The 139236-nt window shown below is 54.0% G+C and overlaps 6 protein-coding genes across 14 annotated transcripts in view; 2 read left to right on the top strand and 4 right to left on the bottom strand.

Annotated features, from left to right (window-relative positions):
* The window catches only part of MSI2 (musashi RNA binding protein 2), a 261173-nt gene extending 260197 nt beyond the window's left edge, over nucleotides 1-976 (top strand). The window contains exon 14 of the mRNA XM_082493345.1: nucleotides 1-976. This exon is cut by the window's left edge and continues 40 nt beyond it. The gene's annotated coding sequence lies outside the window, so the exon portion shown is untranslated.
* A 42016-nt stretch (nucleotides 977-42992) lies between these two features.
* On the bottom strand, nucleotides 42993-45676 carry MRPS23 (mitochondrial ribosomal protein S23). The gene is made up of 5 exons (XM_082493259.1): nucleotides 45575-45676; nucleotides 45240-45407; nucleotides 45020-45097; nucleotides 44781-44904; nucleotides 42993-43452 (listed from the first exon to the last, which is right to left on the bottom strand). The coding sequence occupies exons 1-5, from the start codon at nucleotides 45616-45618 to the stop codon at nucleotides 43294-43296; spliced, it is 573 nt and encodes a 190-aa protein (XP_082349385.1). The 5' UTR covers nucleotides 45619-45676; the 3' UTR covers nucleotides 42993-43293.
* A 7336-nt stretch (nucleotides 45677-53012) lies between these two features.
* CUEDC1 (CUE domain containing 1) lies at nucleotides 53013-76419 on the bottom strand. Of its 4 annotated transcripts, none has more exons than XR_014269842.1 (11): nucleotides 76324-76419; nucleotides 62398-62876; nucleotides 61713-61840; nucleotides 60217-60343; nucleotides 58430-58613; nucleotides 57048-57131; nucleotides 55929-56018; nucleotides 54849-54942; nucleotides 54582-54640; nucleotides 53814-53954; nucleotides 53013-53669 (listed from the first exon to the last, which is right to left on the bottom strand). XR_014269842.1 is itself a non-coding variant. In XM_082493092.1 (11 exons), the coding sequence occupies exons 2-10, from the start codon at nucleotides 62686-62688 to the stop codon at nucleotides 53887-53889; spliced, it is 1125 nt and encodes a 374-aa protein (XP_082349218.1). In that variant the 5' UTR covers nucleotides 62689-62876; nucleotides 76324-76419; the 3' UTR covers nucleotides 53013-53669; nucleotides 53853-53886. The 4 variants fall into 4 exon arrangements, 3 of the variants coding, with proteins under 3 accessions (XP_082349218.1, XP_082349217.1, XP_082349219.1); XM_082493092.1 differs by having other exon boundaries at nucleotides 53853-53954; XM_082493091.1 differs by having other exon boundaries at nucleotides 53884-53954.
* Nucleotides 76420-83157: 6738 nt separating this feature from the next.
* Nucleotides 83158-96326, bottom strand: VEZF1 (vascular endothelial zinc finger 1). Of its 3 annotated transcripts, none has more exons than XM_082492854.1 (7): nucleotides 96150-96326; nucleotides 89924-90621; nucleotides 89123-89186; nucleotides 87918-88101; nucleotides 86229-86438; nucleotides 83945-83989; nucleotides 83158-83600 (listed from the first exon to the last, which is right to left on the bottom strand). In XM_082492854.1, the coding sequence occupies exons 1-7, from the start codon at nucleotides 96180-96182 to the stop codon at nucleotides 83173-83175; spliced, it is 1662 nt and encodes a 553-aa protein (XP_082348980.1). In that variant the 5' UTR covers nucleotides 96183-96326; the 3' UTR covers nucleotides 83158-83172. The 3 variants fall into 3 exon arrangements, with proteins under 3 accessions (XP_082348980.1, XP_082348981.1, XP_082348982.1); XM_082492855.1 differs by lacking the exon at nucleotides 96150-96326 and adding an exon at nucleotides 92355-92647; XM_082492856.1 differs by lacking the exon at nucleotides 83945-83989.
* A 12215-nt stretch (nucleotides 96327-108541) lies between these two features.
* Nucleotides 108542-112448, bottom strand: SRSF1 (serine and arginine rich splicing factor 1). Of its 3 annotated transcripts, none has more exons than XM_082492950.1 (5): nucleotides 111869-112448; nucleotides 111393-111577; nucleotides 110954-111126; nucleotides 109970-110089; nucleotides 108542-109053 (listed from the first exon to the last, which is right to left on the bottom strand). In XM_082492950.1, exons 1-4 carry the CDS (start codon nucleotides 112060-112062, stop codon nucleotides 110051-110053), a joined length of 591 nt encoding a protein of 196 aa, XP_082349076.1. In that variant the 5' UTR covers nucleotides 112063-112448; the 3' UTR covers nucleotides 108542-109053; nucleotides 109970-110050. The 3 variants fall into 3 exon arrangements, with proteins under 3 accessions (XP_082349076.1, XP_082349074.1, XP_082349075.1); XM_082492948.1 differs by having other exon boundaries at nucleotides 109970-110690; nucleotides 111869-112446; XM_082492949.1 differs by lacking the exons at nucleotides 108542-109053; nucleotides 109970-110089 and having other exon boundaries at nucleotides 110548-111126.
* An 18560-nt stretch (nucleotides 112449-131008) lies between these two features.
* Nucleotides 131009-138198, top strand: DYNLL2 (dynein light chain LC8-type 2; the record flags this gene model as incomplete). Of its 2 annotated transcripts, XM_082492983.1 has the most annotated exons (3): nucleotides 131009-131138; nucleotides 134489-134627; nucleotides 136316-138198. In XM_082492983.1, 2 exons carry the CDS (start codon nucleotides 134496-134498, stop codon nucleotides 136451-136453), a joined length of 270 nt encoding a protein of 89 aa, XP_082349109.1. In that variant the 3' UTR covers nucleotides 136454-138198. The 2 variants fall into 2 exon arrangements, with proteins under 2 accessions (XP_082349109.1, XP_082349108.1); XM_082492982.1 differs by lacking the exon at nucleotides 131009-131138 and having other exon boundaries at nucleotides 134475-134627.
* Between the last annotated feature and the right edge of the window lie 1038 nt (nucleotides 138199-139236).

The following is a 139236-nucleotide window of genomic DNA, read 5'->3' as shown; positions in this document are numbered from 1 at the left end:
AAACTGAAGTTAGCGTAAGGTGAAGAGACAGGATGCATCGAAGACACACCGGCAGATCCCGGTCTGCGCACAGACACTGTAGAGTTTCATACGTACAGAATCCGAGTCAAACCCATTGCCGCGTGCGAACACTACGTGAGGAGATTCTGTAAGCTAAGCAATACTTTAATACTGTAATAAAAATTACCAAAAAAAAAAAAAAAAAAAGTAGTTTGAGAAAGTAAATCCTCGTGATCGGTTCTCGGTTCCCAAACAGTCCGACTGTGTTGTCTCGAGAGAGCTCCGTGTCCGAGCAGGGCGCAGCCCCGGCAGCCGGGGGGGAGGCAGGACTGGCCCGTGCGCCCGGCGCTCCGCTCTGTACATACTCCCAACACCACGCGTGGGCTCCTGTGTCGCGTCGACCGTCGTAGGTAGCGAATCCCCGTCATTCTCTGTTGTACGAGGTCTGAACTCCATCAGTACTAGGATGCAAGTCTAAGCATTTCAGGTGGTCCTAAATGTACCTAAATAAACTATGGCACAGTGGCAGGCCTAGCCCTTCCTTTTATACTTTAGTATGAACTGATGAGAACTTTGGTAGTGACTTTTTTTTTATATATATACATATATATATGTATCTATATATATCAAGCATCTTTCAGGTCTCTGTGTATGGCTTTCTAAAGCCCTGTTGTAAAATACTATGTGGATGGGGGTCTCTCACATCACAGATGTGGAAAGTATAATTTTATATTTGTATTTTCAAATAAATAAGTTTGTGAAAGGTTTCCATCCTCTACTGTGGTCCAGAAATCAATGTGTTTGTCTGACGAAAAAAATACAATAAACTGTTTTGAACAGAGCCGTGGAGTCCCTTTCATTCGGGGGGGATGAGGGGGGTGGATGTTCATTCCTGGGGGGAGGTCAGCGCGCAGCCCCATCACCCGTCACCCCTCCTGCTCCCGGGGGGATGGGGGGCTGGACCAGCACATCCCTGACCTCCTCCCTGTCCCCGTCCCCCTGTCCCAGGGACCGTGTCCTTCCTGGGGAGACTCTGGGTAACGGGGACGTGGCAGCTTTGCTGTAACGCTGCCACCCACACCGCCAACCCCCCAGCAGACGCATCGCATCGGTGTAAAAATAACCCGGCACAGGAAACCTTAGGTGAAGGACATTGGTGATGAGTCTCACCATGTTTAATGGCTTTCACTCAACCCCACGTTCCCAACGTGGTGCTCTGCGAGCCGCGACGGAGAAGAGCTTTCCATTATGGCTTAGAAGTATTTCTGTGTAGGCATCTCTTGGTGTATCTATTCATCAATCTCAGTGTGTCTTACAGAGATACCTGGGGGGGGGGGAAACCATACCTGCTTTGTCCTTGCTGTCCCTTTGGGGACCAGTTTACCTTTTCTCAGAGGGGAGGGAGCGTCTGGCTGGGGGGCATGGAGCAGCGTGTCTTCGGAGGGAAAAAAACCGTTGAATTTCCCACAACCAGCAGCAAACCCATCTGTACCTCGCAGAGCAGCCTTTGGGGGGGTGGCAGCTTCAGGAGGAGATGAGTCCGGATGGTTTCCCTTGGTTTGCTCCACAAATCCGGTTTCAGGCTGTGACAGTTGGCAAGACGCTGCCACGAGGGAGGGCAGGAGGGTCCCCCAGCCTGGTTCAGCCTCATCCCACCCTACATTTAAGGTTTCTGAGCAGCTTTCACCGCCTGGGAAGGCCGCACTCGGCCACCCCCGTGTCACCCAGCTCGGCGTCCTGCCGAGAGAGGAGAGCACAAACCTCACACGGGAGAGAAGGAAAAACAGCCCCAACCCCCCGTCCCGGGCTCAGCCCCCGGCCCTGGGACAAAAGGCAGCCGAGCCGGGGTGGGCTTTGGATGAGATGATCTCCAGAGGAGGTCCCTTCCAGCCCTGACCATTCCGTGGGATGCGAGCGCGCCCGCTCTAGTCCCGTTCCCAGGAAGGGTGGCGGGTGACAATGTGTTCCCACTCCGGTTAGATAAATTCCTCATCCCGCGCATACGCTCACTGTTTATTTTTCTCATTAGGAGCGACACACATTGGCTTCGCACCCTCTTCGCATCTCAGATTCTTCACCAGAGGATGTTTGACTTTGTCGCTTGGAGTGGAGCAGAGCCAACTTTCCCCCACTCCTCCTTTATGTCTGAAATATTCACATTATTTCCCCCGGGACAGCACGAGTTCCCGCGGGCGGGGGCACGGCCGGGAGGTCGGGATGCGGGTTTGGGCTGGGATGGAGGGGACGGTCCAGCCCCACCGGCACCCACCAACCTCTCCGCCCCGGGGCAGCCCCCACCGCAGGCACCGCCTCCGGGTCCATCCCCGCCGCGGGGTCCCGGGGTGGGGGGGCGGGTGGGGGAACAGCACCGGGGCTGTGCCGGGATCGTGCCAGTGAAGGTCAGCGCGTGGCGGGACGTGGGATGGGCTCCTCTCTGGAAAACAGTCAACACATCATGCCCTTAATGGGATTGATGATTAGTGGAGCACCGAGGGGAAAATTAGATTAGAAAAACAAATGAAAATAATTTCGGAAGTAGTGTTTATTCGGGGTGGAAGGAGCTGCCACTGCGAGGGCTGCAGGAAACGATTTGACTGCAATCCAGAAGAAAAGGAGCGCAGGTCTGGAGTGCATTAGTGTGGTGGGAGGCCGGGAATAGCAGCCACTTAACCCTGTCATTCAGCAAACATTAGTGAATTATGAGTGTATTATATGTCGGGTTATGTGTTTTGTGAAAAGCCCGGAGGCCCGCTATATCTGCACTAAAACGTTAGTGGGGGTCTGTGTCAAAATGTAAATTTTTATACCGACTCCGGAATAAAAATAAGATTTTGTGTTCGCCTCCCAGCTACCGAAATCAAATTGCAGCCAAAACCAGAGTTGTAAAATAAGCAAAAATTTCCCTTCCCTGTCAAATTAGTGCCCCGATAAAGAAAACAAGGGATATAAATGTGATTTACCTCCTTTCCCTCCTGTCATAAACATTTATGACCGAGCCATAACGACGGGTTTCAGGAGGCAGCCGGGGCGCTTTGGGCTTTTGCCGTGTAACCCAGGCGGCGGGCGGGGGGAAGGCGAGCCCACGGCGCGGTACCCGCATGGGCAGGCGACCCCCCGCATCCCTGCGCCCCCATCCCCATCCTACGCCCCCGCCCCAGGACCCCCCGACCCCGCACCACGGGGGCAGGGCTGTGTGGTACCCCACTGCGGGGGAGGCTGTCCCGGCTCTCCCGGGGAGAGGGGTGACATTTCCCGCGTTTACGAACCCGCAGCGCAGACACAGGCACCCTCCGCTGTTTCGGCAGAGCTCCGTATTGCCCCATCAGGCATCTCGAGGCTGCAGTTCAGCAGCAGAAACCAAGCCAGCATTTATTAATTATGAGCTTAAGCACGTCCTTTCACGGCTATTTACAAGGCCCTCCTCATTATTAATAAAGAATAATAAAATAGAAGGGGTTTAAAGCTCATTTGTTCCGCGGGGTACCGACTCCCACGGCGGGCACGAGCCCGGATGCCACCCAGTGTGCTGCCCGAGAGCGCCGAGCGCTGAAACCCTGATTATAATGACAATCCCACCCCCCAAAAAACCCTTTATACCATTCTGCCTGCAATTATTTTAAATATCCTAAGACATGAACGATGACAGCAGGCTCTACATTTCGAGGGTGCCTGGCTGCGGTTTTCAGTTGGTCACAAGGTGATGTCAGCTCCTGTGTATAGAGAGATACTTGTAATTCATTAGCTATTTGCAAAGGGCACCGATACTTGACTTCATTTCTGAATCAGTCGAAGGCTGATTTCCCTGCTATTTACCTCCATGGCAGCGGCTGTAATTAGCAGCAGCGGCGGCTCCCACGGGCCGGGCTGGCGTCTGCCGCTCGCATCCGCCGCTCGGTAATTTCTTGTCTGCAGGGCGAACAAAGAAAATTAAAGTTTCTTCTTGGTACGAATGGAAGAGCCTGGGCCTCAAAGCCGTTTTATCCCCGGGTGGCAGCGAGCCCGGGTGGCCAAACCCCACACCCAGCTTGACCTTACCGACATCAATACCGAAAAACCCAGCGGGGCCGGGGCTGCGCGGGCACGTTCCCGTCCGCTGCTGCGTTTTCTGCAGGAACAGCTGGCACGGCCCCACCGCCGCAGAGCCTGGGGACCAGCCGCGGTCCCGGTGCGGGGCCGGTGGCGGTGGCGGTGACGGTGTCCAGCCCATGGCCCGCCGCCACCGCTGGGTGCTAATTGCCGTGACATATTGAGCGGCACTCGCCCAGGGAGCGGGCGAGAGGAGCCTGTGCACCGCTGCCGCTCGCTAATAATTACTGATTAAAAACTAGTTAAAAAGGCAATGAAGACTGAAACGTGCATTAACCGAACGACCCCCGTCTCGAGCCAGCCGCGGAGAGACGGCAGCGATTACAAAATCATCACTTACAGCGTCTCCAAACGCTAACGGCGGCTTGAATTTCCCCAGGATTTATGCGGCTCTCCCACCCGCCGCGCTCAGCCGTGCCGGGGCGTCGCGGTGGGAAGGGGGGCCGCAGAGCCGGGGAGCGCGTCTGCTTTTAACCTGTGCCGTTAAACCCTTCACTTCGCTGTTTTCTAGGCAGGCGAGAGCACGGTGAGCGCTGTCAGCCACCCGCAGGCTGCTCGCCCCGCTGCCCGCGCCCGGGGGCACCTTCCGTACGGCTCAGGGTGGCACCGCTGCCCCCCCGGCACCGAGCCGGGCACTGGGGTGCCCATCTGGGTACCACCGGCTGATTCGGGGAGATTACCCCCCGCAGCCACTTCGGGGCACGCCAGGGCCTTGCTTCCCACCAGCGTTCGGTCTTTATTTGCCACTAATTTGAAGCACAGCGGTGGCCGAGCCCTGAAGAGCTCTCCTGTGGTGAGGATGCAACAAATAAACCCTGGGGGTTATGGCAACGCTGAAGGTGGGCTCTGGCCCTTGCTGCCCCCTCGGCGCTTTGTGGGATGCGCTCGTGGCCCTGGAAATCCCAGTGTCCAGGGCAGCGCTGCCCCGGCTCCCTCCCCCTGTGCCGGCCGTGTCCCCGGGCAGGGAGGGGGGCGATGCTCTGTAATGACAAACCCACGGGGCGGTGTTGACCGGGGATTCCGGAGGCCGGGCAAGGAGGGAAGGGTGCTGCCGCCTGCCCCTCGATGGGAAAGTAAAGAAAGAGGCAGCTGCTGCTGTTTCTTAGACCGTAATTATAAAGACTCTGCCGTGCGGTTCGGCAAACGGGACAAAACGAGCCTCTTGCCTTCTCCCGCTCATCCATGGGCACCTCGTGCGCAGCGGCCGCAGCAGCCGCCCCGGCGCAGGGACCGGCTGCGGGGGAGAGCCGTTCCTGCAGCAAACAGAGAACATGGTGGGGGTGAAGGGAGGGAGACCCCCCACCAGCCCCTTCGCTCAGAGGTAACACCGCTCTGCTCAGGAAACGGCACCGGGAGCCGCCCCTTGACCGGGTCCTGCTTCCCAAAAAGACTCCAGATTAAAATCGCTTTTCCTTCCCAGCTGCTGCGCTTCACTCATGGCTCCTGACAGCCTTGACATCACCATTTCGGATTGATTTGGGGTTTTTGTGCCCTGCCCCGGCAGTTTTGCAGCCCGCCCCCTGCCCAGCTTTGCCGGCCGTCCCAGGAGCCGTGCCGGTGGGACCAGGGGCTTATCCTACGCCTGGGGTCCGCCAGCTTTAATTCCTCCCTCGGCACCCCAACTGCACGGCCGCCGCGCTGGGGCTGCCCCACGGGGATGCTCCTCCCCGGGCTCCCCCCGCTCCTTTGCACCCCACATTTTCAAGCCCACTTGTCAGAAAAGCAGAAGTTTGTCTGTTTAAGCAGCCGTCTGTCGGACCGTGCCCTGGAGCAGGCAAGTTTGAATCAAAAACATTCAGCGTGCAGGGCAGGCTGGCTTCCCGCCTCCCTCCGGAGCCAGGGGGCGGGGGACAGCCCAGCCCCATCTCGCAGGGGTCCCCCTTGCACGGCCGACCCCAGCGCTGCCCTCGCCCCCGTCCCTCCAGCATGCCATGGGCTTTATCCCGACACGGGAAGGTGCCCTAAAGCCCCGTGCCGACCCCGCAGCCCCTTCACAGCCGGGCTGTGTCACCTCCTGCGTCTAAAGAGCAGCTGGGAATTGCGGGCACTGATGCAGCGTAAACATCAGCGAGAATAATAGGCACAACAAAGTCCGTACTTTTGCCTTTTTAAAGCCCGTGGTGCATTTGAGCCACGAGTAAGACTGCCCGGGATTTATATAGGGCTTTGCATCTTCAAAGCAAGGCGGTATTTTGCTCCTCCTCAGCCCCTTTCATCCAAAGATCCAAAGCGCTTCCTACCGTTCTTTCACCACCTTTTGATGGGTGGGGAATTCCTCCCTCTTATCTTGAAAGAGCGAGCCTGAGCGGGGCGGCGGGCTCCAAACTCTCCCAACTGCCGGCGGTGGAGCCGGAGCCACATCCCCGTCCCTCTCCGCCCCGACGCAGGCGGGCAGCGCAGCACCCGTGCCAAGGATGCCTGAGCGGCGATGCTAAAGGCAGGTGAGCACGCCGGAGGGATGCAGCACCCAGGGCTGGGCTCAGCACCCCTGCCTGGGCACCGGGCTCGCGCCGCCGGCGACCCCCCCGCAGCACCGCGGGGCTCAGGGGGGCACGGGCGGCTGCTGGGGCATTAATAACCCGGCGCTGACAGCACACGCCGGTCCGAAGGACACGCGTCCGACCTGTCAATATTGATAGTCGTGACACTGTGTAAATGCAACCTCTCCGCTTTATGCCGCGCTGGCCCTATCGATCCGCGCGTGCGGCAGCGCCGGGAACATCCCAAGAGCACGGCTGCTAGTAGGTCAGACAGAGGAAGGTCACCGGCGCCCCGGCGAGAACCGTAACCCTTTGCTGCACCGGCAGCCCGGAGCCCAACCGCGGGTCCTCCCGGCAGCTCCCGGTGAAAAGCCTGCTCTGCGCAGCCCCCCGTGCGTTGCGGTTTGCATCAATCAAAATAAAAGTAGGTCCCAAATGCAGCCCGTAGCGAGTGGGGAGATGAAGGTATTCCACCCCGAGCCTTTCGAGATGGCGCCGAACAATGCTCTGCCATTAGCAATCAGCATATCGGCGCGGCATCGCGGCCCGCTTCATAGAAAATCAAGAGGCAAAATAATTGAGTCAATAGTGATACGAAAGGATTGCTCCTTCAGCCCCATTCTTGTGCTAACAATTCTTCAGCGGGGCTGAAAATTCAAAAGCTCAGGGAATCAAAAAAGAATTGATTTGATTCAGAGCTTCAGCCCAGGCTGTATTTAACACATCATTTTTGCTTGCTCTACGTATAATAGAAACTGTTTGAAGGCAGAAGGGCTGCCTTCGGCGGCGGAGAGACAGGGGAGAGCAGGAAGCACGGGGCAGGAGAATATTCTCGATTTGCTGCTTTTCAAAGAGGGGTTGGACCCGCGCTGTCCCCGCAGACTGCTGGCGGACCCTGGGGACCCTCCCCAGGCAGTGACACCCTCGGCCTCTGCGCCCCCCCGAGCGTCCCCCAGGCACCGGCACCTGCCGAGTCCGGCTGGGCCGGTTGATAAAACGGGACTGGAGAAAATGAAGGGAAGCAACTAGCGATGCGGATCAGCGCTCCGTGTCCTCTCTGCTTCACCGGAGCCACCACCGCCTCCATCCATTCGGCTCAAGGGCAGCCGCTGCGGTTTAAGGGCACAGGAGGCGGCACTGGGGACGTTTCCCCTCGCGAGAAGGCAGAAGGTGCCCTTTGCTCCCCCCCCCGGTAGCCAGGGCCTGGCACAGAGTCATGAATACCTTCCCCCCGCAATCAAGTGGCAACAAGCAATAAACGTGTGATTCCTACCCAAAACGGGTGGGGATGCCTTTATTCTCGGCGCCGGCGCGAGCTGCCCGGCAGCTCCGCGGGTGCTGCAGCGCCGTGTCAGCGCCCGTTTCCCGACGGGACGGGCACTGGCCGGCACGCAGCAGCATCCCCGGGGGAGTGCGGCACACCGCCCATCGCTCCCCAGAAAAACCTTCAGAGTGGAACTCTGTGCGCCAGGAAGGGCCTCTGACACTTATCCGCTCCTCAGCAAACAGCATATATGCCTTCATGACGTCTGAAATCTGTTTTGGAAGCTGCTCTTCCCTATCTATGAGAAGCGGCAGAAACCCCCCCACGTCCTGCTGCAGCACCCCGCCTGCACCCCGGTTACAACGAAGATGAACCATCAAGGGCACAATGGCCCCAGACTCCAGCAAACGGGACGGGGATGCAGGACCGGGAGAGGTCCAGCGACAAGAACAACCCCCTCCGTCCCCTACCCGAGTTCTACAAAGCACACACACGCGCTCCTTGGAGAAGGCGTTACAACATCAGTTCCGAGCATCCAGCCTTAAAATCTAAAGCAAAAAATCTCAATTAACTGCAGAATAAAACCCAGTATCAAACACCCTGGGCAGGGGAAGGGGTGAGCACTGAGCCCATCCCAGCAAAGCGCACGTCTCAGCTCCCCGTGTCGCTCATAAAGGTCTGTCTTTAAATTCTGTGAGCGGCAGCCCCCGCACCTCTAATGCCGTTGTACCCCCAGTGCGGCCCGGCTGCTGACACAGCGGGGACACCCAAACCTCCGCCCAGGCAGCTGATTTGATGTGTTGACGAGCAAGTCATGTTGCTATAATAAGAAGTGTTTATTTGAATAATAAGGTCAGGGAGTTAAGTAGTTGGTATTCCACTCATATGAAGCAGTTTGCACAGTGTCACTAATAATTAAAGGGGTTTTTTGACTAATCTAGTTGCTCTTCCTAAATATACTCTACTCTGTTCAAGAAACTCATCAAAGCAGCGAAGTGATCTTCGAGGTTATTAATCTCCTTTGCTCCACAGCTGGAGCAAATTTATTTGCTTGAATTAGCATGTAATAAACTTATAATAAAGCTGCCATATCCCTCGCTTTAGAGATATAGTTTGTGTAATGGGTAGTTAAATCTAGGTAACGTAGCAATAGTCTTTAGGCTCAGAGATCAGAGGGGAAAAAAAAAAAAAAAAAGCAGCGTACCGCTGTGGTATCGGCAGTGCTGGGGCTGCAATGGGATTTCTTCCAGGTCGGGCTGCCAGGAAACGCCAGCCTTGTTAGACACCCCCGGGGGGAGAAGGTTGGGAGAGCTTTCCTCGTGGCAATTCCTGGCTTTTTGGCAGCGCTGCTCCAGCCCCCATGGCGGGATGCGCCTGGGTACCTGCGGGAGAAGCTGCTGGACCCCACTAGCGACCCGCAAAGAAACAGACCCCCAGTGATGCTGCAAACCCAGCCGGGTGCCCCGGCGTCCCGGTTAGCCTCCTCCCAACCAAAAAAACGGGGTTATTTGAATAGCGACTCTCAATATTGCAAAGGAGGGATCCCCTGCAAACAGGCGAGTATCCGCCCCGGCCGCAAAAGGAGAATTAGTCCCCAAAAAGGCAGCCCGGGGGCTGGCAGTGAGGGGCAAAGCCCTGGCCACAGCACCCGCCCCGCGGGGACCCGATGGAGCGGCTGTGGGTGTCGGATTGGCACCAAACTCGCTGACGCCAGCAGGACGCGCCGAGGCGGAATGGTCTGAGTTGGGCTGGACTTAGCGCGGGGTGTCTAAGTAAGAGGAATTCATTTGCTTCTGTCCGCTAAGCTGAGCCTTTATAGGTTGCGGTTTCCCTCAAACAATAAATCCTCTTGCTGCTTCTTCCTGCGTAACACTTGCGGCACCGTCTTGAAATAGTAAGAAATGGGCAGATGTAGATGAATGTGGGCAGATACCAAAGTTCGGCTGCACGGGGAAGGCCGGCCCCCACCCTTTCTCCTCAAAGGTTATTATTCACAGAGCCCGGGCAGTATATAATTTTTCCCTTCCATTTTAGCTCTTTTCCGTTTTTGCTGGAGCTGCTGCGTGCTGGAGAAGGGCCGGGGCATTAGCCAGAGGTGTCAGACAGGGTATTAAGGAGGTGTCAATGGTGAAATAGCTGGGATTACAGTAAAGTCTAAATAAGGTGTAAAATAAAACCAAAGGTGATAAAGTCGTTGATAAGAAAAGCTGGAGAAAAATAGGAGTGCAATTATTTTTCATCCCGGTTGTTCACTCTTGCAGTGCATTATCTGTGGCTTTGCAAAGACTTAAGTAAGATTTTTTTTCCCGGTATACGGTATTCTCTCCCGGCAGCGCTGCGGCTCACCGGCGCTCACCCGGCAGCGGAGCAGCCGGCACCTCTGCACAAAGCCCTGGGCGCCGGGCAGGAGCACCGCCGGCAGAGGAGATGCTAACGGGCTGCTGGTTCCCAGTAAGCCATACTGGGGTTTTGGAGGAAGCTGCTCAAACTGGGCTTGCCCCAGCTTTCCTACGCAGTTCTCCAGCCAGGCAAGCGGTGTCTGACGGAGTATGAAATAAGCACACGGAGTTCCTATATCCACTTCGACAAACCTCAGCTGCCCCATCCACACATTCATAGATTGTTTCAAGTTTGAAATAAATACTCACTCCGGGCAGATTTCCCTGCTTTTCGGGGCTTGGAGAAGATCCCCTCCAGGTCAGCTGGCCGTGGTCTCACCAGGAGCAAAGCCCAGCGTCTACCCAGGGATTTCAGGCTGTATTCTTGCGCTCTATCATTTCTTTTCCTGTATGAGGCTCCTGTGGTTGATCGGTTGGAATTGCTGATGTTTCTCTTCCCTCCTCCTAATTAACACATTTTAAATTCATAGCTTTTAAAATAATAAGCGCTGGAGCATCTGTTCCTGATATTCTCCAGGACAGATGTCCATTCCCATACACCATATGAGCTTCAAGAAGCACCAAATTCTTCTTTCCCTCCCGAGTATCGGTGTTACCCCGGGGAAGGTCTCCAGCATTACCCTGAGGAGCTTCGTCCCTTTTGCCCTTCTCCATGATTTGATGCTCCCCACCTGCCTTCCCACGGCAGAAGGCCGGGTTGGCACCCACCCCTCCGAGGAGGAGGGCACCGCCCACCCAAAAATAACCCGTATAAGCTTCTGCAGAGCTGCCGAGGCCGGGGAGGCACCGGGGCCACATGCCTCCTCCTGCCCTCCAAGCATGGGGAGGTTTCATCAACCACGTCACCTCCTCTCCAAGCACACCACCGTGTTGCTGAAACACTCAGAAATCTCCCGGGGAGAACGCTGGCAGGCGGTGTTCAGCCATGCCCAGGACAGCCGGGCGCCATCACGCCCAACGGTGACTTGGGAAGACAAACGCCATCACTCCGAACATCCCCCCCTTCCGTCTTCTTCCCCGGCTTTCCCTACTGAGCACGGCCTCACACGGTGTGGGACATCCCTGCGGTCAGTCGGGGTCAGCCGTCCCGGCTGTGTCCCCCCCCAGCTTTGTGCCCCCCCAGCCCATCGCTGGTGGGGTGGGGTGAGGAGCAGAAAAGGCCTTCAGTGCTCAGCGACCACCCAAAACACCAGTGGGCTACCAACACTGGTCCCATCCCAAACCCGAACCACAGCGCTACGGCCACTAGCGAGAAAGTCATCTCCATCCCAGCCGAAACCAGGACACCCGGGCTTGCCGCTTGGCCACTAGAAAAAACACATCGCCTGCACATCTTCGGTGTCCACACCAACCCCCATCCTCAGCCGGAGGATGGACAGAGCCTCTCACCCCGCAGAGCCGCAGCAACCTGCTGCAAGGGGCCACCCCTGACCCTACTGGGGAGCTGCCCACCCCCCAGCTGCCTCCCCGCCAGCCCCCTCCTGCTCCGGCCCCTATCCAGGGATCAATGGGGCCACGTTGGGGAGGATTCCTGACCTTTTGGGGCTTTGGGGACTTCTGACCTTCGCAGGACATGTGCTGTGGTGCGGTGGAGAGCACAGCCCTCACTGCCGGAGCCACAGCCCGTTATTGTCCGGGCTGGGAAAATACAGGTATTTGAAGAGGAGGGTGTCGGCGGAGGGCTGCTCTCTGCCTGGCTGTCAAACCCGGCTGTCACGGCGAAGGGACTCACCTTCTCCGGCAAGAACACATCAATCATCCTGACAGCCCCTAATCAGGCAGAAGGAGTTTGCTCAGAGGCTCGGCAGAGGATGGAGGGCTGGCGCTCCCCCCGCCCTCCCCAAAGGCAGGCAGCAAATTGTGTAGGGGAGGGGAAAAAAAAAAAAAAAATAATGCAAGAAATGATTCCGGATGGCAAATCAACAAATTATCCTTGATTACTATCCGGGTCCCCAAACCTTCTCTTTCTCATGCTCATCAGCTGTATCTGTCGAACCATTTTGCTCCTGCGGTGCGTATTCCCGCGCCAGGCAGCTGGAGCTCGGTGCAGCATCCCCTGGGGGGACCACCCCCGGGGTCCCAAGCGAAGGGTCCCCGCGGTGCTCCCATGGGACCCTCCTCCGGCAGCTGGAGGCTCAGCGAGGCCCCCCGCAAGGATGGAGGTGCTTTTTCAGGAACCAAAATGGTGCAGGAGGATGCAATGGTAGAGCTCTGCCAACACTCCCTGGCTCTGGGCTTTGAAACCAGCAGCCCTTTTGTTCAAGGTACAAACCAAAATGAGGGTTTTTTTCAGTAAAAATCCAGAGGAATAGTTCTGGTGCGGATTAAAAAAAAAAAAAGTTATTTAAAAACACGTTCATCTGCAATTCTTCCACTGCCTTGAAGTGTTATTAACTGATTGGGTTTCATCACATCTTTGCTGCCGCGGAGGCTGATTGTCCCATATTTGCATTTCTCTTGGACAAGCAGCTCCGCCGAGCTCCCGCGCTCCCGGCCCCCCCACGGCGGGCACGGGGCCGTGCTCCCCAGCCCGAACCTGCTCCTGCGCTCTGCGCCCCGGGGTGGCAGCGGGAGCTTAGCTCCATCTGCCACAGCTCAGCCGTCAGGGACGGTTCTGTAAGGATTCCTATAGGTCTGTGGCTGTCCTACAAGCAAGTTTGGGGTGTCATCCCCCGGGGCTCCCCCCTCGCTCGCAGCCCAGGAGCTGAGAAGCAGCAGCATTTCAGACATGAACTTTTGGGACTTAATTTGTTTTGATTCTTCTAAATGGCACAGAACTCCCAGGCAGGCTGACATCAACAGTGAAGGCTTTTTAAAAAATGGATGAATACAACCAATAGATGGATGTGCTGGTCAAGTACAACCCGGGCGAGATCAGGTACATGAGCTTGGCGTACCTTCCCCGGTTACAGTCTTCATTAATAACGTCTTTACTGTGAAACAATTTCCATCATCGCAGCTCTGCAATATTCGCCACAACGCAGCCCACCGCATCCTGCTGCTATTTCAATCTTCTTACAGAATAAGCAGCAAAATAAGTGAGATGATTAAAAACCAACAGAAATGAACAGCCTTCGATTTATTAGCGGGAGGGAGTTATCGAAGCCCATGTTAAACACCAAGACCCCGAGCGGAGGGGAGGCGGGGGGGGCAGGCTGCCGTGGGGAGGCAGTGGAGGCATCGCCGGCCCCCACGGGCACCACAGCCCCTCCTGGGACCAGCCGGGTCCGGTGGCCTCGCGCGTAATGGTCATTAGTGATGTGACATTAAACAACATCAACAACCTGAGAGGGGTTGGAGGGGCTGGAGACCCATCAGTCCGATGGGACCACACCGAGGGGCTGCCGGGAGACCCCCAAACCCGACACACCCCCCCGGCACTGCAGCCCCAACCCCGGCTCCAGCGGGAACAAGATCAGCCACGTAATGACTCTGTGCTTCACTCCGCTCGTCCATCACAGCCTACCTCCCTTTCCATCTCCAGAGCTACGGACGGAACGCGTGCGCGCGGGGACCGCGGGTGCCGGACGGGCAAGGACGAAGCCCAGCCTCTTCCCAGCATGGTGCACGGCCCCATTGTCACCCAGCGCCGCCACAGCCACCTCTTACCAGGGAAACTGGACTTCTACAGAGCAAACACAGCGGGAAAAGTGCTTCCTCTTCTAGGGCAGCAGCGACGTGTCGCAAGCGCTGCTTATTGCGGGGAGAAGGCAGCTCCTGGGCGCTGAGCGGGGTGTAAGCGCACTGAGATGTCACAGCTCCTCTCCCCAGCGCCCCCAGGGACGCAGCTCTCATTGCCCAGCGCTGGAAACGGTCTTGGCTTTCCAGAAAAGAGGTGCTGGGGAAAAAAAAAAAAACAAACAACACAAGTTGCTATTAAAAAGGTCAACGAAGTGACTTGTTTGGCCAGGTTCGCACTAGCCAGGTCTTACGGGCGCCATGTGAACTGCCCCATCGTGGCACGTGCGCCCCCCACCCCACCAGCCGGGCAGCGTGTGACCCGCCACGGGCTGGGGTTGTCACCCAGCGCGTCCCAGCGCCCCCCACCCTCACGCACACCGCGCGGCGGAGGGAAGCGGCGATATTAAGTGGCTGATTTGCATAGTAATCTGCAAGGGGAGAGATGTGCGGGGCCGCAGCTCAGCCTTAATCATAACACTTGTCATATTTGTGCTTCAATTTGAGGGGGGAGGAGAAGGGGAAATAAGTCCTTATTGTTAATATTTTTTTTGCACATGCTATGTCGTATGAAGGCAGGGACCCGCCGCAGCGGATCACACCCAGCATCCCACCAGCACAGACCCCACGAAAAGCCCGATCCCAACAGACCCCCCCGGCACCGCTGCCGCCCGTGGCGTTCAGAGCTGACCCCACCAGATCCCGCATCCCACCGGATCCCGCTCCTCAGCCACCTCTGCCCTGGGGCAGCCCTGCCCCCCTCCCGGGCACCCCCAGCCCCGCGGGGCAGAGGCGGGGGCAGGCAGCAGAGGGGCAGCCCAGCCCAGCCCGGGGTACGGAAGCAGTGAGGGGGGCTGTGGGGTCGAGCAAAAAATTGCCAACATTAAAGTTTTCCATAAAACCGCTGGTGTCATCGCACGCCCACGGGGCCGGGCGGCTGAGGTTGCACCCATGGGTGCCCCCGCTCTCCCCACCAGCACCTCAATGATGGTTTTAGCAATGCATTTCCACCTTTTTTTTTTTTTTAAATATAAAAACATTCATATTTATGAACAGCTCTGTCGCTACCATATGTTGTGCTCCTTTTCCATATAGGAAACAAGCTGTTTCCAAGCTTTTTTAATTACACCAAATTGAGCAAAGTCTTCGTAGAACAGTTAAATAAAGGGGAAGAAGGGAAATAATTTCTCCCCATCATATAAGCAATTGCAAGAGTTTTCTTCTCCTCACAAGGACTGAAGAGAGGGGTTAAATTTGGGGCCAGATGTGCAGTCGCCTCACGAGGAAGGGAATAAAGCTGCTCACCCCGCCAGCGGCACAGCAGAAAGCCCGGAGCCGTCCCTGGGCTCTGCGACGCCGAGCTAAGAAACAACAAATTAGGAGCTGCTGTCCTGCCTTTCCAACCGCGAGCCGCCCGGGTGAGGGGTGCAGAGCTGGCTCGGGCCTCGCGGGTGAAATCTGAATTTCAGACGAAGCGCCGTGGCTCCAGGAGCCGGTGCCCACGGCAGAGCCGGCATCGCCGCCGCCGCCGGCACAGAGGCAGGCGGCACAGCACCGACTCCCGGCTCCCCTTGAGCACCGGCGCAGGGACAAGCTCTCCTCCCAGGGACTCAGTACCAAACCCAAGGGACCCGGGAGGCAGCGGCTGCAGCCCAGGGACACCAGCAAGGCAGGAGCCATCGCCTCGTCCTGCTTCTGGCCGTTAACGATCTGGGCTGCGCAGCCTTTTTTTCTCATTTAAGCCTGAATTGATTTCACACAGACCAGCGCGCGGGGAGCTCTGGCTGCGTACGCACCCCCCGCTTGCTTTGGGTTTTGGTGGAGCCATCCTTTACAGCTCCAGCCGGTAAACCGAAAAGTCCCCACGCTCAATCCCATGGCCCAGCCGCTCTCGTGATTGCTGCATTCGCAACCCGAATCAACGCAGATCAGCTATTTCAAACCTGTCAGCTCTTATTAATGTAGCTCGCGGCACAAGCAAACCAAGATAAAACAGCAATTTCATTAGTCTCCGTGTGCGTGCGTAGTGTGCGCATGCATAATGTCCCACCCCGGCCTCGCTGCCTTGGGAGATGAATAGATCACAGCGAGAATTTGGGGGTGGGAGGAGAGAACCCGGCCTGGTTCCCACGGGCTGGGACGGCAGCGTCCCCCAGCAGGCGAGCGGCACAGCACCGGCGGGTTCTGCTGAGCACCGACCCTGGCGGAGGTTGCGGAGTCTCCCCTGGAGATAAATATTAACCTCCCTGAACAGACAGGCAGTGATGCTCGCGCCGCCAGGGCACGCACAGGGGGACATCCCACCAGCCTGGAGCACCCCGGCACGGCCAGCACGCGCCGAGAGACTCCGCTTCCCAAAACGGTTTCGGCTCTTGGACCCTGGTAAAAAGGCAAATCCCAAAAGGGAGCCGAGGTGCGTCCCCGCCACCGCCAGCACCCGCTGCGTGAGCCCCGCCAGCCCGGCCCGGCACCGAGGCGGGAGACGGGGTGATTCATATTGAACACAAACAAACAAAACAATTGAAAAGTCAACGCTTTAGGGGAAGAGAGGGCTGCAGCAGGCCCCGCGGTCCTAAGGATTGTTTTAAATGTAAAAAACGCCGTCTACTCTAAATAATCAAACTCTACTGCTGCGGCTCGGAAATTGCCACCTACAGCTAATGCTCCAATTTTAAACGCATCCTCAAGTCAATCTTTGTAAATTCCGCATTAAATATTGATCAGCCCCGGAGAGGGCTAATGCTGCCTGCTTAGCATAGATGTGCCAAACTCGAACAGCAGCGGCTGAGCCCGAGCGCGTGCCCACATCCCCTCCCAGGCCACGGTGACCGCCGTGGCAATTGCTCTGCGTCAGGGAGGCGGTGAGAGGGGTCTGCCGGCTCTTCACAGCGCAGGTGGGACCCCAGTCCAGGTCCAGCAGCTGTGCATTTAATTGGTTTTCATAGAATAATTACAACAATAACAAGAAAAACAAGAAAAATACCACATGGGAGATGGGAAAGACAGGGATCATCACAGGCAAGCGGAGAAGAAATTACCCATGTGTTCATCACGCTGCCAGACCAGAGCAGAAACCTCTCAGGGCGGTGGTCGGGAGCACCCTCAGACCCCGTCCCGATGGGAGGACACCCTGCCCGGCCCTCAGCCGCGACCCCTTCTTCAGCAGGACTGGCAGCGTTGACATTGCTCCTGGGTTCTCCCGGTGGGGCCGGAGCTGCCCGGGACCCTCAGGACCCTCCAGGAGGTGTTTGGGGTGCGGAGACCAAGCGTCCCCTCCTGCCAAAAACCCACCGGGCACTGGGGTTGTATCGCGTCAGTCCCACGTTCAGCCAGACCGCGTCCCTGAGGTCAACCCGGCATCAGAGAACCAGGGAAGGTTTCAGCCACCTCTGAAGAGACTTTATTCCCCCTACATTTCTGAGGATTTTCTTACCGTCTCCATAACCGGCACTTGCAGCCACTGAAAATATCACCACAATGGAAGTGCAGATATTAATATATGTGCGCACACACAGACGCTGTGTGCAAACATTAATAACTGGGTGAGCCTGGCCGTCGAGGCTGCCTTCACGGGCAACAAGAACATCAGAAGCACTACGCTGGACTGAAGCCACAGCTGGTCTAGTCCAGAAGTGGGACTTACCGAGGACAAGCCAAATTCAGCGAGGGCAATGAAGAGGCTCCCACTGATGCCAGCAGGACAGAGATGACACTCGTTTAAAATTCCCCATCTCGTCTGAAGCTTCTAGAAAGAGAAACAGCCTCATTTTTCCTTTCACTTCTTCAGATATCACCTTCCACCGAGCCCACCATTGGGACCTGTGTATCCCACTGGTTGGTCGTTCTGGCGAGAGTTGCTGCAGCCCCGAGCACAGCGCCGGAGTGACAGCGGTGCCACCAAACAGCCCCATTTTCCTGCAGGTTACGGGGGGAAGTTGCCATCTCCATGAGGATGGATGACCGTGATGCCACGTCTCGGTGATGCTCCATCCCAACAGGTTCCCAAATTCACACCGTAACTGGGGGACTCACAAGGGTGAGGTCTGAGCCGCAAACATTTCCAGTGATCCCACCGAGAAGGGGTTTGAGGAAAACACGGTTGTCGGGAAACGATCCCTTTCATTTTTGAATCCCCAAACATCACCTGTGTGTATGCCAGGGGTATTATGAAAATCGTACTTGAAACCCAGATTCAAACTCCATTTCCCAACCACTCATATAAAATTTTCATTACAGATTACTGCCCTGTCGTGGAACAGAGGGCAACTTTATTAGAAGACACAGCACAGCAGCCTGGCGGCAGGAGAATGAGCCAGGCGACAGCTACAGATATTCCTCTGCGAGATACGGCAGAGGGCTGGAAATGAAACAGATTATATAAAAAAAGTAATTCAGAGCAATTTCTAGTAAAGAGTCAAAGAACCATATAATTCAACATTTATATAGACAAGGCTTCAAGGGAACTCTTAAAAAAAAAAAAAAAAAAAGGATTGGAGGTAATGGTAAGAAACTCTGGCTTGATTTTTCCCCCTTTTTTTTGTGATTTCTGGTTTAATCAGCCCTGCTGGGTTGTGCCATCCTGGGCCTCCAGCAGCACCCTGTTCGACTGCTGCTGCCTCCCCTCCTCTTCCTCCCCCCCGGCCCCGACACGGGGGCAGCTCCCGCCTTTCCGAACCACTCTTGCCAGCCAGGCAGCGATGCCTTTGCGTACAAGCCAGGGACGGGGCATGATCTTCCCCAAATGTGCCCACACGCAGTTTTCCTCTGCCTCATCTTCCCTCCCTCATTTATCGTGCTATAAAAAGAACAGAAGGAAAGACAATCCTTTTTCTCCGTGATTAATTAAGGCCGAAGCGGGACCCCGAGGCACGGAGCAGCAGCGATACCTGTATCATCTCCAAGGTGCTGCAGCTGCGACAACGCGCTGGAGCCCCGTGACTTTCCCCCGCTGTCGTTTGTCATCGCCTGACACTGATAAAGAGCTTCTCCAGCGCTCTGTCTTTGCGAGGGAACATATCCATATCAAAGCTGCTTGGATCATCCTTTTGCAAACTACCTGCTGCATTTCCTGGCCTACTTTCCTTTCCGATCTCAAACTCTCGTTCTTTCCCTCCATGAGCCCCCGCACCAGTGTGCACCACCCCAGCCTGCCCCAGACCCTGACGCTCCTCCAGCGCCCCAACCTTAAAGGCTCTTGGGAAATGGTAAGGGGTCGGTCAGCTTCCGCATCGCTCAGCGTGACATCGTTACAAACCCAGACTGACATAGTGTATCAGCCACAAACACAATCCTGCATTTTAATGGAAGCCTGCAGGATGCCTCTGGGGCACCCGAGTGCTCGCTGCCCGCCGTGGGATGCACGCTGCTCCCTGGCCATCACTGCCCGCCATGGGATGCACGCTGCTCCCCGGCCATCGTTGCCCGCCATGGGTGGGTACTCCATCCTCTGTACCTCGAGCACAACTTCTACACGCAAAATTCCACGGGTGTTGGAGGTTGGCGTGAAGACCACCACCTGTGAGTTTCACCTTCTCTGCGGCAGCGGAGAGAGCAGCAGTTTGACACAGAGTGGAGAAAAGTGGTCTGAGCAGACCAGAGCTGCCACCTTCTGCGCCTGGAGCTACTTTGGTATGATGGTGGGTAACACAGGGTGAGACCTTCTCGTAGCCCAGGAAAAGACGAGGTCTACGTACCAGTGTTCGACCCAGGCATGGCACCCACCACCAGTGGCTCGGCTGAAAGCTCAGCAGATCGCCACTTACAGCAATTCATGTTTTGTAGGTCCAGGCCTCTCCATCCAGCTCACCTGGGTGACACAGGATGCTGAAAGCTCCTGTGATGAGTCAGGAACCAGGGGGGATTTCTGGTCAGGCAGCAAGGTTACACCACACGGTCTGCTGGAAGAGTTACAGATGCTCTCTGGTTAATGTTAATATTCCATAATTATTATTCGCCTGCTAACGCCAGGCTCAGACTGCCGAGGGGTCCCTACCCACTTAACCTTGGGGTGATGGATGTTCTGCTCCGGTGCCTACAGCCCCAGGTGGGTGTCCACAGGTTGGGGCTGTTCCCAGGTAGGCACATCCTTCAACTTCTTTTGGGCCTCAACACCCCAATCTTTTAAATGGCATGAATAACGTTTCCATGTGCGATGAAGACTCATTCTCAGGCAGCATTCGACATAGGAGCAAGTCCCCAGGACGTGGAGATGGAGGTGCTGCAAGCAGGTACGTGGAGCCACAGCTGCTTGGGGCAGGTGGCCTTGTGAAAACAGCACCTAACCTTCAATATTCCCTCAAGTCATAGTGTTTGCTTAGTAGAAGAGCAAATACTCACCTCCCCTGAGATGCATCGCAGCCATAGGAGCAAGTTCGAGCAGCCAGAAGAGGAGCAATGTAGTTACAGCCATTAGGAAAATCATCTCCTGGCTTTCAAACAGAGAACATTTCATGTGGAAGACCTGGGAAGAGAATAACAAGGAATTGCAGCATATTTTTTCTAAAGAGATGCTTTTCTCTTTATGATGGCACTTTAACAAGAGCTTAATGAACAGCATTTTCTTGTTTTTGAGAGGCACAGACAGGCCAGATAAAGTTACCAATTCATTAACATCCCATCATGAATGTAGCCTCCATATTCCCCAGCCATATGGTCAGCACGATGTGCTTCCAGAAAAAAAAACAGGGACATCTACAAAGGCTTTATTACCATCAGCCATCACGTTAAAGTAGCCTGCGGTTATATGGAGATGGGGAACATCTTATTTCAGGATCTTTTGGGTGTGAAGGAACACAACACGGACTGGGAGGCAAGGTGACTTTGTAGGAGCGAGCATCCCTCTTACTGCAGACAGGATTTTAATCGGGATCACCTCTTGCTCCTGAGCAAAAGGCAGTCTCCACAGTGGATACACCTCTCCTGGAGCTACCTGCCCGGGTGGGAGACACAACATCTGCTTCCATCTCTCTCCAGATAAACTCCCCATGTGACTAATGAAACTGTGTGTCCAGCAATTAGCCAGGTCTGAGCTGAAACCTCAGCCAGCCACGGAAGATCGAGAGGTTCTCCCCATTCCCACTGTGTGGAGGGCCAGCAACCACAAGCAGCATCTGCGGGTGGCATTAGGTGGCCATAAATAGATGTTAAGCGACCATATGCAGCTGCTGAAGGTGGTCATCTATAAGAGATACTCCCCGCTCTCACCAAGTGGAAAAGCACCCAAAACCAGTGCAGCTAAGAGTGACCCCCCGAGATGGCAACAGACCACGGGGGCTTTTAAAGGCCTTCTTGGAGGAGGGAGGGGATTTGCTTTGACACACATGGACCTGCCCAAACAGCTGCTGACCCCTGCAGAGGGGCCCGCGGTGGAGCCCGCACCCCACCTCGGCCCGGGGCGACTCGTCCTTGGAGAGCCCGGGAGGCATCTCCCACCCTTCCTGAGACCAAACCACCTCCTCTTCTCTCAGCACCATCGAAATCTGCCTCCGGGTTCCCAGCACCGCGTGTGTGTTTTCTAACAAGCAAATAACTTCTTCCTTACTCTGGAGCTCCGTTTGCAATTCAGTGAGACACAGCGGGAGGGTTTGTGCTCCTCCTGCATTAGCCGACCTGTGTCAGCATTTTATTCTGCAGCTCTGTAGGTTTTTTAGGTTAAAAAAAAAAAAATCAGAGGAGTTTTCAAAGCTTTAATGGCTTTGAAAACAACACGGAGAGTTCTCTTTACTGCAGGAGAGGTTAATGATCTCCCTCTGCTACAGAACTAAACTGGACATCATAATAAATAATCATAATAAGATATAAAGTATCACCTGGAGTCATTCAATACAGAGAACAGGTAGGAGTTATGATGCATTCCCATTACTCAGAGTAACTGCTAGCTGTGAAATTGTCAGAGTAAAGGCAGTCAATCAAAAAAACGAAAACCAAAAGCCCGCAATTAAAACGATTACTTAAACCGAAAGATTATTTCTTGTCTTGCCTGGGTAGACCCAATGCTCCGGCTCCTGGCCGCACTGCAGCCCTGAGGCTGCAAGGGACGGAGGTCCCTTCTCCTCACCTCTCTCCTCCTCGCTGCGGCCCAAGCCAGCCAAGCCCACGCTGGCCCTGCAGGACCCGGCTGCAGGGGTGCTCTGCGCAGCCAGAGCCCGGCACCTCCTCGGTTCCAGCCTGGGCTGGCAGCTTCAGGTTGCTCCGAGCTTGACCTTCAGGTGGAGGAGCAGCGATGCCAGCCCACGGGTGCTCCGACAAAGCACATCAGAGCAGCCCCGTCACACAGGTCGTCAGGGAGCCCCCAGCAACGCTGATTTTCTGAGGTGCCTCACCTGGGCTCTATCTGAGCACATCTCGGAGGGGCTGATCACCTGAGAGCAGACAGGTGCTTGCAGACAGGTCTGTCAGATGTCTCGTCTCCCGGCTCCAACTGCTCCTGGAGGTGCAACGACCTTGGCTACGTTTCCACACCGGGATTTTATTCAGGCACATCCAAAAGGATGTTCGCATTGATTGCCGGCAGGTATGAAAGAGTTCTTCCGGGAGCATCCCTTTTTGGGTTCATGAAAATCAGGCACACATTGCTCAGGCTCCGTAGCTACTCTGCCCCATCCCTACGCTGTTTGCAAAGCCTGGGGTGGCACGACGGGTACTTGGGCTCCAGTGGAAAGCAGGGTTTGAGCACGGACAATAAAAACTCCATCAGAAACATCAACTGCAGCACCAGGGAGTGACACGACCTTACAAACCTCAGCACAAGCCAGGGGTGACCACCCAGCTGCCACCACCTTGCCAGCTGCATCACGCGCGCGGACCGGGAGGCAGGAGTCAATCCATCACCGGCGGCAGGAGGTGCCCCCAGCACAGTGTCAGTGAGGGGAGGGGGTCGGAGTTCGTATCAAATGGCATTAATCACCTTCCCCGAGGCTCTGCACACACCGGACAGTCTTATTAATCAGAGGCGTATCAGCCCTCTAGCCCGGTCGGGGCCCCTTTGTGCGGGTCCCTTCCCATCACAGACAGATAAGATTATCAGTGACGAGCGAGACACCCATTGAGTAACACCCGACTCGAAGAATGGGATTTTTTTTTTCTTATTTATCCCCCTGTCTCAAAGATGAGCTGTTTCTTGTCTTGTCAAACCACATCCTTTTCTTTAAAGAACCAGCTTTAAGAATCCAATTTGTCAAGCTGGACAATCATTTGAGAATCCATAAAAAGCCTCGGTGACTTTATCAAAAAAAATAAATCAGAAGGTTTTAAATGGTAACTGAAAGGGATTTGAAAATAGGTTGAGTGGCCTACATCAATTAATCTTCAGAGAGCCGGGGCTTTGTGAAGCTGAAGTGGCGGAGAAGTGTCAAAGTCTAGTTACTGGGCTTGAGGAGATGGAAGTTATCGATATTTCTCCTCTCCTTTTTCTCTCTTTTCTTCTTTCTCTGTCTCTTCAGAACATGGCAAGGCAGTATCCCCTGTGACAGGGCACTGCAAAGCCAAGAAGGGGTAGGTGGTCAACCCAAGAAGGGCTGGGTGGTCAACCCAAGAAGGGGTAGGTGGTCAACCCAAGAAGGGCTGGGTGGTCAGGGCCACTCTTTCCTGGTGAGATTTTTCTGCGGTCATTCCCAGTGTCAGCCAACGGGGGCCAGACCTGCTCTCCCACTGCGGTTTCAGGTCCCTCACCGTCACTGCCTGTGGGTGCTGGAGCTCTCCTTCACTGCGCCCGCGGGGATAACCCTCGGAAGGAGCCGTCAGACACTGCGGACGCGGACACTTAAAGGCAGCCGGGGAGTCCCCAGGTGCGTTATGAAACCTGAGGGTCCAGCCGCCTCCAGCGCCAGCCGGGGCTCAGCTCCGTCTGAGGAGGGAGGAGAGAAGGGGAGAAAAAGATAAATAGCTTCAGTTCGACCCCAGGGCCTGAGCAAAGCACTGCAAACTGACAGGAGGACCTCGGGGCTTGCAAAACAAAACGAAGAGGCCGGTAAATGAGGTATTTGGCTGAACAGACCCGGTCCCCAGGCGCAGCGATGGATTTCCTCGCAGGCGTAATGAAAGCGGACAGCCCCTATTGCTCTTCGCTCCCCAGCTACGCCGCCGCCCCCAGAAATGCACGGCCGGGGGACGGGGCGTAAAGATGCTGAGCCCCAAGGAACACAATCAAGAATTAGAGAGACTTAGGGGAGGCACGGATGAAAACAAAGGACCGGAGAATTCACTAAATAAAAAGAAAACGACCTTGGGAGGAATCAAAATGCGGCATAGAGAAGGGCCACGCTGCCACTCTCCGGTACCGAGAGCAGGATGCGAGGAGCTCCAGATGGCTTTTTGCTTTAGTGCAATAAAAAATGTAATCTGACAGGCAAGTGTGGGGCTGGATAATAATAATAACACAAATAATTTCCTTAAAAAAAAAACGAAAGGAATCTAACAGCTCAAAGATATCTTCATTTGCTGCAAAGAAAAGAGAGTATCAGTTACTTACTGCAGTTGGGAGCATGTTCACAAGCTTTCAAATGGTATTTTGTTGCAGAAGTATAATATAAGGACACTTTACTTGCTTCCCAGTCTGGGGAAATAGATCTGACTTGGAAATCAGCCAGAAGGGCTGTAAGTTAGGGCTCTGAAGTGAAGGTGATAACTTTGCCAATTAAATATGGATGTGATTTTTTTTTCCCCTCTCCTTCCCCTGAATACTTTTGCACTGTCATTAGGTGATGATATAAAGACATAGGCCTCCTGGTGCAGCTTAATTGCTCATATATAGAAAAATGATGAGCTCTGTTGCGCTGCATGAGCACTGCCTCGGCTACTTGCTGCCTTATTAATAGGTGATACCAACGCGAGTTTAATTCTTCTGCCCAAGGAAAAACAGAGAGATAGCAAAACCCCCGTTCAGCAAAGTACTTCAGCGCTCGCTAAACTGCTTTGCTGAACGGCGACGGACTTAAGAGCAAGCTCGTATTTAATCACCCAGTTAAAGTGTTTTGCTGAGTTGATGCTTGGTGAACTGGAGACAGGATGGGCTCCCTGTTAAGTGATCTTTTATTTCCGTATCCCTGTATTTTTCTTTTTTGTTGCAAACGATCCTGTGTTTTGCAACCTGCTGCTGAATGATTTCTAGTCCAGGTTGAAGCCTGGGCCAGCTAAGGACAACAAAGGCTGTTGTTTTAATTAGCGTGGACCTCAGCACTTCAGAACGGGAGAGCCCGCGGGGAGGGCCGGGAGTGGGCAGGGCTCGGGGCTGCCTTCCCCTGGGGATGGACGTGACTCCGGGGGGCACCAGGATGGACCCTCCAGGGCAGAGGAGACCTTCAGAGCATGGGGGTGACCAGGGACACCTTGCTCAGAGGAGAGCAGGAGGGAACGTGCGGGTGCACAACACGGTGAATGGGAAAGGTTCAAAGCCTGGATGGCCAAAGGATGCTGCCTGGTTTGTTATTATTATTATTATTATTATTATTATTATTATTATTATTATTATTATTATTATTATTATTATTATTATTCAACGTTGGGGAAAGCAGAGCTACTGCATGCTTTCAGTCTTCACTTCCTCACCAGCCAACAGATCACTCCTAAAAATCCATATTTGTATCTGCTTTGTAACAGCCTCTCTAGAGGAAAGTTTTCAAAGGGATTGACCCCCCAGAAAAAAATGGGGATGATCCCCCCCCCAAAAAATGGGGAGAGCCACCCTCCCGCCTGCACGGAAAGGCTTGGAAAGCCCGGCTGCAGGGGCAGGGGATTTGCATCCGCGTCTGCCAAGGCTCTGAAGGCCGAGTTTCGTTAACAAATACGCTGTGGTTAGCGCGGGAGGGAGCGGAGCAGGGAGGGGAGGCTGCGACTAAATTGACGGCAACAGAAAAAGCAGGAGGTACAAATGGCTCGAGAAAAGGCGTGATGAGATGTGACTGCCCTGTGTCCTGGGACTGGGGAGAGCAAAATGGGAAAAGACCACCTGGACGAAGAGAAAGTGCTTCTGATTGCTCGGGGAAAAACGGAGTTAAAGATCATTGGAACGGACAAGGCAATCTGGCGGCAGCGCGGCGCTTTGATTGCTCCCAGCGCGGCGGAGGGGCGCGGGCGGAGGGCTGCACCCCCCGCCCGAGGGCTGCCCGCTGCGGGGGCGGGATGGAGCCGGCCACCAGCACGGGGTGCCACCATCCCTGCGGGGTGATGTGCAGGCACGTGGCTCCTACCGCACCGACGTTTCGGGGGCCCCGCGAGCACTGGCAGCCCCCGTTTTGCCAACTCCCCTTAGTCCTCTACAAACAGAAAGCTCAGACCCTAGTTAGGGGCTGGGGGAGAGCCGGGGGCCGCCCTGCCCAGCCCCTGGCTCTGCGTGGGCAGCAGAAGTGAACCGAACCGTGACGGAGGAGCACCCATTTAAGCATAACTCAAAGCCCAAGTTGGGACTCCCACGTCTCCCCCCGGTCCAAGGACCTTAACCCCAAGTGATGCTGCTGCGCACCCCGGGAGTACGGGCGCCCTGGGCTTTGGATTCACACATCCAAAGATATTTTCTAAAGGTTATGCAAAGGTTACCACCCGACTCACGTGTTGGATCAGCCTGCTAGCTCTGTTTGCCTGATTTCCAAAGTCTGAAGGCTACTGGGCAGCTCAACAGCATGGCTTGAAAGGCTCCGGCTCCCCCCGTGCACTTGTACTGACACTTCAGCCCTAAACCACATTCCAACACACAGGGCGACTGCAGCGATGAAGATAACACGAAACAATGATGTATCCATTTCCTCTACCTTGGGCGTTTCTAGGTCGTCTCATCTCAGAAATGAACCAATCTGAGCATTTTGGATGTCGGCCTGTTGGACTCTGTGGCAGTGACAGGCAGGTGGTGGGGTTTGTATTCTCACACCACCTCCTGTATCCTTAGGCAGGCTGGTACCCCATGCACTGCTCTATTTCAAATTCACGGATTGACTCAGCCTTCTCAGGCTGATCCGCCTCAAGCCCACCAAACTCCTGCGTTTCAACAGGGAGGCAGAGCCGCAGGAAGACGGAGCAGTGAGTTTGCTCTGCGCTGCTGAATAAACCAGCAGCAGATTCAGGAGCCCGACCGCAGCCTCCGGCTGTCGGCTTAACATAACGTGCAGTACATGCAGAGACGGACGGTTTCAATATAGGCTTAATACATATTTTTTCAAATGCCCCTACTCACGTTATTAATTATATGTCTCGGGTTACTACACACAAGCAAATGAAGATGATTTCCTTCCCAGCATCGCAAGCCTGTGGTTTGCTGTTCCCTTTCGCTCAGGAGTTTCATTAGCCTTTACAGATGATTTCCCTGTCAGGCTTCCCATGCATGAGCGCGGTTTCCCAGCTCCCAGCATTTAAATCCACCCAATCTATTCTCATTGCAACTCAGAGTGCTTCACAAACTCCTCTACTTGTATTGCAATTGCACATTCCCAAATACTGGGTTTAATAGCAGCAGTGATCCTAACGCTGCTTCAAAATTAAATGAGGCAGAAGAAAAACGTTCTGAAACGTTTTCACTTGGGCATTTGTGTTTTGAAGGACATTTTAAAGACGGAGAACATAACGCAGCTCCTGCTGACGTTCACGAGGATTTCATCATTTGCTTGTATGAGGAAGAACAAGCAGGCGCCAGAGTGCAGCCGGGAAAGGAGGTGAAGTTTGATACAACATTAAGAAGATGCAACTTACTTTCCCAATCACCCCAGATGCTCATGGAGCAGGGCGGGCTGGCAGCCTCGGCTCTACTTTTGGAGGTCCTGTGTTGAGAAAATAGAGAGCCACTAACAGAGGAAGATGGAGACCAAGTGACCTTGCTTATACCAAGAAACTGCAAAAGCACCTACACTGTTTCAAAGCTGCTGCTTTGGAGGGTCCCTCCATAAAGCCACACCTGAAGTACCTCGAGAAGCAGCTGCAGCACTAAGGGAGACGTTCCCAAAACAAGGAACAAAAATGCCACTGGACCCATGGCGGGAAGGACACCGCAGGCACATGGAGGCAAACTGGATCTCAGCCTGGACACCGAACTTCTCTCCTTCTCTCCCCTCCCAGGAGGTGACGGGAGGGTCTGGATTTCCTTCCAGCAACCATCCAGGGGTTTCATGAGAGCCATGAGAACAGAGTGGGACTGTGAGGCAAAAAAAAAAAAGAAAAAAAAGGAGATGCTGAGTAAAAGAGTTTGCAAACATCGGCCGGCCGGCCCAGTGTGAAATCCAGACTGCGACGGGCAGCAGCAGCAGGAACACCTCCGCCTTCTCCGGCTCACCCAGGGGAATTCACACATGTGCGACAGCACCTCTTCTGTAAGTATTTCCTAGATATTACAGCTGGTGGGCGAAGGTGTCCACATTGGGTAGGTTTTGCTGCCTTCCAACACCGCTTGCTAACACCTGGTGGGTGCTGGGGGTCCCCTGAGCCCCCCAGGACCACCCCCCCCCCTGCACCCACCCTGCCCCACAGAGCCAGAAAGGACCACGAAGAGCAGCAGAAAGTGGAAAAGTTTCCCTCTCTCTCCCGCTAATTACGATCCTATTTTACACAGAGAACCTGTCATTCAGCCTCCTGTAATGGCTAGTTTCTATTTCAACTCTCCCTCCACCCTATTATCTTTTATAAAATTCAGCCGGGCCGGGTGATGGATTGATAAGGGACGGTCCCAGCGGGAGCCGGCTCGCTCAGAATGGCTCTCACGTGCGCCCAACTTCTGTATCTTTTTAAATATTTCAGTTGTTTGAGATCTTTATTTCACATTTCGATTTCCTGTAGTACAGTAAATTTATCTTAGTCACCCAGTCAAGTTCTCTCCGAGCCCCTTATCTTCTCCTCCTCTGTACAACCGAGAGCACCTACATTATCTGTGCTGCCAATAAAGCCGGCTGCGGCGATCCACTGATCGCACTGATCGGGCGGCACCCCGGCCCAACGGAGACCTTGGAAGCCCCGCGCTCGTCACCGGCTGGAAGTTCATCACCCAAACCCGGCACCGGCTCCTGCCAAGGTGAAAGATGTCTCCTGCTCAGCCAGAGGAGAAGCTCCCGGGGCTGCCTGGAGTCCCGAGGGACGGGGGGTACAAGAGCGGCTGCTCCCTGGGGCTGCATGCCCAGGGATGCTGGTCCTTGTCCCAGGCGCATCCTCCTCCTGCTGCTGCTCACCAGCACCTGCCTTCTCCCCAACCTCCCCGACCTCTGCTCGGGAACGGCTGCGATGCCTCATTCCTCACCCCAGTTACTCTGAAAGCAAATACCGCCCTCGGTTTTCAAGCGTATCATAAAACGGCACAACCACCTCCTGATTTTACTGCCTATTTGCATGACCAGAAACAACACCAGAGCTTCCCCCGGGCTTGGGAGAACTGGATCGGGCCCTGGGAGACCCCAGTCGGCCACCAGTACAGAAACCAGAGCAGTGCGGTGGCAGTGCATGCAGGGCAGACCAAGAGGGTCCGGTTTCAGCGTCCTCAGGGGACCCCAAGGCCAGAGCTCTGAACCCCAGGACACCCTGGAAGAGCAGCACCACGGCACCGGGGCTGCCCCTGCGGGGAGAAGGGTTAAGGCAGCTTCTCCCGCGGCTGGCAGCTCTGCGGCTGTGCCGGGTGGCAGCCCTGCCAGCACCGAGCATCACCCGGCACGGACAGCTGTGCAGAAGCCTCCACGTCACAGATGACATTTGAGAGTATATAAAAACCACGAGACATGTGGCTCCCTTCTGCTCCCTCTGCCCTGGCCTGGAAGGTCCCACGGGCAGCTCCGTGCAAAGGGCCCAAAAAAGGAGGACACAGTGCCAGGGACTCCACGCTGAGCCTTCCCCTCCCTGCTGATGCCAGCGGGGGGGATTCGGCATCACCTCAGCCCCTGCGGCCGCAAGGAAAAGCCCGGCATTTGGGATGCCCTCAGTGGAGCGGCTGCTCCCAGCAGAGGGGTCTGTGCCGGCCAGCAGCCCTGCCGAGGCCCCGGGCTGGCAGGCAGAGGTCACCACCACAAAGACATATTTTTCCCCCACTGGACCACAGAAGTAAAAATATCTCGACAGCGAGGAGCCGGAAGAGCATCCTGCGTCGCCGTGGGAAACCTCCTCCTGACAGCATCGTCATCGTCCGCGGGACAGGAGTTGGGAGCAATCAAATAAAAAGAATAATAATAATAATTAAAACAAAACAACAAAACAAAACAAAACCAACAAGCAGGTAGAATGGAGTCACCCCTGGCCGTTCCCGCCGCGGTACCGCCGGCAGCGCCCAGCCGCGGTCAGGCAGCACCCCCTGGTGCCACCGCCGGGGCCGGGGCTCTGCCGCGGGGCACCCCACACTGGGAGGGGGGGCGAGCCGGCAAACCCCCCGGCAAAGCCTCAGCGAGCCGTAAGGGGAACGAAACCTTCTCTTTTCTCACGCACAGAGAGAGGCGCGAACTGGTGAGTGCGACTGCCGTGATTTAACCCCCGCCAGCAGGAGCACGCAGCCGCTCGCTCACCCCCCCCTTCCGCCCCCAAAGGGTAGGGAGAAGAGGGACAAAAGGAAGGGGAAAGGGGAAAAAAACCTCATGAATTGAGATAAAGAATGTTAAATGGAACAATATCAGAAAAGGAAAATAACGATAATAATAAGGACACAAGTCACTCTCACCACCTGGTGAATTGGCACCATCCTGAGCAGAGATCACTGGATGCCCCCCCCTCCCTGGCCAACCCCATTTCTATAGGAACGTCTATGGTATGGAATACTCCATTGGCCATGTCATTGTTCTCTCTATGCTCCTTCTCAGCTTCTATGGGAAGCTGAAAAAGAGTCCTTGAAAAGCATGAACATCGCTTAGCAACAACTAAAACAATATGTATTATTGACAGTCTTTTCACAGCACTCACTAGAAAGAAAATTAACTCAGTGATGAACCAGGCAGGCAAATGTTGCCTGCCCAGCTCTGAGCACAAAATACACTGGTTTGGGACCATACCCATCCCGACTGCCAGGATCAAGGAGATCCAGGTGGTTTCCTTCCTGGGGAAGAAGTGGGTTATGGTTCTAGTGGTGCCAGCTCCTGCCTTGCTGGCGACAGCAAGACAAGGAGCTGGGGTCCTGTCCTCGCTGTGCCACCGTGGCCATCAGCAACCCATGCAACAGCACCAGGTCTTTTATCCAGATTTTAAAAAAAGGATGCTCACACCTCCCTCCTCTTACTGCATCACGGAGCCGCACGGGGCAAGTCTGCAAAGAGCATGCTGGAACCTGACTGTGGTTATAGAAAAAGAAAATGTGACTGTTTGTTGTGCAGGGGTTTCTACACACTTCAAGGAGATGTTAGTTGCAGAGGGAAGAGGCAAGTGGACTTCATTTTCAGTCTGCTGGTGGCTTCCCAGCCCCAACATAGCAGAAACACAGGGAGAAAAACTGACCTCATCCTAATCAACAGACACCAACTAATAATTCATAAGGGAAGAAACCCAGCCTGACTCTGAGTGGGGAGCCGTGATCACCAAACTCCTGTCCCTTGGACTTGTTGGTCTCTGCCTTTGGACTCCATAAGAAGGAGTGTTTGGTCTCGCGTCAACCAGGGCTGCCGCCGCCCCAGGAGAAGGCTAACAAAAGGGCTCCTGCCTCACTTGCCTGAGGAACTGCAAGTGCTTCTTGATACTCACTTTCACTAACAAAAAAAGCTTCTTGAAAAATAACCCTCTGATCTTGCAGGCAACGCCATGCACAACCTTTAATACTCACAATAAAAGAGAAGCTGAGGGAAAGAGAGGACATCCATATCCCAGCCCCTGCTCCAGACTGTTCGATGCTCGTCTCCCATACAGGCGCCCTTCTGCCCAGCCTGTCCCCCAGCACAAGCTTTGCAGGTGACTTGAGTGAGTCCTCGTGGACTCTTGGGAATACAGGACCAGGACCAGGACCAAAAACTCCTTGCACACCAGCCAGCAGCCAAACGCAACTTTTAGGCAGGCTACGCTCAAGCCAGCAGCCCAGAAGCAAGGTACTCGCTAACCTCTTTCCAGCTCTCGGCGTGGTTTTGTCCCCTGGGATCAAAGCCAGCAGCAGGGCACCCAACAAATACGTCTGCAGAGGGGTGATTTATCTGTAGGGGAAGCCATGGAAATTCCCAAACCCTCTTAAACACCCGCTTCCTGGCTCTAAACAGTCAATAACTTGCCAAGTGGGGAATGTATGTCTGCTCCCCTCCGTATATTTTCTGCTTTTCATTATAATTTGCTAAATAATACATTACAATGAGTTATTCATCATAACTCGGCGGCTTCGTGATCCCCCCCTCCATCCGGAGGACTTTCACCCATAAATCAGTCGCACAAATCCCTGCTGGCATTGCTGGATCCCAGCACAGGTCGGGGGGATTCAGAGGACGCAGCTTTCCCAGCGAGGCCAGGCGAGTCCGGAGCTGCCCTGGCTGGGGCGGCATCAGCAGTGCCGACGGCCGGGAGCCACCAGCCTGAGCTGAGCCCTCGGCGGACACGGCACACTTACCTGCTCACCTCACGTAACTGGGGGAGGGCTCAAGGCTGCAACACCTCTATCAGCCTCATATCTGGAGCGTGCCTGGAAAACCCCGCTCCATCCCGGCTCTCCAGGATCAGCCCTCGGGGAGGTGCTGCTCCTCCAGCCCTGCGCTAACCAGAGAGGCAGCCCGCGCCGGCGGCTCTGGCCACACCGCAGGTGGCCACTGAGCACATCTCTGCACAAGCCAAAACTTCTGCTGACCTCCAGGCACCGCATCCGAACCGGTGACACAGAGGGACAGGTCCCGTCAGAGACCTTCTCACCCCGTGTGCCATCAGAGCCGACGCGCAAACCCTCCTTACGCCCCACTTTGCTTCGTTTTGCAGCTGGCGACTATGGGAAGGGAGAGGCCAGCGCTGTGGGCAGGACACGAGCCTGATCGTCCCTGGTCATGCCAGGTGCCTGAGAAATGGGCCGAGACCTGATCGTTCCGCTGCAGCGCTGCAAAGCTCACAGGCGTTGGCACGCGTCTGCCAGGCTCATACCAATGGAGAAGAGTCCTAGACACCTGCCGATATGTAAATACTTTAAATGCTCCTAAAAAGGGAGGAGCAGAGGGGCTGCTGGGTTGCTCTTCTTTGATTGTCAAGCTGTGGGAGCTCCAGCCGGAGCGCCTCGGAAGCGCCCCCTTCCCAGGGTGGAGGACCCCCAAGGGAAAAATAATCTGGGTGCTTCGGGCTGCACGTCAGGCTCCTGTGGGCACGGCTCTCCCAGCGGGAACGCCAGGAGCTGCTGCACCGGCCCGACCTGCTGTCTGCTGGTGCCACTGCCGGCGCACGCGCGCGTGGATTTGCCGGGATACGGCATCCAGAGGAAGCATCCAGGTGGCGCGGGGCTGCAGCTCTCCCGCAGCAGGGCAGTGCTCCCACAGCGCCCAGCCGGGCGTTCCAGGGGATGGGGTCACGTCTATTAACTCCGCGAGCGCTCGTCTCCGGCACCTGCACCGGCGGCTGGCAGGAGTCCCCGCAGCGAGTGACGGGAAGCCGGGACAGAGGATGTGAGCCCACGGCGGCGGATCCAGCCGGCACCAGTGCCGTGCCAGCGCCCAAGCTGGCACCCGAGCGGGTTTGCCCGTCCGCAGCACAGGCAGCCGGGCTGCGGGAGACGGCTGGCACGGCGGCAGGCATGACACAGAGGGATGCAGGCATGATGGAGAGCCAGGAAGAGAGAAAAGTGATGCGGGGAACGGGAACGCGGCGCTGAGGCTGAGCCAACGCCAAACAATTAAGTGTCTGCGAACGAACCGGCTGGCCAGAAGCGGATGGAGCATCGCCGCTGCGGTGCCGCCCCGAGAGCCACGCTGGGCCGGGCAAATGTGGCCATTTACAGAGCCAGGGACTGTCACCTACGTGCAGGTGCCACCGAGCGACTGTCACAGCAGCACAGGGAGGTGGGTGAGGACAGTGCCTCAACGGCTTTCTGCCGCTCGGCACCGGCGGCAGTTTCTGCAAGAGCTGCCGAGGGATGCACGGCACGCAGGGAGCTGGTAGTTTTCCAGCGTGGGTGGCTGGGGAATTCCAGCCTGAGTCACGCAGCAGCAAAAAAGAAATCAGTTTATCCAAATTAGCATCACTCCTTCCCCAAAACTTGTATGAGAGGAGGACTCTTCCGTCTCCCTCCGCCTTGCAAAGCGATAAAGCACTGTCTGCCCTCAGGTCACAGCAAAGGATGAGTAAGTTCCCGCACACCCATCACCTGCAGCGCGGAGAGAAGCGCAGAGGTGGGCGCTCCTCGTCCCCCCTCCGCACTGACGCCCAGTCTGGGGAACAGGGAGAACTCTCACAGCCTCCGCTTATTTATTTACCGAGATCTCCTGGTGCTCTCGGGCAACTGCAGCGGTGGTCGAGTAAGAGGACAAGAGGTGCCGTCACAACGCCATTTACATTCTGTTAACGAGCGCAGGGCCCGGTTCAGAGCTCAGCCCTGCCGCACCGAGCGGTGTCCAGTCAGCGCCTGGCAATTCTTGACCCATCATTATTACTACGAGCTCTTCTGATATAAAAAGGAAATGCAATTGGGGGATGGCAAGAGTGCATCTCCTATAATCAGATTTTCCCAGCTCGGCAGCGGTGGATCTGGTCTGTCAGGGACACATCACCCTCTGCAGCAGCCGGGCTCTGCCCCCGCCACGGCCCAGCAAAGCGGACTCGGGCCAAAACCGTTCAAAACTGCTGCGGCAGAGCACCAGCAAACCCAGACCTCTCACCCACACGCACCGGAGAAGCACGAGGCTGCTGTCCCCCTCGGCACCGGCGCATCCCGCAGCAGCGCCGGGATTTTGATCAGGCAAAAGCTGCTCTTGTCTCCCCGCAACCCAGAAAAGGGCAAGAAAGAAGAAACTGAGGTTTTAACGCAAATCATACATTCTCACACCATTTTACCCCCCCTGAGATGCTCAAAACACTCTGGACATCTTTTCTTTGAGCCGTTGCCTTCCCACGCTACGCAGATCCCCGCTGCGACCCGCTCTGGCACAGCAGCAGCCCCGAGCCCGGGCTCCGGCCCCAGGGGTCCCTGCTCACCCCACGGACGGGCACAGGAGCCCATCCCCCCCCCGGCGGTACCCACCGTGCCATGCTCTCACAGCATCGCTGCAGGTTACCCCCTTGGGCAGCTCCAGCCCTAAAGGAGAGCAAGTCTCGCACGCGGGGGGTTGCACGGACGCCCCGCAAGCAGGGATGCGGCCGGTGGGATGCGCGTCCACCCGCAAGTCTCAGATTTTGATTAAAACTTCCGTGACCAGAGGAAAACCCGGTAAGTGGCCGGCGCTGCACATGAGCAACAGCCTTACGAGCCTCCAGAGCTCCTTCTCCTGGCGAACGCGAGGTGAGGAGCTTGGCGAGCGGCAGGTTTTCATCGCTGGGAAACGAGAGACGGATGGCGCTCTGCTTCAGCCCCAGCGGGGACACCGGGAGGGAAAAGTTATGATTCCTCAGGTTTAACCTTCCTTTTCAAGTCGCTGTACCCTACCTTTGAAGCAAATTGCTTTGCAAATACTGACTAATTTAACTTTACAACATCCATCTTAAATCACCAGTATCTTGGCTCACAGACGGGGAAATCAAGGCATGGAAGGGAAAAAAAGGCAGAACCAGGAACAAAACCCTCTCTCCGTGCTTTAACTACAAAACCATCTTTCCTCATTAAGAGCTAATCAGAACTACCAGAGGGGAAGAGATTACAGACAGGGCGGAGAGGGGAGTAACTGAAAGAAATACAGACATCAAAACAGATTTTCATTTATTTACTCATTTATCACAGTGAGTCACGGGCTTCGGGTTCATTCAAGTCTGCCTTAGCCTTGCAGGATCTTGGGACGCCGTCTCCAAAACCTAAAAAGTTAATAGGTCGCAGCCACGCACCACCTCCAGAAGGAGGAAATCTGCAATTTGGGGTTGTACTCGGGAAGTCTGATGTTGCTTCGCCTGCTAGATTGTAAGAGACCACTAATCTTCCCCCGCCGGCCTCCTAATCTTTATGGGCACCCAGACACCTTATCGGAAACTTGCTTATCAAAAAGCACCCTGGCCCGCGCGGCAGTAGCTTGGGTGAAGGTTTGCAGCGGCTCTCGGGCCCGGGCAGCGGCCGGCGGGGAGCAGCGGTGGGATTTGGCACCCGGCTGACCCGCGCTGTGCCCACCAGCGGTGCTGCCGGCAGGAGCAAATCCAGCGGCGTGGGAGAAGTGCGGCGAAGGCCAACACGGACGTCAAACATCAGACGTCTGTTCTTTGTCCCAGCTGCACCCGTGCTGAGCAGCCCCAGGGCGAGAGGGTCCGGCTGGGCACAGGCTGCCGGGGCAGAGCCCGCGCATCCCTTCTGCTCCTCTAAGGAGGTCTGCGGGCTTTTTTCCCCCCGATTTTTGCCCAAAAATTATTTGCAGGAAGCCAAGTGGGTTGTTTGTTGTTTTTTTTTTTTTTTCTCAAAAATGATTTGCCAGAAGCCAGGTGGGTTTGTTGTTTGTTTTTTTTTTCTCAAAAATAATTTGCAAGAAACCAAGTGTTTTGTTTACTGCCGGCAGAGAACATCTCATCTTCAAAATTCCCTTTCTCTCCTTATTGCATCCTGACTTTGCAGAAGTGAGGAGACAGCGGCATCCACGATTTATTCATCCAGCCACAACTCGGCCACCGCGCCGGGCTGCGTCCGAGGTCTCCGGAGGGGACGAGCCCCGTAACTCACACCAGCCCCGGGACGCTCCAACGGGTCGCTACCTGCACAGCACATTTCCTCCGGCATTTCCAGCCCTGTGCACGAGCCCACACTGGGAAATGAGGAACATATTTTTAAATAAGAGGAGGAAATGGTGTCTTTGTGTCAGGCAAGTGGAAGAAATCCAGGACCAAGAGACTGCAGAGCCTTTCCACTTCAGACAGCAGGTGCTCTCCAAGATGTGGTTATGGCAACAAAATAAATGATGGATAATTGCTTTTGTGACAACTTGCCAATTAAATTAGACTCAGCAGAATAACATAATGACAATTTGTTATGCTCTGGTGGGCACTAACACACCAATCATAATTAAATGCTATGACTGAAATAGAATGCTGCTGTACACAGGAATATATAACCCCAATTCCCTCCCAGAGAAACATTATAGGTTCAGACTTGATTTCAATTTCTGGAGGATAATAGCATTAGCGCACATCAGAATGAGCTTGCAATATGCATACAGGCGGCAGCAGCACGGGGAGACAGACAGAGCCAAGGACAGCTGAGCTCCTGGGGGGACTCTCCCGAGCATCTCCCATGCTCCGGGTTTCACAGCAGCGGGGGGACACCCCCAAGTCGCTGCCGTGTCCCGGGAAGATTTCAAATCCCCGTCCCGGGGGAGCAGGGGGGGCAGTGACTGGCCCCGAGAGAGCAGCCCCGCTGGCGGCACCGGGGCGAGAGCGCGCTGGGACGGGGCCGTGGGGGGTTCCCACGGCTGCGCCAAGGCTGCCATCGCTCTCCGCCAGAAAAGACCAGAGCAGCCCGGACCGAGCCGTGGGACACGGTACACCCTGCCCTTCCTTAAGTCATTATTAAAATTTTCATTAAAATAAAGTGTACTGCAGCGCCCAACAGCACATTTGCCCCACAGCCGCGGTCCCTCTGGGGCTCAGCCCTTCCAGCTGACCCGGCCCCCAGCAAGCTGGTGAGACAAACCGTCGGTGGCTTGCATCAACTGACCCCAAAAATGAACAAGGAGTGGGTCAGGTCCTGCAGGTACTTAAAATTTACCGGTAAAACAGCAGCCAGCTTCTTCACCCCGAGCCACCGCTGAGCCCAACCTGCCGTTCTCGCGGGGATGCGCAGACCCTCGCACTGTTCCTCCCTCCTGCCCTGCTCGGGGTCGTCGTCCTGCGTCTTACTCCCCCCAGAACTGTTGGGCAGAGCATCACTATTACACGGGCGCTTCTGGTGCCTTAAGTTAAAACCCAAACCACGCAGATGGCAGGAACCGATGCTGCTGAGGCTCTGCAAACCCTCCCCGAAAGCAGAAGCCACCTGTGTGCCATCCCCTCTGCCGCTGCGGAAACTCAACGCACCGCGACCTGCGGCGCTCCCCGCGCAGACGGCGCCTTGCTCCGATGCCACGTACGTTTTCCTGACAAATGAACGTACAATGCCCGGCGTGTCCGCCCGCCCGGCCGCCCCAACCGCCCTCGGGAAGGGCAGCTGCAGAGCCCCATCGCGGTGGGATGCTCCACGGAAAGCAGCACCAAGCCCTGGTCCTTTGGGAGAGCCGGCAATTTCCCCAAATACAAGCTTTCTGAACTGGGGGGATGCAAAGAAGGCTATTGCCTTGATTCAAGCGCCAAGCAACGAGACTGCCTCGTCCCCGGGTTACAAAGGCCATCATACTCCTTGACAGATCTCAGTGTATCTTTTATCAGGTGTTGTATAATAAGGGCAGTATAAAAACACGGTAAATTCAAGCCAAGATCCTAGCAGATACAGATTTCTGGAATATTCCAAAGCTCAAAATGGGGCAGATTTGAAGACCAAGCGCGTGTGTGTGCATGAGTGCGTGTGCAGGAGAGGGTGGGCAGAGGTAAATCACAGAAGAACACTACATTGCGGCAACGCCAACACTTTAATATCTCACTCGGAGCCACGTTTTTAAAACATTTCATGCTTCACTACCTGCCTCGACGACGCTTGGCATTGGCAAGGTCAGAACACCTGGTTTTCCAGCAAAGCTGATGAATTACTTTGGCTGCTCCAGACATAAGACCTGATCCTATTAAATCCCGAGTTCCCCTGCCCTCCGCACGTAACAGCGGATAATCTGCCCAGGCGTGACCAACAGCGTGGTTGGAGACGTGTCCCCACACAGTGACACGTGCCCGGGGCGACCCGCTGACGGGGTTGTGCATCACTGAGAGGGGGGAGGGAGATTAAAACCATGCCCAAACTCAGAGCCCCGTCCTCCAGCTCTGGGACCAGAGGCGCTTGCCCCCATGGGACACATCCTGCATACAAGCACTGACACCGTTTGGTAAAGCACCAGTCTGAGTAACGCCGGGGCATCCCTAGGAACTTTCTTCCCAACCGTTCGTTGCACCAATAAACCTTCATCGTTTGCTGCCGCTTCATGGCTTTGCCGTCAGGGCAGGACCTGTTTGCGACACATGAGACGCCGCTGCCCCGGGTCAGAAGCAGCCCCCAGTGACAGCCCCCCTGAATGTCCAGAGGGGCAGCGGGCAGGGTTTCCCCTCCCAGCGCTTCGCACAAACACCGCGGCTGCAGCACACGCTTTGCCGGGGCAAACGAACCCGGCCATCGGCGCACAGGCGGGCTAATCACAACAGCAGCAGACTTTGCAATCAAGACTTCTAGGTCCTACGATGGGACCCGCTGGAGAGCAGGCAGAGTTCTTCATCCCAAAATTTTTAGGCGAGGCCCCCCAGTTTTAGGAATTGACCTTGGGAAACCTTCAGGCTGGCTCTCAGAGGTGTGGAAGGGGTTATCTACTGCCTGTGATTGTCCTGTCTTTTTGATGCCTCAAGGAGTAAGGAACCTTGTAACCGATACTTTGGCATTTATTGTCACTTAAAAATAGCCTGGCAATCAGGGAGAGGAACTGCCACGCACACCACTCGTCTTGCAGGAGGAAGGAGGTCAGCAATTTAGCCCGGAAAAGGTCATACGGCCGCTCCGTAATGGGGTGTAGGATTGCGAGACGGCGAAAGCTTCGCTCCGGTCATTAACGAGCGTTACAACAGCAGAGGACAGGTTTGCCCGGGCATAAGGAAATTACTCGACTGCACGAGATGCTCGGCGCAGGCAAAGGGTAAACGCCAAGGTCACATCCCCGGCTCTCGCCTACCAACCCCAGCAGTGCCTTCTCCTGCCCCAGCACAGGCAGCGGTCCCGCCGTACCCTGGGGGGTCTCCCCGCACCCCAATTCCCGGGGTGCACCCTCTCCTGCCCCGCATCCCGCCTGCTGCCAGGGGAAACCCAGATTTCTTTTCAACTATTTCTTTTTTTTTTTTTTTTTTTTTTTTCGGTGAACGCTCGGATTTCTCCCCGGCATCAGCCTGCAGGACAGGCGTTTTTCCTGCTGCCGGTGCCAAGGGAAAGGGGTTCGGAGAGGGGAGATGGACACCAATCCCCCTGGAGCCCTCCCGGCGGCGGAGCGCGGCTCCCACCTAGCGGGGACCCGGCGGGGGCGGCTGGTACGGCGGGGGGGTTCCGGGGGTCCCGGGCTGTTCCCAGCCCCGCTCCCCCTGCCGGGCTGCTGACCTTTTGCTGGCGGCTGGAGGGTAAACGCTTGATAAATAATAAATCGCTCACCCCAGGCTCTTGCTCAAAGCTTTTAATTAAAGTAGTTGAGTTACTCTAAGGTCACGCTGATTGGCATTTCAATCCCGGCCCAGCAAACGCATCCATCAAACAAAACACAGCACTTTGGTCTTAATTGTGTTTTCTCCTAATTGCACCAAATACCTAAGCTCACATCCTTCACCCAACAGGTTCCCTGTTACCCACCAGCCATAATGCACCCGCAGCACAGAAGAACATCTCTCTACCCGCTTCTCCATCCGGAGCCGCTCGGCTGGAAGTGTCCCACCGCCACAGCCAGCCAGCAACCTGCCCGAGCCCCCAGGGTCGCTCTGCCCGGCCAGCTTCCCACAAATAATTACCCGATTTACACCATGGACGGGCTCCCTCGCTGCCCCACTGAAAGCATATGCTCCCTTCTATATTCCCGGGTGTTCCAGCTAATTTGCCCGCGTACCTGCTTCAGAATTACAGCCCGTGAAGTACCCAACACCAAGTTTGGGCTACGAGCAGAAGGGCAAGTTGTAATAAACTCCCCGCATACAGTCGTGAAAACTCCTGGTTAAGAAGATGGACAGTTGCCATCGTTTCAGATGTAAAAGGGGAAGAAAAAACCACCAGGGGTCTCCTACTCCCACCCCTCAGGCCACGGCTGCCTGTGGGGGTGAATCTGAGCGCTCCCCAGCCCAGCCCACTGCAGAGCTGCTGGCCCAGCTGGGGGGTCCCTGCCCCTGGGTAGCCACCCCGGTGACTTTTTCCAACACAGAATAAAAGAGAAAAATTAATTCCAACTTTCTTCCTGTCGGCTCTGCACAGGAACTCACTCAGGGCACACTGCAAGGCTGCTGCTCTGTGTTCTAAATTTAATATGTTACTGCTCAGTATGCTTCAGATGACTAAAGGAAGACACAGCTGAGATCAGTAAAGAAGCGAGGATAAAGCCAGTTACAGCTGATGATAGAGGAAAAGGCTTTTAAAGTAATGTTGGCAATTTTTTAGAGAAGTGACAACAAACAGGAGACCACCATGCAGTGAATGGAGTGAGAAATCTCTCGTGTTACTGCATTTGGCTTCAGAGCACTTTTCCTTTTAAAGTACTTCCCTCTACAATTTTTGGCAAGCCAAGAGTGTCATCAACAGCTGAAAATGCAAATCAGGATGCTCAAAATAAAATTTTTACCTCTGTAAAAACCCACGAAAGGCAAAGACACAAAGCAGCAGTGTAGGAGACATGGAGCCGTTGGGTCTCTCTTCCCGCGGGCTGGCGACAAGCGTTTGGCCCAATCAAGAAAACCGGGCACAAGGAGGGAAATTCACATCGCAGCTGCCCACGATTTCCTACCCAGGGCAGGTCACCCTGGTCCCCAGCCAAACGGGAGACTGCTGTGATAGAAGGAAAACCCTCAGGCAAAGGCTGCCGCAGGGGAGCCAAGGGCTTGCAGTGATTTACCCTCAGCGCGTGTCCCCACTCCAGTGCCGTTTCAAACTGAACCCCAGTTTAATGCATTTTCTTCATCTGTTTACATTAAAATTTCTCCTCCCTTTGACCCAGTGGTTCTGAACTTGGATACTGGAGGTGAGTGCCTCCTTTATACTCACCTCTAAGGGGCCGCTGTGTCTGGATTTAGGGATTCAGGCAGCGATTCCTGCTCCACATGAAAGAACCTTGCTCAGGCAGGCGTCCGTGCTGCCAAGGTCAGTGCTGGAAACAGATCCTCCAGCGCGTGCAGCTGCAGCAGCGCTAAGACAGAGGGATTCTGCTCTTTTAAGCAAATCCTGCACTCCTCTAGAATTACAGAGCAGAACTGGAAATAAAGTTTGACCTTCCAAGGATAACTGAGTAATTCTACTGTAATTACATTGCTGCCAGGAAGGGAATCAAGCCACTCAGAAACAGAGCACAGGCATTTTAAAACTCTCCTTTTCACTGCCATTCACAAGAGAGGGTTCTTGTACCACATACAGCAGCACTATCACTAAACTGGGGGGCGGAGAATGTGCCTAGGAGGTAGGTACGAAATCAAAAAGGAAATCCTCCCCTCTTCCTTGTAGGGGAGAGATTTGTTTGACATGGTTTACACCTGTTCCGCTTTGGTGGCAGTGGTAGTTTGGTTTTTTAAAAAGAAAGAAGCAAACACAAAAGAAAAAAAAAAAACAAACAAACACAAAAGAAAAAAAAACAAACAAACACAAAAGAAAAAAAAACAAACAAACACAAAAGAAAAAAAAACAAACAAACACAAAAGAAAAAAAACAAACAAACACACAACCCCCCCCAAACAGTAACTATTTTTTCATATGGCCCAAAGCCAAAATCTTTACTAAAAAATACACTTGACACTGGCATTAGCAGACACAGGAAGAATGAAATTCTAATCAGCTCCAAATCCGAGTAAGATTGATTGTTATTTTCTTATGTTGTTCTACGCCAAAGTTTCCAGGACTATTTCTGTAGCAGCACTCAACTTCCCCATCAGCAAACAGCTGTAACATCGCACCTGTCACACTTCTGAGGTGACCAATTTCATTAAAAATCACTAAAAAACTGCAAAGGTCAACATTATCTGGTACTGTTACACTTTATCCTATCCTGAAGTTAAGCAAATGATGGAATAAGAGGAGCATATTATTGCATTTCTATAAATAGCCACTCTTCTCAATTAGCTATAAAAAGATGGCCCTTCAGACAGCTGTTGGAACACATCAGGCAAGCGGCATCTGCCGCTTCAACAGCAGGACCGTCACAAGGCCTGCACCGTCAACTGCGAGAAGTTAACGACACCTTTACTACTGCAAATAAGACACCTGAAGAGGCAGCACTTCCTATTTTTAAAGATAGCGTTTAATTTTTCACTTTTATACTCATATTTTCCAACCCATAATTTGAGATAATATTCCTGAACCTCAAAAAAAGGGGAGGTTCTCCAATTTTACGAACAGGGAGATGGCAGAACAAGAACACATGCCCCACACACGATCAGGGAAGGCACTAGAGATGGATAACTGAGGCATATTGCCCCATCTCATAACCACCAGGCTGCGGAGGCAGAAACGCTGGCTCCTGAGCAGGTGACTGCCACAGCCCAGGCACGTCCCGCAGCCAAGCGTCACAGGAGAACAGCACAGATGTTAGGAGGATAAGGGATTTTCCTTCTGTGTTTCTGCCGATTCTGGCGTCTGCTCCTCCCGATCTTTCTTCTTTTCCTGCATTTCTTCCAACACAGTTTGAAGTTGCAGGTGTAACACGGGATCTCTGGTTTCAACATCTTGACGATCCTGTTGTGTTACCTACAGTTAAAAGACAGATGATCACCAAAAAACAGGGTTGTAAAAAGTTTCTGCAAAGCATGACTGAAGAGAGCAATAGAAAGCAACAACCCCAGTTTGTATGCAAAAAAAAAAAAAAAAAAAGCTGACAGAAAAGTTCCAATTCATGCTTAGATTATTTTTAAGGTACAATACAGTGCTAAGGTATCGCCAAGGCAAGAAATTTAAAATAAGACTGCTGACCTTAAGCTAAGAGATGAAAGTAAATCAGTGATCTCATCTTTTCACATGCTCATTGGACAGTGCACTTTGAGCAAAACCGATTTCTGTTCATTTCTGTTCCTCTTCAGCCTGTGTTAATGGGGAAAGCACTACAGATGCTCAGTCCAGAGATAAATGGACAATGAGGAGAATGGAAAGCATATTACAAAGGAGAGAAACTGCAGCTTTTATAAACAGCTCTTCTCCCTTCTTTTTGAGGGTGTTCAACTACAAGGACAGCATTCTCAGAAGAAATGGTAATCAGTTAGTCACGAACAAGGTAAAAGATTTCTAACCATCACTGAACAGCCGTGTTCTACTCTACCTGACATGCTGTTCTAGAAGCATCTTCAGTTTGGGTTTTTACCCCATTTTAGGTTAAGAGTTATACAACAACTACCTGAAGTAATGAGGAACTAGGATCCACATGCCCAGGAGCCAATTCCCCTCTTGTACATCAGGGAAAACAAAAAGCAGTGGCAGGACACTTTGGACAGTTACTTTTTTTGCAAAAAATAGAAGTAAACAACCCCCAGACTACGATCCTCTATTTCAATACCTTAAAACAAAACAAACAAACAAAAAAAACAAAGACCAAACTGCAAGACTTACGCAAAAATTTCCAGTTCAAGATCAAGACTGAAGAACAAGAGTGAGAGTACATTACATGACTTAACTATATTAAAAAGGGACGGAAAAGTCTTGGTTATCTTTGAACCAGAAGAGGCTCTAATTTACCCCCTCCTACCTTAGAAAGATAACATGTGTATACACATATTACCGTATACATTTCCAAATGGTTTATACAGACACACCAACGGATGAGTTGAAAGCACCGAAGACTTAAATCTTTCGTCCCCAGAACAAGTACTTCTCTTTTCTGTCCCACAAGAAGTACCTTAACCCTGGCCAGGCACGTTCACAACTAAGAGGAAAGTTTCCTCTACAGAGCAAAGACGTTTTATTACAACCATCAGGCAATTGACTGTCTTGCTGAGAATTTAATTCAGACTAACTCAATATTAAGGGCCTGGAAGTGAAGCTTTCTGAATCCACTGGCCAAGTAACTGTGAATATTTAATACTTACTTTATCTGTTCCTCTTCTCTGCAAAATTATCCCACTGGCTAAAAGGGCTTTTCCAGTTTCTTCAAACAATTTTTCTTCCTCAATTTTTCCTTCTTCTTTCAGTTCATTGAATTTCTCAACAAACCTAGATGTCAAGATTGTATTTTTACTCTCGCAAATAACATTTCAGTTCACTTACTTAAGAGGAGAAAGGCACAAGTTTCAGAAATATTCTTAATTTAATTATAAATAAGTCTTACCTCTGGCAAGTAGATTTGTAGTTTGATTGCGACAGGTCGAAAGGTCTTGGACCGTTGCCATAAACTCTGTAAAATCTCCTATTCAAAAAACAAAAGAGGAGCAGTGACAGCTGTATTCCCTCTGCAGGGGCAGGGACGAGGGGCAGGGGAAGGTCTCCGGTGGATGGCGGCGCTCAGGCACCCCTCGGCGGCCGCCCGGGGAGGGAAAGCGGGAACTCACGCTCGCACTTCGTCCTCCTGGTAGAAGATGGGAGGGATGACATCCTTCACCTTGCCGTAGCGCGGCCGCGGCACCCGGTAGACGGGCTCCCTCAGCGGGGGGAAGGCAGCGTAGACGTCGAACCACAGCGGCTTCTCGATCACCCCGATGCGGAGCAGGTTCCGGGTCCTGCCGGGGGAGAAGAGCGGAGCGGTGGGGGGGAGCTCAGGGGACACCCGCGCCGCCCCCCGGCCTTGCGCCTGCCTCCCTCCCGGGGACCCCCGGGCCTCCCTGATCGCCCTCCCCGCGCCCCCCGGCAGCAGGGGACCCCGCGCCCGGCCACCCGCCCCCCGCACCGGCTGAACACGCTCCCGATCTTCTGCATGCGGTTCCCCGCCATGGCGGCGGCGGCGGCCGGGCCTCCCCTAGCAACGCCGCCACCCCAGCAACGGCCTGCCCCCTCACCCGGAAGCGGAAACGCCGACGGGGCCGCCGCCAGGGCGCGTAGCCGACAGCCGAAGGAAGGCAGCGCCCAGGCAGCGCCAGCCGATGGCCGAGCGGGGGCTCAGCCGGATCGTGTGTGCTCCCCCCCTCGATTTAAAGGGCCTGCGCCGCCGTCCCCCGTGGCCACCCCCTGCCCCAACGCGAACACGCGGGGCCGGGGCACGCTGCCCCGGCTGAGCAGCCCGGCTGTGGCCCCAGGGAGGCTGAGAGACACGGGGACGGGAGCCTGGGGCGGGTCTCCCCTCAGAGGATGGCGATGGCAGTGCCAGGCCCGAGGACGGGGCTCCCGGGGTGGGGATGGCCGCCCTCAGCCCCAGCACGGGAAGGACCGGGAGTCCCGAGGCCTGTGGAAAGCCACCTCTCCTCGGGAGGCCTCTGCTGCCATGTCACGTACCTGAGGGAGGTGGCAGCAGTGCGGGGAACCCCCAGGCCAGGCCTTGCCCCCACCGAGAGCTGGGGCCTGTCCCCAGGTCTGTCCTGCCCCCCACCGTGACATGTCGGTCTGTCCTGTCCCCCACCATGCCCGTGTCAGTCTGTCCGGCACCCCACCCTGCTCGTGTTGGCACCCCCCTGGCAGCTGGGGAAGCCGCTGCCCCAGGAGAGCAGGGACGGGGGTGCTGGGCCCGACCCCGGTGATGTCTAAAGACCAAAGTTAAAAGTTTATCAAGAAGTTTGGGTTGGGATGTGGTTGAGACACCACAGGAGATACCTGACCTCGAATAGGATGTGAAACCAAACAATGTGTCCCCAAGTGTTCTTTTGCAGGTGCTGACTTAGACATAAGATAGCAAAAATATAACTTTTGGACCAAATTCAAGCCAAGAGTGTATCCCAAACTAACCGTGGGTAATTATAATGTTAAAATACACCTCGCTTTGCGAATAACGAGCATGCTAATCAGGTCGTCTCCCCAGATGTTTTAAACATGAGCTTAGATGCATATGTACAGTTAGGAGTGGTGAGCGAATCATTGACCAAACAGCTGTATTGTATGGTTATAGATATTGGGCAGTTGGAAAGGTGAGGTGTGCTGGCTGGCATTAAATGCCCGGCACCCGACTCTGCAGAACTGAAAAAAAAACCAGATACCTCGACTCAGTGTGTCACTTGGCTCTCGCACGCCGGGTGAAGAACCCTCATTTAGGGATAACCCTGGCAGCCACCACTAGACCCCTCACGTTCCCCCCCAGCCTTCAGCCACGCTCGCACCCCCAGCAGCTCTGAGCATCCAACCTCTGCTTCCAAATAACGCCCGCTCCTCTGGGGCCAGAGAGCATCTCCGGCGGGGGTTGAGGGGGTGCAGCAGCAGGGTTTGGGGTTGCAGCCCTCCAGGAGGTGCTGTGGACAGGCAAAAAGGAAGAGCCACCTCCAAAAATATCAGGTTCCTCCTTGGCACCAACCGTGGAATAAGATGACACCAGTTGTGCTTCCGTAAAGCCTTGGGGCTGGGAGCACTGGCAAACCTGGAGGACGGATAAGCCCCAGCCGCAAAGGCAGCAGTTGTCACCCCGTTGTGCTCGCCGGACACGTGCAGAGCCGGGCAGGGCAGCCTGGCTGCCCTCTCCGGTTTCCGACAGAGCCGTTGAGGCTGCCCCGCTGCCAGCCTGGGCTGCCTGCTGCGGGTGACAGGGGAGGACAGCTGCCCCGGACTAGGGACATGGTCCCCAAGGAAAAAAAGAAGCCGCTGTTGCCCACACTGGCCAGTCCCATGAGGAGGGGACACATCGCTGTTGCACGCTGCCCCTGCGCCTCCGCAGTGAAGTCATTTCTCTCCGAACGGCAGTGGAGAAGTCATTTCTCTCCGAACGGCAGGAACGACCCTCCCCAGAGGCTGGGGCTCGTCCTCTCCAGCCGTGGCACTTTACATCTGCCCTGTCTGCTGTGCCCAAAGCTGAGCACCGCTATGGCCCGGTGGCAGCCAAGGAGCTTGGGGACCAGTGGTGACATTGTGCTGCAAACTACCACCAGCAGCGGGATGCAGGGAGGATCAGTGTCACCCCGGTTGCCTTTTGGTGTTAGGTCTCACCCAGACGGAGAGGGCACGGTGGGAATTGGTGCCGTGGTTGGCACAAGCCCTGTCAGGGGCTTGCACCATGGCCTGATCCTGCCCTGGGCAGCCCCTGCACCACTTGCCGGGCCCAGGAGGTGGCAGCAGACGGTGCCTGGCTGCCCAGCACAGAGTCCCAGTCTGTATTTTTTACCTTGATTTATAAAATCCGTATTTTGCAGCCTGACCTAGGAGAAGTGGGTGGCAGTGAGCGATGCCTGGTCACTAGGTGCAGCCCTTACCTTGGGAATGAGCTGATGGGAAAATAAACGCATCCCTCCTTCCATCTTCCAGCCTTGGGAAGGAAGGGGGCAGTAAATTTCCACCGCAGCCTGACAGCCAGCAGGTACTCCGTGCCACTCCGAAACACCTCCAGTGCTCACCCTCATCTGACCACTGTTTTCAGCGCTGGGCTTTTCTCAGCTGCTGGTTTTCTTAAAACACGGATTCAAAAGAAAAACCCTTGCCCCCGTAAAGCAAAAGAATTCAAAAGGGAGCTGCTGGGACCGCTCCAGGGCTGCATCTGAGCTGCTCAAAGGACTGGGCAGGCCCCGGTCTTTTCAGCTCTTTGAAAAAGCCCTGGCTCCCTGACGGGCTCACGGCAGCTCACTTGGCCACCGCAGGAAGGCAACATCCAGGGTTTCTCCAGTATTTCGATGCTTTTGACATTTAAGGCAAGAATGCCTCGACTTTTTCCAGCATCTTCTTTCACAGGGAACGTTTCCAAGCCACACGTGAGGCTGGGGAGCTCTAATCCTGCCAGCATCCAAAAGCCGCTCCCGGATGGCTGGCGCAGGGCGAGCAGACTCCGGCCCCGTCCCTTTCAGGCGCATGGCCCCATCCCTGCAAGCAGGGGGATGCTCCCCGTGTCCCCCAGCCCTGCTGCTGCCGCCCAGGGCTGCCCACGAAGCGCCATGCCCTGCAGCCTCGGTGGCTCCCCGCCAACGGGAAATAACCCTCCTCCTGCGAGTCAGGGGCTGCCCGTGGCAAGGGGTCCCTTCCCTCACACCTGGCACAGACCCCCCTCATCTGTGGGTCCATGTGCTGCTTTTTGAGCCTCCGAGGAGTTTCTCACCAAAAGTTTTCCTCCTCCAGCCCGTTGCAGGGAACGTGAAAGGAAGGGGAAGCCAAGCCCAGCGCCGAGCAGGGAATTCCCTACGGGAGCGATGTGGGGACCGGCCCCTTCGGGAGCAATTCCACCAACGCCATCCAGCTCCACGCTCTCAAAATTCGCACACCCGGCAATCCCGCCAGCTCGGCACGCTGCAGAAACGTGCAGGGCTGCAGATAAATAACACATATTTCAGAAATAATTCATTATAATAACGTATTCCCATTCCGCCAGGAGACGATGCGAAGGAGCCAGACTGCCTGCTTGACAGACGCGGAGGAGTTGCTGTGCGATTGCTAATGAAACAGTTTAAAGAAAACTCACACACCCCGTCCCCGAGAGGCTTGTTATTTTCGGAATGAAGCGGGTAAGCCACAGCAATTTTCCTTTTCCGCTCTTTCCTGAAAGGCAGGTCCCCACACGCGGAGCTGGCCACGGACACGCTGGGAGCTTCCGCGGGGACACGCGGGCACAGTCACCCCCTGCCAGCGTGGGTCGGCGGTTCTGCTCCCCGGTGCGCTCGGTGCCAGGGGGGTTTCCCCGGTGCAGAGCCACCCTCGCAGCCTCTGACCCCAGGGGAGCCCTTTGCGTTGGACCCCGGCCGAGACCCCAGTGTGGGGATGGCAGAGAGGAGCAGTGGGTGCCCCGTGTGCCCAGTGCGCTTCGGGGTGGCGTTGCTTTGCCTGCCGAGGTGAAGCGGGGAGGAACAGGGATGGGGCATCCCCAGAGCATCCTTAGCTGTGCCAGGGCTTTCCCCAAATCCTGGGCTCTCGCTGCCGCTCACTCGCCGTGAGCTCCCGGGGCTCTTCTTGCGCTCTCCCACGACACTGGAGGGGACCTGCGCCTGAACCAAACGTCCTGCCGGGTGGAAGCAGGAATTGCTTTGGGATGGAGACAGGAGCTCAGCAGCGATGGGTCTCCCACGGCGCTTGCTTTCTCGAGAAAACTGTTGGATGCAAATTCTGCACCGACACGAGCAGAGAGGCAACGAGCCAGGGCGGCTTTTGGGCATCTGCAGCCATGGGGGGCACAGATAGAGCTGGGGTTTCCCTCCCCACCCCCATTTCTTTTTCCCCCTTGTAAAGAAATGGGAGCAAAGAGGAAAATACACCAGCGTTAAGAGTACAACAGGACTTTATTGTATGAATTACTATTAAACATCTTTAAGAAAAAAATTACTTATGGAAATAAATTCTAAAATAGCAACACTCACAAATGCCACAGATTGTTTTATTTTGTTCTTTTTAAACCATTTTGTATAGAAGTGATACAAACGTCACTGAGAATTGTACATTTTTATGTAAGAAATGCATTTTGGATCCCAAGCCAGTTTTGGTGGCCTTTCTATTCATTAGACCTGATTTATTTTTTTTTTTAAGGACATAAAAATAATCACTCTTCATCCTCCATTAAAATGATGCTTTGTGCCTCCAAGATATTTTGAAATGGCTACAGAGTGACATCATTCAGAGAGGCTTTGTCTAGCCTAGGATATTTAAGGGTGAGTTGTTAGACTGTGTTAGCAAAGACATCCCCAAACCCCTGCGAAGCGTCCGCTGCCCACCCTGTCTGCTCACAGCTGCGGTGCCCACTTTCGGCGCTGGACCCTCCATTGTCAGCGTGTGTTGCCAGACCCACCTAAGACGAAACCTTTGCTGGCAGGGCAGGCGGAGCCAGCGAGGCCGGGGGGTTTGCACCCACCACGTGCAGCGAGCGGAGGTTGCGCAGTGACACCCGTCCCCTCCCCGCGGCCCCCACGCTGCACCTCGCAGCCCCCACACTGGCCCTTCCTCTCCCTGTTTTCTCACGGGCCCGTAGCCCCCAGCAGCCAGCCCTGCGCCGGCTCCGCCGGGTCCCCGGTAGCATGGCAGGCAGCGGAGGATGCCGGATGCCTCAGGGACACGCTCGGCCAGCCCAGCCCGAAGGGAAAGCAGAGGCAGCCCGCTGCCTCCCAGCTCCTCTCCACCTGCAAACTACGGCTGGGTTACAAACACAACTCGGAGGCGACATGTTAACGAATGTGCAGACAGTGGAGAGCAGGAACAGCGGCATTTACCACTGCGCCACTTGCTGCCGTTGAAGCCAGCGGTTCCAGCAGGACTGACCTGTGACGTGACGCGAAACGTGGCTTGCCCAGCGCTACAAACTGCCAAAGAGAGCTCAACGCGATCCTCCGCAGCCATGGCACAACGCAGCCCGTCCTCCAGCAAGGACGAGGAGCGCAGCAAACCCTCCGAGGGCTCGGCAGCGGGCAGGCACTCTGCAACCGCCCCGGCACAAATGCTTCGCCGCCTCTCCTCCCCACGCACCAGACCAGCTCTCCACTAAGAACCTCCTCGTCTGGGAGAAGCAGAATTTCCTTCCCGCGGGAGCCTGAGCTCCTGCCTGACTGCCTGTTGGTGCTTCCTGCGTTCATGGAAACTTCGCTGAAAGTTAAGCCCTCGGTAGCTAAGAGGTGCTGGAACGCTGACAAGCTGATCCGGTTCCAAGCTTGATTTCCTTCCAAATATGCAGGGAGCTGCTTTGGACTGGGAGGGAGTAACGGCAGCCTCCTACGGACCCCAGAGCCAGCAGAGGGTAGGAAAGGAGCCCCTCCTCTCTCTCTCTCCACCAGTCTGGGGATAAAAGTCCCACCCAGGGACTAAAGGACCTTCTGTTCCCAGCCCTGGCTTCACACGTAGCCCCTTGCACCCACAGCCATGCTTGCACCCGCAGCCAGGCGGGGACACGCGCCACTCCAGATGCCCGTCTTACCCCGCACGGCACAGAGCAGCCCAGAGCAAAGCGCCCCGTGCCTCGCCGGCACCGTCCTCCACCCGACAGCCCGGCACGCAGCAGGGAGCGTGGCGGGCAGAGCAGGACAAGGCCAGCGTGGCTTGGGACAGCTCTAACCCATCAGCCGGGCTGCCAGGGCTCAAGGGATGCACCTCTCTCCGTCCTTCCAAAGAAAAGGAGCGGACACCAGAGCTGGGATCAGCTCAGTGGGATGGGTCTTCTGCTCCTTTGATTTTAGGAACGCAAAGCTCGCTGGGGTCCCACGGTGCTTCCAGCCCAGTGCATCCCGCCCTCACCCTCGGCACACCGGGCTTCAGCCAAGCCCCAGCGCTGCCGGGAGCGCTAAGGGGACACTACCCAGATCCTGCAGCCCCAGACCCCTCGGAGCAGCCCCAGTCCTGGCCAGGGAGTGGGGAGAGGGGGAAGCAGACGGCTCCCCACCGATCCCCGCCGTGGCTGCGGGGGCGACGGCAGCGGCGCTCAACAGGTGCACCGGCTGCGCCGCTGCGGGGAAAGAAATCTTGGCGTCCGCTTCAAAGGCATGCGGGCCCCGGGCGGGTTTGAAAAGGAGCCTGTCGGGAGCCAGCGCCTGCGATGTGGGCTTTTGTTACCAAACCCCGCGGAGAGGCAGGGAAAACAGTTGCGTGTGTGTTTGATGGCTGGGGCTTCTGCGTCTGCCGCCTTCGCAGCTCCAATCTTGCAACATTTGTGCTGGTTCGCAAGAGCCAGAAAGTGAAACAGGCACGTCTATAGCCACCTCCTGCATTTAGCAGTAAACAGATTATGCCGATAAAGGAGAAGAAAATGTGCTGGCGGGAGCGATTTCTGACTTTACGCTCGTCACTCATTACTTACACAGGGAAGGAATTTGTTTACGTAATTATTTTTAGCCTGACAGCATCTCTGAAAGCTGCAATGATTCAGTGCTGCCTGCCGGCCCCCCAGCCCTCGCCACGCTCCCTGGTGAAACGAGCCCCCGGGACGAGCACGAGGAAAGCTGCTCCGGTCCTGCCACCGGGCCAGCACCGGCCCCACACCAAACCCGGCAGCGCTCGCAAGCCCTTGTGCAAACTCTGTGCTGAAAACACCTCCATTGGCTTCAGCTCCAAACCCCCCAGCTCAGGCTTTGCACCTTACCTACAGCAGGGGACGTCCCCGGGGCCGCCGAGCATCCTGCACGGCAGCCGGGACCACCAGCGGCACGTCACACCCGACGCAACGTGTCCCGCTTCGGCAGTGAGGGTTAAACTGATGCGAAATCCAGCCCTTGGCGCTGCCCGGCCGTCCTGCCCCGCGGCGGCACCGCCCGGCCGGGAGGTGAGCCACATCACGGCCCACAAAGCGTCCGGACTTCAAGGCAGTTTTAGCAATGCCGAAGGCAAAGGTTTAATTCAAAGTGAAACGCCTAGGAAAAGAAGGCCTTTCCTTTTATAAACAATTTATATTATTTGACTATTACCTGATCTGAATCTCTGCTCATTACTCCTAGCAATAGTAGACAACGGCTGTTAGGTTCTTTCTCACGTGGTTGGTTTTTTTTTTTCCCCTGTGTGTGCAGAGTAAAGTTACATCAGATCACTACAGAGATATGTTCAGGAGTGCTCCAGCCAAGCAGAGCCCACGTGTGAATGCATCCTCGTTAGTACAACTGATTTTCATTCCTCCTGCGACGCCGCTCGGACCGAGAGAGCAGGCGGGATGCTGCTCCGCCCAAGTCTGCGCTCCACTGGCTCCTCCACAGCAGCTCACAGCAGCTGCCGACTTTTTTTTCCTTTTTTTTTTTTTTTTTTTCCTTTTTGGCTGATTTGCTAGATAGAAGAAGTTGTTTTCAAACCGCTGGTAAGAAAACATTGTGCCTCACTTCAATACTTGTACTTCAGAGGAGTACAACAGCAGAGGGGGAACAGCCAAAAGAATGGGTTATTTGTTGGGTGTTTTTTTTTTCCTTTTTCAGCCATCTTCTTATGAAGCCTTGTGCACGTTCTGTGCCAGCAATAAACCCCAGCGCTGGGACCTGCAGGGGAGCAGAAGGGGAGGGAAGGAGAACAACACGTGCTCAGCCTCAGCCGCACCGTGGCCAGCACCGGCACCGGCCCGTTGTGGCACCCCAGGCTTGTCCCCACCGGGACACGCTCTGGACCTGACCCAGAGCACCCACCCAGGACAGACGGATGGACGGGGCCATTCGCACGCTCACCAGGAAGCGTTCGTCCCCAGATGCTTCTCACCGTTTACTGCCCTTCCTTCGGCGTCTCTTCCTCCTCCCGGAGCTGCTGCCTCCGCGCTTGGAAGTCTTCATCTGAAAGGCAGAGGCAGTCGGGGGCTGCAGCAGCTTCCACACTGGGACACCGGCCACCACGCCAGGTCCCGGCCCCAGCGGGGAGGATGCCCAGCCCCAGCCCCAGCCCCAGCGCCGGGATTTCCTCAATCAGACAGACAATCCCCAGAGACTGGGACACGGGGACTCTGCCAGAACACACCTGAGAACACTGGAAGGTTTTGGCCCATGGAGGCATTTCTGCCACGCGGTCGCACTTGAGGCAGCCCTGGGGTGGTCAGAGGTGGCACAAAACCCACTGCCAAGACCCGCTTTTGTACAAATCTGGCTGATGACAGACTTACCGGGACTGTGCCCCGACCCTGAGCTACACATCCCGCATTGCTGCACAGCCCAGCTGCGAGTCCCTGAGACTCCTCAAGAGAGATCCCATCTCCGGTCACCCTGGCAAAGTGCACGCTCACAGGAGAGCCACGTGGGACCAGGGGTGAGCTCACTGCACGGGTGGCCATGCCCCAGCACGGCCCCAATGGGAACCCACTCCAGCAGGATGATGGCGTGAGGCAGGACAGGGCCGGGCACCGCAGGACCTCAGGTAAGCATACTGAGCAGAGCACGCAGGGCATAGCAAGGCACAGCGTTTCTTACCGCACGAATGTCCTTCGACATCGTCGAGAAGATTTGCCGTGGAAGCCGCTGTCCCCAGCCTGCACCCTCCGCTAAGGAAAACCAGTTGTGGGGCTGGGACATGGCAGCGGTACCACAATCGCCCTTCCCAACCCACAGTGCAGCCGCGAGAGGCAGCCCGGAGGTTCTGGCCAAACTGTGGCCTTGGGGAGTCCCCAGGAGCAACCGAGCGAGGCCGCTCCAACAGCCCCGCACCCTCCGGCAGCTCCCCAGCCCCTTTTAGGATACACCTGGTGCTTCAACAAGTGTTTTCTTTTCGATTTCCTCATCTTCGTCTTCTCAGAGAAGGCTCTGGCGAGTTCAAACAGCTTCTTGCGCGTGGCTGGAAGGAAGCAGCCAAGTGAGGGTCTCACTTCAAACCCTTCCCAAAGCTGCCACAGGCGATGGGGAGGAGACGGCCAGGGCCAGCAGTGTGACAGCCACCCGCACCCCGACACCGGCTGGCAATGCTCCAGCTTTGCCTGGAAACACCAGGGCCGCACAGGACTGCCAGGCTCAGAGCCAGGTCCTGCGACCAACAGGGATATGGTGGTCCATGGCGGGGGGTGCTGATGTTTTTACCCTTTCACTCTGGTTTTCGTGACCCTCCCTACCCACGACTGACCCACATCTCCCCAGTGTCTCAGCTGGCTGCAGCCCCACTCAAGCTGCCCAAAGACCTCGGTCTGTTTCGCAACGGAAGAAGCAGGCTGTGACTTGCCAAGAGGAAAGGATTGGAAAAGAGAGAGTTACAAACCCTCTCCTTTCTTTTCTAGGATTCACACAAACCCTGCTCAGAAATTCCTCTGTTCCCCAACACCTGCATCCTCAACTCGCACCACAACCCACACGTGCACCAGGGACAGACGGACAGCGCAGAGCTGGGGCATCAGGACCCAGATGTCCATCTCCTGTCCCTCATGCCCCGATGTGTGGCACAGGGGCTCCCTGCCGCCGGCGAGGGCCAGGAGGAGAGCACCGCAGGGCAGGGATGCACCAGCCCAGGACTGTAAAATACAGACGAAAACAACCCCGAAGCACCACTGCTGGGGCCAAGCGCTGCCTGAGCACAATGTGCCACCGCAGTGCACAACAGCGTGGGCCTTGCCCTCCAACATGCCAACCCTCTGTGTGACTTGGGGGGTAATGGGGACGTGTGTGCCCAGCTGCCAAGAGAGGTGACAAGAAAACCCCACGCACACGTGCTAGCAAAGAGCGGACGCGCTGCAGGTAATGCTGCCGGCTCTCCCCCTGCCCGCCCCGGTCCCGCCTCCCCTCCAGCCCTCGCAGGCGTCCCGCTGCCAACACGGAGCCTGCAAACTGACTTACATTTTCCCATGTGTTTCAATTTGTCTCTGAATAAGGCATCGTCAGACACGGCACCGCCGGCCTCGCTGGTTACAGAGGGGGCTACGTCACCTGGAAGGCAAACATCTGGTCACCGGGAGTGCGTGCGCGGCAAGGCTCGAGACAAATCATTTCCATGACCCAATTCCAGCGCTAGCGAAGCGCAGCCCTGCCACGAGCAGAGCTGAGCAAGAGCAGGCAGGATGAGAGCGCTGCTATGCCGGGGCTGGCTCGGCACGAGGACCCTCTGCAGATATAACCACTGAGACCGTGGGGGCAGAGACCTCGGCTTGCGGCACACCCTCAGCCCCGGTGGGCTGTTCATCTCAAGCCGCCTGCGAGAAGACGTGGGGCGAGCGGCAGCTCAGTCCCACCACCAGCACCGCTGCAGAGCAGGAGGTATTCCTCTCTGCTGCTCCAGGAACAGCAGCCCCAAATTACCCCGGGCACTAATTGTTCTCTGGGTGATAGACTGCACCCATGCTCAGTACCTGGGATGGCAAGGCCACCGGATCAGGAGCAGAAGTTCAAGCATCCCAGTAACTCAGGTGGACCAGTGACCCCAACAGCCGTGTCCTTGTGCCCCCTCCCCTCAGCCCATGCCCCTTCCCCAGGTCTGGGTGCCCTCGAAGCGCCGTGTGCCCAGCTGGGCTCTGCCACACCACCCAGCCACTGCGTCTCGCCCGTCCCCCCGCGGGGACATCGACAGACACCAGCTCTAATTCTGAACCCAGGCAGCTGCTCCACTCCCCGAGGTTAATCAGGATTACCCGGGAACAGTCATTATGCCTCCCAGGCACAGTCCTCCGCTCCGGCCAAGACAAGGGAGGGCTTTGTCTCCCCTGGGAACTGCATCCCAGCTCCCGCCCGCGGGGATGGATGGAGGCAGGACGCAGGAGCACCTCCACGTGGGGTGGGCAGGGAGGGCAGCAGCACCCATCCTCATCACCCACCAGCTCCTCTCCCATGCTGGGGAGACAGCAGGGAGGGATCAGCCAGTTTCCTCCCCCTGCAGCCACTGCGGAGGCAGGCGGCAGCAGCGGAGGGCTGGGAACACAGGAGCTGCTGAGAGGCGATGCTCATGTGCATCTTGAAAGTTACCTGATAATACGGAGGAGAAACCAAAGTCGTTGCTGACAGCAACACTGGTCGACTTGGATTTTTTTGACTCATATTTCAATCGATCTGAAAAACAAAAAGCCCGGCACCCCACTCAATCAGGCCCCCGAGGCAGCACACGTGGCTCCGCTCCCCTCTCCTCTCACGGCCCCCACGGTGGCAAAGGGACAGGCTGATGGACAGAGAGGGAGCTCGGGCTTCTCGGCATCCCGCAGCAGCTCAGCCACCTCAGGAATGGCCCAAGCCAGCCTGGCAAGGGAGTTTCTGTGCAGCCAGGCTGCAGCCCCAAGGTAACATGGAACCACCTTCTGCCAAGGTATGTCCTGCAGTAGGACAAGATGTAGAAACGAGGTAGAAATGATCTAGCAAAAAGCTATAAAAGCTCTCCAGAGATGTGCTCCTCCCTAAGGACACGCTTCTGGCCTCTGCCGTGCTCCAGGGACAGCAAACATCTCCCCTGCCACAGCTGGGGAATGAGGATGCTGTCCTCTGTGCCCGGGTGGGCTCGGCATGCTCGGCATGGCAGAAGCAGGGCCAGGGCTGAGCACAGGAGGAAGGCAGCCTTTCGCCCAGCGCCTTCACCGCCCCGGCGCTGAAAGCCCTTCGCTGCAGCACAGCGACCACAAGTGCTTTGGTGGGAGCCCACAGCAGCGGGCGGGAGCGCTCCTCTCACCGCCGCAGAGGAACTGCGAGCATGCCACAAGCGCGCCGGTGGTTTTCCAGCCGCGGCAGCTGGGGGTGAGCCCTGCACTGAGGGTGCTGCCAGGACCCTGCAAACCACCAGCGAGACCCCTGAGGGAGACGGCCCCTCGGCCGCGGGGCTCGGAGCCGGCGGCAGGGCGAGGGAGGGGAAGGGTGGCTTTTTGCTCAGCGGCAGAAAAACCACCGACACCCTCGAGCTCTCCCCATGGCGCCGGGTGAGCAGCCAGCTGTTGGCTCACTGGGAGGGAGTGTGGTGACAGGGAAGAAGCAATCACTGCAAAACCGCTCTCCAGTTCAGCCCTGCCAGCACCTGGGGAGGGGAGGCAGCCGGGAAGGGTGCACCGACCGGGCTGGGCTCAGAGCACATTTCTGAGGCTCTTTGCTATGGATTTTGCTGGGCTTTGCCAGAGACACCGCAGAGAGGCGGTCAGGGGGAGGAGAGCCTCGTGGCAGGCGGCTGAGCACCAGGAGCAGGAGCCTGGGGAGCAGCACACTGCCCAGTGTCGCCCAGTCGGACCACCAGCCTGGCTACCTCCTGCACTGGCTCTGCTTTGGCCTGAGCCACGATGTCAAAGGCAAGGCAACGCTGCCAGTGGCCGGCATCACGGGGGGAGGCAGGCACCCGAAAAACTGAGGTAGATGTTTCTGAAGGCGCTTCTCACCTCTCTCCAGGGCAAGGAGGAAATCCCGGTTCCTCTGGAGCTCCTTCATGAACTCTTCGTTCTGCAGGAAGAGCGCGATCCGCTCGTCCTCCAAGTACTGCTTCCACCGCCGCTCCTGCTCCAGGGAGCCCTGGCCCCGCGGGACGAGCCCCCGCGGCACGGGCTGCCGGCAGCCGTGGGAGCCCTGAGCAGGAGGCAAACATGGCAGAGGTTGGTCAGTGGTGGCGGTGCCTGCACTGGCGCATGCAGGAGGCTCCCTGCAGCACACATGCCTCAGGCTGAGCTTGGCCTTTTGCTTCTCCATTACACTGCTGCACCCCCAGCCCCGAAAGCCCCCAGCTGCTCCCCAACGGGGTCCCCCTCTCCTACACCCAGGACCCGACAGCCTGAGGCACTGTCCCCCCAGTCGGGCTGCGCTCCAGACGGTGCTGCTGCGAAGGGGACAAAGGGGGACAGGGCACCACCGCCGGTGCCCGATGGGATGGAGGACAGGGCGGAGGCAGGAGGGGTCAGACACCCCATGCTGGAACGGGGACATCTTGGTCTGGGGTCAGAGTGGCTTCAGGGAGGAACCAGTGCCTCCGAAAGAGCTCCTTTGCAGAGCAGACTCGCAAAGATTTTTAACTTTAAACTGTGGGGTTGAGCCAAGACAGAACCTGGTGTGGAGGCGAGGGAGAAGGGTCTCAGCCGGCGTCACTGCTTTTACTTCCTCCTATCTAAAAAGCAGAGACTGCAATTTCCCGCTGACAAACGTTTCTACGTGAGGCACCTCACACTCGCTCCCGGCTCCCGGTGCATTCACACCTGGGGAGCAGCAGAGCCACGCTGTACAGCTGCAACCTCACCCTCACCTGCAATATTTATCTGATTTGTAGCCGCTCTCAGAGCGCTATAAAAAGCAAAAGCACAAAATTACTGGGGAAAAAAAAGGGCAGCTGCTCCTCTCCTCCCCCTGAGCCCAAATGAATTGGCACGTTCCTATTCCCAGAATGGTAATATAGCCCGCAAAGCTCAACTTGCAGGGCAATCATTTACGAAAACGTGGCAGGCTGCCTTTGGAGCCAAAAAGGGAGGGAGAAGCCGATGCACGGGGAAGGCAGGGTGCCTGCAGCTCCCCCCAGCCCCTCGCTGTGCCGGCAGGGCGCTGGCCCCATTAGCGGGCTGACTCCTGTGTTAGCAAAGGGGCCAAGGGACGCCCCGAGGATGCGCCTGGAACCAAGCTGGGTCCCCAGTGCGGTCTGTGCTGCGGCTGCTTGTTCCCCACAGGGTGCTGCCCACTGCCTGCCCAATGCGGGCAGAAAGGCACCCGCAACCCCAAGCCTTTTGGCTCTGAAACTGCCACTAAGCACATGGGGACTCCGATTTCTGGTTTACACTCGATTTTCCACCCGAGTTCCACTGCACCAGCCCCCAAGCACGCTGGCAGTGCCACTCTCCCCAAGAGCGTATGCTGGTCCTGCTGCTCCTCACCAGGGTAGCAGGTAAGATTTTCAAATAATTTAAAATATCAGGTGCTTATTGCGAGTGGCATTTCTGGCGCTAACTGCTGGGCTAATGGCAGGAAAAACATCAAATCCTCGCTGGAAGGTTCCCCGTTCACACCTTGCTCACTTCAGTCTCGCCGTGAATACCAAGAAGCTCTCCAGGACTTTTGGTTTGGTCCGCACCCGGTACCCAGGTTTTCAGACCGCCGACACTGCACACTCAGGGTGGACGAGGACTGGGTTTGGTGCTCTGTGCCGCACTGTGGAGCTGTGGCACGGGCTGGAAGGGGCGGCGAGCCTCACCTGTGCACTGGGGGTCTGCTGGGGCAGGATGCGGAGGAAGTCCTCGGGGAGGTTCCCCAGGAGCGGTGGGTTCCAGTTCCTGTAGCGCCCGGGTGCCGGGGTGCCACCGGGCCCCGGCACGTCTGTCCTGCAGGGCAAGCAAAGACAGAACCTTTGGAGAGGGAGAGAAACCCACCGATGTCTGCCACAGCACGGCAGCCCCAATGCCCAGCTCCACCGGTGGTCCCAGGAGCCAAGAAACCACAGCACACCTCCCAGACCCACGGCGTTAGCGTTAGCTCTGGAAAGCAAAAGGCTTTGCTAGCCAGTTTGAAATCTGTAGGCGCCACTTTTCAAGCCTTGCCCCGCAACTGCGCAGGCTGGATTTCCCTCCTCCACCCCATTTTGCTCAGATTCCCATAAAACAGTCCTGTGGGAACCCTAGCACGGCAGGATTGTGCTTTACGAAGCTGATGAACGTCTCTCACCAGATGTCACACCCAGCCTGCACTCCCGGCAGCGCCTTCGTCCCCAGGGGCTGGCACAGAGGCGGCCAGGGCACCGACACTCGTGTTCCCGCAAGCCCCGAGCCTACAGCTGAGGCGGTGCTGCTGGGGGAGAGCCTGCACCCCGCAGGGCCAGAGACCCCTGAGACTCGGCAACCTGGTGGCAGCAAGACCCGAGGTCCCTGGTGCCGAGAGCCGCGGTGCACGGGGCCCCGGCCGCCCGGCACCTGGTGTTTTTGAGTGGAGGCGAGCGCTCCCCGCCTCCAGTAGCTGATTTTTGCCATTCCACGCGCTGCTGGAGCAGCTTTGCAGGCCCTTCAGCTGTTCATTTTTTAGGGCCTCGCAGGGATTTTTTAGCCAGCTGTGAGCTTCACTCATTTCCCTTGGCTTCGTCTCACCCAGCCCTAACGAGCTGATACCAGATGCCCCTTGCGGGGGCCAGCTAACGCGCAGCAAGACCCCACGGACACCGGCGCAGGGTGCTTTCGTAGAATCATAGAATAGTTTAGGTTGGAAGGGACCTTTAAAGGCCATCTAGTCCAATCCCTACTGTGAGCAGGGACATCTCCCAACTACATCAGGTTGCTCAGAGCCCAGATCCAACCCGATCCGGAATGTTTCCAGGGATGGGGCAGCCACCACCTCTCTGAGCAACCCGGGCCAGTGCCTCACCACCATCAGCATAAAAAATGTCTTCCTTCCATCTAGTCTAAATCTGCCCTCTTTTAGTTTAAAGCCATTACCCCTTGTCCTATCACAGCAGGCCCTGCTAAAAAGTTTGTCCCCATCTTTCTTATAAGCCCCCTTTAAGTACAGAAAGTGTGCAATAAGGTCTCCCCGGAGCCTTCTCTTCTCCAGGCTGAACCCCCCCAACTCTCCCAGCCTGTCCTCCCAGCAGAGGGGCACCAGCCCTTGGAGCATCTTCGTGGCCTCCTCTGGATCCTCTCCAGCAGCTCTGAGTCTTTCCTGCACTCATCCCTGCATGGTGCAGCCGTGGGGCTGGGGGCTCACCTGGGCGGTGGGGTGGGCGGCGCGCAGGGGTAGCGGCTGCCGAACGCCTGGCTCTCGTAAGCGGGAGGGGAGTAGACTGGAGGGGGCTCCTCGTCCGAACTGTCCGGCTCCAGGGTCCGCTCCAAGATCTGCAGGGCAAGAGGACGGAGTGAGGGCGTGCTGGGGAAACACTCCCCACTGAGCCAGGCCCCCACAGGCAGCAGCAAAGCGGGGGCAGGACTGTCTGAACACTGCTGCAGAGGATGGGGATAACCCCCAGCGCGGCTCTCCCTGCACCAGGGGGCTTTTGGTGGGGTTTGGAGGTGATGCTCTCAAGGGACAAGGCATTGTGTTTCAGGTGGGCGGGTGAGCCTGTCCCTGGGTGCACACAGCCCTTGGGGGCCCTCTGACAGCAGCAGAAGGGTCTCTGTTGGGTTTAGGGGTGGGAGAGAGGGAGGAGAGCACTTTGGCTTGAGCCTCAAGCACTGTCCAAGGCAAACCAGCCAGGCTGCACGCTCCGGGTCAGCCAAATCAGACACTCAAATCTCTGCCCGCCTGCAGCAGCCGAGTAGCACCATGCCCAGGCAGAAACGAGGCAGGATGAGACTGAGCTGCCTGCTCGCTACGATCCAGCCGTGGTGGCCAGGAGTCCTGACAGGAGACTCCCACCCATAGCCATGTGCCGGGGACCACCGTCGGGAGTTACCTCGGGGGGGATGCTGTCCTCCGAGTCCGAGCTGTCATCGCAGCCGCTGCTGTCCAGGTTCATCTGCAGGAGCTGGTCGATGGTGGCATCCACAGCGCCGTTGTTGGCCCTCAAGACACACTCGATGATGTCATAGTCCATATTGGGGAACATAGTCTTGAAGTCCTCCATGGCCTGGTTGAACTCCAGCCGGCGGACCTGCCTGGCGGGGCGGCTGTTGTTGAGCTCCTGGGCGGAGGAGCCGCCGCGCGAGCTGCCATTGCTGCTGCTCCGACGGAAGAGGCTCGTCATGGCGGGACCACTGGCACGAGGGCACGGCGGCTGCAGTCCCGGCTGCGGTGAGGCGGATGCCCGCCGCCGCTCGTCACGGGGCGCTGCCCCGGCAGCCAGCGGGGAGCATGGGCGGGCGGCGGGGGTCCTTCTCCCCGCAGCCGGTGGCACCGTGCGTCAGCCCCCAGCACGCTGCAGCATTCTCCCACCTGTGGAGGGGAGAGGGGAGAAAGTCACCCACAGGACAGAGCACCCAGAGGTACCACGAGATCCCCATCTCAACAGGGGCCATTCGATTCAATTCAACCCATCCAACCACATCCTCACGGGACCGTCCCATCCCCGCAGCGGGGCCGGCACGCCGGAGCTTGGATGTACCATGCCAGATGCTGTACAAACAAAGTGCAAGGTAAGAAAAATGGCATTACTTCCACTGCCAAGGGCTACCCAGATTTAACATTTCCAGGTTTGACATGTATTTATAAACGCAGTAACATCTCTCTTTAAAATAAAAAATGGAGTCGGCTCAGAGAGTTTCAGAGCAGGGGGCTAAAACACTCTGCAGCACGGCAAATCGACCCTTGGGAAAAGCCACCAAATCCAAGATTAACATTCACTTTAAAACCATAAACAGATTATACAGCTACTGCTTCTCATTTGAAAATGCAGGGCCAAATTCAGTTCTGGATTAACTCCACCGTTGAAACAGAATTACCCCAGGAACACTTTTGATCCATAATATCATTTTCAAAGGCTTTTTCCTAAGCGGCAGGCAGAGAGTTCAAGATAACTGTCCCTAAAATGGTATTTAATTCAGAAGAACATGTCAAGCACATTTCTTAGCAAAACAGGGTATAATCAGATTCAAAGCCATTAAGCGGAGCAGTCACCTCTGAAGGTCACCCGGGCTCTCCCCTGCCTGTAGCGAGGCCGTGTGTGACAGCCACATCCCCAGCGCTCGCCCGGCCTCGGCCGCTGCTCTGGCTCACAGCCCCGAGCTGCTCCATGGGGAAAAACACACTTGCAAAACCTGGGAAACTCAGCCCGGACTCTGGGAGGCGGTTTGCTTTTGCAATGCTGGTTAACCCCCGTTTTCTTCCCCAGGGACAGCCCTGCTCTGGTTCGGTACCCAGAGGAATCGCCGACAGTTCCAGAGGATGGGGGAATGACTCCTGCTCCGCGGGCACGCTCCGCTCTCCCTCCCTGGCTTTTTTGTAATCCTGGATGCATTTGCATTCAGATGCACAGAGCGTGCCGCCGAGCCCCGCGAGCGAGCCTGAACCACAGCCCCCCCGCCAGACCCTGCACCCCGGCTCAGGGCAGTGGTCCCTGGGCTGAGTACGGGGCCACAGGACCCTCCGGCTGCTGCTCCCACAGGGTGCCCGTGCTGCAAACAAACCTCTCGGCACGGGGAAGGCAGCTGGAGACCCCCAGGCACACACCAACAGCCCCGCGGGGATCCCACCCCACAGGGATTCCCAGGACCCGTGGAAAAGCAGCAGGAGATTCACTGCCGGGCTCAAGGGGCCATTTCCAAACAGCACCGGGAACCCCCAGCTCGCTCCCCACTCTCTAACAAAAAGCATTAAACAGATCACTCAGCCGAGAACTGCCTCCATCCCGCAGTCACTCTCTGTCCCCGGGATCGTCCCCTGCTCGCCAGGAGCCAGGCGCCGAGCGGCGTTGCGCGAGCGGAGCAGGAACAATTCCGACAGCCCTGCCCGGCTCTGTTCACCGAGGACAAATAAATCTGCTGGAGCCATTTAATGAAAATACTCCTTCTTGGTTCCTCCTCTGCTATCATGACTCATTCATAGCAAAAAGCCGGCATTGTTCGCACCTCTGCTATTATACATTAATTGCAATATTGCATGGCTGGTTTAGTCACACTTTAAACTGAGTTATAACACATTCACAGGGTACACACGCTCCTTAAAAGATTTGGCTGCTCCAAGAGGATGGGGAAAGAGCCTGGACATCAAGGGGAAAACAGCTTATATAGGATACACTGCAAAGACACATACGATTCCAATATGAAGACGAGAACTTCTGCAGAGAACCATTGGCTCGGAAATCCCACGCTAGCTCATAAACCTCAAATACTAAAATCAGCCCCCCAAATCAGGAAATGTGCTTGGAAATCCCAGATCTATTTAAAAATCCTAAGATCTATAAAGTAACAAGAAGTGCCTGCGGTTGGGGGGGTTTTTGTCTCCCAGCATTTGACCTTTGAGTGTATATTTATGGTCTTCCCTGTAACCACGAAGGCCATCGCCGTGCCAGGCGCTGGCAGTCCCCCCCGCAAACCCCCTGCCCCGCCAGGGAGGGACCGACCCCTCCTGATGAGAATGGCTCTGTTCTGGGGAAGGTGTTGGTCACCGCAACATGAGGGTTCGGGAGAACTCGTCAAAACCGCAGCCCACGTGGGATAGCGTGACGGAGCGCAGCAACGCGGCGAGTAACTGAAAGCTTCTGATCAGAAGATGAACTAAATTAGGGATGGAGACAAGATATTTATACACACAAAATAAAATGCTCTGCTGCACATCTGGCTGCAAACAGCCCCGAGGAATCGCGCTGCTGGGACCCTCCCGGCCCCTGCAACACGGCTGGATGCCGCGGGGCTTGCAGGAGGCTCATGCCGAGGGCACGTTTGGCACAACCGAGGGGCAGCCGGTGTCCCCGGCACAGACCAGGGTGGCTCCGTGTGCCCCACAGGCAAACACCGCTGCTGGCAGAGCTGATAGCAGTGAAACACTGCAAATACAGGCTTCTAAACCCCCCCTTTTTTTTTTTTTTTTTTTTAAAAAAGTCCTGCTGCTAAGGCAGAGAAATGCAAACCACTACACTGGCATGAGTTAAAATCCAGACAAAAGCAAGTCACGACATCAGCGGGAGCTCATTTCAAAGATAAACCTGTAGTTGTATTTGCGGGATCCTCCCCAATTCCCGCTTGTCCGCATCAGCGTCTTCAGGTGAGCAGTGGGGAGGGCAGCGGGACCCCCGGCTGCCAGCACGGACCCCAGCTCGGGGCCTTATCTCTGTGAGGGGCTGGGAAGACTCCAGGAAAAGCCAAATCCTTTGGATTTCCCAAAAAGGAAAGAAGAAAGCGGGCGTCCCACTGCCAGCCCAGGCACGAGCAAGGGCTCGCTGGGGGCACGGTGGGGTGTGGGCTGGGCTTCTCCTCACCTCCTGCCTCTCGTTTGAAGAACTGGGCTGCGATGACTCGTTTAGCTGGTGCCTGATCAACTTTCTTCCTGCCTTAAAATAGTTCTTCGCTGCTGTCATGCAAAAAGGACCCCGAATGCTGTTATTCACTCATCCAAACCCCGGCACCGCCTGAGCGGCGCTGTGCTCCAGGATGGGGGATAGCGCAGAAAAAGCCCACGCGGGTTTTGCCATCACCGCCCAGCCAGGGTGGCACGGGATGCTCTCCCGCACACGTCCACGGTTGCTTTCTCACTTCACACTGCGTTCAGGCACCAGCACACCTTTGGGTCCAGCTCTTGCCATTAGCTCGCCACTTAAAAAACATAAAATAAGACCAAACAAGAGCTGACCTTCGGGGAGGCGGCTCACCCCTGCGAGCCCCCGGGTGCACCCTGCTTTTTCTCCTGCCCAAGCCACTAACGACTTGCACAACTCAGATCCACTCTTGCCTGAGCCAGAGCCAAGAACAAGACCTCAGCAGCCACAGAGAAACCCTTAATTACGCACATCGGGGAGCAGATAAGGCGTGCACAGCCTGGGGGAGCACGTCCTCCGGTGTGGCCGGCATCCCGCCTCTCCAAAGCTGGTTTTCACCCAGCCCTGGCAGCGAGGCACTCGACACCTCGCAGAAACGGACTTTTCACATCGAGGGACAGCCCGAGAGGCTGTGGGTGCTTCGGGTCAGCTCCAGTCAGGAGCAAGCGCGGTGCACGGTGCGGAGGAGGCTGCCTGCAGCTCGGCCCTCAGCCATCCGGGAACCGCACAGCCGAGCAGCTGGATAATCCCAGGGGTTGGTCAAACCGGTAATGTCATGCTGGAAACAACAGTTGCTCAGCTCTGCAAGGAACGCAGCCCGAACGGAGGAGCGAACAGCTGTAAAAGCAGTGGGACTGATTGCTCGCAGCCCTCGCAGCTCAGAGAAGAGCCTTGGCACCGAGCGCGAACGCGAATATTCCCTTCCCCAGTGTCTGCTGCAGCTCAGACAACAGATGGGATTGCTCAAACACCGCTAAACCAGCCCAGCCCTTTTCCCCCGGCTATTGCCACGCTGCCTTTGTAGAGCATCGCTGCAAACACACCGGAGCGACGATCCCTGTTTCGGGGGTGAACGAACCTGGAGCCACGGGTTGTTCCCCCCATCCCAGCGCTCCCCCGAGGGCACCATCGCTGCAATGACTGGGCTGGGGGATGCGGGACAGAAGCTCGGAAGGCATTTCCACGCACGGGATTATCTAGAGACACAGGCTGCCAGTGCCCCAGCTTCTGGAGGGAAGATGCTCGGAGGATATCTCAAAACTAGGGACATTAAACCAGAAATAACGGCTTCGGTCAGAGCAGATCTGCCGAGCTCTGCCTGCAGCCCAGCCCTGGCAAAGGGATCGCCCGATACAGCATCAAGAAATCTGGGAACATGACTGCTCAGCGGCTGCAGGTGTGACTATAATAGGACTGAAATTGAGATGAAAAGTGAATGATCAGGAAGAAAAATTACAGCAGTGTCTACCAGCAAACTGAACAGCAGAGCACATGCTGAAGATGTGCAGGATGAGGCCTTATCAGTCTCTCCAAAATCCCCTCCACCACCTTTCTGTCCACCTCAGGGGATGTGCAAGCACACCTCCTGGGCCAGCAGCCTGGGAAAACTGCTCTCCAGCAAATCCTTTTTCACAGAAACAAATAAGCACCTGAGGATCCCCTTTAATACTTGTTCTACCATGTATTAAAATGGCTGGGTTTAAGCCCTTTTCAAAGCAAAAAGCAATCAGGGAGGAGAGCAGAACTAAGCCCTGCTTGAGAGCCTGTGCAGCACGTACCTCTGCAAAACGAAATTCCCCTCTGGGCTCCGAGAGGAGCGCTCAGAGCCAGAGGAGCAGCTGAGAGAGGACCGGGGAGAGCTGCGGAGCGATTCTGGTCCCGACGCCGGGCATCGTCAGCGCTACCACTCAAGCGCTCTCACCTGATGGTTTTACTGGGGAGCCCACGGCCAGACCTGCGCTCTGAAATACACGATAACCACGTTTAAGCGCAGGAAGGGGCAGCGGCTGCTGCCTCGGGGCACCCATCGCTCGCCCAGCCGCAGCCAGCCATGCCATCCTCCCAGACAGATTTATGAGGGCCCTTTGTGAGCCGACCAGATGTCGGCCCTCCGCAGCACCCACCCGCCTCATAAACCAACAACATCCGGATAAAACTTGGGGGGCTGCACTCAGCAGGGACAGGGAAGCCGGGCAGAGCTCTGCTGGGGACCCCTCATCCCCCCAGAGCAGCACTCAAAGCACCCACCTTCCCCCTGCCCGTGCTGGGATGCAGCGGGACCCGCAGGGCTGCCCAGCTCCGGGTGTCCCGGCACTGCCGGCCACCCAGGGATGCCCCCAGCCCCCTCCGCCAAGCCAAGGGCAGAGCCACCCCCCTGCCCTTCGGCATTGTGCCGTGCTAATCCCTGGCTTTCACACATTTGCCATGCCAGAATTACAGCCCCCGCCCCAAACTAAGCCTATATTAATGAGGTAGCACTAGATCTTAATCAAAAAGTCGCCTGCCTTGCGAGGCTGCCTTGCGCTGGTTTCATTGAAGGTAATTTGATCTTGCTAGGACGACATTCCTAAAATAGTTGAGGGAATTCAAACATGAAATAAGGTTTCCAGGAAGGGATTAAAAAAAAAAAAAAATAGGTCAAGCAAGTGTGAGTGATTAAAGTAACCCAGCATCCCTTTGTACGGTCTAACTGCATCCCTGTTCGACTCTATCTTGTATCAACGTGTAATAAATTAGATGCAAGAGGTTGCCTAAAGCAGAGAGGCAGATATAAGATTATTCTACGAAGTGACTGAACATCAGTGACCTTTCCTCCTCCGGCTTTCACCACTGACATCAAAACACACACATCCCAGCTGAAAAATCAGCTTAGAGCTTCTTTGAAACGGCTGCGAGGAGCAAGAGCTGCCCGGTGCAAAGGCACACGCGACAGCAGCAAGGTCGGGGTGCCAGCGCTACCCCCCTCCCACGGGAAAACCCTGCGCCCATCACCGAGCTCCCTGCCTCAGTTTACCCATCCATCTCAAGCCTCGCAAGAGGGAAGCCCAGGCATCCCCGTGCCCGCTCGCGTCCCCCCCAGCGCCGGCCGCAGCCGTCATGCAAAGCCCTCACGCCATATGTCACACAAACCCATCTTTAACCGCTTATCCCTTCTTCTCCCTTTGTGCTCCCGCCTCAGTACAAAAGCACCGGGAAGCTGCGAGAAGTGAAAGAACATAAAAATTCCTGCAGAGACAAAGGTGCGCTGCTCTCCCTGGGGCCGGGCCCAGGTCAGGGCACACGGAGGAGCCACCTCCAGGCGATTTTCGGGTTAGATTTGGTCAGCGAGCACCTAATGGAGAGCAGGCGAAAGCGAACCCAGGCTGGGGGCAGGGCCAGCCCTGTTCCCTGGCTAATTAGCACAGCTGATTCACAAATGCTAATTTGCCATTTTAGGTCAAGGGTCAAAGAAATTAAAGGATGGGAGGGAAAAAGAAGTGGAGAAAGAGCCTGAGCAGAGGCAGCCCCTTCCCCTCCAGCTCTTTGCATAGCAGGAGCATACTGGGAATGGACCGGGATTAGACTGGGCCAGAGCATCTCTGCAGGATCCAGCCCGGGACATCCCGCAAAGCCAGAAGACCAGCAGGGACAGGCAGGGCAGACCCAGGCCGACGCAGGCGAAGGCAGCGCCGAGATGCCGCCCAGCCACCAGCATCTCCAGCTGCTGCTCGCTGACCGTCGGGGTTTAAGGGCCATCACTTAATGTGCAAAGGAAAAAAAAAAAAAAATCCGTATTGATTTGCCCGAGGCTCCATGGAGCAGCGAGACCGCAGAAGTTTCTATGGAAACAAAATTAGCCGAGTAAAACTCTCACTGACGGCACGGTGAATTATTTACCAGGATAGGCCCCCGGCCATTAGGGTCTGGTAAAAAGATTTAAAGGTGATCAGTGCGCGGGCTGCTGGCAACCCCTTCCCTGCGGGCACTGAACCACAGCCGAGGAGGAGGAAAGCCCCTGGGTCTCCACGCCATGTGTGTCATGAAACCTGTCGGGAAGGTCCTGCACCTCCATCACCACATCTGCAGCTTCAGGAGTCCCCGGGGAGAGGCCGAGGGCGGCACGGGGGGGAAGACGGGGAGATCGTGATGAGCAGACAGGAGAAAGCGGGTGTGAGAGAGGAGAGCTGCAGGCGTCCGAAGCCGTCGCCTTCCTGTGGCGTTGGTTTTTTTACAAAACCTTGACCGTACCGACGAGCAGGCGTGCGAGCGCAGGGACTCTGCCGGGCTGCTCGTCGGCCGGCTCCTGCCTGCCCTCCGGGAAGGCGAGCGGGCACAGACGCCCTGGCAGAGCCCCTCCGGGCAAGCCGAGGGAGCCCCAGGGCTGTCCCCGTGGGTATTTTGGGTCCAGAGGTAACGCAGAAGACACCAGCCTGCCATCCCAAGCAGGACCCCTCACTTCTCCCTCCTCCCCAGCCCCTTGCTATACGGCACGGCATGGCATAAAGCCAGTGAAAAGGCTCCTGCCCGATGCCCACGCCAGCCACCCGGCAGTCGCCCATCCGCCGGCATCCGGGATGCGCCCACGCCGAAGGCAGGAGCCGTCCACAGCCCCGCTCAGCCCACAGTGCCTCTCAGCACCGCGCGTACCAGTCGAGATCGCTGCGAGCCAAGACTGGGGGGAAGAAAGGGACTAATTAAGTTGCAAATGGAGCAGCTCTTTTTATCTGTGTTTTATGAGTCACTAAGCCATATGGCTGATGCAAGCTATCCCGCCAAAGCACCGAGCCGACAATTCGGGCGCTACCATATCCTTGTTGTCCTGGGACACAGCGTCACACTGTAATCGCGCCGGTCTTTTGTCCTCCCTCGCGCCGGGTGACATTGCTCAGCAGAGGAGAACCTGCTTGAAACGCTACACCTCGCCAGGGACAGATATTTAATTAACGCCAATACGTCAGGCCCCTCCTGCAGAAGCATCTGCAGCCAGCCTCAAGAACAGGCTCCTCCATCGCCGGCACAACGGGGCTCACGGGGGAGAGAAAAGCCCTCGAAAGCTGAAGTATTGAGTTTGCTCCGTGCCTTCTGCTCCATCACAGCACATCATGGTTTTATACGGGAATTATACGGGATGCTAACCTGGCTTCGAAGCTAGGCCAATGCTCGGATAAGCTCTCGGTCTCCTTTCAAGCTCAGCAGCAGTCTGCTCCCGTGCCAGCACAGCCCCATTTCTCAGTGACGAGGGAAACCCAGACCCCCTGAGTGACGGCTCTGCCCGCTGCCCCCTTCGGCTGCTGCCCCCTTGCTCCGCCTGGCCACCAAACTAGGTCACGTTCTTCAAAATCTCGCTTGCTTCATTATTTTTAAGTTTGCATAATTAATTCATGTACAACCCCATCACCATCCCATCCCGGTTGCTTTGCACCAGCCTGACCATGGCAATTGCCAGCCAGGGAGGTTCAAAGCCACAGGGATTTTATAAGCAACAATTTAGGCTCCAGGAGCCTGGGAATCCGCCCCAAAGGCTGTCCCCAATCCCCACCGCTGCCTTACAGCCCTGGCATGTGCTCCCACATGACACATCTCCATCCGCCAGGGCCCCGAGGGACATCTCCATCCACCGTTCCCCCCCCGGCCATGCCCAGCCCGGCTCTGCAGAGGCACAAGGGGGAGCACCGGCAGGGTCCTGCCTGCGAGCTGTGCCCACGCTCCTGTCCCCCCTGCCCTCCCGTCCCCTCGCAGATGGCACCTGGAGGTGAAGGCAGGGCTGTGACCGATGGAGGAGGGTGCCGGTGTAGCCCACGGTGCCTCCCTGTGCTCCCCGGAGCTCCCCGGCTACTGCAAAGGTTGCACTCAAGTGCATTCAACCACTGCCTGAAGTGTGGTAGCAAAGAAAAAAAAAAACACCCTTATAATTGACTCCGTAACCAAGGCAAATATTAAAATCAGCTTTGAGCCTGCATGTCCCTGTAACCCATCTAGCAGTGTGCCATGCTCCGTTTTCTGGAGACGATCTGCCTATTTCCCCCCCGCTGAAGCTCTGCTTTCCTTGCCAAGGACAGCAGCAAGGCTCCATCGCCGGCATGCTTGCGTGCCCAGCTGCGTGCGCCTTCCCCGGGGAAGCGAGCGAGGGCAGGGATCGACAAGCTGTCAGGCAGAAGGAAGAAATACCACTTCCAGGAGTCAGAGCTCATTTCCCAGCAATAAAGCAGACCGGGGCTGGAGGAAAGCACCACTAATGGGGGTGCACATCTCACACCACTTCAGCTGCTGATAGGAAAGGACCTAGGGGCTGCCGCTGGGAAAAATAAAAGCCATCAACAAATGCTTGGTTTTAAGCAGTATAGCCCCAGATTGGGCTCAGATCAGCGCGTACAGGATCTGCCCTTCCCCGCATGGATTACTGCTGTGGACAATGCCCTCCGTGTGCCAACCTTATCTCCCCAGCTCCTAACTACAGCCCGTCCAGCAGATAGGAAAAGAAAACATGATTGCTTTCTCCCAGGGAGGGGAATCGCTCAGATCAGCATCCTTCCTCAACCTCCCTTCTCCCCTCCATCCTCCCTCTTCAGCCCTATCATCTCCACTCCACCCACAAACGCTCCCCTGGGGACCTAAGGAAGGGCACAAAGCATCGATTGCTCATAAACGCCACCTAGAAATGAAGACTTGAAGCGTTTGTGCTTCCCAGAGCTATTTGTGGGTGGATTTTATCTCCTTTTCCATCTATTCTTGGTGCGCTTTGGCGAGGACGGTCCCTACCAGCAAGCCTTCCCTCTGCCAGGCTCACCCATCGTGGCTGCAGGATGCAAGACAGCCAGTTATCGCCCCAAAACAAACCCCAGAAGATACAGACAGAACTGCCAGCGATGGGGACACACCGGAGTCCGGCCACACACAAGCGTGGTGGGAGGGGACAGTTCCTGCAAGGCAGTTAGTTTGGGTTTTAAGACACTTGTTTGTTTGTTTGTCACCGGGCAACCAAGAGCATGGAAAAAAATATCAATGTCATATTGTCACCTATGAGTCACCACACAGCACGGGCTGAGATGCCCCGTTCCTCCCGCCACCGAACACGGGGCGGCTGGAGAAGAGCCTGAGGCACCCCAAAAGCGGCTCACCCCAGCTCTTGCTGCCTGCCCGGCCCTGCCCCGATGCCTTCCCCATCCCCTCAGCTGGGGACACCAGTGGCCCAGGGACAACTTTCTGCGCCCTGGAAGGCGGCACAGGAATTTGCATTTATATCTGCATTTCCTAATTGCGCCTGCGGGTTTCCTGGGGCAGCGGCTGCCTTTGGTTTCCATGGCAGGTTTTGTGCGGACCCCGAGAACCGAGGGAGGCACAAAGGGGCCACAATGGACCTGCCACTCACCCGCATCAAAGGCGGCCGGCAGGGCGGGACGGGACAGGGGCACCGGGGACGGGGGCACCACAGCCTGCCACCCCCCCAGCACTGGGGCGGACACAGGGAGCCCCCCCAGGCGGGCAAAGAGGCAGCAAACACTCGTGGGACACTGGTGGCTTCGGCACTGCCGGAGCAGTGGCGGGGACACGCTGCTGGCAGCGTTCCTCGACAGAGGAGCAGAGTCTCAACCACCATCGCCCAGAGGTGGCAGCCAGCACGCACCCGGCGGAAGTGGTGCAAGAGCCGGACCCAGATGTTCCCCCTGTTCTCGCTTCCCGTTATTTTCAGCCAGCTTTCCACCCAGCTGGGGTGGGTTTCTTTCCCCTTCCAACTTCCTGATTCCATTTAGGGATTATCTTGCCGGCGAGGCTCCCTGCCCTGGTGCGCCTCGCGCACCTCTGTGCCCATCCAGCTCCTGCGCTGACCCCAGGGAACCAGGAGACCAGCCAAAACTGGGACTGAGACCTGGGAAAACCTGGTCCCCAAACCACTGCTGCAAGCCCAGTGCCACCAAGCAGAGGCAAAGCTCTGGCCAACATCCCTCTGCACCCTGGCCACAGTGACCAGAGATGCTGCCACGAGAGAGGGACCCATCACTGCCTCGCACACCCGCGAGGGGATCCACGTTACTACTACAGGCATTTTTCTTATTTTATAGTAGGCAATTATCATCATCATCATTAGCTCACACTGCTCAAAAGCTTCTCAGCTCTGATCACGAGCACCCCGCGATGCCAGCCAGTGAGCGCACACGGAGGGTTACAGCAGCAGCCCCCTCCCAGCGGGGCCCACCCCAGGATTTTACCCTCACAGCACAGACACTGGGTGCGAATGACCGTCCAGCTCCTCACCTGTCGTCCCCTCCAAACGCCACCATCTGCAGCACCCCCCGTTATCTTCACCCCGGCAGAGGATGTTTGTGCAGGCAGATAAGTACCGAGCGCTCGCTATCGCCCTGGGAAGCCCTGCTCGCTCCCCGCGAGCTCTTATCAGCCCAGGGTGGAGGGGGACCACAGTGCCCACACCACCACGATGGCAAAGCCCGCTCAGCCACATCATGGATCCCATCGGGGGGAAAAGGTTAGGTGTTGGTACGCAGGTTAGATGCTGTTTTGTTAGCTTTTTTTTTTTAATAAAATTCTGAAAAAGTTTTCCCCAAGATTGGACACTTTTAAGATTCAGCTGGACAGGGTGCTGGGCCATCTTGTCTAGACCATGCTTTTGCCATGAAAGGTTGGACCAGATGATCCTTGAGGTCCCTTCCAACCTGGGATTCTTTGATTCTATGAAATCAAAACTTTCCTGGGAACTTTATGTCTGGGAAGAGGATGAGCGCCTTTTACCCATCGTTGAAGGAAATGCTTTTGGCAATCAGAGGCTCCGGCACTGGGAAGGGGCTGCGGGCACCCTGGGATCGGTGTGTAAGGCTCTGCCAGCATCAGGCACATCCTCACCGCGGTGGAGACAGGCACTGCCCGGGTGGTTGGACATCACGACGGGGAAGGCCACAATGACAGGGAGTGATGAGAAAGGCACAGCGAGCTGACAACTGGTTGGGTCTCCTCTGCTGTGAGGAGCACCGAAAGCTTTCCTCTAGCCCCACCGCTGGCACTGGCTGATCTCCCCTCCCAGAGGCGTGTGGGTCCCCTGGGGTCTCGCTGCCCCAGCGCTGGGCTCCAGCTGGGTGCTTCCACAGGAAAACCTTTGTGAAAATCACAAAAATCTTCGCAGCGGAGCAGATGCCACTTCAACCTGCGTTGTTAGAGATGAATGAGGAGCAGGAGGAGAGCCACAGCTTCCCCGGCCACGGGGCAGCCCCGCCGGCAAAGCCCCAGCAGCAGCCTCAGGGGTCAGCCCAGGACTGCGGCTTTCCTGCGCGGATATCCTTACCGCTCCATCCCCCACGTCTGTTGTTGGTGGTAGCAGCAGGAGGAGGTGTGAGGAGGAGGTGCGACTCTGCTGCTTTTTAAAAAAATAATAAAAAGGAGTGTTTCCAACCCGCCTGACGAAGCAGACAGTGCACGAGCGCGCAGCTTTGAGTGGTGACTTCCACAGGCGAGGCAGCTCTCAAACCCTTCTCCATCGCCGTTTGCCCACAACCCATCGGTGGCGATCTCAGCGCTGGCCGAGAATCCTGGGCGAGGAACAGCCTGGCGGGATGGTGCCCTCCATCCGTACGGGGAGACATGGCTGGGCACCCAGCCGGGGGTCCACAAACAACCCCGAGCCCAGGAGGTGACCACCATCGCCTTGGTACACTGCAATTCCGACGCTGAGCAGAGATGTCAGGGGTGTGAAGCGCGTCTACTCCATGAATGGTGCACAGAGGAAGGGGACAGAGTCCTGCAGCGGGAACCCACCAAACCCCAACCCCTGCCTGCGCACCCCGTGCTCGGGAGCGCTTCCACCAGGGCAGCGGCGACGCTCTGGGGGCGGAGGGGGACGCGGGCCAGTCTTGCCCCATGGCTGGGCTCTGCCGCCCCGCTCCCGGCCCCACGCAGGGACAGGGACGTGGGGACGCTTCACCCCACGCCGTGGCGGTGGCCTCAGCCCCACGCACCCCTCCCCACGGGCTGTCCCCAGGCGGGACGGCCCCCGCGGGACCCTCCCGGTGCCCGGAGGGAACGGGACTCCGGGCACGGCCGAGGGGCCGAGGTGAGTAGTCGGGAGAAGCGGCGGGGCCAGGCCGCCGGGCTGCGGCCCTGACCGCCCGGCTCCCGGCCCGGCTCCGGAGGGGGCGGCCGGGCAGCCGCAACAGGCACGGCCCCGCAGCGGGCCCGGGCCCCACCGGAGGCCGAACCGGCAGTACCCCCTCCGCCCGGCCGGAGCTCGGGGGCGGCCAACCGGCCCTCTCCGTGCCCTGGCAGCCCCGGTTCGGCCGCCCCCTACCCCGCGCCGCTCCTCCGGCGGGGCCCGCCAGGCTCCGGGCCGCGGCCCGCGCAGGCCGGGAGGCGCCGCCCGCCCGCCCCGGCCCGGCCCGGCCCGGCCCGACCCGGCGCACAAAGAGCCCCGTCCCGCCCCCCCCTTACCGGCGGTCGGCGCCGCGCTGCGGGGGCGGCGGCGGCGGCGGCGGCAGTCACCAGTCACGCCGGGAACCATGGAAAGGAGCCGGGACGGGAGACGTACGTGGCGGGCGGGCGGGCGGGGGCGGGGGCGGGGGCGGCCGCCGTGCCCGGCAGCTGGGGGCGGCGCGGCGGGGCCGGGGCCGGGGCCGGGGCCGGGCCGGGGCGGCCCGGGGTGGGGGGGGGGCGCTGGGAGCGGGGCCTAGCGGCGGCCGGGACGAAATGCAGCGGGGACTGGGGGTCGCTTGGGGTCCCCCTCGGGGCCTGAGTGACACCATCCTTCTCCCCCCCCCCCAACCCGGGTCTGAACCGGTGTCCGTGTCCCCCCCACCCGGGCCGGGGCGTCCCCTCCTGGGGGCAGCGTGGTGGCCCGTTTCGGCCCGGCCGGAGGCGTCAAAGGGCCGTCACAGCCCCGGTCCCCTCTGCCCCCGCAGAGGCCTGACCCGCTGCCACCTGGGTCTGCCCGGCCCTGGGGGGGGAGGCAGCCCCTGAGGAGGGTCTGGGGGGGCTCAGGGTCCCCCACGCTGCCCCCAGGCACCCCCGGCACCCCCGGCATCCCCGGCTGTGGGGTCGGGCACCCCTGGCCCTGTCCAGCCCCAGCGTGGCAGAGCAGCATCCCGAGGAGAGCTGCTCTCCGGGGCTGGTGTTCTGTCTCCTCCACATCCTTTGAGCATCCCAGGCTCCCGGATTTCGGACCCGCAGCCCCGTGCACACGTTGGGTAAGGAAGAGGACGCACCACTCCCACCCCAAGGGTTGCACATGAGAGATGGATTATAACAAAGCATCACTTTGACCACAGATAGAAAGCAGCCGTCTCCGGTATCCAGCGCTACAGCGTCTGACAGCTTGCAGCCATACCACATAACAGCTCAGGACGGGAAGTGATCTCCTCTTACAAATTACAGGAGCCAATTTACACAGGGCAGCACTTCCCGTTCTGCAGAGACCAGAGCAAAACCGCGATCGGCAGCAGGTCAGGGCCCCTGCTTCCCTTGTAGCTCTCCAAACCCTTCCAGACACGCTGCAGGAGGGACATCGCACCGCCGGGCACCTGCAGCACCCTGCCGCCGCCAGTGAGAGCAGCTCGGAAGCACATCTGTGGGTGCCGGGCCCCGAGCACACGTTTGGGATGGTCCAGAGCTCTCGCAGGATAGCCCTTCACGCAGAGGTTTTTCCCCACTCAATCGTTTCATCCGTGTCTGGCAGCCAAGCGATCCTTAGCCTGGGTAAAAATCTGTAAGGCTTTGACAAGGAACACAGACATCAGTAAGAGTGAAAACACTAGCGGCAAACCTTCAGCTTTCAGTGCGTACATGTGCCACAACATTTGTTTTCCCAAAGTTAAACGCAGATCAGCATCTCTTCTGTGACACAGCGCCTTGCAGTGAGCTTTGTTGACTGCAATCTCTTTTCCCAATCCAGGCTTGTTTTGGGGAAAACAGGTGATTTTATCAAATTTCTTTACAGTCCTTTGATATAGGTCTTAGCTGCTAATGAGGCTAGGAAGTAAAAAGAAATGGGAATAGAAATACACAACTATGAAGAATTAAAATAGTGAATTTAATTCAGCCAGTTCCAACCAAATTGGCAATTCCCTGAAAAACAAACCTTGCACAGAAAACACAAAACACAATGTTTTTGTCTTGACAGCTGGCGAGAACAACTAAGGGAAAAGGTGAATGGAGTATGAAAATGCCCCTTGTTTTTTTTACTAAATGGGTTGATTTTGGAGGTAGCTGTTGGAAAGGCTTTGCAAAGAAAGCACAGGTCTGTACTCTGACACAAGTGGTAATCGCAGATGCCCACGTTGAAATGTTTTACAAACATCTGATCTTCAAAAAGCATTTATGCTTCCTTAAAAAAAAAAAAAAAAGGTTTTTAAAAATGCCCGAAATTAGCCCAGAAACCTGACAAACCAAAAAAAAAAAATCTATTATTTTTAAAAAATCCTAAGCCCAGCTTTCCCAGTGGTCGTCACTTGGTCTTCAGGGAGATGCAATGTACAACGAAATGATGGGATGTTAACGCTCCCGCCAGCCCGTGATGAGGGAGCTGGCTGGACGGCCTGGCTCAGTTTCTCTTAGCACTGAAATACTTTTTCCAAACCAATACCAAAAAAGGTTTGTTTCTAGGTCAAGACCTCAGTACTAAATTTTAACCAGGGGCTGACAGTCAAATCTGAACACAGCTGTAAAATGGATTCGCAATAGAAGCTGAGGCATTCTTTTTCTAATTAGAAAACAGTCATTGAGCCTTGCACGTTTAAAGGTGAAAGCTATTTTTGACATAAAAATTAGCACGTAGTTCCTCTGTCATCCTTCAGTTGCTGCTCTGGAAGCTGTGAGCAAATGATCCAAAGATAAGCAAGAAGTATAAACACACTGAATTAAATGAATAGGTAGAAGGGGATCAGGTTTTAAGTTTTATTCTGCCTGACAATTAGAAGAGGAAGAGATTTATTTTTACACTTACTATTTATCCTAAAAAGCACTGGTAAAAAGGTCCACTTAAGCACTGAGACAGACCTCAAAGGCATTTAAAAACTTGAAGTGCTTTTAATAGCTGCCTTTTGAAAATACTGTTAAATCTATTTTTGAGATGGATAAACTAAGCCACCAATAAAGCAAGGGAGGAGTTTTCAGAAGGACCCAGCAGTGAAAAACTATAGTCCGCTTCTCAACAACTCAGCTCCCGTAGGGGGACCCTAAAATGAAAAAAATACCAGAGTCATGGATGCTTTTAAGAACCTGAGCGTTCTTTAAATCCAAATTTTCCTTCCTTCTCTCTTTGGTGGGAATCTAACCCTGACAGCCTCGAAAATTAACGCCAGGCAGTTTGCAAAATACGGCTCAGAGTGACTGTTTCTAAAATAAAAGTGAGTGAAGAGCGAGCAGAACTTGGAGGGCTTATCACCACCAGTAATGCCAGCCACTAATCCCCCGGCAACCCCGGCCCCTTTATGTAACCTGGGATTGCTGCAGCTCAAACAGCTTATTGGGGTTTTGGTGTTTTTCTTTAAACCTCTCGTGGACCAATGCAAACACGTTAAATACTTTTTTCTTCTGCCACTCTAAAGAAAAAGTTATTGTACGAGGGGGAAAATAAATCTTTTATTTGTGAACAATGGCAAATAGAATTTAACTCAAACGCTGAGAATAACACGTGATTTTCTCTCTGGTCTGTGATCATGACTTAACAGAAACCTTCCCAATTTACAACACTCGGGTGTAACTCTCCAATGGTGAGACACTAAAGGTGGAATCCCAAATTTCTCCTCACCCCAAACACCCTCTGGAAGTGGTGGGGTGTTCCAAATACAGAAAACAAACCTGTGCCCGTAGTAAAGCATTTATGCGGTTTCCTGGCAGCGTGGGCGGCTGTGCCATCATACTTGCTTCCCCATGGCCCGCCTCCCTGCAGCGCCGCGCCAGCGCAGCCCAGCACCCGGAGGCTCTCCGTGCCCGGAGGATGAGTTTTCGTGCCATCGATCTGACTGTCCTGACTTTCCACAGCACAAATCTTTCCAAGGCTAAATTCAACTTTAAAACTTTCAGTCGGTGCTAAGCCATTAACCTAATGCTGAGCGCTTATGGAAACTTAAGAAGAAAAAAATAAAACCCCTATTGAACTACTTGCAATTGGAGACCTGAATGGGCTCGATATAAAACCCACTCAAACCGACGGCAGCAATAGGCTTCCCTGGATGTTGGACCAGATCCAGCTTAAAAGTTTCCATGAAATAAACTAGGCTAAGCGCATCAGCTGCATAGAAACTAACTCGGTGTAACAGGAGCATCTGTTCTTCACATCCACCATTTTCTTATAGTCTTAACTTCCCCGGGCTGCAGTGACACACGTCGCCATACAAATCGCTCACCGCTGTCGTGCAGCCACACATCGTCTCCCGAGAGCAGCTGGCCTTACTGCCCTGTCACGCTGTGGACGAACCAGCGATTATAAGGCAGCACGCATACCATATAAACTACTTGACCAGGTAGCTTGCGTTTGTCAAAAAACAGCTTAATGTATTTCATATGATGGCATTACAAAGCGAAATTAATGTCTGTATCGAGACAGCTGAGGAGCACACCTCGGAACCATTTATACACAGTACAAAGCAAATGTTTACCCAAGTACAGATGAAACAGGTTGACAATTAGCTAATGTAGCTTTGTGGACATAAACCAGGTACATTCGAGCAGAACCAACATAAAATAAAAAGGAAACAGCCCTTTTCCTAATCCCATGCTAAGAGCGCCGTGGTTAGTGGTTTGGGAAGCCTCTGTCACGTTGAAAGATTTCCTTGCCGGTGTTTAATGTGTTTATTCTGCTGCTACTCTGCTGGGATAAAAATAACATCCACAGGGCAGGCTAGCTGGACGGAGGACCCACTGTCAATACTACAGCAATTGACAACATACAATTAAGTCTCACACCTGTTTATTGTAAGTAATTCATAGATAACCACTTCTAGTACACATTTTCATATTGGCTTTTAATGCTTTTGTTGTTTGTTTTTTTTTTAAGCTCAGGGACACCCAAACTTCATCTAAGGGTCACCTCTGCAATTCACCCAGATCCAGCAGGCTACACCTGCTATGTAAAACTGGTGCGAGGTGGCATCACTGCCACGGGTAACAGAGATGGCGTGGAAACTACACATCCCAAGATGCAAGGCCCCACGGGCGCGGGCTGCTCTCGGCTAGGGGAGGAAGGAGTTTTGCCGGGGTGCATTCGCCTCACATGCCTCGTTTCGGCCAGATCAGCCTAAGTCATGCAGCTGCCTGCACGCAATGCTCTACACAGTGCAAAAACGAAGACCTCTACACATCTGGAGTAAGAACAGTGGTAACAAAGTCATAGCTACATATTCTTCTCTACATTTTTGTTTATTGAGACAAACTAATTAAAAGGCACAAACATAGGGCATATGTTTACATGGACATTATAACAAACATATACATTAAAAGTGTAGGAATGTGTTTCCTTTCTGCTAAACAGAAAGTTCCTAAGCTTTTATATATACAAAAGTTGTACAATTTGATGTCCTAAAGTACAAAAGATCATTTATAAAATTATTTTACACTAAGCTCTATTTTTTTTTTGTTTTTGTTTTACTATGTAGTCCAAGCCCCTAGAACAGTTTCACGTAATGATACAGATACCTGTCACCTGAGCCAGCAGCCTGGCAATCACTGCTTGTACTGACACGGCAGGGTAGAAACGGAAGCAGTCCATTTTGACTAGTCAGTCCTGCTAGCACTCTGTGAAAATGCGCACACGCTAATCTCCATAGCTTTCAACTTCATTAAGATAAAAACATCTCAACTGTAATTTTTTTTTTTTTTAATGTAGAGTCTTGGGTTTAGGGTGTTGTTTTTTTTTTTTAAACAAAGTTTTAAAAACGTGAATATGTGACATGATAGTCTAAAAAGTATATCTGTTTCCCTAGATTTTGCGTTCTACTTTATGTACAGATAAACAGGTTAAGAAATAAAAAGCACATGTAGCTTAAACATGTGTGACCATTTGTGGAGAAGTTCCGGGCTGGACAGTTCAAACCATCACCCCAGAACTCCCACAAATTGATAGAAATGTGTTAACACAATAGAAGAATAACGTAAAAATGATGATGTTTGCAAATATTTACAAAGTTGAACAGATTTGCACAACACTTGATTAAGAAATAGGGGAGAAATTAAAAGACGCTCTCTGCTTGTCCTGGAGGGGCATCCTACCTAGTTAGTGGTTAGAATAAAAACTGTATACAATTTAATATAAGACAAAACTTCTAGTGAACAACTAACATGTCTGTCCCCTGCTGTAACACCAGCAGGCTCTGACTGGGAGGCAGAGGGCATAAAAATCATCCCCAGTGCCTCCAGAATCTTCCAGCTTAAAGCAATATTTCTTAAGTTTCAAAGCACTCCTTTTGCTCCTAGGTAAGAGTCCCATAGGGGTCTGACTGTTCAGAGACCATGTTTACATACATTTCGACTCCTCTTCTGTCAGCCATGGCTGTTTCTCACCAAACAATAACAGTTTTTTTAAAAAAAATGTTGACTACAATGCTATATTCCCTTAGGGTAATATGTTGGGTAATATTTACATCTCCAAATATCAGGTCACAATCCCTATTATAAGTTGAAGTTAGAATGATAAGTTATCATATGCTTTGCATATCAGAGCTGGTATCACCTTTCCCATAGGGAATGCTGCCTGAAATTATCATATTCCCAAAGGTAAAATGCATATTTTCTCCAAAATGCATTTTTTTTTTTTTTAATGACAACATTGTAATGCATTTACTCATTAAAAAAAACATCCAACACAGACAAAGATTCTACACTAGCTCAGAACTGGACTTAACGACTGGCAAGTTAAAATTAGCCATCCACCCTGTTAAAGATACACAGGGGTCTTTGCTAGTGTTTAGATTAAAATAATTTTCTAAGTTATAATTTGGGGGATAAAACATAAAACTGTTTTTTAATTACTTTTTTTTTTTTTTAAACTCTGGCAAATAAGTATCTGCTCTAATTCAGCATCAGTCAGCTACAAGGTAAAACTTACTTTAAATGAAGTGCTCCAGTGAAACTCAAGTTTGAACCATATGAGCCAAATCAACGGGGGAAGATGCTACTACGGTCTCTGATGGTGCATGTTGCCCCAGTGTCTTAGTCTGAATTTATTATTAATTAAAACAAAACAAAAAAAAAACCAAAACAAAAAAAAAAACCAACCAAACAAAACCCAAAAAAGAACTGCTGGTAAGGATTCCATTTTAATCCTTTTTAATACTGTTTAGAAATTCTTTACCAGGGAGGAGACGTGGGCAAGGCCTGGGGCAGGAAAGGCATGCTCTCTACTGGTCTCATTGCTATATTTAACGGACCAGCTAACGTCATTGGTGTGGGGAGGTTCATGGGAGATGTTATAGTGACTGGATGCGCTATATTCACTGGAGCGGTTACTGGGGTGGGTAAATTGACTGGTGTGGTGAGCGTTAATGGAGATGTCATGGATAATGGACTTGTTATAGTTACAGGATGCCCTAGGTTCATCGGACTGGATATATTAACTGCACTTGATACATTTACTGGACTTCTCATGCTCATTGCAGCTGCCACTGTGACTGGGTTTGTGATAGTCCCAGAAGCCACAGAGGACGTTATATTGAATGGAGTAGTAAGAGTCACAGGCGTAGTAGCAGCAGTGGAGGTTTGGCACAAGTTAGCAGCTTCTAAAAATGAGACATAAAAAGACAAAAAGTTTTTAACACATAAAAAACCATGGACAAGATTTAAAAAAAAAAAAAAAAAACAAGAACAAAAACCAAACAAGAACAGGTACAAATTCTGGAATAATTTTCTTTAGGAATTATTAGTAAGTTAAAACTGTTAACATTCTATAGCCTACAAGAAATATAAACTCTCATGCAGTTCATTTCAATTCAATACTTTTTTCCTGAGAAGTCAAGCGAGGTTGTCTTACAAAGAGGGTTTCGATGTTCATAAAAACAGTATCGTACAATCAAAAAAATCCTCCCAAGAGGAACATTATAAATAGAGGAGAGAGTGTACATACCGAATGGTACGTACTCTATAGCCTTCTCAAAGGTGAACTGACATTCTGTGAAGGTTTTAAAAAGTCATTATTAGGGACTGATAAGCAAAGCTCGTTTCAATATTTACCTGCTTATTTCAGTCTTAATTATTGCTACTAAATTGTTCCACTGATCACAGTACTTCTACTTAGCAATTTTCAAGACTACCCACTCAGTACATCTTTCAACCCCCATCACCTCCTCAGCTTTCACATAAGCTACAGCTCCACACCAAGTTGTTTTGTGGTTTTTTTGGGTTGTGTGTTTGTTTTGGTTTGTTGGCGCTTTTTTTTTTTTTTTTTTTTACTGTGTTTTGCAGTAAGCAGGAATTAAGTGCCGAAGAAGGCAGAGGCCAGAGGGCTGTGCAGGGCAGGCCCGGGGGAGCGGGTGGTCCGGGTGGTGAGGGCTGGCTGGGCATCCATCAGCACCACCTGCCGGCTACCCACACCAGAGGGCTCCGAAAACAGAAGCAGGCCGGTGGAGGCGGGTAAAGGGAAGGGCTGACTGCTAGAGAAACCGACAAAAATATATTCTACATCAACATTACGGCACTCCTAAGTCGTGTCTTATTCCACATTTGTAGGGTAGGACACCAAGCTCAGTCTACACCCACGTTTCAGGAGGTAAGCCAGGAGCAAAGAGTCCACTCTTGCCACTCGGGCAATACAAATGTACCAAGACAGAGTTAACTTTGAAAGCAACATTAGCCCCATTCAAGGGTTACTGTTGGTTCTTCAAAGTCCATATCTAGGAGGGGTGGAAAGGAAGGGAAAGAGTAAAAAAAAAAAAAAAAATATTGTGAAAATAAATAGTATTAGACTAAAAAAATTCCATCTAGTGTTGCAAAGCCAACACAACAGGTGGCACTAGCACAGGAGAACCAGCATGGAAAGAGTAGCAATAGGCATGGCACTGACTGGTCTAGCTTCACCTTCCAAGTGCAGTAATACGCAAAGACACATCCCACCCCGTGCCCCTTCCCCAATTAAGTTAATATCATCAAACTGACAACACTCCTCCCCACCCACCTCCCTCGCCCACCATTCGGTCCAAAACCACCGTTTCTGTTAAAGCACATTCAATAATCTCAATAAGCAAGGAAGGGAGGAGGGAACAAGACACAGGAAGGAAGGAGCAGGAGAAAATCTCAGAGATTTTCTAAATCTGATGCCCATTTGATTTATCCCCTTAGTGGCCTGATGATAATTAATGTTTCTGCTATCGCTACATTTTAACATGAATAAGCTGTTTCTATACTGTCTGATCACAGAATTCAATTCAATTGGAATAACAATCAAGGTGAAAGGAGCTAGCAGCCTAATACACAAACAAGACCTAGAAAAGAAAAAAAGTGAAGAAACTGAAAAGAAGTTTAGGAGAAAAATAAAAAAGCGAGTCAAAAACATTTATTACTAAAAACAGCTAGTGAAAAACAGTAAGTGGTCACTAAGAATTTCTTCTAAAACATGTAATCCATGAAAGTCACATGATAGGCGTTAGAAATCAAACTGTTGTGAAAAGAATAAGCTAGCAGTAGCGGGAGACTTTAAACTACTATACTCCTAATGACACTAAATTGAAGCAATCTATTCTTTACAAAACTGACACATTGACCAACAACAGGAAGCTATTTGACTTCAACTACAGCAGCAGAGGCATAGGTAAGCTGTGAGCTAGCAATAATGAAAAACACGTTCACTTATTAGTTAATTTTGTAATGAAAAAAAGAAACGACACCAAAGATAGAAGAGTAAGTTCTACGAGTTCCAGGAAAGTAAGCAAAGACAGTTACGTGATGATGAAATGAATGGAATAAATTGGGAGAGAAAAGATGAAAGGGAAAGAGAAAGCACCCACATGCAAACCAATGGTGATGCAACAGAGGGTGTTGTGTGTGGATATATACATATACATATATATGCACACAAGTTAACGACTGGTAAATATGCATAAACACAGCTAAAAGCCACATGCAAGTCAAAAAACACACTCTTGCCTTGGAGCAGACACAAACATCCCTTTATAATTGACGACTGCTACGTACACATTCAAGCACAGAGACCAAAGGGAAGTAAGTAATAAAGAGTTCATTTACAACAACGTAATTTTGGTCACGTTATCTTCCTGCTACTTTTAGCTACTACTTCTAACATCAAGAATGCAATTTTCACATAAGACATCCTTTTCTGACATCCTGAACTCCCTATATAACTGTAAACTCCAGCATCTTATAAAACCAAGATGGTAAGTATTGTTTTGTTTTACCTTTCTTCCTTGCTTTGACGGCCTCTTCCCATAATCTCAGGGTCTCTACCTGCTTTCCAGGCCAACTTGTTACATGCTGCTGCTGCTGTTGCTGCTGTTGTTGTTGCTGCTGTTGTTGCTGCTGCTGCTGCTGCTGTTGTTGTTGTTGTTGTTGCTGCTGCTGCTGCTGCTGTTGCTGCTTCTGATTGCTGGTCTCTTCACTCATGCATGCTATGCCAATTAAGTAAGAACACAAATTCACCCTGAAAAGTTACTCTGTTTTCTGCTGAGATGACAAAGGCTTCTTCCATAAAGAGTGTGTGGAATCTCACAGGATTCCAAGAGCAAAAATCACAGAGGTGTTTAAAACCATATAATTAATTCTGGGCTTTATAAAACTACTTTTCCAAGATCTAAAATCCAAAATGTAAGTCAGGAACATCTGCTTGAACTGCCAAAAATGAGCTCCCTTTCTGATTATTTTGTTTGTGTTTTAGGAAGAACGAAACCAAAGACTACAATGAGTGTCTAGAATTCAAGCTGGTTACCTGATTCCATTTTTTCTAAAGCTCACCTCCAGTTTAAAAAAAAAAAACAAAACACCACCACACAAAAAACCCACCTTATTACTTTCTATTGCAATTTTGACTTAAAATTTTCAGTTTACCTTTACATCACAGAACAGCATGTTACTTACTACTCTGGCCACATTACAGCTCATCATTTCCATCTCTAACAACTGCTGTAAATACCCCATGTGAACTGGCTTAGCACCACCCAACTGGTTTGGGAAGCCAGAGCTGTAACCCTATACCCTGAAAAATAATTCACATCCAAAATTTGTATTAAGCTCAACAATCAGGCATTTTAGACATGCCCAGTTCAAATTATCCACTTCAAATTATCCAGAAGTGACAGGAACTGCGAAGATGTTGTAAATTAATACTGTTTAAAAGGCTTTAAGGACAAAGTTTCCAAAGACATTCCTCTGAAAACCCATCTTATATCGCTAATCGTGCAGGTTAACCTAAGTTACAGGTATTTTAATAGGGAAGATTTGAAAGTCAAGTCTTCGTTTGCTTACTAGGCACTCCCGGGTTCAGGCTTCAGCACTTTCACAGAGTTTTAAAACTAGAAGGAGCTATTATGAACATCTCATCCGAACTCCTGCACACCACCAATCAAATACCATTAACGCCCCAAACATACCAGGGCTGGATTTAAATGCTTTTCTTGTCAGCTACTGCCAGAGGGAGGAATCATTGAGCCCCAGGGTCAAAGCTCAGGGAAAGCAGAGCAATCTCTCTCCTAATTTTGATGAGCTTTAGATGAGGCTTCAAACCTGAAACTTGGCAGACCTCAGCAGTTCTTAACTATTCTAAATTATCTGTTGGACTTTTAGGCCTGTACAGTTCAGGAAGTAGCACTGTACTTAGAAGCTGAGAAAAATTGGCAACTCTTTTCTTCAAGAGACGGGCTATTCTCACAAACTGCAGGGCACTCCTAAGGGATATAAGAGCACAGTCTAGCAGCAAACCAATTCCACATATGCCAATTCTTGAGCTGAAGAAGATCCTGTTATCGAATATCTATTTTTAATAGGTGTGAATACCCAGACTGATGGGTATGTTTTTGCATTCTAACCTAATCAAAGGCAATTCCCTTTGCAAACACATTGTTATTAGAAATGTTTTTAAAACGTTCACCTACTTTTATTGATGCCTTGTTTACAGGTATTACAGTTGATACTTTGGCTCTGCCCGTGTGTCTTTAAGTGGCTGGTGATATATGCTGCACTCAGAAGTTTACCACAGATATTACACGATACCTTTCCTTCATGGCGCACCATGTGTGTCCGCAGTCTGTCTTTGGTGGCAAAGGCAGCAGTGCACGTCTATATGAAGAATAACAGTGACACTTGAAGTGCAGACAGCATCGTTACAGTACGAACTACATGCCCACTGTAAGCTTATTTTACCTTGTGGGTGCAAAGAGTATCCTAAGCTTACTGACAACCTTAAGTTTTACCTGTATTTATACAGAAACCAAAATCAAACTACTAAACAGACTGAAAATGGAAGCTGGCTTCTGCGACAATTAGGACAAAAATCATACTCTACACTACTTGAACTTTCGTAAAATAGCTGGTTCTCTTACCTACCAAAGCAAGAGGTAGCTTATGAAAAAAACCCTAGAACAGGCAAAGTTGGTTTCTGATACAATTTTACTGTACAAACACTAACTTGATATCTTAAATTGCTCAATTACTTCTGTTCCCATCCAAATTGGAACCAGGAAACAAAACCTTTTTCTAATGCTATTCTTTTACACAAGACTTTTATTTAATATGATGAGTCACTAAAACACAGGTTGGAACAAGCATGGATATTCCAAGCAAAACGGTTAATTGTTCAAGGGCAGTCAAGTTATTTCTCTTGTACTCAGTCGTCAACTTTTGACAACTTGCTTTCACATTCCAGCAAAATAACAGATCCAGAATCAACTATTCCAATCCACTTTAAATAGATATACTGAGAAACACATTTAATTTAATTTAAATGCGCTGAGAAACACGTTGCACGCATTACCCCAGTAATCAGCACTGAGCTGAGGACGCTGTTACAATCCTACTACTAAGTAAAGCGTATCGTAAAACAGTGCACCTATGTTGCTCTCCAAGAAGGCAAAAAGCCTCTCATCTTCCTGAAGAAGTTAACTGCAGCATCCTTTTAAACCGCCTCTTCACTTACATCAGAACTACAGTGCTGCTAGTTTGTAAGGCAGATGGGACTTTATTCCTAAACCTGCTTTTCAAAGAAAAGTCCAGGAGCAAATACAGTTCTGGAACGATTATTCACCTGAGATTCTAACGCTACAATAACGTATTGTTCTTAATAAATCATTTTAGCCCTTACTTGGCATTTGAAGGGTCTCTCTGTTGAGTGAACATGTTTAACGTGACAGCTTAAATGATCAGGCCTGCAAAAAAGAGAGGAACAGAAAGGAGAATGCATACTGTTACAAATACATAGTAACGACACGGTGGCTAGCGGTGCTGAACACTGCTCTGATGACCCCTTGCCGCCCGCATCCCTCTGCAGGGCAAGAATAAATACACTCCCCTTACCTACGCAGTGGCTTTCAGCTAGAGTAACGCAGAGTTACGCTGAGACCCCATCTGCAGTTTAAAACTTAACCGCGGTGTTCTCACACACCTGCAAACGGTACGTTCGGTGGTACCTCGTGTGAAGGTGACAGATCAACAGCTCTAAAGGCTGAAGTTTTCTCTGTTGCAAGCACAGATACAAATACAGCCAGCAGCAATGCAAGCTCCCCCACAATGCTCTGTCAGTACGCCTCAACCTTGCTCCCGGACCAGGAGACATTTGCCTGCCGTGCCCCATTCGGTCATTGACCTTTGCAAAGGCTGCTAAAGGGGCTCCGTGGTCACCACCAGTGACATGGACACGTGTCCTTCGAGACCTGGATGAGGTCGCGAAATCATTTCAAAACATTCTCAAAAAAGAGCAACCACTTTCGGCCGCCGCCAATCTGGCTCAGACCGAGACCCACACCCTAGAGGTAAACAAGGCTCTTTATCCCCTCACCAATCTTCTAAGATGTCTGGTTCTCCTAGCCCCTCGCTACGATAGCTTAACCCTTCTTGGTTATGAAAAGCCAATACTTGAGCTCGCCTGGGATTTTCTACATGGTACCTCGAGAAGCCTTTTCCACAAACACCACAGGTGTATGGTTTCGTGATGCCACCTTCGTGAGACCTCACGTGGTAGGTCATGCGATCCTTTCTCTTGAAGCGCTGATTGCAAATTGGACATTCAAAGGGTTTTTCGTCTGAGTGGGACAGCTTGTGCCGGTTGAGGTGGTAGACATCCCTGAAGGCCTTTCCGCACATCTCACAAGCGTGGTTCTTCTTAACGGGCTTGCTGGGCTTCTTCACCGTCTGAGTCACTGCCATAGCCGTTGCGCCAGCACTACTGCTGGGGTTGGTGGCAGAGGAAGACGTAGTGACTGTGGACAGGATGCCTGCGATAGTCGAAACCAATGAACTTCGGCTGTTGTCACCAGCGATGGTCGAGATAAGGGGCACCATTGTGGTGGGAGTTTTCTTTGGCCGTGACACTAACTTTATCCCTGTGTGGCAGGACTCGTGACGCCTCAAATGGTAGCTGTCCCTGAAAGCTTTGCTGCAGTAAGTGCACACAAAGGAGGTTTTAGGTTTTTCCTTTTTAATCCCAACAATAGCATCCTTTAATGTTTCTGGTGCAGGCTGAGGTTTCTGCGTTATTGGTAAGGGCAGAATCGGCTTCTGATCGGGTGGCTCAACAGCAGAGCTCAGGAGAGGCAACAAACTGTTCTGTGCTGCCTGCTGTTGGTGATGTGAGGCTTCGTGTGCCTAAAACCAAACATTCACACTTAAATTCTATTGATGGGTGCTCACTCTGACACGGTGAGAACATTTACAAGCTACAGGAAAGCATATTCTAGACCAAAAGCCATTGAAGTAACAACTGGAAAACGTCACATAATGTGGGTTTTGGACAGGATAAACCGCTCATGCTTTAAACGCACTGCCTGTGCAGATTCTGTGGGAAGTGTAGGAAGGCACACACCATAACAACCAAATAATTATTAAGTTTCCGGAGGGCAACATTTCTTATGGAAAACAACTAGGTGCATGTCAGATCTTTTACTAACACAGTGTTTGATCTTTACATAACAGATAACTTGTTTTGCTAACGATCATATCAGATGCCACCTTGGGACTATCTTTGGAACGTATGAATGTACTGATGGGAGTTGCAAAATAATGCCCCACCTTTAAGCGCAGCTTAGTGCACGTTGAGAATTAAACTGCAGCCAGAGAGCGCCAGGATGCGATAAGGCGTCTTATTTAAACAGCGTGTTCATACCAGTGTGTTAGCACTGAAACCAAAGCAACCTGAATCGAGAGCTGTCTAAAGCCACATTTCTATATTTAGCAGGTTCCCGCCGGATTTATACACTGACCACTGCACTCTTTGCGTCTGGAAACTAGTAAGAATAGCGACATGTTCTTTTTCTCTTCATCAGCAGCTACTCTGTGATAGGAAGAGAAGCTAATCAATAAGCACTGGCAGACATCTAGAGATGCTGGAGAACACAGTTGGGGGGGGCTGTGAAAAAAAAGAAAGACTTGAAAGCTGTTTCAAAACAGCCAATACTAACTGACCGAACTACAGAATCAGTGGGAGAAGCTGAAGGGAAGAGATAGAGGGGAACCCCCCCAGGAGCATGCCGCGGCAAGCACCGCTCAGCTGAGCCGCAGCCCGTGCTGTTACCGGCTGCTCTACACCAGGCTTGTGTTAGGCGTTGTTTATTCTAAGGCAGAAAACACTGTTATTAAAACTCATCCAGTCAGACTGGGACAAAACCCTAGCAGATACAATTTTAAAGTGGTTTAGAAACCACACAGAGCAATTCAGCCTAATGGAGCATTAAAATAAATCACTCTAGCACCTTAAGCCAGTTTAAGCGCATCTGTATTCAAGATGTGCCTTGGCCTCATCAGGCCAGTTTTAAATCAGTCTCGTTAATAACGCAGCGTGCCAGGTCTGAAGCTAAGTTTGGGGAAACTTGCATTCCCGTTAGATCAGTACTGCAGCCTTCCAGGACTTCTTCCCTATGGTTTCCTTCATAAAATAACACGACTTGAGGTAGCGAGAGCCGGGTAAAACACTGTGCTGGCTCGCACCCCCCAACTTGTCTAATTTTACGTTGGTTGAGGATGGACAGCTTTACGAAATGCACTCAGGCTAATAAAGTTCCTACGTGAATCCACCTCATCGCATCCTCTGGAGAAGCCAGTATTTCTAGAAGCTCACTTCGGGACTTTTTCTTAGTTGCACCCGAGCTCCGGCCGCTTTGCCTCTCCCGATCGCAGCAGCGACTACAGCCACCGCGGTGCCACTCTCCCCAGGCTGCAGGGGGGGCTCCCGCCACCTCCCACCACCGCACAAGCCCTGCATCACTTCAGCCACTCATTTCTCAGGAGCGCAATGCTGGTGATCTTTCTATAAAAGCCACCGGTGGACACAAACACTAACCCACGTGGGTACGAATACGTGCTCCCTAACACTCCAAGCCTACCTGACAGAAAAACATTCCACGGGAGAAAGCTCGGATTCGGTATGATAACAGGAGACAAAACTTGCGGGGATCGTTAGGAGCCAGGCCAGCCTCTCCGCTTTAGCTCCACTTCACGTCCCATCTGTGCCGAAGCTTGGGATGCAACAGGTAAGCTGAACATTACCACCCTGCGCCCGGCCACAGCAGCCACCTCAAACAACAGCCCACGGGGCTGGTCTGCAGAAGCCACTGCTGAAGAGTCGAACTCGGAACCCTCCTGGAGGCTACGCTGCTAAATCAGGGCACGGCACAAGCTCCAGCTCCTCCATTAAACTTCTGCCTGACTTCAGTGACAATTGTGGATTTTCAACCCTTTATTTTCCGTGTTTTTTAAAAAGCGATTGAGACATCTACATTGCATAAAAAGAATAGAGCATGTACAATACACATTGAAAGTACAATATTAAGCAAGTTGTGTACTTAAATACTTAAATACAATTTTAATTTTAAAAAACTCTGAAATGTTTTACAGCCAACTTGAAGTAAGCATTAAACAATGTTGTTAAACTGCATCAGAAGACACTTAAGAGCACCTAAGGATAGCTCCAGAGATACAGTTTCAAAGGCAGAGCTAGCAGATCGGATAATAGAGAGCCCAAATCCTTTGGACAAGGTTCAAACTTCTGCAGTTTATGGATATTTTTAAGCCTTAAAGAATCGTCAGCACTTCAAGGTAATGATGCACTTACTCCTACGGAACCGATAGAGACGGTGGACATAAAACAATGTATATTCATAAGGCTACAGGCTACGGAGCCGCTGCTTATATAAGTCTGCTTATCTTGGTTCCCAGATAGCCGGTGTTATTAGCAGCGCTGTCTTCCTAACAACCCCTCTTTGCAACAAGCAGTATTCCTCAGTTTCCAAGGGCCGCCTGCATTAAAGCCTTTTAAAAAAGGATCAGGCGGTATTTTTTTTAACTTGCTGTTCGAGAAGGGAAGACAGCACCTGCTGCACGCCTCTCGCGAGTCATTTTTATTAAGGCACAGACCACGGTTTTACTTGACCTAGCATTAATGTCAAGTCAACATTTTTGCGATATTTTGATTGCCTGGGACAGGCTCTCGCCTTGTTCTATCACTAATTTTTTCTTTCCTGGGGGGCAGTAAACAAAAAAACCCTGTAATTCGTGACCCGGAGTGGTAGGATGTGGCATTGTGAACTTCCAATGCCAGAGGCTAAAATATTTTTGCGCTCCAGCCTTAATGCGAGAGCAACAAATTAGCATGAGTCATATCTTGAACACTCTGTTTGATGGATGATTCCTCCTCACATTAACAGATACAACTTTCACTTTCCGAGCAGATACTAAAAGTGGTTTTCAAAATAGGCATTTCAGGGACTAATAATACCCAAACAAGAACTGCTTATTCAGTCTCACAATCGTTTCTTTAAAAAGATACAATTCATCAAAATGCCACCTAAACACAATCAAACAACCTTTATTTGGAAAGAGCAATTTACAGTCACACATCCCATTGCTAGCAAGACTAAAATTAAGGCATTGCAACCTCCTCTAAAAACATTCCGCTAAAAATTACAACTTTACACACCGCGTATTAAGCTGTCGCTTAGAAATCCTGTCACAGCTGAAACGCACACTTGGTAAAACTCCCCCCATGAAGAATGAGCGTGTATATTCCATCACTTGCATTTGTTATTTAACTGATACCGGGGAGCGGGGCTGGGAGGGGCTTTTAAATCCACTTTTCGTTACTAGTTTTAACTAATTGGTTGGATCTTGGCTGACACGCTGTTGCTGAGAATGGGAAGAAGAAAAACTACAGTCACATCAGGAGTACCTTAACAGTGCTTTCTGCTGGGTGCATCAGGATGCTCGCACCCTACATCATTGGTTTTAACAAAATGACTCGAGAAACAATATTCAGCATTTATTATGAGGGCTTAAAGCTTTATTATTTGGGGGGGAGAGGGGGGGGAAAGCAGAGGAAAATTTCCACGTCACAATTTTATGAAGATGCGTCCAAGTTGCACATAGCTAAGTCCGTTAGGAAAGTGAACTGCTGACTCCTTAATTAAAAGCAGCAAAGCCTACTTCTAAATCCAAGCGTGACACCGCTATTTCAAAATACAGTACTCTTCAAAAAAAATACAGACGAGCAGCAAGAAGCTGGACACGTACTTGAAAGTATTACTTGGCATTTGTTACAGAGGTTGCTGCAATACCATATTGCCAGCCTATGAATAATTTCCCCTCAAAAACTCTCATCTGCGAGCCTGGGAGGCAGAAAGGCGATAAAACAGCCCCAACTCGGAGGGAGATGGCCCTAAACTAAGGAGATTAACTTCTTAGCGTGAAGTTTCCTATGTGCGAATCACAACTGCCCACTAGAGTGAGAAATAATTCACAAGACCTCAGCCAAACTCGATGGCATCACCCGCCTTCATCACGAAAAGGCGGAAAACTCAGCGCCCAGCTCCCGGTACCGGCACCCCGGAACATTCCCGGCGTGTTTTCGGAGGCAGAGCACCCGGGCGAGTGACTGACTCATCCCCCGGGACTTGCAAGGGAATAATTTTTCCTCTCTAAAGGAATGGTGCTCGCTCTTGGCGGATTTATTCATTCAACTCAGGTTTTTGAACTCGTGTCACGGGTTGGGTTTGGGTTTAATTCCGAGGAGGACAGTGAGTAAGCGAGTGACGGCCGCTGGGAACACGCAAAGAGGATTATTTTACCTTGAGAAAGGTGATGTGTGGGGCTTTTTTTTTTTTCTTTTCCTTTTTGCTGCTGCTGCAATTCCACATTTTATGTTTTCAAGCTCAAAAAAGAGCAGGAGGCATCAGAAAACAATCCGGCGTGAAAGGGATCAGCTCACAAAAGCCAGGGGAGGATTTTTTTTTTTTTTAATTTTTTTTTTTTTTGGGTACACTGGATTTTCTTCGGAATTACATAAACAGCGGTGGTTTTAAGTCAATCTTTCGCAGACAGAAGGGGGGAAAATTGTGACTCAGTTGGCAAAGGGAGGGGTTGCACGCTCTACCGTCCCTATTCCTCCCTGTTACCGTTAGCATTTCGCCAGTTTTTACAGAAATCCGGCCCGCTCGCGTCCTATTTTAAAAGAAAACAAGCTCCCTCGTCACCCGGCCCCTGAGTCAGGCTGTTTAAAGAGGGATTAATTTATTCTCCCAGACACGGTGTTTGTTCCATCGGGGTTTTGTTAGAGCCCGGTGGAAGGCTGGGTTGTTTCGTTGTTGGTTTTCTTTTTTTTTTTTTTTTTTCATTTTTCTTTTTGGCGGGGGGGGGGGTGTGCGTGTGTGAGAAAAAAAGAGAAAAACAAGCGGAAAAAAAAAAAAACCCCAGATGCTATTTCGGTTTTTTTTTGGGGGGAATGAGAAATAATTTTTTTTAAATATATATATAAACATTACCCTCTTTTTAAATATATATATATAAATAAATAAGAGAAAAAACATCGCGGGGCGGCGGCGGAGCGCGGGCGGGGAGAAAGTGCAGGAGGGAAGGGAAAGGAGGGAGCAGCGCTGCCGGCGGCGAGGGGCCGGTCAACCGCTGCCCCGAGCGGGCCGGGCCGGGCCGGGCCCCCACCGCCGCCGCCGCGGGCCGGGCCGGGCCGGGGGAGGCGGGCGGGAGGCCGGGCGGCGGCGCTGACTGACAGCCCCGGCCTAGCGGGGAGCCCGGCGGGCGGCCGCCCGCCCGCGGCCGCTGAGGGGAGGCGCGGGGGGGGGGTGAAGGGGGGGGGGGGAGCGCGGGCAGGGCCGGCCGCCGCGGGGCCTCACCTGAAAGAGGAACGCGGTCCAGTTGGCCTCCATGGCGGGGGCGTCCCGGCCCTCGGCGGGCGGCGGCGGCAGCTCCGGCGGCGCGGTCCCCCCCTCCCTCCCCCGGGCCCCAGCTACATGGAGCCGACAACAAAGCGGCGGCGGCGGCGGCGGCTCAACATGGCAGCGCCGAGCGGCCGCTTCCGCTAACCTCCGGGCTGCACCACTGCGGCCCAGAGGGGGGAGGCGGCGGCGCGGCGGCCCGGCGGGGCGGCGCGGGCCCGGGCCGCCGCGGCGCCGCCCCCGCCGCTCCCTTCGCCTCGGGGCGGGCGGCGGACCCGGGGCGGCGCGGCGGGGCGGCGGGACGGGCGGCGGGGCCGGGGCGGCGCGGCGGGCCGGCCGCCCCCCCCGCGGGGCTGGCAATGGGCCGGTCCCGGGCTGGGGAAGCCGAGGCGAGCTGTGGCGAGAGAAGATGGAGGAGCGGGGCGAGGTGTCCAGGGCAGCCGCCGCCGCTACCGCCTCCTCCTTCTCCTCACCGCGCCCCGGCCCGGCTCCGCGCCGCCCGCCCTCCCCTTCTCCCCTCCCCGCCCGCCCGCCGCCGCCCCCGCCCGCCGCGCGGGGAGGGAGCCGCGGGGGCGGCGGGGGGCGGCTTCGCCCGCGGGTGCGGGCCGGCGGCGGGCGGAGGCAGCGCCGGGGCCCGCGGGGGCGGGGGGAAGCGGGGCCGGCCCCGGGGGTCGCCCGGCGCCGCGCCGACCTCGGCCCACCCGGGGATCGACCTCGGCCCACCCGGGCTGTCCCGGCCCCCTGCAGCCGGCTGGCCCGGGGCTCCCGGGGTGCAAAGCCCCGGGGTTCACGCCGGTCCCCACCTCCCGCGGGCAGCGCCGGGCGGTTCGGCCGCCGCTCTGGCCCGGCTCCCGGCGGCGGTGGGGGGGGGGACGACTTCCCCGGCCCGTACACGCCTCGAAGTTGCAAACTGACCGGGTTTGCTTGTGTCTAAGGCATCTTCAGCGCAGCACCTGAATGCAAATCGAAGCCACAAGCAATTAAGTCTATACTTACCGTTAATTACGTGTTTACACACATCCAGCACATCCCTGACAGGCAGCAGGACGGGGCCCTCCTCTCCCCGGTGCTCTCGGGGGACAGGGAAGGCCCCGGGGACGTGGGGCGGGTGCAGGGGACACCTATGCCACCACCTCGGGTGGCATCTGAGAGGTGTCCGGCATTTCTTTGGCAAGCACAGGAAAAACACAGAGTGCGGCGGGTGCAACCGCGAGAGGATGGATGTCTTAAAACCAGACGTCTGCTCACAGGCAAGGGCTGTCTTCCCCAGGACCGCGGGAGATGACAACAGGCTTACAAAACTTTATTTAATAATTTTTTATTTCCCTCTCCTGCTCCAAGCAATCCTCTTTGCTCGAGCCCAGATCCACGCTGAGCCGTGCTACGCGTCTGAGACCTCAGCCGCTGCGGTGCCCGCTTCACCGAAAACACCGGGCAGGTCGGGCGCGTGAAGAAACACAGCCGTGTCACTGCTGGCTTCCGTGCAGCTTGACCTCAGTAAGCTGGGCTAAATACAGCTCACGTCAATGAAGGTCCCCATAGTACTTCCTCCCTTACGGGAGAGCCAGGTGGTTTTTCTTGTCTCCTATTACAGATAAGGCAAAGGCCGGTCCCCAAGCCCCAGTTCTGCGTAACGCCGGTGCCGCGCTGCTGCAGCGGGGAGGAGGGACGGTGGGGACCGAGTGGCCGTCGGCAGAGGACTCGTCGGCTGTCCCAGCCCGCCGGCTCAGCCATCGCTTTGTGCAATCTTGGGCGAGTCACCTGGCTCCTGCTGCGCGGGTCCTCGGACCTCCCCGAGTGTTTCTTCACTTTCCAAGAGCATTGCAAAACAGTAGTGTTTCTGTTCAGAGTCACGGTTGCAGTTGTTTCACGCCTCCCGGGCTATCTGCTAGCTGTTTTCCTTGAAACCCCAGCACTAGAGTCAAGTGGTTATGTCAAAATCTGTTTGCGTTTAAAAAAAAAAATGTTTCTTGGCCTTGTGACTCCAGAGGAAATCTGTGGATATGTGCCCAGGGGGCTCAGCTGCCCGGAGAGGTCCGATCCACTCGGAGGCACCTGCAGCTCTGAGAGTTCATCGTGGTGAATTTGGAACCCGCTCGTTTTTGACCACCTGCGTCTGCACCGTGGTTGACCTCTGTGCTGATGCCTCCGGCGGGTAGTGCTGGAAACCTGCAAAATATCACCCTTCCGCTGCAGAATCTCTAAATTAAGAAAAAACAACAACAAAAAAAAAGGAGTTGAAAGGGTTTCCTCGTGCACATACAACATGCTCTCAGCCCCGCTGGGATCGCGCTGGCCCGCGGACCGTTTGTTCTGCTCAGCAGAGATGCTCTTCCCATCGCCCCCCTCCACCGCCAGAAGGTTTCCTTCTCCTGCTCTTGATTCTGTCCCCGGCGCTGCCACCAGCAGAGCAGCGGCTGCAGGAGAGCCGAGAGAGGAAACCCGCGTTTGTAGAGAGGGGGACACCACTGCCGCTCCTGGTTATTTTTCTCCCGGTCGGTCAGTTATTTTTGTTAACGCTTATTAATGAAGACTTGGGAGAGCTCTCTTTGTGAAGGGCTCACACTCACTTGAATTAAAGGCTAAGAAAACTACCCGAGCGTATCACTGAGTCATCGAAGAAATCCTGATGAGCACGTAGGAGGCTAAACTCCACGTTCTTGTTGTTTTTACAACCAAAGAACCAAGATGGGATACGAGAACAAAACCGAGGAGACTCAAAGCCTTCTTACTAAGTCGGAAGAGAGGGATGCAGAGCTGGAGCCCACTTTCCTCTCGACAGCGTCCGGCTGAGCCCCCCCGGCCCCTCTCGCACACCCGACACATCCCGCGGCGGGGCAGCGATCGCCGAGAGAAAAGGAGCAAAGGGAGCCGAGGCGCTGCAGAGAATCCCCAGGGGGGGAAAGAGCTCGCAGGAACTGCGTTTATAAAGGGCAAGTCTATGCCAAACCTGACGAACTTTCCTTTACCCAGAATTATACCTGGAAATATAAAAAGCCACAGCGTTTGAAAGCACATATTTACATTATATATGCCCCAAAGCAGAATAAACAAAGGTTAGATTTGTAAACTCTCCATCTTAATTAAAGCAGCACTGCTTTGGACAAACCCACATAACAGGTGGCTTGAAGTGTTGTGTTATTTAATTTATACCTTCCAGCTCCCTTAGTCATCGAGCTGGGACAGCGATAGCATCAGCAGCCACCCTGCTGCTGCGCTGGTACCCGCGGCGAGCGTGCAAAGGGAGTTTCTAGGGCAGTGGGAACCACGTGGCCCGTTTGCCACCATCCCGAGGCAGCTCTTTCCTGCCTTTTCTAACAAAAATCTTCCCTCCGCTCTTCCTCAGTGCTTCCCGCGTTGTTGGGAAGGACGGGAATGCTGCCGGGGTGTCCCCCACCTCCGGTGCCCGTGCCCGTTGTGGGGAGCATCCCAGGGGTGAGGGCAGCACTGGGGCTGCCCCTCGGTGCTGCAGCCGTGCTCTGCCCGATGCCGGCACTGCCAAAAACTCTCGCGCGGCCCTTGGCCGCTTGTGTGCCCTCCTGCCACCCGGCACGTGGCTCCCCGGAGATGTCCGCCTCTGGAAGAAGCAATACCCACGGTTAATTTGTCAAACCCACCTCGTGGCGTGACTCGTACAGAGAGGAGGTGTTTCCTCCAGTGCGCTCAGCCACGAAACAGTTAATAAAGTGCCTATTAGCACAGGCGCCATTAGCTGTCCTGCCTGCTCGGGGAAGCCAGGCAGGGCAGGGGGACGCAGCTCCCCTCCGCGAACCCCGGAAGGACCATCGAAACTCTGCCCGTTTCATCCCGTTATCCTTGCAGAAGTGCCCTGCATGTTAGGACCGGTAGTGGGACATGAGCCGTAAAACCGTAACTCGCTTTCCTGCTGTCTGCCCATCTCCCGCGGTTGCAGCGCGGCCGAGTTGGGCTGGGCATGGGGGGGATGCACCCCTGCACCCTCCTCACCCGGGACCTTCAGCGCTTTCCCCCAGCCCCCGCCTGCCGGCTGACACGCCGTGCTCTGGTTTCGTTCGGCGAGCATGTGCTTGCATCGCTAAGAATAGAAATTGTTGTCAAATATTTCAGCTTTAGAGAAGCCCCTTTCTGTTTGTGCTCTGCTCCCCGAGCGACGCGGCGTGCTTTGAATTTCACAGCTCCGTGGGGCTGAAGAGCCCTCGAGTGTGTAAATAAGCTGCAGTGACGTTACTGAGAATGTGCTCCCCGTGGGCAGTTTCCCTTCAGCTGCTTCCCAACTTCATGTCTTCTGTGTTTTCTCTCTTCGCAGCCTCGACTTCCCTCTCAAACTGCTCAGGGAAGCTGAAAAGAGGCAGTAAAGTATGTCCCTGGGAAGCACAGGTTGAAGCAGAGTGTGCGCCCACTGCAAAGCCCCTGCTGCTGGCGGGACAGCCGTGCCGGCTCACGCCGGGGGGTGATTCGGTGCTCCCAAAGAGCATCCCACCGCATCCCTCTGCCCAGCGCCCGCTGGCCAAGCGTGGCCCTGACCTGCACCAAAATCCGGGTGGAAGGTGCTGTGGGGGCAGAGCTGATTTCTGGGCAAAGGGAAGAAGAAATTTCTCTCTCACAGTCATCATCTCCGCTACCACGCGAACCCGCTGCCACCCATCCCACCCTCCATCCCATGCCCTCGGGCAGTGGCGGCAGCAGACACCTGCCCACACCATGCCGGGGCCACCACGCTCATCTGCCCCAGGGCTCGGTCGGAGCGCTCACACCGCGGAGAGCGCCGTCGCCTTCTTGTAATTAGTGCATCTGAAAGATCTCTCCGCTTTTCAAAAGAGGAAAATATGATGCAGGAAATCACCAGCCAGCTCGGCTGAATCACCCCAGAAAGGCACTATGACAATCAACGGAGAGGCAGCGAGAAGCTACGCAAAGGGAAGGAGCCTTGGTAGCAGGGCTCAGCCGGCATTGCTGAATGCCGCTCCGCTGTTTTCATGTTTTCGGCACCAAACTTCGAGGTGCGCGTGGCTGCGGGAAGGAAACTGGAAAAGGCAGCGTGATGCTCAGGGCGGTGGAGTCGTAGTGCCACAAGGGCCACACGCTGTCCTGGCAGGGGGACACCTCCCGGTCTGTACGGAGCCGCTGTCAGCTCCCACTGCGCCCTTGCCGGCCCGGGGCTCCCCGAGAGCCGGGTGATGCCCATGCCCCCCCCAGGCAGGAAAAGCGGGAGCGGTACGGCTGCTCTGTGCTTTCAGGCATTCCCGTGCCCAAACAGCCCTGCAGCGCTCGCTCCCCTCCGCGCCGTTCTGAACTCTTCCCTCCCTGCTGCTGCGCCCACTGTCCCCCCTCGGCCACGCTGCCGCACCTGCTACGGGAAACCCTCTCTGCCTTCCCCGGGATTTCATCATCCTCCCCATTTTTTTGCCGTCCCCGTGAATCCGGCGCTGTGCCCTCTCCCCGCGGTGCCGCGGCAGGCGGATTCCCGCTTTCCCGCAGCCTTTCCCCGGCACGCAGCCCCGCTGAGGGGCTGGCTCCCTTCCTCCACGGCTCCGCCGCTTCCCGCCCAGCCCGCCACACGACACGGCCGCGCGGGAGATGCTCGGTGCTTCCGGCCAGCGCGGCCTGCGGGACGGCAGCCAGCGAGCCGCGGCCGAGGAGGAGCCCGGCTATGTTTAGCCCTGCTGCCGGCGGGCAGCGCGCCGGGAAAGTGGCGTTATCTCTTCCCACCTCCTTGTCCTCAGCTGCGCCGGAGCTAATCTCTGCTTGGCACCTTGAGTGGCCGAGCTGCCCCGCGCCGTGAGCACCCACTGTCCTTTTGTTATTATTTTGGTTATCTCCCTCACAACTTTTTTTTTTTTCCCCACAAAGCGGCTGCTGTCATCCGCCGCGCCGACGGAGCGGAAGAGCTGCCCTCCCTGCCGCTCGCCACGCTGGCCCTGGGGACGGGCTGCCGGCTTTGCCGCTCTCCTCAGGCACCTGCAAAATTACTGCCTGTGCCCCAAAAGCGCGGCTGCCCGTCTGCTGCTGCCCACGGCGGGCGCAGACGTGGGGGACGCCCCACAGCAGCCGGCACACGGAGGGGTGCACAGTGCCAGGGCGCTGACGCCACGCAGTGCGGATTGCACGCTCTCAACATCAAATACTCAGTTCCACGCACACATATATGATTGATATATGATTTACATAAAGACGTGTGTTTTCTGTTTTGCACAAGGATGTTTCGGAGATCTGCTGGCGGGTGCTCGCCGACCCCTGCCCGGCTGCACCGTCCGCCCCGCACCGCCCTCCGCACTTCGCCTTTGAGCAACCGCCGCTCGCCAGAAAAGCACCCCCAGTTTGATTTGAAAACTTCCCGAGACAGAGCGGGTACCAATTACCTAGCGGCGCGCTCCTCCGGTTAATCACCAGTGACCATTTTTAGTAATAATTCCTGCGGGGCCGAGGACTGCAGGGAAACATCCGCTTCTGCCTCGCTCCCCTTCCCACCATCTGCCCCGGCTCCTCCTGGGCACGGGATGTACGGCAGCAGGCACATAAGGTCAGCGCATTTAGGGAAAAACACGGCCACTGAATTAGAGCAGCCGAGCCGGCGAGGAAATCCTAGCGCTAATCCCTGATCTTTCACTGACACACGGCAAAGCTCGGGCAAGCCGGCTGCCTCCCTCCTCCCCAACCACAGCTGGAAAACGCGGATAATGCTGCATTACCTTCCCGGCAGGGCTGCTGCGATTAATAGCGGCAAAGAGCTCGGAAATCCTTCAGGGAAGGGAATGGGGATGGCGGGGATTAATACCCGGCTAAATGGCCGCGGTCCCGCAAGGACCCACTGGTGCCTTTGCCAACACCCTGCCCCGTTTTCTTTATTTTCTGCTATTTACTTATTTTTTTATCCCCCCGAGAACCCGGGTGTTATTTAATCTCGTTTGGCAGCTATGGATCGGCTCCAAAAGCATCAATGTTTGTGCATTCGTCTGCATCGCTCAGCTGATGCTGCGGGGGGATAAGCATCCAGCACCGGCGGGAGCCGCGGGCAGAGCATCCCCGCTCCGGCGGGGCGGTGAGAAAGCGGGCGACCGCCCGCTTTCTCACCGCCCCGCCGGAGCGGGGATGCTCTGCCCGCGGCCCCCGCCAGCCAAGGAACCAACTCCACACCGTATTTCCAAGGGGGTGAACAAAATCTTTGGCGATACCCACCGACCGCTGCCGAACCAAGCACCCAGGCAGGTCCGGCTCAAAGGAATTTCGGTATCATCGGGGAAAAAGGTGCCGCATCATCTGGCAGGGGGATGGATGCTCCCCACGCCTTCCCTCCCGCCCGCACCCCGCAGCTTTTCCAGCGTACCCTTTAAAACACACGCACGCGTGCGGGGAAGGAACGGCAACGTGGCCAGAGGAGGCAGAGTCAAACCCAACGCGGAGCTGAGCGCAGAGGAAGTTTTTCCCAAGTTTAAAACTGTATCTGAAAAAAAAAAAAAGAAAAATCACTAGAAAAATACAGACCTGCCCTGTGTCAGAAGGAAAATACCCAAGAGTTCAGCAAACTGCCAAGTTTCTCATTTCTAAATTTCCGCTGGCGCGCTGGAGGCAGCTGCTTTCCACAGCCTCTCGGCATCCCAGCGGGTAAAAAACACTCCGCACCGTCCCCGCCGCAGGAGCCAGCCCAGCGCCGGGTCCACGCTGGCAAATCTTCCCAGGTAGACATCTGCATGGTCTGAGCTCGTCAGGATCCATCACGTCATCAGCTTCACGGAGTGCAACCAAGTCATGCAAGAAATGGGTATTTTTTTTAAAAGAAAAATATTATACCCAAAGTGTGAATCGTTCGCTGACTCATAGAAATATGAAACTCACTTAAGGGATGAATTAGAGCTATTAGAATACAGAGGTAATTACTCATGTGAACAATGCCCTTCTCAACTCTTCAACGATTACACAAATTAGTGCATAAAATGATGTTAATAGCCCTACAACTGTTGCACACACGCGCAGCCCTCCGGTTGGGAGGGGATGAGCGGCAGGCTGAGCCCAGACCCCCACCCCGACCCGGGGCCAGGCGAGGCTCCGTGCCCATCCCGCGGTGCCGCCGGGCTCCGTGCCCATCCTGCGGCGCTGCTGGGGCGAGACAAAGCGCGGTGAGGAGCGCACAGTGCGGGTGGGTACGTCAGGCTCTGCAGTCTGACTCACTCACCTTCTTCAGGCGTCCGGGAGAGGGATTTTTAGGGAATATTTGTTACACAGGGAACTTCCTGGAATCCAGGTGGTTTTGTTTGGTTGGTTTTTTTTTTTTCCCCTTTAAATTCAGCTATTTGAAACAACTTCAGCTGCAATTCAAGATAAACTGCTCTTCACTGTGCAGGTGCAGCGAGGATTAGCTTGCACTCGGCATAGTGGACACTTACCAAAGCTGTAGCTATTTTTAGCCAAGCCAGAAATGACTATAATTTTGCTGTACAGCTAACAACTATCTGCTGTTATCAGGAGTAAGAAATCTCCAGCCACGACTAACGCGAACAGATCCATGAATGAGTCTGCTCTTCTAAAGCAGAAGTTTCTGTTCAAAAAAAAACCAAAAACAAACCAAACAACAACAACAAAAAAAACCTCAAACTGTGGTTTCGAGGAGAAACCACAGGTTTTCTAGCCATTTTTATTTCAGCGCTAATGTTAGTTTTATTAAGTACTCCGCTATCAGTACGATGAGCGATTACGGACAGATTCCCTCCCTCCCCGCTGCACTTCCCCAACGGTTTGCACAATGGAGGCAGTATGGTGCTGTGCGCCGCCGGGCAGCTGCGCCGGCCGAGGGCAGGACAGAGGGGCCACGCAGCCCCGGGGCGGACAATTGCCCTCAGTGTGCCAACAAAGCGGCACTATGGGAAGCGCAGGAGCCTCTGAAAAGGCAGATTCCCCACGCACGAACAGCGGAGAGCTGCCGGGCGCCGGGAAGGTAACACCGCACCTGCCCGCTTCCACCAGGGACGCGCAACCGGCCAAGAAACTCACCCGCTTCTGTCCTTGAGAGGGAATACTGGTTTAGGAAAGGGAGTTAAGTCGTGTTGTCCCCTCCTCCTCAACAAAAGGTTCACCATCTTCCAATTACTAGCCCTTTCCATTTTCTTCAGAGCCAGTGACCTCTTGAAACCATTGAGTTTTGGGAACACGTTCATAAAAATGACACTTGGTGCCTCGGTTTTGATCTGTTTGAATCCTACAAAATCCGTTCCCGAAACAAGTGCCAGCAGAACAACTAACATGGTCTGACTGCTGCCTTCCAGCCGAACCTGTTTCCACTAATTTATGCAAGACGTTAAAATAAATTTAAGCGAGTTTTAGCCAACAGCCAGAGCTGGGCCAGTGGACGACTCGCGAGGTGCGCGCCTGGAAGCCAGCATTCCCCAGGGGGGGTAAGATAAGGCAGCGCTGACTCCGGTTCGTTTTCGTACACAGCCCCAGAAACCAAAGGGGGAGGAGGTGGCATGGGGGCTCCCCGGGACATACCTGGCAGGAGCGACGGCTCCCACCACTCAGCTCAGTAACAAAGTTAATGAACTCATAGAGCTGTGGTGCAATTAAAAACTGAGAGTATGTCATAAGGCACAGACTCCTCCACCTAACCTCTCCCAGCACTATCAAAACCGGTTTATAGCACATTTCTGAGATATTAATTTAATTCCTCTATTTGTGAAGTCCATTACATCAATCGGAGAACATGATACTCCCCCAAAGACAGTGAGCAGCACTGGCTGCTGCGAAGGAGAACCAGAAATTAAAAACCAAGGCGCTTGGGGAAAGCCTGGATTCCCCCAGTGAAGTGGGCTTTCCTACTCCGCCAACTGCTCCACATCTGCTGTTAGCAGTATGACGACAGAGATTTTGCAGGAAAAAAGGTCCAGAGGCATGAAACGCACCAGAGCTCCGCACTGGGAAGTTTTATTACAGGATCTCAAAGCGCTTTACAAACACCAGCGCTGGAGAGCATCATGGGGTACACATGGGAGAACAAAGGGAACGGCCGGTGGCAGCACGCGCGACGCTGGGGCAGACGCGGAGCAGCAGAAACACAGACCAGCAGGTTGTCCGCCGTGGTGACCCAACCTCTCTCCCCTCGGCACAGAAAGCCAAAACAAGAGAAAGAATTTCAGGACGGCTCCGTTCCCTTCTGTTTTCCAAGTGAAATGAAAACAAGGCGTTTCCACTTAAGAGGGAGGATCAGCAGCCTTCTTGCAGAGGTACGATGCCCAGCAGGTCATTAAGGAGCTTTGCATGAAGGTGACAAGGTCCACAAATTCCAACGCAGAGAAAGGGAGAAAGGCTGGTGTCCCACCTCCTCCTCGGCAGAGTTCAGTGCCCTCCCATGCTCCCCCCAGCAGGGGGAGAATGGCCTTTTGGTGGGGTGATGTTTACTACAGCTGCAAACCACTTTGAGACAATCTCCCAAGCAAACAATTGTCAAGTATTTCCCACTCACCCAGCTCAGCCGCACACAGCGGAACCAGAGCCGGAGCACCAACCCTCTCCACGCACGCCCCTTGCCCGCTCTCCAGTGCCAGGACCCAGCCTGACATTTTTTTAAGCCTTCCTGCACCTCCAACATTACAGCTTCTACAGGTACTCCCGTTTCTTGAAGTCAGCTGAACCACACCGTAAATTAGTGCTCCAGCATGTTAATTAGCTCCTTATGAGCGTGCTTAGAATCACTGGCTCTGCCTGGACTCTCTGGATCAGAACTCACTCGTATTTCAGAGAGCAGACTGTAACCCCTTCACCTACCAAGGTCCCACCCAGCCTCCTCCACTCTTCCTCCCCGGTGAAGTTTACTTTCTTCCCAACCCCCGGCGCAGTCAGAAAGCAATCCTCTCCAAATACCACTTCACTTCAGTCACACCAAACTCTTCAGGTTTCCTTTTGCGAAAGAAAACATTTCACCTCCCTGAGCACACCCACAACCTTTGCTTTAAAACTGCTCCCCTTTCACCTTTCTTGAATGCAGGCGACAGAACTGATCAATGCCCAGAAGGGTTTGGGGGTTTTGGGGCCGATCTTCCCCTTTCCTCCACAGCACACCCCGACGTGCCACCCAGCACGCGCTGCCCACTCCGCTCCCTCATTTCCCACCCCCTGACAAATGAACCTTTCTGCAGGAGCCACCCCACCTTTGCGCTCCCCCAACTTGCCCCACTCATCTCCACAGCCCTTTTACTTCCCATCTGGCAACATCCCACAGCCGCTCCAGCACCTTGGTCTGTTCTGTCCACAACAGCTTTCGCCTCCCCCCGCTAAATACAGTGCTTTCCTATTAGGACTTCATAATTTTGGGAAAAAGTGTACATCTCATATACACATCTTTGGCAATACAGTATTCTGCAGGGGAACACCACTTCGTAAGAAACCACCGTCTGGCACCACACACAGCACCCTTCAGGGTCTTATGCACACCACACTTAAACCCCAAATCTGCTAATCCTGCCCCTAACAAATCCCATCTTACCATAAAGCAACCCTCCTGCCCCGTTCCACATGGGACGCTACATTTCCCTGCCACACAGAAGCAACCTACAGTCATCCACCACTGAAAGGCAAAGACTAGGCTGTTTACACACGCACCCTATTTAAACGTTAACCTGATCGCTCCCCACGACAGTCCCACAAACTGGCCACTACACTGTGCAGAAACACCTTTCTGCTCTGTGCTGACACTTCGCTCTTTAATTCACTGCAAATAAAAACATATTCTAACATAATCAATGTCATTTCATCAGACAACCAAAGGAGTAGTCACATACTTCCTACTAAGCAATGAGGATACTCCCCCGGGGAAGGTGCGGCGCTTCCAGCCTGGCCTCAAGCTCTGCACACCGCAGGGGTGCGATTACCCCGCGCCTACGCTGGCAGCAACGGCTCAGCGATCACACTTAGCGACCTGCCGCTAATAACCCATCTCGTTAATAACCCGCATCATTACTCGCCTCCTGCACGCTGCCTCCAGTCCACCGACACTCGAGACCGCAGGCACCGGGAAGGTTTATACACATCGGTTCTACCCACATTTATTTTCAAGAGGATCGCAGGGGGAGCGCTGAGCCTGATTAATCTCACGTTTTCCCCTTTGTGATCTCTTTAGAATACTATCGTTAGCAACAACATTAATATTAAAGCATCCTCTTTTAATCAGTGAGAATTCTTTCTTTTCCCCTTCTCATATAATAAATTCCACCCATTTCCCAGGGAACTGATCCTTTATTTAGGAGAAGCTCAAACATCAACGCTTCCTGTGAAACACTACATCTCTGTTCAACACAAAAGCCTTTTGTCTGAAAACTTGCGATTTAAGCAATGCTACAGTGGCAAGCAAAGACTAAGACTCTTAGCAACAAATGATGACAACCATGCATGTTTTTTTAAAAATTTTATTCGTCAAAGAAAAAAGGCAATAGCCAATTGAAAACCTACTTAATCTTTAACTCCAATTTTTGTCTTTAAATTTAGAGAAATGACTTATTTACTTTTTTTTTTTTTTTAAACAAACCCCCCTTTTTTCCCCTTTAATGTTTACCATCTACTCGTGCTGAATCCTTCCAAGGAGATTGCTCCAGCGTACCTCTCCAGGTCCTCGCTTTGCTCCTTTTACCAAAAAAATGAAAAACTCCATCGTGCATCTTAAGGGCTCCAATCGTCAAAAATAGGAGAAAAAAATATCTTTGGAATAGCCAATTGAGTTGAATAAAAAAATCCACACGAATGCGGTTTGGTTGGGGCAGGAATCCACTCCTATGTTCCTGGTAATTTGATCCCGCTCCATGAATCCTTGTAATTCAGCCTCCCTATCCTATCCACATTATGATTTGAATCCAATGATCCAGCTCCAAGGATTGGGATCCAGTGAGCCCTCTCCAATCCAAACCTTTATAACCAGCAAAACCAAAAAAGAGGAGGCAAAAAGTTAGATACTGTAATGAAAAAATAGGATTCTGGGGAATGATCAGTTATGTTTGCCATCAATTAATACAGATGTACATTAATAACTATCAATTCCCCAAAACAAACTTTTGAATGGTGATGCTCAGATAATTTTTAGAAATGTTAATTACTATTTGGAGGAAACATTGTAATATTTACAATATGTCAACTGAATATGCCAACATACTCATTGCTCGTACGGTGGTGTGCTACAGGTTTTGTGGTTGCAAAAAATGTTTATGAAACTGGAAAAGCTTACTGCTAAAGCTATCCACCTACTGTACGTCTAATCTATAGCTAGCACTCCCAGCTGGAAGGTAACAAAATTAACTAACCAGAGTTTTCAAACATATCGGTGAGTCAATTGTGAATTAGTCTGAGGGGGCAGGGCTTGAGACTTAAGAAATTATTCCCAACTAGGTTTTCTATTTTTCCTTTCATTCTGATACTTAAAAAAAATGAAATAGCAACGCTGTATCAGTCACACAGAGGACATGCAGATTTTAGCAGTATTGATATTATACTCTGATTTAAAGATACCCTTGATCTACTACAAGTGTACAAATACTACATTAACATTAACACTTGTAACCAAATGCTGCATGACAAAGGAAACCAATACTCCCACCCCCGTCCCGGTTTACTCCTTTAAAAAACTAGAATGGAGTATGATAATTACAAAAGCAAGTACTTAGCCACAATTGCCCAAAAAAAAGTTTTAAAGAAAAGAGCAATTGTAGTCTGCAATAACTAGAACATGCCTGAAGTGACACGTAGGTGCACGTACTCAATTAGCCTGTCTCTCAGTATAAGGTCAATACTGCCAAGTTCATCTGTGACAATAGCACTTGGAGTCATACCATTGCCTCCATTATTGATCTGATCCTCCTCAATCCTCCTTTTGACAATCCTAAAATGATTGACATGTGCTCCACAATCCTTTAATCCAAAGCATTCTTAATCCATCTCTTCAGATATGTCTACAGAAAGACACACGAAAAGGCAAGATAAAATATAAGATCCCCCAGAAGAGACAAGTTAGCCACAAACATCCCAACATCCCCAGCTCGTATAAACCATAGCTGAACACTGAGACATTTACACAGCAATACCACAGTTCGAAGAATGTTGGTATTTAACTAGAACTAAATTGAAACAATCCTGACTGACATCAATTAAAATACAATTTACCAAAGACATGAGGGGAATGTTGATGTTAAGGAGCAAATACTCACTAGGGATTTTACACAAGAATGCAATTCAACACTTCAGCCAATTTGAATAAAACAGTTTGAATTAAAAAAAAAATAAATGAAAGACTGTACTAAGTAAAGGAAAACTGTGTACAACATGGGGTTCTACAAAAAGATCGGAGCTAGTGATCATTTATGTACGAGATCGGGATCTGCTGTGGCGGGGAGAGTAGCGTGGAGATCCTCTGCTTCTTCTTGGGGAATAACTGCGGCTTCTGCTGTTGCTTCGACTACGGCTTCTGCTACGACTACGGCTGCGTGACCGAGATCTTCCATAGCTTGGGCTTCTTGGGCCATCAACTTTAACACGGATGTAGGCAGTTTCTCCCTATTGAATAGACAGAACTTTCGATTGAAAAGTCTAGGCTTTAGGGCCATCTTTTTAGGCATGCTGACAGACTGAAGATATCGTTTACTACAGCACGGAAACAGACATCAAAGCTTTAAAGTCCATCTCCTGACAAACTGACCACAGACTTATTTAGCTGCTTTGTATATAAACAATGAACACCACACGTTCCTTACCTTCAAATCCTATTGTTAAGCCCCTTGTATCCAATTCTGGCCAAAGAAAGTAAGTATGAAACCTACCTCATGAGATCTAAATTTAGTGTTATCCAGTTTTCGCACAGCGTAGGTCATATCTTCCTTCCGTACAAATTCCACGACACCAGTGCCATCTCGGAAAACATCAGCATAACATACATCACCTGCTTCACGCATGTGATCCTTTAAATCCTGCCAACTTCCACTTGGAGGCAGCCCTAAATAAAAAGCGAGACATCAAAAAAGGATTACATTCTCATCTTCTGTAATTTCAGCGTCAGCTCGCAGCAAACAAGAGAGACTATTTAGCAAGCAGACGGGCTGCCTCAAGGAGCTGTTCGCATCCTACAGACAGGATTTCTCCCAGGCACACCAGGCGATGCTTTTTAGGAAACAACCCGGAGCTGCATCCCCCCCCCTCACTGGGAAGCTTGCCTGGGGGACCCCGGGGGAGCACTCGGGCCGAGAAAGAGAAATGACTCACCCGAGACGATCACTCTGTACTCCGAGCGCCGGGACGGGGGGCCGTACCTGCCCCGGGGGGCTCCGCCTCCTCCTCCGCCGCCGCCGCCTCTGCCGGTGCCCCGGCCGCTCCGAGGGAACTCCACGCGGAGGCGATACCCATCGTAGTCGTAGCCGTCCCGCCCGTAGACGGCGTCCTCCGCGTCCCTGCGGGACGGGACGGGGCGGTGAGCGCGGCCGCCCGCCCTACCCACGCACCGCCTCCCCCCCCCACCACCCCCCCGCCTTTGTTCCCGCTTCCCGCCGGCCCCACCCCGCGCCGCTCTTCCCCCCCCCCCCCCCCTTCAGGAGCCTGCCGGCGGCGCGGGGGGGCCGTTAGCGCGGCTCGATGCTGCACGGGCGGGGAGAGGCAGTCCCCGGGATGCTGCCCCGGGGCTGGGGGGCCGGACACGGACACCCCAAGAGAGCGCCCAGGGTTGTGCGTGGGGCGGGTCTCACCTGGGGTCCTCAAACTCGACGAAGGCAAAGGGTGGGCCCCCGCGGCGGTTCTTGAGGTCGATGTCGCGGATGGCCCCGTACTTGTAGAAGACGTCCTCGATGTCCTTGGTGCGGATGTCGGGGGGCAGGTTCCCCACGTAGATGCGGCAGTCGTTGTTGCCGGCTGGGCCGCGGATCACGCCCCCTCCGGACATGGCAAGGTCAGCAATGGCTGCGGCGGTGGAGGGCCGGAGCGCGGAGAGCGGGCGGGCGAGCGGGCGCGGAGCCGGACCGGGCACAAGTGAGCGCACACGCCGCCTCCCCCAACAACCGCTTCAAAATGGCGACGGCAGCTCCCCTCGCGGTCCTACTGCGCGCAGCGATTTCACCCCGGGACGCAGCACCGCCCGCGCTGGCGGCGAACGAGACTGCGCCCGGATCTTCCGCCGCGCCCCCACTCTTCCGCTCTGCGCATGCGCCGCTCCTGAGAAAAGTAGTTCCTCCTTTCTCGCCCCTTAGCGGCTCCGCCGAAGAAGCCGAAGCCGCAATGGCGGCACCGCTGCTGAGCGCGAGGGTGCAGCGAGCCCGGTTCTCCCTCGGAAAGCCCCCACTGCCCGCCGTGAGAGAAGAACGCAATACCCGGCCGCGGTTTTTACGGCGACAGGCCGTATGGCGTCACGTCCGGTGCGGCGTCCGCGCCAAGAAGGCCCGGCCGGGGCAGGGTGTATCCCGCAATGCACCGCGGCGGCGCTTGGCGCCAAGGCGCGGGGCGTGTCCCATGATGCACTGCGCGGGGGGGGGGGGCGCGTTGGGCCGTGCGCAGCTGCTGAGGGGGGGCGATGGCGGTGGGGCCGGCAGGGAGCGGGCTGCTCTCCGCCCCGGGCAGAAAGGCTGCGGCTGCAGTCATGGCTCCGTCACGGTGTGGTGTTGGGAAAAGGGCTTTGCCCGGTCTCCATGCGGGCGGGAGGACCGAGGGTAGGACGGAAGTGGGGTGGGACAGCCTCAGCCTCGCTGAGGTAAAATGGCTGCCCTGAGGGCACAGGGAGCTGGAGCCAGGCCTGGGTCCTCTGCTCGGCCATGCGAGCATTCTGCTTACGTGTCCCCTACAGTAGAGCATTAAAATGAAGTTTTAGGGCTGTTGTGTTTTGTTCTGTTTTGTTCTGTTTAGTTTTCACCCCAACACAGCTTTCCCATTTCTGAATGCTACATCAGGTTTCTTAAGGGCTCTTAGCCTAATCTCATGGTCTGGTCTGGAAGGACACTCAAATCTACTTTGCAGGCTGAGTGCGATGACTTTGGACAGAACAAGCCTTAAGAATGTACTTCACTTTGTTTTGTGTTTATGTAGGTTAATAAAAGTGGAGGAACAAAAAAGCATTTGAGATTAGGCAGTCACGTCTCAAGTGGATGCATTTATGAAAATGCCGTCTCCTGAGGGATATGTGCTGCAGACGTGCGTGCTTTATGGTGTGACTTTGGAGGGTTAACGTAGAGTTACAGGAGAAATGTGTATGAAAGAGGGCAAAAAACGATTCCCTGGGGAAGAAGCAAGAAAATAATGTACAGCTACATTATGTTTATGAGGTTATAACAAAATAAAGTCACTGTAAAGCACCAGTGTATGAGTCCACTTTGTCACAAAGCCCTCTAAGGCGGTAAATGTGGCTTTAGATAGACGAACTGCTTCCCCGTGCCCCTAACCCTTGGAGCACGGCCGCTCGTCGTCCTGAGCCAGCGTGACTCCTGCCACTGCTCACGCTGGGTGTGCAGGTCGCACGTTGCTTCTCAAGTGAGAGTATTTTGTGTGGTCCATAAGATAGAACAGATGTGGGAGGGATGCGCCTAAAAACGTCTGAAAAAGTTGCACTTCAGCAATCTGGATGTCTCTCATTTATCCCGTGGCACTTGGTGTATCGGCACAAGCGAGTCCCCAGGGTCCAGGAAAGGTTGAGTCGCTGTAACCACCGTGATGGGGTTAAAGTAGTGTCTGAGTGTGTAGAAAAACCCTTTAGGCTCCTAAGTTAATTAAGGGGTTTTGAAAAATGTGTCATGCCTCTTTAGTGGAGCCTGTCATGCATACTTCATTTTTCATGAGTTAATTAAAAATGCATATTCCGCTAGAAAAACAGCAATCCTGGTGACTTACAGTTAGAAAAATATTTTCAGTATAACGTCATAACATGTTTGACTGTTGCAAATGCCTTTCATTCTTCTCATATAGATTTAAGTAGCGATGTGCTCTGCTCTAGTGATTTTTAACGTTGGTAATGTCTGTGAGCTTGCTAGTGGTTTAAATAAAGACTGCTATTAATCACTGAAAGATGTTACAAGAAAGCCCATCTTCAGAAGTGGTGGTTTGCAAAGTACAAACTGCCATCTATCTAGGGATTTTCTACATCTTTAAAAGTGTGTTACGGTTTCACAGTTCTCTCTGTAGCGGAATAGGAACTGGGGAGATGATGGCTGTGGTGCCCCCGTGTTTCCAGCGTCGATCTACGTGACGTCAGTGGGTGCTTGGCAGTAAATACGTTTTTTGAACCAGCACAATTTGACAAGCTCATTCAGTTATTTGCCAGACTTGTTGCATATTAAAAAAAAAAAAAAAAAAAAGAAAAGAAAAGAAAAGAAAAGAACCCCTCTCCCCGCAAACCAACCAAATCTCGAAGGCCCCGGCTATGCTCTTCCCAGGTGTAGGGGAGGCTCCACCATTTGCCAAGAAATGAGTCTTTATTTTCAAAAGCTTATTAAACTGCTGAAAAGTTATTCTTAAAGGCATCATAAAATAATGGTAAGTCTGCCTGGTTTGCAAAAACCCTATTGCATAATTTCTTTTGTGTGTTAATAATCCTCATAACTGCTTTAAATGACTGCCTTAATTACCTTAATGAAGTGCGTCTTTATAGAAATATTGAATGTTTTCTTCCTCATTACCTTTTTTAGCTCTGTGTTATCAGCGGAGCACTAAAAACAGTTGGATAAGCTGCAGAACATTTATTTGTTTTGTTGAAGTCGCTTTTGGCTTTCTGGCAAAATGTATATGTGCAGAATCATTAAACATTAATTATGTAGAAAATAAATTACTGGGAAGGAAATGGCAAATAATCTTGCTAAACAAAAAAAAAAAAGCCAACTAGTGTAAAATGACACACTTTCGTTCTCAAAATGACAGTAATGAAAGCCAGGGCTTTCCAAGTGAGAATATTGATGAATAACGCAAATATTAACTGTGTGACCCGCTGTGGGAAGTGTCTGAGCGTGCTGAACTTATCCAGGGGGAGAGATACGCTGGAGAACACTGTTACTGCCGTTCCTCTCTCTGCTTTAGGCCTTCCCACCCAGAGAAAGAGAAAACGCAACTTTGGTTTGGCCCTTCCTGGTGTTTTTCACAGCCTTCCCTCCTCTCCCCTCCATCCCCAGACCGGTGTTAAAACACACCCTGGCTCTTGCATCCCCGTGCTGCAGGTGGGGCCTTTTATGCAAAGTACTAAAATGCTTTATCGTGGGGTCACCGCTCATGTTTATTTCTGAGGGAACAGCGGCGTTGGCAGCAGGAGGTGTCTGGGGTGGGCTGGGTTGAGTCCCGCGGGCTGGCTCTTGTCCCCTTCGCCGCTCGCCCGGCTCTCTCAGCGAGAACCCCTTTTTCCTAATCCTTAGCACCGTACGATCCAGCCGGGATTAGTCTGGGACTAAGAGTACTTTGTTGCAACGTAACAGTTCATCAAAGCTCAGATTGTTTGGAAGAAAAGGGTCATTTTTAAAACGGTGGCTTAAGTTGTAACATGGTTTTTTTTTTTGAGAACTAAGCTTTGAATTGTCCAAACTTGCCATTTCCCTCCCATAACAGTCATTCAGAATACGCTGCTTTAGTGGTTTCTTCGGCATTTCAGCAGAAACACGAGACTGCACTGACGGTGTCTTTGGAGCTTGAAATATTAAGCTGATATTTTGGGGGCCTTCGATTTTCAATAGTGCCTCAATGCTATCAAAGCTATTATTTGCACGTAGAAAAAAGATGCAAAAATACATTCTGTGATTTTTTTCGGAGAAACTCTGAGTACATTGATAAGACAAGGAAAGCGTGTGAAAGTTTGAAAATATTTCCCATAAAAGTGGATGGTGGCAGAGCTCGTTTTGTCTACGTAGGTTTATATGTAAGCAAAAAGATTTCATATGCGCGTGCTGTGGCATGTCTTGATGCAAAGGAAAAACACAACACGCTGCGGCGGTGTGAATTTTTGCTGAAAGCCGGCCCGAAAGAGATTTAAAGAAGAAAAGCCACCCAGAAGAGCGGGCTGGCATTTTCTGTAGATGGCACCACCCGAATTCAAATCATGCCTGGAAGGCACTGTGAAAATGCTCATTTTTAGAAATCCTGAAACATTGCTCTATTTTCTTCATTAGAACAGCTACACCATCGCAGCTGTTAACACGATGTGCTTGGCAGAGCCAGGATCGGAAGGTCCCCAGAGCAGACTGCTGAGGTCTTCACGGGCTCCTCCAGCACAGCCCGGACCTGTTCCTGCAGCCGCAGCAGTGCAGCACCACGAACCACCTCGGCACTTCGTCACCTCGTCACCTCGTCACCCCGGCTGGTCTCCAGCAACCTGCCGGGCTGGCTGAAGGGGCACACGGATGCAGAATCTAGTTAAATTGTATGTGGGTGGTTTGTCTCGCTAGTAGCAACTAAAGGTTAATGTAAAAAAAAAAACCCAAACAAAAATGCAGGGGTTGTGACGTGATTTCTGCTGTCTTGTTTTTATGTCACTGCTTTTCAGCGCTTGGTTTCACCTTTGATTCCCACGTGCCAGCGCACCACGTTGGGGGCGGGGAGGGGAAGAGGCGGCAGTAAGCACAGCCTGAAAAGTTTAAATGAGTCCCCCAAACTTGCTTTAATTGATTTCTTTCCCTGGGAAAACATTTATGTTCACACAGGGCTCTGCGGGCTCCTTCTGCCCACTCTCCGTCGCTCCCCGCCTCCCGCTGTCACTGAATATTGCAGCAGCCGGTTTCACTGCTCTTCCCTCGCCCTGCCTGGTGGGACGCTCCATCCAAAGCCTGACGTTGATGGGGGAAGATGAATGCAAACTGTTAATGAAAATAAACCTGCTAAGGTTTATTCCTGCTAAGGAATAAACAAGCGAAAAGGAGTGTATCCGTTTGGGTTGCTCATTTCAGGAAGATCCTTGTGGTAAGGCAGAGACTGGCTAGACAGGGTTTCCCCTGCAACTGCTCCTGCGCTCCTTTTTCTTTTGCTATTTTTATATCTCTCTGTGTTTCCCGGCGTTGCCTCCCTTCCCCTCAACGCCTTCCCGTGCCCCAGCCCTATGGCATGCGGCCAGGCTGAGCCGTCTGCGCCGGGATCCGTCGAGGAGCCGCTGCCGTAGTGCACGTCCCCAGTGCCGGGAGCTCCTTTCCCACCGCTCGTGCTTTGACTCGGAGCGAACAATGCCATCCTGATACAGGGGACGGAAACCGTCACTGGTGACAAAACACCGGGGAGGTAACGCCGAGCGAACCAGCCCTTGCAGCAAGAGCCACCGTGTCGTGGTTTAACCCCCACCGGCAACCGGGACCACACAGCCGCTCGCTCACTCCCCCCCGGTGGGATCGGGGAGAGAATCAGAAGAGTAAAAGTGAGAAAACTCGTGGGTTGAGACAAAGATAGTTTAATAAGTAAAGCAAAAGCTGCACACGCCAGCAAAGCAAAAGAAGGAGTTCATTCCCTGCCCCCCACGGCAGGCGGTGTTCAGCCATGCCCAGGACAGCCGGGCGCCATCACGCCCAACGGTGACTTGGGAAGACAAACGCCATCACTCCGAACATCCCCCCCTTCCATCTTCTTCCCCGGCTTTCCCTACTGAGCACGGCCTCACACGGTGTGGGACATCCCTGCGGTCAGTCGGGGTCAGCCGTCCCGGCTGTGTCCCCCCCCAGCTTTGTGCCCCCCCAGCCCATCGCTGGTGGGGTGGGGTGAGGAGCAGAAAAGGCCTTCAGTGCTCAGTGACCGCCCAAAACACCAGTGGGCTACCAACACTGGTCCCATCCCAAACCCGAACCACAGCGCTGCGGCCACTAGCGAGAACATCATCTCCATCCCAGCCGAAACCAGGACACCCATGCTGCGGGGCTTATTAAATGGGCGGCGTTCTGTACGCGTCCATTAGAGCCACTGGTGGCTTCTCATTTGGTGTGTGGCACCTCTCCCCTTCCCCACCAGGAACCCGCCGTGCCCCGGCACAGCCGCCGGCTGCGCTGCCACGGGCAGCGAGAGCTCTGTGTTTAGACATCGTGGTGGCCATGTCGCCGAGCCTCGGGAGCGCGGGGAGAGCTCAATCTTTTTGTTCTCCCAAAATAACCCCAATTTGCCAGGCCTCAGTGGTTTTTAAAAGGAGGTTTTCCATTAGCTTTCCATCAGAGAGCCGCTGGCAGCGCTGCCGACGTCCCCGCTCCCTCTGAAAAGAGACGACGGGATGTGGCCCCCCGTGGCATCCGTGTGGGTTTGCTGATTTTTTTAATACAAGGAAATAGAATGAGTGAGAAATGCACTAAAATTTGTTGCGAGCAGAATATTTTAAAATACAAACAAAGTTTTAGGAACTGTTTCCTCGATGTGCATAACTTTAAACATTTAAGAAAGGCGAGGGATTGTGATAACTGCTTGGATAAAAAATGTCATGCAGACCAAGGTAGGAGTGGCCCTGAACCATATATTTTTTAGCATTTGAGCTCAACGAAAGGCAAACAAACAAGGAAAAATAAACTATAGGTTTACAAAAGGCCCGGGGTGGGAGCAGTTGCCAAGTTCCGGAGCCGTTTGCCGAGCCCAGCGCCCGGCTAACAGGTGCCGCTAAAACACCTCTTCTTGTTCCCACTGGAAATCCTGTTTCACAGCATTTGATTACCCAGACGTTCCCCGTTTCGGAATATACAGATCGTTCGTAAAGGAGGCCAAAGGTGCAAAATGAGCTGCTTTTAAATTAACAAGTTAAAATACGTAGTCAGAGATTGGGAGTGGAAACACCCTGGCCATCTCCTTCACCCCGCTGTGCAGGGCAAAGGGAAAACGAGACAATTTTCATTTCTTGTACAGTATCGGACTTACTGGCACCGCTGTAGCCCAACTAAAAGTGAATACAAAGAGGAAACTGGATTTTTTTCTAATACGCCTTTTGGGTGCAGTTGCTTGAGGATAGTACGAACAGCAGATCGTTGTAATTTAGAGGCAGAACCCAAACGTGAGCGTCGGATATTATTTCGGTAGTTCCCCAGGAAGCATATTAACATTTTCACACTCTGGAATTCCACACACGAGAAAGAAAAGATCAAAAGAGCTGCGAGTTTCATGGCCTGAGGAGGTCTGGGAGAGCCGGGCTGGCGAGGGCAGGGAGCCGCGGCACCGGTAAAAGCCGCGTTTCCTCCATGGGAGCCGGTTAACCGTAAACCCAACGCTTTGGATAATGTTGAGGACTTTATTGCTGCCTTCATTTGCCTTTCCGTAACAGAGTTTTTCCTTAGACGTGCACCATGTTGTGTTTAAAGGGACACGCTGGGTGTTTCGCAGGGGGAACTGGATTTGCTGAGCTTATGCTCCGCGGCGCTGCTGTGAAGCGAGAAAGAAGCCGGTGGGGAGGTGGGACACAGCCGGGCGAAGGCCTTCCAGAGCGAAGCAGTGCGACACGCCGCGCTGAGCTCCTTCCCACCCCAACCCTCCTTTCTCCTCGTTGTGGCAGGCCGGTTTCAAGCCCAGTGTTGCCTTTGGGGACACTTTGCTGGCCCCCGGGGCTGCCACCACCCAGCACGGGGGATCTCCACCAACGTGGGCCCACGCACGAGGCACCGGCCGGGCTCTCCCGCCACCCCCTCCCATCACTCGCACACACACACGCCGCTTCGAGCTCCGTCGATTGCCATTATGGCCCACGTGGCCGCAGCGTGCTCTGCCCAGGGCCATCCCCTGTGAGGCTTTTTTGCTGTTAACAGCAGAACAACCACAATAAATGTGTGGAAGAGCAATAAATGTGTGCTGCCAGTCCTAGGGCTGAGCATAAAGCAGTGCCTCCGTATACTTTTGTTTACTCCGAGAGCATCAAAGACGTCCGTGAGTATTTTTTTCCCCCGAGGGCTTTTTTTTTCTGTTTATTATTCCTCTTTTTATTCCTCCTCATCCTCCTGGGCAGAGGGCAGTTTTGCTCCCTGACCGACTCCTTCCCTGTTTGGAGTTACGCAGGAGCTGAGCGCTGTGCTGGAGCGGGGCTGAAGTGTCTCCTGAGCGCTGGTGGGACTGGGCTGAACTGGAAGTGCACCTTCCAGACGCCCACATTGGTGGTGTACACCGAGGGCGGGGGTTTGGGCGCAGCTCTGGCAGCGGCACGGGAGCCCCGGGAAACCCGATGGCTTCTTGGTGCTCTGCGGCAAAGACAGCCGTGTTTGACGGTGGCTGACACACAGCCTCGCGTGGAGCCCGGCACGGAGGCAGAGCCATCTGAGGCCACCGAGGGCTGTTTCTGAGGACACATGCCGCCTGTGCAGAGGTTTGCTCTCCGACCACAGGTATTTCCTTGCCGTGGCACCTCAGCAGCTGTTACATTCCCTTAAAAAACACCACCACCTTTGCAAACTTTGGCAACGCGTATTTTGTGCGCTAGAAAGCTCCACTCTTCCCTTGCCACGAAACGCATTCCTGACACCTCCTCCCCATAGCGCCACGAGTAACTGCCACCCCTCAGACCGGGGATGTGTCTGGACCCTGCCCAGTAATTCCCACCCCAGGGGTGCCGGGCAGGGGAGGGGGAGTGCTCCCAGCCCCAGGCATGAGTTACACCCCAATAAATCAAGTCTGGGTGTGCTTTGCTGAAGGAGAGGAGCCCCCCAGCGCAGGATGCCCGGCCATGGCCATGCGCCCCCGGCCCCGAGGCCAGCCTGCTCCAGGCTGCTCGGGGGGTGTCCCCGCCGCGAGGGGCTTCCCCAGGGCCCAGGTTGTGTGCTGGGAGGACACCACGTGATTTTATAAGCAGTAAAATACCAAAAGGTGAATTTTCTTCCTGCCTCTGCAGCCAGCGCTGGAGCTCCACGCTTTTTGGGTGGGTGCTGTGGCTGTTTAAGGCTGTCTCCCCGACGTGGATCGATGGCGGTGGGCGATGTTCAGACACTCGACCCTTCTTACGCAGGGCATCGCTGCCAGGAGAGAGAGCCCCGTCACTGGTAGGAAAACGGGAATATTCCCTGCATCCCAAGAGAAGAGCTGCCTTGCACTTTGGCTGGAGACACAAGCAGGTTTTCAGCCTCGAGAAGGCACTGCCACGTTCCATACCGGCAGGCGTGTGGCAGGAGATGAGCTGAGTCCAACGGGTGGTGGGATCGGAGCCACTCCGGTTTAGCTTCACTTCGTTTCCTGGCTCGTGATGGAGGTGCCAGAGGGAGGTGGGTACGGGCTGTGGTCCGCTCTGTCTCCCTCGTCCTGCCCTCGTGCCGTCACTGAGCCTTCGGGCTGCTGCTGGCGAGAAGCTGTGCTGTGAGCGGAGCTCTGCGGGAGGACCACCTCTCCCCCGCTGTGTTTCCAAGGCAGATTAAGCGGTAGGCAGAGTAGTCTTAAGCATTCCTCTAATTAACACAAAATCCCTCGTGGCCTCTTATATACAGAGAGATATTACAGACTTGAGGGATGTAGAAAATGTATATTTATTGATTGGCTCAACTGTTGCAGCTCCTTCCATAGAGTTCAGTGAGAGCATTAATAGAGGACTGAGCGGGGTGGCGAGGAGGGCAGGGAAGGTGATTTTGGCCAGTGCTTTCAGCGATGCCAGCCCGCTGGGCTGCTGGCCCAGGCACCTGTGTCACAGTGAGCCCGTGACTACCTGCCTGGTATATAGACATATATACATTTATATACCAAGCCAGGCATCGCCTCCAGCGCCCGTCCTGGGGACCCCCTCGTTTCTGGTCCCGCTTTGCCGGGCTGGTGGTGGCTCCGGCACGGGACGCGCTGCCCGGCACTGGGCTCCCACCAGCGTCAGTTCACCGTCTGTGGGTTTGCGGAGTTGTGCCCACAGTGGGTTGTTTCTGGCTGCTTTGCTTCTGCGTCCGCTCGCCATGGCCGTTTTTTTCGATTGCCAGGAAGGCAAGGTCATTGCTGGTAGAGCCTCGGTAGCGACCGAGGGACATGCTCGTCAGTGAGAAACAACCAACCACTCCAAAGCTTTTGCAGGCTGAGATTTTGTGCTTAGCAAGTTGCTCCACCACGGTCTGAACCCCAAGAAATGTGAGCGTGTAGTAGAAATGTCTGCAGGCCTGGATTAAAACGGCCCTGGCACCACGTAAACATTACAGAAAAATAGTGTAAATACGGGGGATTCTATTTTTTTTTCCCCTCATTTTTTTCCCTCACTCAGGCCAGGAACTGCTAGAGCTTAAATAAATCGTTGCAGAAGTGTGACTGACCTAAATCATTCTACACAGCGCAGACCTTGTCTCCTGCTTTTGGAGCCTCTTGTATTTATGCTGTGCCAGAACAGAGTTTAAGTTGTCTGTACGGCAGTAGCTGCTTCCTACGCGCCGGGGAGCTCGGGGGAAGGTGTGAGATCGGCTGGCGTGTGGCAGCAAGGCTGCTGGGGAGAGAAAACCACCAGCTCACCCGTGCCGGGGGAACCAGCGGGTATCCTGGGTGCTGCATCGTGCCGTGCTCGGCGCTGGCAGGTTTCCCTGCCCCTGTGCGGGGCTGTCGCTGAGCTCTGCTTGTCCCAGCAGGAGCACCCAGTCGGGTCCTGCATTAGCGCCTAATTAATTCATGCGTCTCTAATCAGTGAACGCACAAGTGCCCCGTTAACTTACAGTTGAGCACCCAACGAGTTCCTGCATGAGCACCCAATTAGTGCACGCATCAGCACCCAATTAGTTCATGCATGAACGCCCCACCAGCACACGCATGAGCAACCAAAAGGATCCTGCATGAGCGCGCGGTGAACCTGCGCGCAGATTCACAATTAGTCCACGCACGAGTGCAGGATTAGTCCACGCATGAATGCCCAGTTAGTGCATGCATGAATGCCTAATTGCTGTGTGCATCGGCACCCAATGAGTGCGCGCATGAGCTCCCAGTTATTTTGCATATGAATGCCCAATTAGCGCATGCATGACTGCTTAATTATTTCATGCATGAGCACCAAGTGATTTACACCTGATTTCCCAGGTGGTTCACCCGCGAGCGCCCAGCGTGTGCCCGGAGCGGGGACACCCCTGGGGACTGCAGCCCGTGGCTGACCCGCGGCTGGGAAGGAAGGAGCGCGGCAGAGCAGAGGAAATGCAGAAAGTGGCGCGGAGACGTGGCTGCTGTGGATGTGCTGCAGCGGTGCAGGAGGAAACCCCCTCCCCACAGCCATCCCAAAGCAACCCGGCATGCCTTGGCACCCCCGAGCTCATCCGAGGGCTGCACAGTGCTCTGCTCGACCACAAATACCCAACCCTGGTGAATGCTGTGGCTCACAGGAGGGTGGAGCAGATGATCACAACAGCCCTTCCAGCCTTAAAAATTTAGGAAGCCTTTGATGTGCAGGCAGGGGGCCCCGTGCAGATAAACCGTGCTGGGTTTAGGGCTGGAGCACCCAGCCCAAATGCTACAATGGGAGGGAGGACAGAAAAGAAAAAATGGAGAAACTCGAGGGAAGAAGTCAAATTAACATTCATCCTTATCCTGGCCCTGCAAGCACAGCGAGTCTGTGTCCCGAAACCCCTCTGCCTCCCGGTCAGGCTGGGAGCCCTGCAAAGCCCGCTGCGGGAGCGGAGCCACAAGGCACGGTCACACAGCACGCGGCTTGACCGGACTTCTCCTCTGGTGCTTATGTTGTCTCTAAACACGCCTTTCACTTCAGGAGAGGTCAGGTTAAAGGGGGTTCCCAGTTCTCAGTGCATCCAGCCAGTCTGGGAGCCTGGGCTGGGGTGCCGGGAGCCGGGAGCCGCGGGCTGGACGGCTCAGCCCGGCTGGGCTGCGTCACCCCTCGTCCCTCCGCATGCACAAAGGCAGTTGTTATGTTCCTGTGCTAATATGACCCCGCCGAGATTCCAGAGAGATATTTTTATTTACGGATCCTGCATGAACTGCACACCGCAAGTCACTTGCAAAAACTTGCAGAGAGCAGATGACCTGAATACATATTAATAAGGCTCACAAGTCGTTTAGTATTAGTTTTTTTTCTATCACGCTTGCGGGATGGCACGGAACGCACTACCTCATGGAAAGCAACGCTCAGACAAAAAGCCGTCTGTGGCTCGTCACATTTTTAAGCCCGTTTGCCTCGGAGATAAGCCCAGGCTGCCCTGCCGCGGTGCCACGCCGCAGCTGCCGCCGCTCCGGGACGGACCCCGGGGAGACGAGGAGCGATAGCTGCGTGCACGCTGGAGCCACGAAAGGGCCGTGCTGGCTTCGGGGACGGGCAGGCAGGGCGTTGCGTGGCCGGAGACTGTGTTTGGGGCTTTCAGAGCCCCGGTGGGTGACGCTGATGGGAAGTGTTTAACCCAACCCTGGGTGGTCCTTCTGAGGAAGGGGCGTTTCTCCTCGGGCAGGAACTCCTCAAGCCCCTGTGCCTCCCGCTCCGCTGCTCCCGGCAGCAATAACGGTTAGTGACCCCGTTCCTGGCTGGGGAACCTGGGGACAGTCCCAGGTCCGGTATTTGTGCCCTCCGGTTTCACTCTGGACTGAAAGCCTTTGCAGATCAGGCACGGGGATGAGATGCTCAGAGCGCTGGGCACAGGGAGAACCTGGTTCCCAGTGCCCAGGGGGGATGTGAGAATAACCCATGGGAGACAGAACTGCGCCCAGACCGGATCTTTGCAGTGAAGAGGATGGCAGGTAGTGAAAATGCTTAATCGTCCAAAAGTTGTGAACAATAAACTGGGGGACTTGCGGTCTGATATTGACGTTAACAGACTGCTAACGGTGATCAAACCCTCAGCATCAGCGGTGGCAGCTCCCCGCTGGAGTTTTATAGAGCATTTCCTTTTATAGGGCATTTTCTTTTTTCCGCGGGATTTATTCAGGTTCTATAGCAGGGATTCAGGGAGATAATAACGTACATTAACCAGGGCGCTGAAAACTGCTTCGCAAACAAGATTGATCAAAGCAGCCCAGGACTGACTGATAGCAAACCCTCCGTAATGCAGTTTGCAAAACACTTGCCAAAACAATTGACTCCTGGTGAAAAATAACTTGTTGGGCAACCTCGGGGGGGTTGCGGCCGGTAAGGGACCCGGCTCCAAGAGCCGGAGAGCTGGCGAATGGGGACTGCAGCGGCAAACAAGTGCCAGATCCCGCTCCCCCTTGCCCAAGGCAAGTGCCAGGTCTCGCTATTAGGTGTGAGCGCCCGGGAGGAGCCGCCGGCCAGATCCTGCCCCAGGACGATGTGGGTGCTTGGGCAGCAGGTCATGGGGTGCCCGTCTGTGTGCGGACCCGTCCCCCTGGGCAGCGCTTGCCACCCCATGGGTGCCTCATGGATGGGCTGTCACTTGCAGGGGAGAACAACGCGTTTTTCAAGGGGTCAGACTCTGCAAGGCTTTACCCCGGCAGCAGCTGAGCGCGGGGCTGAGCCGCTGGCAGTGCCTCCCTCTCACGCTCACATCTCGTTTGGGTACAGTTGCTTTTCAGCGCATCTCTGCCAGGAGAACGGGAGCTGCCGGCGCTTCCCTCGATGCATCAGCCACAGGAGGATGATTATCGGTGATTGCGATGTCATGAGACGAGGAAGAGTACCCGCAGCCGCCCTGGCTGTCACGTTCATGCTCCGGCCGCAGCAGGCAGGACCTGAGGGAGAGGGGTTGTGTTGATACGATGAACTGGCCAAATCCCCCTTCGTTGTGGAGCAGCTGTCCTGCTCCGGGGTGCCCAGGTGTCACTGCTGTGCCCATGCCACCCAGGGCACCTGGGGAGAGCTAGGAGGTGAATTAATAACAGAAGATGCTTTACTGCTGCTGTTGTTTTTATTGATTATTGGCAAAAGAGAATGACTGATGGTGGAGTCTGGAGAAGAGTGAGGTGAGCAGAGGTGCAGGAGACACGGAGGAGGAGGAGGAGGAGGAGAGAGGAGAGGAATTCCTGCAGGGAGAGGAGACGAAAGTGACATTTCTGCAGTCATCTGCTACGGACACGTGCTACAAAATAAGTCAGTGTGCCATGTCCATGCTGGGACAGAAGTAACGGGTTAGGTTGTAGCAAAGTGAGTTTAGGTTAAATAAGAAGAAAAATCTCCTATGGGGGATTCTACTGCGGAGGTGCAGCGTGGAAGCGGAGATGGTGTGATGCTGCAGCCATGCTGTCAGCCCAGCTTTTGATTCCCAGACCTCTGCGTTTCTTATGGCAGATGTGCACAAAGTCTGTGGTTTTTGACTTAAAATCGCCTGGAATTGGAAGCGCATCCTGTGGGGAAGCCTATGGCCGCAGGGCCGGAGGAGCACAGCCTTAGATGGCAAACTGCTCCTCGCCGCCAGACCCTTTTCCTGTTAATCCCTGTGAAGTGCCTTATATAGTGCACTTGGAGGAATTTATAAATAAATGCTTTTTGTCACGATTCAGGAACGCATCTCCCTCCGTGGCATTTGAAGCACTTTCTTCCCTCAAGGCCGCGCTCCTTCACGTGCAAAGAGCAGTGTTGAGCCTGCAGCGCCTGGCGGTGGTCACGGCCGGGGCAGTGCCGGGCAGGAGAGGGGGATCCTCCACCTCCTCTTGCTGCCGACCGCTTTGGGGAAGGAGGCAGGATGGGGTTACACTGGGATTACAGAAGCAGCCACCCACACTGGAGCCAGCTCCGTGGACCATTGACTGTCACCATCTGGACTCAGGGCCACCGTTTTATCCCTCATCCCTTTGCAGCCGGGTCCCCGGGGCAGCTCCCTCCTGCCCTGGGCTGAAGGCACCCGTGGGCCTCCCCGGGACAGGCAGGGCAGGAGGGAGGCGAGCCCTGCTTCTGCACCCGCTTGCACCAGGAAAATACCAGGAGGTCTGGAGCATGGAGTCCTCGTGGGAAAGCCTGGGGCTGCCGTCGTGCGGGACAGACAGGACGAGCATCGCTCAGCAGCTGCCCTCCGGCATTAAAACCTGCATTCCCCCGTCATCTGCCCCGGCCCCAGCTCAGGATTAACAGCATAGTAAAACCAGACTTCGCGGTTGTCACTCTATCGCACATGAGGATTAAGCAGAAACTCACAGCAGCAGCAACAGAGATCTAACTTGCTCAGCTCCCTCCCCACTAACGAAGCTCCTTCATTAGCAGGGGATGATGTAGCAATACAGGCAGAGAAACCTGGCTCCGCCGAGGGCAGTGGTAGCCCGACCCGTGGTCCCAGCTCACCCATCTCACCCGTGGCAGCAGCGCTGCAAGACTGGTTTGGTGTTTACCACATACCGGAGCTCCTCGGAGGAGAAAAGCGGAGGTTTTGCTCCATAGCTCAGTGCCGGGGAGGGAGGGAGCAGCCTCCTCCAGCACAGCCGGGCTGGTTCCCGTGCCTGCACCAGGGCCGTAGGTGGGCTCTGTGCCCGCGGCGCTGCCACCATAATGCAAACTCTGACTCTGCTCTGGCCCGGCAAGGGGAGAGCCGAGGCGCTGCGCCTCCCGGTCTGGGATGCTCGTAACAAAGACCCACAAGACTCAGAGATCTGTTGCCTCAACAGAGGCTGGGCAGGCACAGCTATAAATAGCCCAGCCAAGCGTCATGCAGCGAACCTGAGCAGAGCCGGCTGCCCTTATGGCCAGGAGCTCCCCGGAGCCCTGCGGGGACAACCGGCTCTGCTGCTCTGCAGCACAGCCCCGGGGAGCCTACCCGCTCCAGCCAGGCAAGCCCAGACCATGCTGCAGCCTACAGGGACGTGGGTCTGCCCCATCCCCACTCCCAGGGCTCCCCGTGCGCTCCCGCATCCTGGGCACTCTGCAGAACCCTGACCTCCTGCCTCTCCCAAGCAGGTCCCACTCTGGCAGCTGCCCATCATCTGCCCAGTCATGGCCTTTCCGTCCTCCTCAGCCCCAAGATCACCACCTCCAGCCCCCTCCAGCCATGCGGAGCCTCTGAAAACACCACCATAAAAACATTTACTCCCACTGCCGCTGAGATTGAAGCTCATAAAGGGCTGTAGTTAAGCCTGTTACTGCATTAGCACCGGCATCCAAAACAGACAAAGGCAGGGTCCCAGCTGGGGACGGCCTGCGGTGACCTAGAGTGCGACAGTGGGTGCACGACATCGCCCATGTCCTGGCAGGACGGGCATTGTCCGCTCCCCCTTCCTGCAGAGGGAGCAAGAAAAGCCAACCTGCAGAAAAAAGCAAGAAAAACATCATTCCAGGGGTGCAGAGACCATCAGTTATTTCCCAGACCAGTGCAGAGGGATCTCCACATTAATATGGCTGAGACCTGAAGTGGTAATTTGATGGCTGCAGCCCAGCCCTCTGCTCTGCCCACGTATTTATTTATCGACACTTTGCTTCTCGGCTGGAGCAGCTCTTGGTGCAGCCCAGGGATGTCCACAGCTCCCGTGTGTGCGGTGCCAGGCAGACAGCAGGCAACCCACAGCTATTCGCTGGCCAATGCACCCAGGCTTCGAGCATTTGAGCTCAGAGGGGATGCTGATGCCCTCAAATTATCCATCTGAAGGCTGGAGGTCAGATCCCATGCCACCAACAGTGGTCTTACAAACTTAGTGCCATGCCCTGCAGTGTTAGTCCTCACCTGCTTTTCTGCTGCTCTCTGGCTTCTGCTATCTTAAGGCTGAATCTCAGGTCTGGACTCATTTGGGAATAGTAAATATTTTATTAGCTGTTAGGAGTTTTGACCAGTATCTCAGAGGCTGCGAAGGTCACACCAGGAAACATCCACTTCATTAGCAAAAAGGATCAGCCCATTCGTGGGCTGCCTGCTTGGCAAAAGCGCAGCCATGGAGTGAACTCCAGCCTGTCCCCGGAGTGCTGTTATCAGCTGTAGGCTTGTCTTCCTTGAGCAATCAAATTAGATAGATTTCAGTACCCAGGATTGGTCTTCTTGGTTCTCAAGGCCACGCACGCAATTAAAACTGGTCTCATTAAAAGCCAGCTGAGCCCAGGCAGCGCTGTCTCCATCTCGCTGCTGTTCACACCGGGCAGTGCTGTGCAGGCACCGCGGTGTGGGAATGAGGACAGCACGGGAACAGGGACTTTTTTGTTTTGCTGGGCTTTTCTTCAGGTGGCTTCTGCAAAGAGCTTCTTGGCACCTCTGCCCAAGTGAAATGGAGCAACCAAAATGGGAGCTGGCTGGCAGCCAGCCTGGCAGACGGGCCCGCGGGGGCAGCCCGGGGGGCAGATGTATGCCTTGAGCACATTTATTGAGGGCAGGAGCCCCCCATGGGAAAGCCAAGTGACTGAAGTACCGGTGTCATGCCTATGTGCCAGGATCCTGCCGGCCCCGCTGCTCCCTTGCTGCCGGCCCCAGCGCAGGACCCCATGAGACCTCACGGGTGGACACATGGGCAGCAAATGGCTTACAAGTGTGAGACTCCTTTGCTGTTTCCCACCGTGAGGTCTGCACACAACGGGCAGCACGGGATTTGACTGCCAGCCCCCTGCCAGTTGTGGGGACCCCGCTGCAGCTGTCTGGGGGTGAACAGAGAGGTTTTATTCTCCCCCTCACCCTTACATTGGCTTTCACATGTACGTGAAGCATCGCACATTCTCACGGTGAATGTACAATGAAGCTGCTCAAATGGCCGCCCGTCACCCCTGAGCACTGGTGTGGCGCAGGGCCAATTCTCGGCAGCGCAGTACCCGGTATTGGGATTTGATCAGATTTCCCACACGAAGCAAGGCTGGACCTGGCGGGAAAGCGATCTGGCAGGACTCACTGAGACACCCCCAGGAGAAAAGCAGTGGGTCCCGCAGTACATGGGGCTGGTGGTTCAGTGAAAGATGCTCCCACCTTTGCTGGGCATTCCCCAAGCTTTGCTGCCAGCATAAAAGCAGGAAAACCCCAAGAAAGGAGGGAGCCCTCTTGACGTGTTCAGGAGGGGGAAATCTGTCTGACTTTGCAGGGCAAGAAGAGGTGCTGAGTCCTGCAGGGGAAAACGAGCACCTGCCTACCTGAAAACCCAGACATCTGGGGACAGTGGAAGAGGAGGAGGTTATATCAAGCTGCAGCAGATGTGGATCTGCTCCTAATGGGGCCACTAATGGCCTCAGGGACTTTCCACAGGTCACTCTCTCCTGCTACTGCCTTAGTTTCCTCAGGTGTAAATATGAGAAGCTGCAGGAATGCCAGCCAGCTTGGGAGGGTCTCACAAGGATCAAGTGAGCAATGACCATCAGATGTTGGAAGATGTCAGGTGGAAGACACCATCAAGGTGCACAACTACAAACAATCACCATTGACAGAACTGTTTTTTTATGCTTAGGTTGAGCTGTCTTTCCAAGAACACATCTCCTATGGCATTCCCTGGCCCGCAAGCAGCTCTGTGGATGCAGAGAAGTCTCACGAGACGCCATGAATCCGCTGGCGAGGAGCCACACGTTAAGACCTGGTTTTAGGTGGACACAGCACTGCTGAAATGCAGCCGCACTGGGTGGCCACCATGCTCAGTGCCCAGCGACATCCTGCCACAGAGATGCCCCAGCATCTCTCAGCGTTGGGAATATAACTGTAACACCACAAAGGCCCCCTCCACGGTACGTCCCAGTCAGGCCTGGTGTGAGGGCAGAGCCAGACCCATGGGGGTCAGGGCCACCACAGCAGCAAGGTCCCCTCAAGGGATGAGGCCCTCCCAAGGCAGTTCCCCCCACCGGGATCAGGATTCCCCAAGGCAGTGCCCCCCCCCCCCCCCCCCGGGGATCAGGGTCACCCCCGAGGATCGGGGTCCCCAAAGCGGCTGGAACCCCCCCAAGGATCGGCCCCCCGCGACCAGGCCGCGACCCCTCCCGGTACCGGGGTAGCCCCCCGCCCCCGCCAGGCACCGCCCCGCGCCGCCCCGCCCCGCCCCGCGCTCGCCCCGCGGCATTGTGGGATGAAACAGGATGTAGGCAGAACAGCGCGGGCGGACGGGCCGGGGCGGCGGGCCGCGGCAGCGGCGCAGCCAATGGGGGCGCGGCGTGCTGGGCGGCTCAGCCAATAGGAGAGCGACGGGCCGCGCGCCGCAGCGGGCGGGGCGGTATTTGAGCGCGGCGCGGCGGCGAGGCGCAGAGCGCTCGGCGCGGCGCAGGGAACGGAGCGGAGCGGGCTGAGGCGAGCGGGTCCGGGCCTCCTCCCACCTCCTCGGTGCCGTGCCTCGTCCTCCCGGGGTGGCCCTGTCACTGTGAAGGTGAGCGACGCCCTCGGCCGGGGCGGCAGGGACATCCGCGCCGCGCCTCGCCTGGCACCGGTCGCTCCGTGCGTGAGGTGGCGGCGGGGCCGTCCCGGGGGGGGAGAGGGTCGCGGAGAGACCGGGCGGCTCCGGCCAGTAGGTACCTCCCGGCGGCGTTCGGAGGCTGCCCCGCCCCGGTGGCCTGCTGCCGGTGCGTTGTCGGCCTCCCTCCGGGCAAGGTCACCGCTGGCTCGGGCGCCCCCGGGGCTCCCCCCGTGAAGGTCACGCAGGGCTCCGGCTTGCACATGCGCCCGGCTCCCGGGAGCGCCTCCCCGGGCCCCCTCCTGCCCTGGTGGGGAAGGGGCCGTGCCGCACCCCCTTCGCAGGGCCCTCTCCGGCCGCGCTGGGGGAAGCGGTGGGTGCTGGGCTCGGGCCTCGCCCGCATCCTCGGGCTCCATACTGCCCTGGTGGGGAAGCGGGGGGGTGCTGGGCTTGGGGATCGTCCCACTCTTAGGGCCCCATCCTGCGCGGGGAAGGAAAGAGTGGGTGTGGAGCCTTTTGTCTCATCCCCTTCCCAAATCCACGTCTTGCCCTGGTGAGGGAAGGAATGGGTGCTGAGCTTGAGCATCATCCCCTTCCCAAACCCTTGTCCTGCTGGGGGAGTGGTTGGGTGCTGGGCTTGGGCCTTACACTCTGTTCAAGGCCTCATCCTACCCTGGTGGAGGAAGGGTTGGGTGCTGCCTTGGGCCTAATTCCCCTCCCTAGGCTTCATCCTGCCCTGGAATGGCTGCTAGGGCTGTAGTCTTCCTCCCTCAAGACCCCATCCTGCCCTAGGCTGGGGAAAGGCTGGCTGCTGGAGCTGTGTTATTACCCCTTCCCTGGCCCATCCTGCCCTGCCCTGGGCTGGGTGCTTGGGGCTTTGAGGTTTTCCTCAGACTTGGGTGGCAAGACCCTGAGGTGATCTTGTGGTTTAGGGATCAAAAGTATGTGGTGCTGCCTTGTGGGGAGGATGCCTCTGTAACTCCATGGGGGAATGGGATGAGGCTGGGGCTCTGCCCTGTGTTTAGGGTGACACTTGGAGCTGCTCCCTGCCCCACAGCAGGTGCAGGGGACCTTGCCTCCAGCAGCACAGCTGCTGTCCAAGGATGCTGTGCCCTGGAGCAATGCAATGCTGGGGAGGGCAGACTGGCCAGCAATTGCAGCTCTACTGAAGGATAATAATTTTGTTGGTTTTTTTTTTCTATGGCGCTGTTGGCCCTCGGCGGCGTGGGCCTGCACTGAGATGCTCTTTGCCTAAACAATGAGGAGGGAAGATGCTTTTTGCAGGTCATTCCGTGGCTGGTTATATAATGGCAAATGCCCTCTGAACCTAGCGTGCAGTGGAGGTGTACAAAGGCCTGATGTGCATGAGAGCTTGCTCCCCCTCTTTCCCTGAAGAGGCTTTCCTGGAGGATTGACCCACAAGTGAATTTCTGCTACTTCCCTTTTCCTGTGGGCTGGAACCCCAGAAGGCTTTTCCAAGGGACTTCTGGATTTCTGGGTAGTGAATCCAAATCTATGGGCCGTTGGTTGGGCTGTTCTGAGCCATGTCTTGTCCTGCCAGGGTTTCTGGGCCACAGGCTAACACCCACTGGCATAAACCACATCACAGAGGGGAACAAACTGCCTGGAAGTGGCTTTACCAGAGCTGTGGTAGGGGCGCGTGCTCTCTGTTGGCATTTGAGCTCAGTTCCTGTCAGTCTTCCTGATGCTATTAGTTAATGTTAATAGCAGTCCTATTAAACATTTTATCTAAAACATATAAATTAAGGTTGCAATAGAAGCCTTCGGCTGCAGGCAGAGTGAAGAATTGAAGTATTGTAATCATAGGGCTGTAATTATGTAACTGGATTCTCTTTCTCTCTGGATAGCAGGCTCCTTTAATTGCTGTAACAAAGCTACTCCTTCAGTTTTCTGGGACTGTTCCAGGAAGCGATCATTGCAGCAGATTTTCTTCACTCCCCAGTAGAGCTAAAAATGTGTAGTTTCACTATTTCAAAACATGCTTGGTAGTATCACTCAAGACTTACTGTAAAAGGATTTAGGAAACTTAGCGGTGCTCTGCAGGCTTAATTTGAGGCATTCCTTGCCATTAAGAAGCTTATTCCCACAAAGTTTTAATATGCTCTGGTAAATGCTGCTCCCAAGGTGAGCAGCTGTGGTCCTTCTCAGCACAGACCTTCGCTTGACCGGTCCCCCAGATAACATGTGCCTCCTGACTGAGCCTCACGTGTGGCTTGGGAGCGAGGGCTCTGGTGCCTGGGAGGGTGTTGGAGTGTGTCATCCAGCAGCAGGACTGCATGGGGCTCCTTCCCCAGGGTGTGTGTCATGGCCTTTGCCTGAAGAAAGGCTGCAGGGCTGGGATTCCCAATCCCCATTTTCTAGGGTGATATGAACTGCACTAGAAACTTCCCAATGCTGAACACCTTCTTGGAAGGCCATGGCAGACCCACATGTACATGGCCTCAGTGGCTGGTGTGAAGCACCTGAACTAACTTAGTGAAGGGGACTACACACTCAGTGCCAGTGTAGCACTTTCTAGTTTCTTAAAGGTCACGGGCAGCACTAGCATGCTGGCTTCTAGCATCTCTGTTGTGGATCATAGTGGGGGTGGAAAGGAGGCCACTCTACCAGGCCCTAGCTGTGCTAGCTCTGTGGTGGGGCGTGCTTCCCCCTGTTTCTAGGCTGCAGTGTAGTGTTAACCTGTTTCTGGCTTGTCAGACCGGCTTTGTCCCGTGGGAGCAGCTGAAGTCTGGATTTCAGTGGCAAAGCAGCGGTGAGGGGATGATGATAGGCTGAATGTGGAACAGCACTCCTTCCAGACTAAAGTAGCAGCAATAACTGTAACTACTGGCATGGGGTGGGATAAAAGCACGGCTGTTAACATGCTTCCTGAGCCTCCCTGCCGGAGATGGGCAGTCTGGGATCCCTCGCTTGCAAGGCTCTGAACAGATGATGCTCCCAACCACTGGTGCACCTGGAAGGCAAACTTGGCTGTAGCCTATTGATGTATAGGAGGGCTGTGGCTCTTTGCAGATCCCGTCTCCTCCCACACAGAAAGCTTTTTCTGCATGTGTTTAATGCAGATGCTGATGTTGGGCTATCTCTGATCTAACCTCCAGACAGTGCCAGTGCTACAGCGCTCCAGCTATAAGGGGCACCTTAGCCTGGGACTACGGTAGGCTGCCTTGATAAACTCACCCTGGCCATAACAGGGGGTTCGTAGTATCAGCTTGTGACGCAGTCTGCCATAGAAAGGACAACCTCTGATGCACAGGAAGCTTCTCCTTCCTTGGGAAGGGACTAAAGGAATCTATGTTCTGCCTTAGGTTCACGATGTCTGACAGAAAGGCTGTGATCAAGAATGCGGACATGTCCGAGGACATGCAGCAGGATGCTGTAGACTGTGCTACACAGGCAATGGAGAAGTACAACATAGAAAAGGACATTGCAGCATATATAAAGAAGGTAACTATGGGATGAGGGGGCTGTTCTGCCTGAGACTTCCTGAAGCTCTTAAGTATGTGTGCCTGTCACGAGCCTGAGTGTCTGCCTGAGACTTCATACCTGTGTGTTTGGAGGGAGAAGATGGTTTCTTCTTTGCTTCCTTACTGCTGTTTCCAAGAGGATGGAGTGACTTCTCCAAGGTCAGAGGAGGGCTATGGCAGAGCAGGGCCTGGTTTGTTGCTCTGGCAAGCTCTGAGCAGACAGTGCGAGTGCTGTCCCTCTGGATTTGCCAGCCTAGAAAGAGCTGGCTGCAGTCTCTGTTCAGGACTTGCTCCACAGATGCTGCTGCTTGACTTGCAGTACCAGTGCAGGGTGGGGAGCTCTGTGTGTGCGGTTCTGTCTGCCATGTTCCTGGCTCCGGGGTGGGTGGTGTGGAGGAGGATGGGGCCTTGTGCTGGCTGGCAGGATTGTGAAAGGTGCTGCTTTAAAAAAATTCCATAAGCAGCTAGCCTGGCCTGTGAAGAGGTGTCTCCCCATTTGCAGGAGTCCATTAACTTAAGTCTCATGTTTGATGGTGTCTGGGGAGCTGTCAGTTCCCTCTGTAGCTGCTTCCCCAAATGGTTGGGCAAAGTGCTTTTGAAGGAGGAAAGTGTGACTTCATAAAGCAATGCAGTCCTGGCACCTGGGCTAGCTTTTGGGCCTTGCTTGTAATCTAAGCTTGAATGTGAAGGATTCAAAGGTGTCTCCTAACTTCTCGGATCACTTTGATCGGAGGCAAGACTTGCCTCAAAGTGCTTGGGGCAATGCAGCCTGTAAAGCGAGTGCAACAGAAGGCATCCAAAAAGAAGTTGGCTTTTATTTCCTGAGAGTGTGTCGGGAGGAGGGAAGCAATTTGATGCACCTTCATGCCCTGGCAAGAAAGCTTATCCTTACTTCAAAGGTTTACCTGCGAAGAGCTCAAACTGTCTTGCTGCTGTCTGAGGACTAACACTTGCTTTAATCTTGAATGTTGAGTCTGTTCTTCTGGCCCTGTCTCAGGGGAGGGAAGGGTGTTCTTGGGAGTTGTCTATTAATTAGAGGGAGGAGAACGGTCTTTAACCCCATCTTACCTGCTGAGTAGAAGACTGACTGTTAAGCCAGCACTCAGCTTGCTTACCCCTGACCTCTTGGGTCTTCATGTGCTGTCTGGCCTGAGAATTTGCCTGCTCATTTTCAATGCAGATTTTATCCCCTTTATGTGAAGAAGAGTCCTAAACAACAGAAGCCAGACTTCTTCCTTTTTTTTTTGGTGACCTTTAAGCTCAAATGCCTTGCTGGAGCAGACATGCTAAAATCTCTTTTTATTTTTTGTGAGTGGGCTTGGAATGGGAGAGGAGAAATATTCCCCTGAGCTAGCCTACACGCAGGGCTTGAATAGCACTGTACCAAGGAGAGCTCTTATGTTTGCTCTTTCTGCCCAGGGCTGATGGGTGCTCTAAGTCTCAGGAGACAATTTGTTTGTGCTGGATCCTTCAAACAATCCAGTGCAGAGGTCTGGTTGTGTCAGTCACTACCTTGCTTAATATAAGTGTCTTGCAGTGGGGAATCTAAAGATGCTGCAGGTGGGAGGAGAGGCAGTAGTGTGTGAACAGAACCAGCTAAGAATTTGTGCTTAGAACTATTTTCATGTGGGCTTTCTTGGCCTTAATGCCTCTCTTCTCTTTCTTCAGGAATTTGACAAGAAATACAACCCAACTTGGCACTGCATTGTTGGCAGAAACTTTGGCAGCTATGTAACACATGAGACAAAGCACTTCATCTATTTTTACTTGGGTCAGGTTGCAATTCTTCTCTTCAAGTCTGGATAGGAAGTAGGAGCGAGTGAAATTTGGACTGTAATGCACTGATGGCTGAAGCCACGACTCCCTTTAACATGGCTATGCCGCTGCATGGACTGTATACTATATTTAATGTGTATATGTTGCAGTAAAAATCTACTTCTGTTTAGTTGCCTGGGAAGAAGGCGGCATTTTTTTTGTTACTGCTTTTTTTGGTTGTATTGCACTAGGAAACCTGTAAATGCTTAAATAATGGCCTTTACGTGGGAAGAAATAAAACTATTCCACAACAGCTCCCTCAGTGGTAACTCCTTCTTTGAGGCTGGGAAAACTTCTTTGGGCAGGCCAAAAGACCCTGACTTCTTTACTGAGTTTTATTAGACTGTTAATCTTGTAATGAGGAGCAAAGCCAGTGTGAGCCTCTGTACCCACCCTGCAGACTGTAGAGAGCTGGCTCTCCCAGTAACCTCAGTGCAGGTGCTTAGACCTTCCCTGAAAGCTGGTGGGGTGGCTCTTGACTATGTGGCTTTAACACACAAGTTGAACTCCACCTCGGACTGTGATAAACAGACTTGCAGCTGGCACCCTCGGTGTTCTCTTTCAGTGCCCATCACTGTATTTTTGGCTCTGCTGAAACATTGACCTAGACTTGTAAAGCGACTCAGCCTGGTCTAGAAGACTTCAACAAAGCCCCCTGAGTTGCTGCTTGCTGCAGAAAGCAGCATCCTTTGGCTGAAGTCTTTAGACCTTGATACTGAGATCTAAAGCCACGTGGCCCATCCCTGAAATGGAGTAGGATATCAAATTGGTGACTACTGACAACAGCTCTATTTGGCATGTTCTTAGCCAGTTGTCTCAACACTGCCTTAACTTGATGCTCTCCTTAAAGCAAGCTAGTCGTGTGGAAGACTTGTAAGTGGCCACTGTCTCCTTTTTTTTTTTTCCATTTTTTGTAGCTGATAAGCTATTTCTGGAGGATTGTCCTCCATGTTCTGAAATCTGCTTTTGTTCTTAAAGCACAGTACCAAGAAGTTTAAATTTACATGTGGTGTTTGTGTGAAGGAAACTCATGTGACATCTGCTTCAAAGGCAGACAAATGTCTTGGTCTCCAATAGGTTCAGCAGTGATGTTGTCTTAGTATGTACTGACTCTTGGATTACACTGCAGGAAGTTCTTTTTATCTGGGTGTGGAGAATTGCTGTGTGATGACAAGTAAATATCTGGTGCTTGTCATAAGGTCTATGTATTGGTTTGCTGACTAATGCACAGACAATATCACTGGGCTGGTGAGCCCAACTTGTGTCTCGAGTGAATTTGGTGTTGGTAACAAGTCACTGCTGGGGGAGAAAGGGCAGAGTGAAGGGAAATGACTTGGTAACCCAGGTTGACTACTTCCTGAAGTAAAAGTCCTTCTTGTCTCTGTGCAAAATCCAAAGTATGCCTAATTTTGTAATATTGATAGAACAATGTTGTAACTAGAAAGAATGTAGCTGTCATAACTTCATGTTGATGGAAATGTCTGCACTGGGGTAATGTGCCTTGGACTGTCTGGGGCACTCTTGTGGTCTTGTCTATTCAGAACTCCACTCTGGATCTGAAAGGAGAATGTTTTGGGTTTGGGTTTGTTTTTTTTTTTTTTTTTCCTCCAAAGCATGAGTCTAATGTGAACCTGTTCACGGTCTCTCGTGGAGCAAGATCTGTTCCCTTCATAACTGCAATGGCTCAAATACCGTTTATTTTTTTCAAACATTAAAGGTGAATTGACACATTTAAACAGCCTCTAGTTTCTTCATTGCCAGCTGTCCCAAGCAACATCTGCACTTGTCCAGAGAGGGTGAGCAGCAAGTTTTCTGCCCTGGAAGATGCTGATGATCCAAAGGAGGCAGGTTTGCAGAGGGTGAAACTTGACCTGAGGAGCATATGTGGCCCATCTGTGCTGATGCTGACCTCCAGCCTGGCTCAAACACTGTGCCAGAAGGAGGGATGGAGGGGAGTATGTCCTCCTGCAGCCCTGATGGGATGCTCCTGTGCCAAGTAACCTAGATCTGAAGGCGCTGGGGCTAACCTCTTCATGCCTTCGGACACACTGGGGGTGGTACAGCACCTGGGGTCCTGGCTCCCGCGCACACTCAAAGGTGTCTCCCTGCTTTGCAGGAAAGTGGACTTCCCTTTCAGGCTTCCTCCCTGTGCTTGGTAGAAAGGTGAGATTTGGAACTTTTGCAGTTGCCTGCAGCTGCTGTGTGTTCAGTGCCTCTCAAACTGCAGGGGCTGTGGGCTTCCCCTCAAACAACCCCCCTCAGCTAGCTATCTTGCTCCTGAGGCAACCTAATTATGGGGTTGTGGCCTCTGATATTTTTGAAAAGCTGTGGGCTCTTGCCAACTACAGTAGTGTAACAGCTATGCTTTGGGACAGCAACACCAGCAGGAGGAACGAAGGGAGGTGTAGCTGCAGACAAACATGAGTCATGGTGAGCAGCTATAAAATGAGCTGAACCCGAATCTCCCAAGCAAGCAGCAGGATGGCTGTTACAGGCAATCTGCTATAACCTAACCTGGCAGTGCTGAAAAGCAGAGGTGGTTTCTACTTTGGGGGGAGCTGGGAATGATGCTCCTCCCTTTGTAGTCCCAGCCAGCCTTTTAGCGGGAAGTATAGTTGCAGGGCTTAAGCTCCAGATGCGCTGTGCTGAGTCTGGGTTAACGCTATGGCTCCAAAGTATCTGCAGCCTTGTGGGGCTGGGGTAGTCGAGCCCCCTTGGTGAACAGGGCTCTTAGTCAGAGCAAGTGGTGGAGAAACTGGCTCCTGAATGCCAGC

This window comes from Vanellus vanellus (genome assembly GCF_965231255.1).
Source record: "Vanellus vanellus genome assembly, chromosome: 19".
NCBI lineage: Eukaryota > Metazoa > Chordata > Aves > Charadriiformes > Charadriidae > Vanellus > Vanellus vanellus.
The sequence above is the reverse complement of the archived record's forward strand: the minus strand, read 5'-3'. Positions and strand labels throughout refer to the sequence as shown.

Bases quoted from the DNA above. Each gene is read 5' to 3' on its own strand.
- CUEDC1 (XM_082493092.1), bottom strand. From the start codon at position 62,688: ATGACGAGCCTCTTCCGTCGGAGCAGCAGCAATGGCAGCTCGCGCGGC. The intron at 60,344-61,712 runs GTGAGCCCCCAG...CTTGCCCTGCAG, and splicing joins CCGCCCACCCCACCGCCCAG to GACAGACGTGCCGGGGCCCG. The intron at 56,019-57,047 runs GTAACTTTCAAG...TTTGCCTTCCAG, and splicing joins TTTCTCCTCCGTATTATCAG to GTGACGTAGCCCCCTCTGTA.
- VEZF1 (XM_082492854.1), bottom strand. From the start codon at position 96,182: ATGGAGGCCAACTGGACCGCGTTCCTCTTTCAG. The intron at 89,187-89,923 runs GTACCATGTAGA...TCTTTTTTGCAG, and splicing joins TGTGGAAAAGGCTTCTCGAG to GCCTGATCATTTAAGCTGTC. The intron at 88,102-89,122 runs GTAAGGGCTAAA...TTCTTCATATAG, and splicing joins AGAGACCCTTCAAATGCCAA to ACGTGCACTGCTGCCTTTGC.
- MRPS23 (XM_082493259.1), bottom strand. From the start codon at position 45,618: ATGGCGGGGAACCGCATGCAGAAGATCGGGAGCGTGTTCAGCCG. The intron at 45,408-45,574 runs GTGCGGGGGGCG...CTCCCCCGGCAG, and splicing joins ATCGGGAGCGTGTTCAGCCG to GACCCGGAACCTGCTCCGCA. The intron at 43,453-44,780 runs GTAAGTATTAAA...TTTTAACTGTAG, and splicing joins AGAGAAGAGGAACAGATAAA to GTAACACAACAGGATCGTCA.
- SRSF1 (XM_082492948.1), bottom strand. From the start codon at position 112,062: ATGTCCGGAGGGGGCGTGATCCGCGGCCCAGCCGGCAACAACGACTGC. The intron at 111,578-111,868 runs GTGAGACCCGCC...CCCGTCCCGCAG, and splicing joins GTCGAGTTTGAGGACCCCAG to GGACGCGGAGGACGCCGTCT. The intron at 110,691-110,953 runs GTAGGTTTCATA...TCTATTCAATAG, and splicing joins CTAAATTTAGATCTCATGAG to GGAGAAACTGCCTACATCCG.